Consider the following 108564-nt stretch of genomic DNA (forward strand, 5'->3'; position numbering starts at 1 on the left):
AAAAAGCAACAGAGAGTCCTGTGGCACCTTTAAGACTAACAGATGTATTGGAGCATAAGCTTTCGTGGGTGAATGCCCACTTCGTCGGCTGCAACGACAAAGTGGGCATTCACCCACGAAAGCTTATGCTCCAATACATCTGTTAGTCTTAAAGGTGCCACAGGACTCTCTGTTGCTTTTTACAGATCCAGACTAACATGGCTACCCCTCTGACAGTTGTAAAGAGACCTGAAATAAAATCCTTAAACTGAATCCTGGTTGAGCCCTGGTAGACCAAAAGAGCACTACCTTTATTTACTATCTGACCAGATTGCATTAGTTGTAGAATGTAGTACTTAGCTCTCCTTTATATAATGCTTTTCTCCATGGACTCCATTATCTCAGCACAGGATATAAATAACTTCAATTCACTTCAGAAGGAAAGGTCTAGGTCTATCCATTCTAGGAGAGTTATTTTAAAATGGGTAATTGCCGCTATAGCTTGTTTTCTGAGATAGACTGGAACAAAAGTAAATTTAGCTGGGCTGAATGGCCACATTTTGGTTGACAAGCAGTAAAGAAGTTTAGTGCTTGAGAAGAAAGTTTGCAGACCTCATGCTAAAGATGCTATGTATGTTGAAAAATGGCCAACTGATTTACAATAGCTGAAATGTTCAGCACTGTAGATTCTATATGTATAGTGCAGATTAACACAAGACTTTAACACTTATCTTTAGCCACCTAATGTTTGAAGAAGTGTGCAGGACCCTTCCATGTCAAATGACCCCAACTCTGAGATTGGACTCTGCAAGAGAAAGTCAGCCTGAATTTTGTCATAGGAATTGCCATGCTGGATCAGAATCATGGTCCAGCTAGTCTAATATTGTCTCCAACAGTGGCCAGTAGCAGATGCTTCAGAGGAAGATGCAAGAAACCCCAAAGTACTTGTCAAAAAGTTTCCTGCTGATTCTGTTTGTTCCAAAATGAGTAACCTTTATTAGCATGGCACACCTGAAGTTAGGATAGAGAGAATATTGAGGCTTCATTTTCCTCCTCAGTGAAAGTTTTAAAAAAACCAAACAAACCACAGGCTAGATAAGAAAAGCACTTGGGGTGAGATTCTGTGCTATGTGTCTGAAAGCGCTCACAGCCCAGACGGAGGGGAGTTATGGTGGCCGTCCCATTTGGAGCACCCTCTTGTGGCAGGCTGCAGCATACCTGGTGCACCTGCATCAGTTTCTCTCCTTTAGAGTCCCTAGAAATAGTCCCAACAGTTTTTCCAAGTACAAGTAGCCCTCCTAGGGTTCATTTATTACAAAAGAAAGCCCCGTGCACAAAAACCATAACCCAAGCCCCATAACCATAGTCCAGACAATCCATCAAGTAGAGATAGAGCCCCAGGAAAACTCACCACACTTCAACTCAACACACCACACCTTCAGCCCCCTTTGGCCCTCCAGCTTCAGCTGTCCAGCTCTGAGAGCCAGGAGGCAGCTGCCCCTGCCGCTGTGTGCCTTCAGCCCCACCTGCCTTCTCCATGCATCTCTGGGTCAGGAGAGTCAGCAGGATAGCCCCTCCTCTGGCTTCCTAGCCCTCTTTGGCCTTCTGGCACTGGCTTTGACTCAGGCTAGCTCCTCCACTGGCTTGCTGATAACTTCCCTCTCTTTCCAGGGAGGGCTTGCAGAGAGCTTTCTGCTCTCAGCAGCTTTCCCCAGAGATCTTCTCCTCCAGTCTCCTGACTGACTTTCCGCAGGGCTCCCCCGGATCTTTTTTAGCCCTAGGTGCTGCTCCATCCTCTTAATTGGCCAAACTGACAGCATCTGCTCTGGCATAAGGGAGCGAGACCTGCTTCATCTGCAGGAGCCACCCACTCTGTGACAATAGCTTTAAACTACCTTTACCCCCTTCTGATGCTGAGCTGGTCTTGGGGCTAGAGAAGCTGCTGGTATAACTTTGAGAGCCCCGGGGACTGTCTGATTGATGGCAGCATCCCTCTGCTGTGCTGCCTGGAATCTCTGCCTACTACACTGTTCCAACTTCCCCGGCATGCCACCCTTCTGCTCCCAGCCTCACCCTCTGAGTTTCACCTCTGCCTGGGTTTGTGGTGCTCAGGAGGCAGCCTTCTGTGGTGCCTGCACCAAGGGAAACCTATCCCAGATGGGTATGAGGCTTTGAGGGTCCCTTTATGCTGCTCTGGCCCCTAAGGGGTCAGAGTAGGGGTGAGAATTGGACTCTTAGCCTGAAATTTCATGTGCTAATTATGCAATTATTTTAACTGAAAATCCTGTCAAGGTTCCTTATCCTGGTCAGACTACAGATATTTGCTTCTCTGTTTTCCCTGAACCTACCATAAATATTAGCCAGTTATATCGTTTATATTTTATATTTGTGTTGACATCCAGAAAAATGTATTAAAAATACAAAGAGAGAAACTATTATTGTTAAGATGATGATGATGTTGTAAGGCTGTAAAATGAACAGTAGTACAATACATTTGCAGTTTCTAATCATCATTCTAAATAATCTCTATAGCTGATGGTGTTTCCAATGACAATAATGCAAGAATGTTAGCTGAAGACTTTGTTTCTGTCTGTTCTTTGCAGAAGAATCATGGATTACTATGGGAAGTACGCAGCGGTCACTCTAGTCATGTTGTCCGTATTTCTGCATATTCTTCATTCTTTTCCTGATGGAGAGTTCCTCATGCAGGGTAAGCTACCTTTAACATTCAGAAATAACAATATAAACATCACATGTGTATCAATAAAAACATTAATTAAATTTCCACCCACTGTATACTGTGGTCATAAATCTTGTCTGTCAGATACATTTCTTGGTATGCTAGACTGTAATATGAACATGAAATGAAAATATAATGCTGTAGTGATATATTACATATTCATTTAAATGCCACTATGTACATTGCATCTAACACTGAGACATCTCTTACCACATTGTTCAGTTCAGAGTTTTACAAACAGAAAATCCTCTTTGTTCAGCTGCAACTTGGGCCTGATCTACACTGAAAAGTTACATCAGTATAGCCACATGGGTCAAGGGTGTGAAAAAACTACACACCTGACAGGTAGCTGTGCCAGCATGATACTCAGTGTAGACACAGCTATGTTGATGGAAGAGGGCTTCCGGTCACCATAGCTAATGAGGTGTGTTCCTACATCCCTTCTGTCCGTATAGGATACGTCAACCCTACGGGGCTATGCTGGTACACATAATCTTTGTGGACGTACCCTCCAGCATGTTTTTCATTTTGTGAAACCAACCCAGTCTATCCATCCCACACATTTGCCCACTTCACCTGCCCTCTACCTACTAATCCTTCTCTACTAGGACAATTTCTATCATTCCAAACTTATAAGAAACTTCAAGCTGCTATCATTATTAAAAAAACACTCCCTAAGCTAGTCTGCCATAAAAATATTTTCTTTTCTTCCCCCAAATGCAGGATTTTTCCCAAACGTGGGATTTCCCCCAAATGACACTGCCCTCAGGTGCTGGTGGGTAATATTAATTCCTGAACCAGAGCAAGTTGAAAGTCTACTTGTGACCCTTCAGGGTTACAAATGGCAGCTTTATAACATAGGAAAGGAAAGAGCCACGGCTTCTCATGATAACACACAGCATATGCATCTACCCCTCGTAGATCCGGGGATAGTGGATTTTAAAGTCATTATATTTTATAGAAAAGCTATTTTAGGTCAGTTTTAGAGTATTTTAAATTTATCGTCATTTTTTCTCTCCCCCTGAGTCCTGTGCAGTTGATCTCATGCTAACTAACGCACCCAGGGTGAGATCCTTACCCCTGCTCTGGCCCTTATGCGGTGTCAAATGACAGACACCATGTAAAAAGGCCCTGACTCAGGAGCTTTGTAGAAGAGTCACTGGCATAGGCACTGTGGAAGACAGCAGTAAGGCTGTCCTCCAATGCTTGCTCACAAACCCTGCTGTAAAGGCCATGCTGAGGCCAGGGCTAACAGGGTACACTGCTCACTTACAACCCACCCATAAAGAAAATTAATGAGAAACATGGAAAGGGAGCAATAAATGTTTGAATTTTATTTTGGAAGATGCCATGAACGTAGCCTTGCAAGTTGTGAGTATTTCAGAGCTCCAAACCCTCGACAGAGAAAATCCTTCTTTCTGTTGTTAGATGATAACCGGGGATGACCGGCGTAACCCATGTTGTGCTTTTTTTTTTTGTCTGTTAGTGAAAATAAAAATCTAACTTCAAATCGGCTATGGTATATAGGGAAACATTTCAGTGGCTTGTTTATAGTTTCTGTTACTTATGTATCTGTGATAGGTTGTCCAGAATGCAAGCTAGGGGAGAACAGGTTCTTCTCAAAGCCAGGAGCTCCCATTTACCAGTGCACAGGATGTTGTTTCTCCAGGGCTTATCCCACTCCCATGAGATCAAAGAAGACAATGCTGGTTCCAAAGAACATTACATCAGAGGCAACATGCTGTGTAGCAAAAGCCTTTACAAAGGTGAGGACAAGACCGAAACCCGTTTAAGCTTGTTTTATGATACAACATAAGTCAATGAATAGAGCAGAGTATGTTCCTGCCGTTGGGCATTTAACCACCATTTGAGGAAAAAATCCTAGATGCTTACGTTCTGAGCATCTGATTTCTATTCTTTTAAAGAAATTAGCATGTTAAACATTAGATAAACACTGAGGGCCGGATCCTCAGTTGGGGTGAATAAATTGTTTGCGCTCCACTGATTTCTATAGTACTGCAATGATTTATACCTTTTGAAGGTCTGGCCCTGAATTTTTGCCCTTCCCCAAGGTTATTTTTTTTTGGCAATTCCCCTTGACATGCAGTATTACCCTAAATACTACTCAATTGGTGTTTGACTCTGTTTGATGTGCTTTCCCTTGACTATTCCCTGAATTGGCAAGAACCCTTCTGAGCAGCAGGGAGACTAGTCAGGACAAGAAATGATTAAGGTAGGGTAAAAAATAGTACCAGTATACCTCCAATGAAGCCTGTTTTTCACCTACCCCTGTTTGTAACCCATGTCCATATAACAGCCTTAAATTCACCCAGAGGTGTGGGTCTGTGTAAAGCCACCAATCTAGTGAGTCCACAATGGCTGGATAGTGGGCATGTAGCAGAACTGCACACCCATTGAGCACAGCATAGCCAACTTCTGTGCCAGCTCCACATAGACAAGCATGGAGGTGGTTTGAAGGTCATCGAGGGAGGAATGGAGGTGTGGTACCCCTGATTGAAAACCACTGCTCTAGCTCACCCAGATTATCCTTGCTCCCATTCAGCCAATATACTTTGGCCAAGATTTTTTTTTAAATTACTAGTTGTTCTGAATGTCTCCATGCTTGGGGGGCCACCTTCAGATATCGTAAAGAGGCTTGACATTTCAGAGCGTGGATGCTTGACAGTTTCTGAAACACAGGCCCCTCTAAGATGTGCCAGGTTAGGCACTCAAAATCACTAAGTGCTTTTGAAAACCTTGCCTTCAGGCTTTGTGGCTCTGAGCTATAGAAAACCAGTGTAATACTATGCATGATTCAGGTGCCATTCCAATACCTATATCTCAAAAGACATTTGTACAGTATCTAGTTGAGAAAAGAAAGGCTTCAGAAAAACTTTGCATGAAGAATTTTGTTTTAGCAGTGTAATTAATTGTAATTTTGTGTGTGTTTCTTTTTAAAAGATTACCCTTAAGGACAACGTGAAGATAGAGAACCACACAGACTGTCATTGCAGTACCTGCTACTATCATAAATCTTAAAGCCTGTCCCATCGGTAGTGACCACGGATGACAATGAATGGAATTGTTTATTTTGCAGCTTTTATAGCATCTCTATTTAAAATATTAGGTTTTCTGATCAGGGCATTTTAGTGTATGATCTGATGAGATGTACAGCTATTTATCTCCTCTTTACGTCATCACGTATTTAACCAAGTTTAATTATTTCCATTAGGAGTGAAATATAGCACTTTGCATGACAAAAAAAGCTTGATCCATTTTTAAATAAAGTCTGAATTAAAGTATCAATGTTTTCATCAGGAAAAAGACAATGTAATAGTTTAAAACTAAAAACATTTTTGCAGGGGTTAAGTTCCAGGACTTTGTGGGGTGGGGGTGCAAGTGAAAAAGGAATGCAAGTCTATTGTTTTTGCTTAGATATATATTTTATGATTTTTTTTTTAAACTTGCAAAGTTTCTGTTCTTCTGTTTTCTCTCCTTTTCCTTTCACAACTTCCATTGTGGGAAAGGAAGTTGAACCATATAGGAAGCCACACAAAACCTTTATGTAGTGGTCTCTTTCTGTGTCACCTTTCCCCCCTTGTTTGAACTGGTCCTTCTCTGACATGTTTTAGATGTAAGATCAGATGCTCCTAAAATACAATTCACCCATGTCTGAGGGTATGCATTCCTGTGTAGGGTGTGCAGGGAAGAGGGAGTGGTACAGACAGACCATCCACATAAAGGGGGCCTCAGAACTCTCTGCACCACAGAAGGGGGCTCTATATAAGCTCCAAAAGCAATGCATCAGCCCCAGATGGGCAAGCGCATATGAGAGGAGGGATGGTTGGCCAGTGTACAGCATGGGACATTTGCCCGTGCAAATCCATTGATCCTAAAATCCTATGCAGGATTTGCAGAGGGGTCACTCCTCCAGCATACGGGCTGGAGTAACGAGTATGGAGGAATTGCTCTACAGCTCTGTGGCCTGCCTGCAGGTAGTGGGATAAATGAATTCCATCTCTCCCAGCCCTTGCTTATTGCCCACACAAAGCCCAAACACATTGGTAAGCACCTCACATTGGCTCTGGGCCCTTTATGCCATGTACAAACGCTGGAGTGGGCAAAGGTGTCTCGTTTGTCCGTGAGAGGATCTCCCTGGTGCAGACACTGTGGAAGACACCTGTAAGGCAGCCTTCTGAGAACCCCTTGGCAAGCTCTGGCATAGGGGGTGCACCAAGGTGGGACTGTGAGGGTGAGAGGGCCATCTTGGGGGCATAACCTCAGTGGAGATGCTGGCCAGTGCTGCACTGCGCCGTGCAGCCCCAAGAGACTGCTGTCATATAGACAGCTCCCCAGCACCATCTAAATTATGCCAGGGCTCTGGAACAGCCCAGGATTTGGCAGACACCTCAAGTCTCACACATGAGCTGTGAGACTCATGTATATGAACCCTGTCTCACATACTCCTGAAATCTCAGAGTGGACCCTGGGACTGGGAGCAGGAGCCCAAGTGCTAGGTTGCAATGCCACTCAAATTTGGCCTGGCTGCCCTTCTGTCATGACAGCTCTGGTTACTTCCTCCCCATTGTCCAGCGTGTGCCCTGCCCCTGCCACTGCTGGGGGTGGGGGTGGGGTGGGCCTGGTCAGAACCTGATTGGCTCTCAGCTCCCAAACAATCAACCAGTAGGGAGGCAGTAACTGGAGCTAGGTGTTGTGGGGTGGTGATGGAGCCTCTGTTGATGGCAAAGTGGAGCCGAGTGGAGCAATAGGAGGCCACAACAGCTTCATTAAAAGATAGTGCCCCTCAGTGACCCATCTCAATCTTAAAAAGAAAATTTCTGAGGCTGAGACCCCTTGCATTTTTGTGATAGCGCATTAGTATTTAGAAAAACTCATGCATTACAACTTTGTCAACTTGAGCTTTCTTGATTTGGAGGGCCTGCAAGTGACCTAAATACACAATAGCTCCCTCTCCCACTGGGCACAGTTGCCAACTTTCACGTGGTAAATAAGCACCCTGACTTTCACAATAAGCCAAAAATCAAGCTAATCCCATTTCAAAACAAGCCAATGCTTAAGAACCTCAACACTCTAGGTGACTAGATCCCCCCGGTGTGCAGTCTGGGACTGTGGTGCGTCTGCTGTGCAGCCGAACTCTCTCCCCTGCTTGCCCCTGCTTGCCCCTTGCCTCTGCTTGCCCCCCCCCCACCCTTGCCCCTGCTTGCCAGGAGCCGATCAAAAGAAAGAAGCAACAAGCTACCAGCCAAACAACCAATAAGCTACAAGCCAAAAACTAGCCAATAAGCAACTCACAAGCCAATTAAGCCAAACACAAGCCCAATTTTCTGTGTCTTTTTCACGTGTTTGGCATATCACTGGGCTGTGAATTCTGTGCAGTGGCTCCAGTTTTCCTTGGAACATGTAGTAGGAACTTGGTGTCTCTCCCACATGCCACTGATCCACTGCAGCTACATTTCAAGACACTTGACTAGTTGTCCTATTATAATTTAGTTTACATTTGAGAAAGGATGAGGAGTTGCGGAAGGAAGAAACACCTAGGAAATATATTTATTTGTGACTCAGGAAAACGGTAGCTCAGAGGCATTGTAGAACTTTCAACAAACAATGTGAATAAACTTTCTTTTTTAAACATAATATTGAATACTAACAATATCTAAAAATACAATAAAATATTGGATACTTGCATATTTAAAAATAAATAATGAAGTCATTTACCCAAGAAATGTCCATGTCTTATGACATATTTTATATCAATCTTTTAGATCTGGAGAGGTTTTTTATAATAGATAAATAATAGCACTTACATATTGATTTACATTACATGTTCAGACATTAAATAATTAAGTTTAGCAATCTAATTCTCTGGTTTGAAACGTTCAGGCTCCTTGAAAACACAGGCTCACATTCTAGCAGGGTGAATAAGTGGAGGTCCAGGCAGTTGATTGTATGTGGGTCTTTTGGACGAGACCTTTAAAAATAGAGGTCCTGTCTGTTTTTTTATAGACACTAATGTTCCCATGTATCAGGGGGTAGCCGTGTTAGTCTGTATATACAAAAACAACAAGGAGTCTGGTGGCACCTTAAAGACTAACAGATTTATTTGGGCATAAGCTTTCGTGAGTAAAAACCTCACTTCTTCGGATGCATAGAGTGAAAGTTACAGATGCAGGCATTATATACTGACACATGGAGAGCAGGGAGTTACTTCACAAGTGGAGAACCAGTGTTGACAGGGCCAATTCAATCAGGGTGGATGTAGTCCACTCCCAATAATAGATGAGGAGGTGTCAATTCCAGGAGAGGAAAAGCTGCTTCTGTAGTGAGCCAGCCACTCCCAGTCCCTATTCAAGCCCAGATTAATGGTGTTGAATTTGCAAATGAATTTTAGTTCTGCTGTTTCTCTTTGAAGTCTGTTTCTGAAGTTTTTTTGTTCAATGATAGTGACTTTTAAATCTGTAATAGAATGACCAGGGAGATTGAAGTGTTCACTTACTGGCTTATGTATGTTACCATTCCTGATGTCCGATTTGTGTCCATTTATTCTTTTGCGGAGGGACTGTCCGGTTTGGCCAATGTACATGGCAGAGGAGCATTGCTGGCACATGATGGCATATATGACATTAGTGGATGTGCAGGTGAATGAGCCCCTGATGGTGTGGCTGATGTGGTTGGGTCCTCTGATGCTGTTGCCAGAGTAGATATGGGGACAGAGTAGGCAACGAGGTTTGCTACAGGGATAGGTTCCTGGGTTGGTGTTTCTGTGGTGTGGTGTGTAGTTGCTGGTGAGTATTTGCTTCAGGTTGGGGGGTTGTCTGTAAGCGAGGACTGGCCTGCCTCCCAAGGTCTGTGAGAGTGAGGGATCATTTTCCAGGAAAGGTTGTAGATCGTGGATAATGCGCTGGAGAGGTTTTAGCTGGGGGCTGTATGTGATGGCCAGTGGTGTTCTGTTATTGTCCTTGTTGGGCCTGTCCTGCAGTAGGTGATTTCTGGGTACCCGCCTTGCTCTGTCAATCTGTTTCCTCACTTCCTCACTTGTCTACAGCCAAGCCCTAAGATACAACCGAATTTGCTCCAACCCCTCAGACAGAGACAAACACCTACAAGATCTTTATCAAGCATTCGTAAAACTACAATACCCACCTGGGGAAGTGAGGTGTCCCTCCGCAAAAGAATAAATGGACACAAATCGGACATCAGGAATGGTAACATACATAAGCCAGTAAGTGAACACTTCAATCTCCCTGGTCATTCTATTACAGATTTAAAAGTCACTATCATTGAACAAAAAAACTTCAGAAACAGACTTCAAAGAGAAACAGCAGAACTAAAATTCATTTGCAAATTCAACACCATTAATCTGGGCTTGAATAGGGACTGGGAGTGGCTGGCTCACTACAGAAGCAGCTTTTCCTCTCCTGGAATTGACACCTCCTCATCTATTATTGGGAGTGGACTACATCCACCCTGATTGAATTGGCCCTGTCAACACTGGTTCTCCACTTGTGAAGTAACTCCCTGCTCTCCATGTGTCAGTATATAATGCCTGCATCTGTAACTTTCACTCTATGCATCCGAAGAAGTGAGGTTTTTACTCACGAAAGCTTATGCCCAAATAAATCTGTTAGTCTTTAAGGTGCCACCAGACTCCTTGTTGTTAATGTTCCCATGGCTACTTTTGTTCTGGAGTACCCAGATTTCCCCTCCAGCTGCCATTGGTGTTTGGTGCGCCAGATTTGATGGGCCATCTGTCTTTACAGGAGAGTTCTGTATAAGAGTGATCTCTGTTGTCTTGCATGTAGCTTTTAACACTATCCTTCACACCAGAGGAGGCCACGTTTCAGTAGTGCTGTGTGGATACGTGGCCAAATCCTGGCCCATGTGGAAATAAAAGCTGTGTTAGCCCCAGATAAGCCCAACCTGCCCTGCCCTGAAGGATCCTGAGGATGGTTGGGTCAAGGTGGAGAAGGGGGTGGATGGGTTCCATTGCCACTTCCTAGTCAGGATCCAGAGAACTGCTCGGTGGATGCATACCTTATGTTAATGAGATCCCCTCCCACCACCCCAGTCTCTGTATTTGTGCCTGGCCCATATAAACCCTGCAGAACTGCCATGGGGGGTTTGAAGGGATGTTGGAGCTGGATCCTCATTTAATAGAAAAGGTCTTGCCAGCGGCAAGTTGTTGGGGTGGGGGAGGGTGTGGGGTATGGTATACACTTTCTCTCCCTCACACCCAAGTTATCGTAGAAGGAAGGTTCTTAAGGCCAAATGGGCTCTATCTGTGCTCCCTGCTCCATCTGGGAGCATGGACTTTATAAGTTTCTTCGTGGCTGAATTATCTCTTTCTTGAGTGGTAACAGCTAATTTAGACCTCATCATTTTATATGTATAGTTGGGATTATGTTTTCCCTGGTAGGATCATCTCTTGGAAAGGATAAATGAGGGTTCTAAGGCCTCACAAAATTCTAGGAATAAACCTAAAAGTTGGCATATTGGCAACATGTAGGGCAAGAGGGAAAATGCAACTAAAACATGATATAAAAGATTGGCATTAGCAGCTTTTTAGAACCCAGGGGACTACGGTTAAAATTTGTTTAAAATTACACTAATTTAAGGTTGCGGATTTCAGGGTTTTGAAACGGGGACCATGTAAGGAATTACTCTCTGAAGTTCACTGCTGGAGGGGCTTTGCTTGCTCACTCTCCTAAACTTTCCCATGGAGTGGGCCTTTATCACATTGCACTGTTGTTCTGCCAGCCTCTTTTCCTTGCTTGTGACTACCGAGTCCTGTGCTGTCCACAAGAAGGAATTGGCTAAGAGACAAACAGTAACTTTTCTTTACCTTTTCTGAAACTAGTGAGAAGTTTTCTTAATTATCATTTAATAACCACAAAATATTGAGAAACAACAATACATGAGAATGGAACCCATGCTTTTAACCTGGCCTCTCTGGAATGACATGGCCCATTCCGTAGCTCTGCAATTATCATTTAATTTCTCACTTGCCACCCAAACCTCCATTCTTTCAGGATTTTAGAAGCCAGTGTTCTCACAAAGCCCTAGATTTAAAGATTAATTCCAACTTCATTCATACAAGGCTGTAGATGATGTACAACAATGGTCCTAGCTATCACAGTTCCTGAGGTAGTGGCTACTAAAATCAGGTCAGAACCGAAGTGAATGTAAAACAAAATCATAATCAGAATAATTTTGAATTTAAGTCTGATATCTCATGAACCATCAGGGCTAGAAACAATTGCTATCTGTCACTGGAAAGTTAATGGATTTGACCTTATTTGAGGATAAGTAGTTTCCAAACCATTTGGGATATGAATAAGTTCATACACTGGGAGGCATTCAAGATTTATATATAAGGAGAATCTCTGTTGGATTTTTAGCAGAAATAGAAAATAAAAGAGGGAAACATAGGAACATAATACTGGAAAGGACCTCTGGGCCATTGAGTCCAGGCCCCTGCTCTTGCAGGCAATCCAATCCTATAATCCCATTCATAAATTGATCAAGCTCCTTCTTAAACAATGGTGCAAGTACTGTGGTATGGTCCAGTACGCCGTACCAGGAAGATATTTATAGCTGGTATGGCATCCTGGAAAGACAGAGGAGGAGCCTACTCCCAGCCCCACCCTCAGCCCTTCCACGGAGCTGTGTCTCCTCTGTCTGTACACAGCCCCACTGGAGGTCAGAGCTGGGGGCACGGGACCGGGAGTGGTACAGCCGCCAGAGGACCTGCCAGTTTCTGTTCCTTTTCCTGCTGCGATTCCCAGCGGGGAAAGGAGCAGAACGCCGGCAGCTCCTCCAGTGTGGCTGTACTACCCCCAGCCCTGCCCTCCGGCAGGACTGCTGTACAGACAGGGAGATGCAGCTCTGTGGAAGGGCAGGGGGCGGGGCTGGGGGCAGTACAGCAGCTGTGCCAAAGAAGCTGCCGGCGTTCTTCTCCTTTCACCGCTGCGGTTTCTGAGAGCCCTGATCTTCCGGGAACCCCAGTGGCAAAAGGAGCAGAACATTGGGCCACTGGGTGGTCCCACACCAGCAGCTCCTCCGGCACAGCTGTACCACCCCCAGCCTGGCCCCCAGCCCTTCCACGCAGCTTGCGGCTCCTGAATCCTCCTGCCTGGGGTCTGTACAGCAGAAGTCTCTGGCACAGCCGGAGGACAGAGCCCCTCTCCAGGTAATGTGGGATGGATGTGGATCATGGGGAGGAGATGAGGCTGGGGGCAGGGCGGGGAGAAGTTGTGTTGGGGGGGTCACGTGGGGTGGTCACATGCCCCCCCCCCTTTGTGTCCTTCCCATGAGTGCAGCATACCCGCAAGAAGTGATTTCTACTTGCACCAGTGTTCTTAAAACTAGTTAGGTTGGTTGCCCTCACTAATCCCGTTGGAAGGCTGGTCCTGAACCTCATTTCCAGAAGCCATAACTTCATTACAGTATAAGATGGCTCAGCTGGAGACTAAATCAGATATATATTATCCGGAGGACACTGAGCGAGAACTTCATCAAATCAAGACAGAGACTAATCTCTTGTTTACCCAAATAGCTAAGGAAGATCTTCTCTATCTGTGGATGAGGGTATATGAACATGGGGATAAAACTGGGTCATTGTGAGCACAGCTTATAACTAGAGATAAAGCAGCCAGGCCAATACTCACAATTAAAAATGCTGAAGACCAAACATGTTCACATCCTGCAGAGATAAATAACATAATTTTAGATTATTATAGTGACCGATATAAATCCAAAAGATCGCAGTCCTAAAATCAATCAAAGTATACTTCAATACCAATCCACAGTGGGTAAAAACAGGTGTGCCATATTCTCAATAGAAGGGAAAAAGCCCTTGGCTAAAATGAACATCTGACAGCTATTTTCAATAAATTCCATTTCAGACAAAACCTTTTACTAATAGATGTACTGTGATGCCTTTGACAAAAGTAAATTTCCCTCGACACTAAGGGAGGCCATGAATCAGTATTCGGTGTTGCCAACGTTCATGATTTTGTCATGAATCTCATGATAATTATTATTCTCCTTAAATCCCAACTCCTGGAGTCAAGTGGATATGTGATGATTTCAAACTTCATTCTTAAATAAAATCTCTAAGTTTCAAGCCCATGTGGCTGTGGGGAAAGCTTCAAAATGTGCATCCAAAAGACACAAAAAACTGAAGGCAAATAAAAAGAACACCAAATCTATTATTTTTACAAAATATCATGATTTTAAAGCCAATCTCATGATTTTTGGTGCATCTGACTCACAATTTTTGAACATTTGTGGTTGGCCATACTGAGTATTAAACCTCCTTTCCTTACCCCGTCATCCAATTTCCCATCTAAATGATGACTTTAAAATAGTGGTGAGGAGGAATAATTCCAGGAATTATTCATTATGACCAGTCAGGGCTTGTACATGGTCACTCTACAGCTGTGACTTTAAGAAGGCCGTCCTGCATTGGTTTGAGAAACTAGGTAACCATATGCGGCAGCCTCACTCAATGAGAAAGGACCTTTGATTGTGTCACTGGAAGCTTCCTTGTGGAAATATTGCCCCATACATGGTTTAGATATAACTTCAGGCAATGAGTAAGCACACTGCATTATGAAGCAAAAGTGTTGGTTAAACCATTTCATTTATAATTTGTGGGATTTCCTCTTTTTGGAGATGCTCACTAGGGTTGTCCCTGATCATTATTCTGATCTGCAGTTTCCCGAGTTCCTGGCACATTTTCTATAAAAAACACAGTTGACAGGTGGGACTGAGAGAAGGAAATGTCTCTGTGTACACATCATATTGTGTCTTACATACTAAGTCCAACAGAATTGCTTCAGCAAGTGCTTCTAGGGCAGGTGTTTTGGTCAGAGGGTAAATTACTGAGAGAAACAACAACAAAAGAGAAGGTGAACTCACTCCAGAAGTGAGCCTCAGGTAAATATAAATATGTGGAAATTTGGTTCGATCCAAAGAAATCAGAACATTGACCAGTGTTTCCCCTCAAATTAAATAGTTTCCCTTCCATTTATTTAGTTTTGAAAAGCGCATGCATCTCGTTAGCTGTACACTGCACTTGTTCCAGCATCTGTTTTTTGCCATGTGTGCCAATTCTATTGTGTTTTAAACATTCTAAGCATCCTTTACTACTCCGCTCCTTACTTTCTAGTGTCTAGCTGGCTCAGGTTGCTACTTGGGATAGACAAAGCATCCACCCAATGGCTGCTAGAAATTGCTGTAAACTGCTTTCTGAGATGTAATTGGCTTTGTAGTCAGGTCAGGTTGAGACCAGATCAAATATTCCTCTGATGGAATTCCATGAAGATATTTTCCCCAGATACATTTATGTATAGGTTCAAAGATAAAGCAGAGCTGACGCTTCCTGCCTGCAGTCTCTCTTCCCACACCTCCACCCCCATGTAGTATGGGATGGTTGTGATATTAAGCATAGCCCTGAAGAAAGAGTGATTCATAAGCTGTACAAGCCCCTGTAGTAGATCTGGGAGGCACTGGGACTCAGAGACGCCTCTCTGAGTCACAATTCCTTCCCTGCTTTTTCCTCCCTCCTGAGAAGTGTGGGGATGGTTAGTAATTTACAACAGTATAGGCCATTCAGGCTGTCTGAGCTAAGCTAGATAGTGAGTAGGCCGGCAGACCAAATTTCTGCTCTAAGTCACAATCTCGGGCTTCATGAGCAGCTTCAGATAAGGACAGGAAAGACAATGGAGGGAGAGTTATTCACTTTTTTCCCCTTTTATTTTTCTATTCACTTGAGTTAGAATAATTGTAGTTCTACATTTGTCACTTTGCTTATTTCATATCTTTATGCTAAGCCATTTATCGCTTCCTTATCCTGCAAATATTCCCCCATGGGAGGTTTCCAGGAAAAACTACAGTAACAAAGCAATTCTTGAAAGCCACCAAATACTTTAAAGCCCCAAATATTGAACTTTTGTCTTGAAAATACATAAAGAGAGAGCAGCTTCCTGGGAGTCTGAGGGAAGGAGTTCCAGATGACAGGGGCTTAGAGTAAAAAGGCTGGATCGAGCAGACTGTATCTGCTGGAATTTAACATTTAAAAGCATTGGATAATAGCATGACCATTAATAACATTTGTAGCTATGCAGGCTAAGATAATGATAAGAGTAAACAAATATCATGCGTCAGGGAGTAAGCTGGCCTTGGGGGCATTAGAAAGGAATTTTTCCATCATGTGCTGCTCAGCACAAATGGCTGTGCATGATAGTTTTTCCCATTTCCTTGAAACATCAGATATTAGCCACTGCTGTCAGTAGACACTGGACTAGATGGCTCTAAGGCCAGAACCAGTATGACAGTTCCTATTTTTCTGTTATTACTTAATTTTACTTCCCAAACATAAAGGAAGACCTGGCGTCTGCTCTGAAGAACTTGCCAGCTAAAAAGCAGACAAACCAAGGGGAAAAGAGGTACAACAAATTTGTAAAGTGGTCAAGGTAGCAAATTGGCCTTGTGAGGTAGTATAATGCTTTATTAAAACAATTATTTTTTGCAAAATATATCAATTTCCCTCTAACTTTGCCATAATCAGCTTGTTGGTTTCTTGTACAGGGGCAGGGACACAGCTGGGGGCTGTTCTCAGGCACCCTGCCCCCCGCTCAGGGAAGGTAGAGGGTCCAAGGTTCCCCACAGTGGCCTGGGCTCCCTGGGCAGGTCTTTACCATGGGCTGATTCCGGCTTCTGGCTTGGCCAGGGGGTGGAGCCTCAGGGGAAGAGGAGGAGCAGGGGGTGGGACCTTGGGGGAAGAGGAGGAGCAGGGGCAGGGCCACAAAGGGGAGCGGGGTTCCTGCACGTGTTCCACTTTTGCCTTTTGAAAAGGTGGTCACCCTACTACCAATGCCCTTTTAAACTGTCCCTCCATCTAGAGCATACCCTGCTTATGCTTAGAGGCGAGGCCTTCCTGACCCAGTACTGCTCCATGCCTTGCTCTGGTTTAGTATGAGGTGTGTAAAGTGCACCACAGCCATGTAAAATGGCTTAAGCAGCCTAAAGGGGCCCTAACGCCCTGTATCTGGCTGGAAGAGAATTCTGCATGTGCAAGTACTGTGGAAGACAGCCTTAAGGCTTGCTCCTGAGGACCTCTTCTCAAGCCCTGGGGCTGGGGCCAGGCAGGCTGTGTCACGGCTGAGGCCTCTGCATGTAGGCTGAGGGAATTCTAGGCAGTGCCACAGCCCATAGGACAGCTCAGGAAGGTTTCTGTAATTTAAAGAAGCCTCTAGGTCTAGGTTATGCTGGGGGCCTTTCCAGGATCAAGAGGATGCAAAGGTGCCTTAAGCTACTTTAACCCTTCCTCCCTCTAGGCTGCGAGGAAGCTCTGTGCTGTGCAGTGCAGAATGTCACCCTAAGACTCCGGAATAGTATGGCTACTGTGTGTTTCTAAGCATCCACATATTTGTCAAGCATGTGAAATGTATTGCTATCACCTTGAAAAGGGAGCTGGAGAAGTAAATTGCTTCAAGATTAGGAGTTTGTCTTTTAAGGTGAAGAAAAAAGAATTTTATTATTTTAACTTTTCAGATAGGTGAAAGTTGTCCAAATGCTTCCCCTCCCCGCCACGTTATAAAGAGGTCACCATTTACAATGGCCAAGAATTTAGAGCCCCCACGGTGGCCATAGATAACAGGCATTATTTTGCTTGGTGTTTGCATTTAGCACCATAGGAATTACCATGCTTGATCAGACCATTGATCCATCAGTTCACCATATTGTTTCTATCAGTGGCCAAAAATGGCTGCAACAAACTGCAGCAGACAGCTATGGAATAACATGGGCTACAGGGAAAATTTCTTCTTAACCTCATAAATTGGAGGTTGTTTTATGTCCTGATGCAGGAGGGTCTGTATCCTTTCCAAACTTGAAAAAATAATCCTTAGTACTATAACTGAATATTCTGACTGAATTGGCCTTGTTAACACTGGTTCTCCACTTGTAAGATAACTCCCTTCTCTTCATGTGTGAGTATATTTATGCCTGCATCTGTAATTTTCACTCCATGCATCTGAAGAAGTGGTTTTTTTTTACCCACGAAAGCTTATGCCCAAATAAATCTGTTAGTCTTTAAGGTGCCACCGGACTCCTCGGTGAACATTCTTGTTATCCATATAATTGTCCAATCCTTTCTCTAAGGGCTTGTCCTCACTGATATTTTCAGGCAACATAAATTAAGCTTTTCTCCTTTGAACTTAAGCAGAGACAAACATAAAACTATTTTTAAAGGATAAATTGGTATAAGTGATGTGCAGATACCACAATTGCACATCAGATATACATAGACAGATAGATAAATTACTGAATAACTCCTTTCCTCTCTACATTATTTCAGTGTTGGGGGTGGAGGCCGGGGGAAATCAATCAGCTGTCTTCTCCTCATTCCCATATGGCTATTGCCAGAGACAATAGGTTATAATTGTCTTCTATTATAACTCTTCCAATTGAAACATTGTTCTCTGAGTATGTGTAAGGATTTCAGGCCTCCACTGCAGCCTTATCCTAAATGCTTCTACTTGGCAACCATACCTCAAGTGACAGGAGATAGCAGATTATTGATTCCTGCAAATCTTTTGTGCTATCTGTCTTACCCAACTGCACATTCAGTTAAGTCTGATAAGGAAGCTTTCTTCCAGAAAGATTGTCTTCAGTCATCTGAGTTTGTTGTCTTGGATGTGTGACAATGTGAATATGATGCAGAAAATGTGTGAAGTTTTACTGAAAATCAAAAAGAGGCTGGATGCTTTTTGTTTTTGTTTTAATTTTTCTATAGAAGGTGCATTTTCTGTGTATCTGCCTTTGCTCCTATTCAGTATTTATGGATCTTGAGTGCCACCTAGTGGCAAAGCAGACCCATTTTATTCCAGATTCATGTCTATTAATGTACGGTACTATACCAGTGGTTTTCAACTTTTTTTCATTTGCAGACAGGGCTGGATTATGATATTCTGAGGCCCTAAGCTATGTCAAGTGTAAGAGGCCCCATATCGTAAAAATGAATTTATATTTGCATGTATACAAAGGTAAAGTTGTAAAAATAGAATAATAATCTTCATTTTCAGCAGCCCTCTCTATAACGATGATATCATGACAGAAATAAATTTTAGACACATTCTTCAAACTAATTGCATATGTAAGTAAGGTACAAGTAAATACAATATAAAAATACAAAATTAAAAAATACAGTAAATAATACAATTTACTAGAAGAGTTCTCAGGAAATTTTTATTTTATTTTCTGTTGGGGCATCTAAACTGTGATATTGATATTTATATATCTATACAACAATGAATAATATTTTTATTAATATATATATGTGTCAAAAACCTGTGTTATTTTACCAGGTTATTTCTGCAAAAGTTAGTGCTATTTTGTCTATGTTCTCACAGAAAAACAAGAGAGGATATATAATTTTTTTTACACCATGAATAAGGAAAATTATCTTTCTTTACATATGAACAAATGAAAAAACGTTTGATTAATTTTGTTAAGGAAATACAAAGTTTATCCAGACTATATATAAAATATATTTACAAATGTTTATTCTGATTCAATTTTCGCTATGAAACAATGAATTGTTGGGATTTTTCTTTTGCCATACTATAAAAATATAATGTATTATGCATATGATATGTGATTTATCAGTCCACATAAGAATTTTTACAAAGCATGCTACCTACAATAAAATATTATCTTGTGTGCTCCAAACCCGCCGAGCAGAAAATCCCAGTCTTTTTTCTAGGCAGACATCTCTCTTTGCATTCGCTTCTCTATCCTCTGTCTCCCCCAGGACCACTAATTAATCTCGAGTAAACACCTCGGACACACAGAGTGACAACAAGCTATATGTGGGAAAGGGAAAGAAAGAATTTACCAGAAAAAAAGACTGGTAATCTCTAGACAGGCATTGTGAAAGTGAGAAAAACTAGCCTATATTCAAGCAAATAAAATGAATATTAGAGGTTTTAATAGCCTAGAAATCATATATGCAGATAGTTTGAAATAACTTGCTCACCAAGTACTCAGAATATTTTGATACATATGTATATCTTCCTTCACTTCTCTCAGAACCCTCATTTATCCTTTCGTTAACACTTTCTGATATTTACTGTGAAGGTTCCTGAAACTGACGGAGGGAAGCCAACACAAATTTATCTTCCTTAAGGTCCACTCGACCAAGTCCATAAGACGATCACCTGCAAACTCAATCATGTGAAGCATGGATAGCACATGAAGCTGAAAGGGGCGTGAGCATTAAAATACACAATTGTACGCATGTACAGATCAAAAGAAGAAAGAACTCCTAGCACAGGAGTATGAGCTTGGCCGGACTGACTGCTTCACGACACCGCCGTCTCCGACCTCACATTTTCCCCAATTTTATTGGCAGTGAGATTATCTATTTGTTTAAATAAGTTATGAAGGAACGGTCAGAATTTTACCAGTAGCAGCTGGCCAACAAAATGCTGCCTTAGGAGACTGATAGCAGACTTACTCGTAGAAATACTAATTTTACAAGTGTAATGATTGCTTTTTTCCCAACCCTGGCCTCCTGCCTGTCAATAATGAACAATTAATGAAGGGTGGGAGTAGGGTAAGGGTATTTCTGTAGCCACGTGTATATTTTTGTTATATTTGAACAAAAATTTCTCTCTCTCTCTAGAATCTTCTTTCCCCATATCTCCTTTATCAACTGATTTTGATAAAATTTGACAAGGAGTCAGTTTTTTCTTTTTTAGAGGCCCCTCATATTGCAAGGCCCTAAGCTATAGTTTAGTTAGTTTATACCTTAATCCGGCACTGTTTGCGGACCCCTAAAAAATTCCAAATGGAGGCGCAGACTCCTTTGGAAATCGTAGACATAGTCTGTGGACACACTGGGGTCTGTGAACCATAGGTTGAAAACCATTGTACTAAATGGAAAAATGGATGGAAATTTTACAGTTTTAAGTATTATATAAGTTGGCAATATTATAGTAATATGAAATATTTATAATGAAACCTTAAACCTTGCAAAAGTCTGCATGGCTTGGAGTTTCATTGTGAGATCAGCCCATTTGGGGTTTCATAATTTCACTGATACTCCACTTAAGTAACTGACCTAACCATATCTTGTAAACTTTCATACTATTCGTGTTTGTATGTTAGGATTAGTGGCCATTTCAGTCATTTCTAATTTCTATGGTGAGGCTGGCAGTAGAGCAGGGAGACATTTTTTTTGACCAAATTTTTTTGGGTGAAAGCTGCAGATGCAGCAACACAGAAACATTTCATGGCTTTGTGTCAGTTTCACCAAATTGTTTATTTTTAAAAAATGAAAAAAATTCTGAAAAAATCAAAACATTTTGTCTTGACATTTTCAAAATGAAATGTTTTGAATGTTTGGTTTGAAATGACATTTTATTGAAAAATTTCCTTTAATTTAATTTAAAAAAATTCAAACACATTTTAAAATGCTGAAAATCAAATGTTTCATTTCAGGGCAAGCAAAATGTTTAGTTTGACCTGAAACAATTTTTTCAATGTTAACATTCCCCACATGTTTTGAAAAGGTTAGTTTTTGGTTTGTCCAGAAACTAAATTTGTCTTTGAGTTTTTGAAATTGCCAATGAACTGAAAAATCTGTTATTTACCCAGCTGGAGCTAAAGGCCTCTCAAAATGCCATCCACATGTGCTTCCATATCATCCCGAGCTTTTTGAGACTCTAGATGACCTATAGGGCTCCTAAATATGGTAGCAACAATACTTGTAATTTCCTTGGTCCATGAACCACGTCTGGCATCTAAGGGATGTCTACATAGCCCATGACAGCGAGTCTCTGAGCCCACGTCAACAGGCTCAGGATAGCAGGGCTCGCACTACCACACCAAAAATAGCTATGTAGACGTTGTGGCTCGGGCTGGAGCTCGGGCTCTGAAACCTGCCTCCTTCTCCAGGCTTCAGAGCCTGAGCTCCAGCCCAAGCTGCAATGTCTCCACAGCTACTTTTAGCCTGATAGCATGAGCCCTGCAAGCACAAGTCTGTTGACCCAGACAGACTTGGAGGCTCACTGCCATGGGCTGTGCTTACTGTGTAGGTGTACCCTAAAGGGTCAGTGGTGTAGTGGTAAAAAAAAAAAAGTGAATAAACTAACCTAAAGTAAACTCCATGTCCCCCAAATGAGAAGAGGGTAAACTACCCAACTTCACCCTCGACTACACTACTGTAAAGGGAACCTTGTCTAGGTAGTCACGGCTTATTAACAATATGAGTGGCTTGTGCTCTTGTACTTGACATTATCAAGATACATAAGAACGGCGATAATGGGTCAGACCAATTGTTCACCTAGCTCAGTATCCTGTCTTCTGGCAGTGGCAGGTGCCAGATGCTTCAGAGACAGTAAACAGATCAGGGCATTATATTGCGTGATCCATCCCTTGTTGTCCAGTCCCAGCTTCTGACCTTGGCTGCCTCCTGACATCTGACTCTCAGTCTGCCCTGTGGCCTGTCTCGGACTCTGACCTCTTGGCATCTGGCCTGGCCTGACTCCCAACTCCAGCTGTGAGCACTAGGTCAGACCACCCACGTCCTGCTTGTGACAATAACAGCTGCATCGCACACCTTGAGATTACCAGTGCAAGCCTGTTCATGAATGTTTTGGACACAGTTCCCAGGAACATCACTCACTCTTCCTAGGGTGACTTCCCTCATTCCTTTGCTTTCACAATGCCTTTTTTAACTTACTGTTCCTGCATATTCGTCTACTGATTAGGCAGATCCCATCTATCCTGTGTTCTCCCTTGTCACAATTGTCACATTTCTCCCCAAGAACCTATTGCTCTTAAAAGCAATGATTATGGTGCTTCTCTTTCACTCCAGGTGCTCAAAGATCATGAGTCAGTTCCCTGAAATTCATAAGGTTTCCTTGAAAATGACGAGATTTTATAAAGTAATTAATTTTGAGTTCTTTTTATTTGCCTTCTGCTTATACTGCCTGTAGCAGTCACATTTTCAAGCTTTTCTGCCTAATCATAAGGGCAGAAAACTTGCTTTTTAAAACATGAAAGCTGAGATTCTCACATGACTCCAGGAGCTGAGGCCCTCGGAAAAACACCATATGTTGTGAGACTTGCAATCCAATCAGAAGAGTTGGCACTACAGATGTATCCATTATTTTCTTGTCAACTGCCTTGCATTTTCACTAGCTCAGACTCCTGTGCCAAGTGTGCTGTTGGTTCTAGAGTTAGCTCAGATGTTAACTGTAATTTTTCTGCAAGTTCCTTGTTTAAAATCTCTATGTTTAGATGAACCCTTACGTGGGGCGGTACTGTGGCTGGTGGGTAGCCCACTGGACTAGCACTCAGCAGACTTGCGTGATATTCCTGGGTGTGGCGGGTTACGTGGAGCAAGCTGCTTCACCACTGTGAGCCTCAGTTTCCCCAGCTGTAAAATTAGCTCCTTTATAAAGTGTTTTGAGGTCTACTAATAACTAGGCACAATGCTGTGCTTGTTCATAATAGGGTCATTATATTGCTTTTCATATTTTCTCAGGACCTCTTCATGCTTTGGTCAAAACACAACTGTTTGTGTATGACATTACTTTTAAAGATTAAACCAATTTAAGAAGAACTATGATATTGTTGCTAAAATTCCGATCTCCATCCTTTATGAAGGCAAGTGATTTTATGAATGTTTTCAGCTTCCTTCCTCATTGTATAAATTAAAGAGCCCACCTGTAATCCGCTGCCGTCTGTGCTAAGCCTCGTGGTGGTTTGGGATTTGGTAAAGCGCTCCTTGTATTCCATGGATTTGTCTCATTGAAAGTCATAGGGAGGGTTGAACATTGGCATTTTCTTTTCTTCTTATTTATGATGGATTAAAATGAAACAACTTCTGACACTCTGTCCTGTGCCAGTGGTAGAGAACCACACAGAATAAAGAACTTTATTAGACTAAGGCCGGGGTTCTCAAACTTCATTGTACCGCGACCCCCTTCTGACAACGAAAATTATTACACGAGCCCAGGAGAGGAGATTGAAGCCTGAGCCTGCCTGAGCCCCACTGCCCCGAGTGGGGGGGCCGAAGCTGAAGCCCAAAGGTTTCAGCCTCAGGTGGGGGTCCTGTAACCTGAGCCCCACCACCCAGGGCTGAAGCCCTTGGGCTTTGGCTTTGGCCCTGGGCCGTGAGGCTCAAGCTTCAGCCTGGGGCCTCAGCTAGTTTAAAGCCAGCCCTGGCAACCTGATTAAAACCAGGTTGCAATCCACTTTGGGGTCCCAACCCACAGTTTGAGAACTGCTGGACTAAGGGAAACAGTATTAGCTATGCATCCGAAGAAGTGGGCTGTAGTCCACGAAAGCTTATGCTCTAATAAATTTGTTAGTCTCTAGGTGCCACAAGTACTCCTGTTCTTTTTGCGGATACAGACTAACACGGCTGCTACTCTGAAACCTAGGATTAGCTATCTCAGCCTTGCCAATGTTATCGGTTTTCTCCATAGGCAATGGGTTTTCTGACTATTCTGCTTCTGTGGGAGAAACCTGTCAGGCAACACAGAAATCTCTTCTGTTTGGCTGTGGAGGTGGGGGCGTGGGGAAGGCAGCCAATCAGAGCCGCTCATTATGTTGAAGCCTTCTTCCTTGCTGATCACAAGGAGTGGACAGCACTTTCCCCCATTCCCCAAAGGGCTGGGGGCTCTCCTGAAGCAGTTAGCCCTCCTGCTCCTGGTTCTTCCCCTCTGGTTCCCAGAACTGCCCCCTGCCAGAGCTGGGGTGGAGGACTAAAACTCTTTCCTGGCCCAGCCTCCACCCCTTGTGCTGGGAGGGGTGACAGACTCCCAGCTGCCCTCAACCAGGGCAAAGAGGGGAGGGAAGGAGCAGAACAGGTAGGGAAGAAGTTGAGCAAAGCAAAGGGGCAGGAAGTGGCAACAGCAGAATCTGAAGAGGTGGGCGTGGGGGGCTGTGATGGGGTGTTCACCCCACATTATCCCAGAAAGGGTTAATGTGGCCCAGGAGGGATTAAATAACCTGATAGGCCACACCTGAAGGAGAATTAAGCTTGATAGGCTTGATTGAGGATGGAGCCCGGCTGGTCAGGAGCAGGCCAAGCTAATATAAGCCAGGAAGTGAGGATAGAAGGAGTCTGCAGTGTGAATGCCAGCTGTCACTTTTACTGTGCTTAGAGAGGGAAAGGAGGAAACCCATGGACAAAGGAGAAGCCCTGGGATGCTGGCCCTGAAAGAAGGGTTTACCCAATGGGATGGTGGAGTGGAAGCCTTAAAGGCTCAGGGAAAGGGCAGCAAGGTTGGGGATGGTGCAGACATTGGCTGCTCGCTGGTTCATGGGTCCTTGAGCTGGAACGTGGAATAATGGGTGGGTCTGGGTTCCCCTACCAGTCACTGGGGAAATGGCACAGTCTGGGCATTGGAGATGAAAACTCCCTGAAACGGTTGCCCAATGGGCTTTGATACCTCAGAAAGGGAAAACTACAATGACCTGGCCAGAGGGCCAAGCCATGAAGAAGGAGCATCCTGAGTCACAAAGAAGCCCTGTAACTCCTGGAGCGTGAGAGGGGACGCAGCGCAAGCGAGAGACAGAAGGCGGGACCAGACTAGGCAGAACTACTCCCCAGATGCAGCCACGAGGAAGTGCCCCAGTGGTGAGCAGAGAACTGTGTGATGGGGTTACAATTAGTTCTGAAGCCTGAGGGGCATATTAGCACTGGAGGAAGGGTATATGTGGGGGTGTGGAATTGGGGGTGGGTGGGAGGAGATTAATTCATGGGGTATTTTTTGTGCGCTTCTGTCTAGACTGCGGATAGAGTATAGACTGGTGTTGCTGCACCAGTGCAACCCTCAGTGTAGACAGGCAATGCCGCTATTTGCACTGGTGTTTACCCTTCCCTGAAAACCTGGGATAATGGCCTCTTTGCCTGCCTACACTAAGGATTACACTGATACTGCTACCCTGATAGCTGTAATCAGGCAAATTCCCAGTCTAGACAAAGTCTAGTTAAATGTATGCAAATTTGCACCAATCCAAGCAAATTTAGCAAAATTTAAATCTACAGTGTTTTTGCTAGGAGAGGCTGGCAGGTATACTGTCTAGATCTGTACATAACCCCTTTCATCATAGAACCTGAGTGCCTCACCAACATAAATCAGATTTTGGTCTGCTTCACTGGAGAGCTTCTGCCTAGAACTGTAAGTTCCCGAGCACCATGTGCCTAGCTTCCCACTACAGATTTAAAGAAACAGCACACATCTCCTCACAAGTATATGGGTCTTGGTGTGGAGGGAGCAGGTTAGCTGGCCTTTCTGTGAAGATTCAGGAGTTGGAGGCATGTCCTTAGCTCCCAGCAGAATTCACTTAAAGGAGCAGGCTTGGGGACCGCTGGGGGCAGGATGCTATGTAGAAAGGGAGAGAAGAGTCTTGGAGTCTGTTGTGCATATGACACTCCTTTTGGGAGGTAGGAGATCCACATGTGGGGAAAACAGTGTGGTGAATTTCACTTGAGTTTGCTCCAGGTTCATCTGGTATTTGTACATGTTTTGACTGGATGAACCCAACACTCCACAAAAAACCCTGGTGAAGACTGGGAACGGACTGGAATCAACTTGATTTATTGTTCCTCAGCTGGCTAAATTGAAACCCAGGGGTTTTGTACAGCCTTAATATTGTGGAAAAGCACCTGTTCTGTTTTTCTGAAGGAGTGTTGTGATGAATCAACTTGGATCTTGATTTCAATCTTTTCTTCTGCTTTCTTGTTGCTGTTTACATGTATGTAATGCAGGGAAGATTGACGAGGAGCTGAGTTGTTGTTTTTTTGGTAAGAGTTTGAAGTCACTTGAATTAGAATAATTGTTCTTTTTTCTCTATTAAATACATACAGATATTGTACAAGAAATTTATCCAACTAATAATGGACAGGTTGGCAGGAGTCAGGAATATTTGCTTAAGAGAAAGCACCCCTCCCCCCAAAGTATATAATGCATATAATCCATAGAGTATATAAAAAGCTTGAATATACCTTGACTGTATCTATTTCTCCCATGCTTTGTCTGTTGCTTGTTTTCAAAGACTGTAAGGGTAGGGATTGTATCTCGGTGTGTATGCTCAGCCCTTAGTAAATTGGGGCACTGCTGGAATACTAATATATAACAAGGGGGGTAAGTTAATATTACTCATAATTGAGCCTAAACGACATAATTGATAATGCATTACCCTTTCATCCCTAGAGACATGGACTCATATCTTGGCTTAGGTTGCTAAGGCCAAATCCTGCAGTCTTTAATTGAGCAAAACACTGCATTTTTTCCTTGGGTAGTCATTTAAATGGGTAAAGTGTGTGTAAATGCTCCCAAGTCAGAGCAATAGTATTTTATACCCACTTTGTGCTCAGTTTACATAGGTGTGAACAGTCCACCCCTATTTAATTATGCACATGAGTGGTCAGCTGAACAGGGATGGGCTAAAGCATGTGTTTAGGTGCTTCCTGATTTAGGCCCTAAATGGCTACACAAAGCAGAGGTCAGCCCCCTTGTCTTGAACAGATGTTTGTCCACATTAGAAAATTACCATAGAGGTTGGTATTTTGTCAGTCTCTGATCAAGAGAAACCAAGGACTGGAATTTTTTGTGTGTCACGGATCAGTATTGAGGTTCCATAGCAGAGCTGGGTGGGAAACTTGCGTGCCATGTAATCACATTATAGCTGCCTCACTAGTTTTTTAAATTAAGAAACATTTTCCACTCTCTTGCTGGAGAGGGCATCAAAACTCCAGTCTGAATTTTACACACACGACTTTCACAACAATTGCAACATGTTAATGAACAACTGTACTGCAAATAAATTACAATTTAATTGATGCTAGTGAGCTCTTCATTTGCTCTCACTCTTCTGTTATGACACCATAAATGAAGCTTGGACTGTGATGTTGGGTCTCTTCCAATTTCGAAAATAGATGCTAGCATTGCTCCTGCCATTTGTTTCACAGAGATTGTTTTCAAGTAACTGTTAAGATTTGACAAATTAATGTCAGTTATTTAGCACTGGGTTAATTAGGAAGGGTGCTATGGTGAAATTCTAGCTGATTTAATTATTGTCTTGCTAGCTAATTAGGCACAATATAAAATCAAATCCCCAAAGTGTTAGGGGTGAAGGGTACACTGCTGCTATGTAGAGAAAAGGTCCTAAAATAGATTTCTTTTTGCTTTCTTTCTCCAACTATGGGCCCAAAGCATTTGAGTGTGGGTCTTTGAAAACCAGGTAATTCAAGGCTGCTTTTAATTTCCACTAGCTGCTACTGCCATTGCACTTGACTTCCATATCGGGGATGGCGGAGGATGGATGTAGTTGTTGTTAATGCTATTTCATGAACTGGATGGTAGGAGACATACTTCATAGTGTATGTATTATGGACTACTGCATAGTAACGAACATACATCATAGTGTAGGGTGACCAGAAATGAACACAATCCCCTATCTCCAAAAGGATATTAAGGGGGTTAAAAGGAAGGTGATGAAAAATGATCAAATGAAAGAGAGAACCTCCATATGAGGACAGACTGAAAAGATTAGGACTGTGTATTTGAGAGAGAAGAGGGAATGATAGATAATGAATGATTTAGGGAGGGTTAAGCAAGCATTCTTGTTTACGGTGTCTCATAATACAAGAACTGTGTACATTATAGGACAGTCAATAAAACTGAAAGGCAACAAATTCAATATTGATAAAAGGAAATACTTACACATCATTTAATTAGCCTGTGGAACTCCTCTCCACAAAATATTGTTGAGGCTAAGAGCTTCATACACGGGATTTAAAGAAAAAAAAAAGATGAGACATTTATATGGATAATAAATATCTCCACAGTCACATAACTGAATTAAAAGGTATGAGGCATATAAACTCTCATACGTCAGCACGTGAATCAACCCACAACTGCCTGAGATTAGGAAGAAAGAGCAGGTTAGTCCACAGTTGCCCATTTTGCTGTTATTTACACCATACTCTGTATTATCTTGTCCTGGCCTCTGTCAGATTAGATGGACTACTGGTCTGATTCAGAATAGCAACTACTGTGTTCCTGTAAAAAATGAGAATTAGCTAGATAGATGCTGCTTAAGGAGAAAGTGCTTACATCAAATAGACCTGGCTGGGAAATTGAAATCCCTTCCTGTGAAAAATTTCAGGTTTTACAATAAAATTTCATCCTGAATCAGTACAAAAAGTCCAATGCAATTTTTTTTTTCATGGATAGGGATTTCCAGAAAAATTCCATTTTGGGAGAACTGAAATAGAATTTGCTGGCTGCCCATCTTCTGCAGAAAGTGAAACTGACAAGAGCCTTCCAGGAAACTGAACACCCTGGCTCTTCACTTCCCTGCCTCTCTTCCAGCCTGGCTGCCAAAGAGAGAGAACCAGAGTGTTCAGCATCCCTACCTCTCCTTCTTTTGCTGTGGGGCTAGAAACTGACAAGAGTCTCCCAGGCAGGCAGCCGGGCAGCAGTCATTTCAGTTTTCCCTAGGAGAAGTGTTTTTTTTTTTTTTTTTTTTAAAGTGCATTTTTTGTAGGAAAAGTCTGGCGGAAAAGTCCCAAGCAGCTCTAGTAACAGCATACAATACTAAGCCACCTCCAAATAGACTCCTCTTTATCAAATTGGCCCATTGCCTTGTATATTTACCAAAAATCACCTAAAGGGTTTAACACAAAATGAAGATGAAAGAAATTTCATACCAGGAGAGTATGTATTTAGTTGGCTGTGCAACCTTAATTCGCCCCCCCCTTATGTGTATTGCATTATGATACAGTCTTTAATTACGTGATCACATACTATTTTTTCCTAGAGGACCCCCTGCTTCATTCAGTATACAGGGTGGGCCTGTTCTGGAGATAAAATGCAAAGTAATGCACATTGGAAAACATAATCCTAACTATAGGTATAAAATGATGGGGTCTAAATTAGCTGTTACCACTCAAGAAAGAGATCTTGAGTCATTGTGGATAGTTCTCTGAAAACATCCACTCAGTGTGCAGCGGCAGTCAAAAAAGATAACAGAATGTTGAGAATCATTAAGAAAGGGATAGATAATAAGACAGAAAATACCATATTGCCTCTATATAAATCCATGGTACACCCACATCTTGAATACTGCATGCAGATGTGGTTGCCCCATCTCAAAAAAGATATATTGGAAAAGGTTCAGAAAAGGGCAACAAAAATGATTAGGGTATGGAACGGCTTCCATATGAGGAAAGATTAATAAGACTGGCACTTTTCAGCTTGGAAAAGGGACGACTAAGGGGGGATATGATAGGTCTATAAAATCAGGACTGGTGTGGAGAAAGTAAATGAAGTGTTGTTTACTCCTTCACATAACACAAGAATTAGGGGTCACCAAATGAAATTAATAGGCAGCAGATTTAAAACAAACAAAAGGAAATATTTTTTTACACAATGCACAGTCAACCTATGGAAATCCTTGCCAGAGGATGTTGTGAAGGCCAAGACTATAAGAGCGTTCAAAAAAGAACTAGATAAGTTCATTGGGGATAGGTGCATCAATGGCTGTTAGCCAGGATGGGCAGGGATGGTGTCCTTAGCCTCTGTTTGCCAGAAGCTGGGAATGGGCGACAGGATGGATCCCTTGATGATTACCTCTTCTGTTCATTCCCTCTGGGGCACCTGGGATTAGCCACTGTTGGAAGACAGGTTACTGGCTAGATGGACCTTTGGTCTGACCCAGTATGGCTGTTCTTATGAAACAGGGTTGTGTAGTAAATGGGACTGTTGTCCATAGAACCCCTGCCGGGTTTGTTGCAGAAGTTTGAAGGTGTGTACTGAATAAAGCAGAAGACAGCAGGAAGAGAAATGTCAGTCTCATGGTTAAGGCAGTTGAATGCTGCCCTGGAGAATTAGAGTCTATCCCTGCTGCAACAGAGTGCCTATGTGATGCTAGTCAAGACACTTAAACCAAACTTTTCACAGATGATCACTTATCTTCTCCTGGCACTGAGGTCCAGTCCAGTTGGTCCCTTCCTCAGCTACCTCCACGGAGATCAGCCTTACCAGACTTTCGATTTCTGGTCCTGGACCTGAAATCATAGCTCTTGCTGCCTTCACCCCAAGTTTCACAAGAACTTTGGTGTCCATCTCAGACCAGCTAGCTGCATGCTCTCCTGGGTGCCATCTGATGTGTACACAGGGCTGGCTCCAGGCACCAGCCCGCTTGGGGCGGCACCTGGAGTGGGCCGGTGCTGACCCAGGGAGAGCGGGGCCGCCGCCGGGCTCGCTGCCCTCCTCCCGGCGCTCCGGCTGCCGGGGAGAGCGGAGCCGTGGCGGGCTCGCCACCCTCCCCTGGCGCTCTGGCCAGCAGGGGAGAGCGGGTCCCCGACCGGGCTCCCCGGCCGGGAAGAGCGGGGCCCCGGCCGGGCTCTCCGCCCTCCTCCCAGCGCTTCGGCCTCCGGGGAGAGCAGAGTCGCAGAGGGCTTGCCGCCCTCCCCTGGCGCTTCGGCCGGCCAGGGAGAGCGGGGCCGTGGCCGGGCTCGGCCCCCTCCCCTGCCGCGCTCCCCGCCGGGGGGGGGCAGGGGGCAGCGGGAGGCTTTTTTGCCTGGGGTGGCAAAAAAGCCAGAGCTGGCCCTGTGTGTACAAGTGCAGCAGGAGAGCTATGCAAGTGTTACAGGGGTCTGAACACTGAACAGGTTTATTTGCACTGTTTGGAGGGAACATCCAGTCTGGAACAGGAAGTGGGTAGGTATTAAAAAGAAAAGCCCTGAGGAAATTTTGAGAAGGCACTGGGGGGAGGAGGGGAGAGACTATCAGCATTCAAGTAGAGTCTAGCTACATCCATACAGCATGCAGTAGTTTGTGCATCATTCAATGCCGATGGTCAGGAATGAGGCACATGAGCAGGAACCAGAGGAGAGGCAAGGATCAGGCACAGAGCAGGAGCAAGGTGGGAGCTGGGAGTGAGGGCAGGAGCGAAAGAAGAGCCAGGAGCAGACCAGGAACCAGATTTGTTGCAGGTTGCAGGAGGCAGGCTCTCCCCCCGACAGGCCAGCTAGCTTGAGTTTAAAGTGCCACCACACTCAAGCTAGAGATTTTTGTTTGTGGATGGCTGGACTAGAGGCAACACTTGAATTATAACTCGAGTTAATTTTGCTGTGAAGACCAGCCCTGAGAGAGATCCTATTGTAAATAGCAGCTTGATTTAGCCTCTGTCTGACTATTAGGATTTCAGAGACAACATAGTGAACAGATAGATATGTCTCAGTTCCAATTCACTAGTCTCAATTTTGGAAATGTGAATTGCATTGTGTGTGACTGATAAATATTAGCACAGGAAAAGCAGATGTTCTTAGAGAAGGCCAGATTGCTGAAGCTTTCAATGTGCACTTGAGATTGACAGCTTGAGCATTCACCTGGGAGCTTTTCTCTGCAGAGAGACTCATAAAAGCAGTGTGTATGATCACCACATGTGGAGTTCTTGATATTCACAATGCCAGCTCATTACAGAGCTCAGTAATGTAAAGAAATCCTAACTGTCCTTGGGGAACCATGTGTCTATATTTGTCTTTCCTCCAGCTGAAGTACTGTAATTATTTTAGAGTTTGGATAAAGCAGACACAGACATATGAACATGGCATTTGAAATAAACAGAATGTTCAAGATAATCCATAAAATCTCAATGGTTTTTTTCATTCTATTTTGTTAGCAGCATTACAGTGGTGCCCTAGAGGCCCTAACCAGAAATCGGGGCCCAACTGTGCTAAGTGCTGCACAGACAAGAAAAACATTCCCTGCCCCAAAGAACGGATGAGCTGAGTATGCTAATATGGTAGGAACTGAATATAGGCAGTCTTGCCAAATGGTCAGAGTAGGAGTCTTTTCTAGGGGGTGGATTAGGCAATGGAAGTGGGGGGGGTCAGAACCAGGCTCAGCTGCCAAATACCAGAGAAAGGGGTAGAGCCAGAGTCAGAACCAGAAATCAAAGCTCAGGATCAGACCCTCAGCCAGGGCTAGATGACAAATGCCAGAGCCAAGGACTGAGCCTGAGTCAGAGTCAGAATCAAAAGTCAGGGCTGGGGTCAGAGCCAGGCCGGGTAGCCGATGGTCAGGAATGAGGCACATGAGCAGGAACCAGAGGAGAGGCAAGGATCAGGCACAGAGCAGGAGCAAGGTGGGAGCTGGGAGTGAGGGCAGGAGCGAAACAAGAGCCAGGAGCAGGTCAGGAACCAGATTTGATGCAGGTTGCAGGAGGCAGGCAAGAGCAGGGTCTGCTGCAGCAGCAGGGAGTCTGTACAGTTACTCAGATGGCCCATCCAGGCTTAAGTTTCAAGGCTGCGCCAATCAGGTGACTGCAGACCTTGGGTGCTCTGAAAAGACTTCCTGTGGGGGATGATCTTCCACAATTGGCAAGATGCTACTTTGCTCATCTCCCTTGGGTCAATGCAGGTGTGTCCGAGATCCAGGGTGCCCACAGATCTGGGTTCTAGACCCACACCCATGCTCCCTCAGGTGTGTTCGCCTCTGGGGCAGTACTGGGCCTGGCTTCTTTGGATCATCCTGGTGACACATTTTCACTAGCTTGTGGGGCATGGACATGAGTCATGGGCTCCCAGGATTGTTCCTTGGGATCATAACCTTCCCAGTCCATGAGGTATTGGAGACAACCTCACCGCAGGCAGGAATAGAGGATTGCATAAGAATAGCCATACTTGCTCAGACCAATGGTCCATCTAGCTTAATATCCAGTTTTCTGACAGTGGCCAGTGCCATATGCTTCAGAGGGAATGAACAGAACAGGGCAATTATTGAATGATCCACCCCTGTTGTCCAGTCCCAGCTGCTGGCAGTCAGATTTATGGGGTTGCTTCCCTTACCATCTTGGCTGATAGCCATTGATGAACCTATTCTCCATGAACTTATCTAATTCTTTTTTTAACTCAGTTATACTTTTGGCTTTCACAACATACCCCGGCAATGAGTTCCACAGGTTGACTATGCATTGTGTGAAGAAGTACTTCCATTTGTTAGTTTTAAACATGTTGCATATTAATTTAATTTGGTTCTTGTATTATGTGAAGGGGTAAATAATACTTTTTCTCCACGCCATTCATGATTTTCTAGATCTCTATCATATCCCCCTTTAGTTGTCTCTTTTCTAAGCTCAACAGTTCCAGTCTTTTTTTAATCTCTTTCATGGGGAAGCTGTTCTCTAATCATTTTTGTTGCCCTTCTCTGTACTTCTTCCAATTCTAATATATCTTTTTTGAGATGGGGCGACCAGAACTACACACGGTACTCAAGATTTGGGCATATCATAGATTTATAAGTTGCCGTTATGATATTTTCTGTCTTGTTGTCTATCCCTTTTCTAATGGTTCCTAATATTTAGTTTTTTTTGACTGCTGTGCACACTGAGCAGATGTTTTCAGAAAATTATCCATAATGACTCCAAGCTCTTTCTTGAGTAGTAACAGCTAATTTAGACCCAAACATTTTGTATGTATAGTTGGGGATTGTTTTCGAATGTGCATTAGTTTGCACAAATCTACATTGAATTTCATCTGCCCAGTTACACAATTTAGTGAGATCCCTTTGTAACTCTTTGCAGTCAGCTTTGGACTTAACTATTTTGAGTAATTTTATATTGTCTTCAAATTTAGACACCTCACTGTTCACCCCCTTTTTCCAGGTCACTTATGAGTTTGTTGAACAGCACAGGTCCCAGTACAGAACCATGTGGGGGGGGGGCATTATTTTCCTATCCCCATTCTGAAAACTGACATTTTATTCCTGACCTTTGTTTCCATCTTTTAACCTGTTACTGATCCACTATATTTTCATATAGACACACACACACCATATATATATATATATTGTGAATATTCATATATATTCATGCACTATATATTCCTTATGCCCTGAAACTTGGCTGAGGGAGGGGTTGTTGAGACTGATCTTGAAAGGGATTCTCAGTGTAGGGCTTGAGAAGTGCGGCATAAAATATTGGGCGGATGTGGAGGGACTGAGGAAGTTGCAGCCTAAATGTGGGCTGACCTATTTGCTCCTTTGGAATGGACCAAGGAACTGATGGTCTAACTTCTGGGAAGGCCAGCTTGTCCTGAGGTGTCTAATGGTGAGTCAGACCTTCTGGCTCATGGCATGCACCATGACAGTTTGTGAACTGTTTGTAGGCTTCTTTATCCTCCTGCAGATGCCTCTGGAGTCTGTGAATTTGCTGGACCCAGTCAATGTGTTGGTGTTGGGGTGGTGTGATGTTGCACTCCATATGATGTTATGAAAATATGCTAATGAGTGTGAATATAATGTAACTGGAATATGCTTCATGCAAAAGGTCTCTTATAAGATATCATTATAAAGCTTATAATCTACTGAGGGTGGTCATCCTATTTGTATGAATGTATCATTCTTGTATCTGAAACTAGAAATATAAAACATAACTCTGAGGTCCTATTGTAATTATGCAAAGTGTGGGCTATTAATGGTGGTTTGGAATCTTGATGGCTCCCATTAACCAGGACAATTGACTGTAGATGGCTCTGTTTATTTGCAAGCCTTCCTGAGAGTCAGGCTGGGAAGAATGAAGGCTTGGAGTTCTAATAGGACATGTGACCATGTCACCTGATACTGGAATCCATCTTAAACCTGGGACTTTTCCATTTAAAAGCCTTGTGCCAAAGCTATATAAGGGGGTGGAACAGAACAAAGGGGGTGCAGTCATGAGAAATCCCCTAGCTACCACCTGAGCTGAAACAAGGACTGAACCAGAGGAAAGGATTGGGCCCAGACTAGGAAGGAGTCTAGTCCGTGAAAGAAGCTTATTGGAACATCGAGGGTGAGATTTACCTGCATTTAGTTTCCTAGTGTATCAGGCTTAAACTTCTGTGTTTTTGTTTTGTTTTGCTTGGTAATTTACTTTATCTGTTATTACTTGGAACCACTTACATCCTACTTTTTATATTTAATAAAATTACTTTTTGCTTATTAATTAACTCAGAGCAAGTATTAATACCTGGAGCAAACAGCTGTGCATATCTCTCTATCAGTGTTATAGAGGGCGAACAATTTATGAGTTTACCCTGTACAAGCTTTATACAGAGTAAAACGGATTTATTTGGGGTTTGGATGCCATTGGAAGCTGGGTATCTGGGTGCTAGAGACATGAGCACTTTCTAATACGTTTTCATTTAAGTCTGCAGCTTTTGGGGGACGTGATTCAGATCTGGGTCTGTGTAGCAGGCTAGCGTGTCTGGCTCAACAAGACAGGGTACTGAAGTCCCAAGCTGCCATGGAAAATGGGCTCAGAGGTAGTCTCTGCACATCAGGTGGCAGTCCCAAGGAGGTTTCTGTGACCCAAGCCGTCACAGGTGAATCTGCGCTCTTCTTCACCTCCTTTCTCTCTTGCAGTCAGGCATCAATGCACAGAGCTAAGTCAATGAAAGTAGCCAATCAAGAGAGGATCTCGACTCAGACCAGCTTGTCTTTCATCTCTTCACCGAGGCCCCACCAGAACTGTGTCATTGAACTGCCTCATTCCATTTTGTCTATGCTGCCAGGGGTCAAAAGTGAGTGGCATATGAGGTGGCAGATCCCTGTCCTTGCCAAAGCTTCCGCAGCACCACTGAAGTGCTACGGACTCTATGAAGGCCATTGACGAGAGCACAGAAGTCTTGTAAGAAGAAGTCCTAGTTGGTCAAAATGGGGCTGCCCTGCCCTAAGAGCAGTGAAGCCCAGTCCAACGCTTCTCTTGAAAGTAGGCTCACCACCAGTCCCACCTTCAACTGGTCTTGTGGGGTATGTGCAAGGACTCTGTAATAAGAGCAAACGGCACTCATTCAAAAATCCCCTAAACTTCCAGTAGTTGCCACCTATGCCCTTGAGTAGGGGGACTGCAGGAACTAGATTGGAGGAGGAAGGTCTTCTGTGAGCCAGGAGCACAGCCACTTCTCCCTGGGAGAGAGCACGTTGTTTGCGCTGGGGCCTCACCTCTTGTACCAGTTGAGTCACATGCATCTGCAACGCTAGATTTTTGCTCTGGAGTTGGTTAACTTGTTCTTGTGGTGCTAGTGCTAAGGGTGACCACTGTGTAGGGGCAGGCTCATGTCCTCCATTCCAGCACTGCAAGGAGGGGGCCCAAACGGTCTGGACAGCTTGTTAGGAATTGGGATGTAGATAGTCTGGCCTAGTGGTCACAGCAGGACTCAGGTTCAGGGGGTGGAGTGGGTGTCCAGGTCAAAAACAGAGTCAATTGCCAAATACCAGAGCCAGGGGTAGAGCCAGAGTCAGAACCAGGAATCAAAACTGAAGATCGGAGGCAGGATCGGATGCCAAGAGTCAGGCTAGAGTTGGAGCCAGGAACAGTAGTTGATGGTCAGAAGTGAGCAGAGGTGTCGCTGCGGAGGAAGGGGGTAGTTCTGAGGGTTATTGCCACTCTAAAATTTGCCTTAGCCTCAGCATAGCCAACTTGTAGCAGCTGCCGCTCTCCAGCTGCTCAACTCTGAAGGCAGAGTGGAGAGAGCAGTGGCTTCTGTCCAGGTGCCCAGCTCTTAAGGCAGTGCCTTTGCCAGCAGCAGTGCAGGAGTAAGCTCGGTTGGAGGTCCGGGGGCCCAGGGGCCCAAAAGCAGCCCCCAGCCTGTGTCCCCACCTGCCAGGGTGCGCTGCCCACGGCAGATGGTGTGTCCAGGGTTCCCCACAGTGGCCTGGACTGACTTGCTCTGAACTGTTATTTGTTTAGTCATCACAGGCATATTCTTTCCTCAAGGTGGTCAAGTCCTTCACTTAATAATAAGTGTCCCATAATTTTAGTTTTAGTTACAATCATTCTTCCTAGTGGGTTAATACATTCACTGCATGATAGGTGGCTCATTCCCTTTGTATTAATGTTTATTCTCACCTTTCTTTATTCCCACAGGGAGCCACTCTGTCTTTCAGTTTACTGGTCTGCACATTAGTATTTTGAAGAAATGAGTCACTGAATATTTGTGTGTGATGGAGGGAAAGACTATAGCAAGTGCTAGGTGGAAAGAGAATTGTTTCTAGATGAAATTTTTCTCACACACCACAATATGCTCTATTTACTCTGGGAATGTTTTTCAAATACTTTGTTTTAAAACACCTACCTAGAAAACTGGCTCTTGGATTATAATTTGTCAGAGTTTGAGCAGTATAAGTGGGGTTAACAATATCCACCAACCTACATCCCAACGGTAATACAAGGATTATTTAATGTGTGTAAATCAAATCACAATTTAAGTGCTAAACATTATTGTTAAATATTTTCAAAGTGCTTTACAAACAATCTTCTTAGCACCCCAGATCTTATATTAGCCTTATTGTAGATAAAATGAACTAAAATAAGCCCAGTATTGTTGGAATAAATATTTAAATGCTGTGATAATTACATCCCCATCATTTATTTTAGGGTTACTGGGCAAAATTACTCTGGAGGAGACACTGCTTGCGGACTCAGAATAGTACTATTCCTTCTCATACAGACATTTGTGAATTGTGAGGTGTGAACAATACAAGAGTTTTGTAGTCTCCATGCCCAGTCAGTACTTGATAGCTCTGAGGCTGCCAACGTAGGTTTCAATTGTGGGGGTGATGATATGTGGCCTGGACCAACTGGACCTTGACTGAGATCTCCATCTCACTTCACATAAGCCATCACCTGGTAATTGAATTCTGTGGCCTGTGTTACACAGACAAGATTATCATAATTGTTTGCAGTGTTGTAGGCAAGTGGTTCTAGGATATTAGAGAGACAAGGTAGGTGAGGTCATATCTTTTATTGGACGAACGTCTGTTGGTTGAAGGTACAAACTTTATTGTAAAGATTAAAGATTATTTTCATTCTTCCTTCTGGCCTTAAAAATATAAGAATTTGTAACCCACAGGTGAAATATGCTGAAAATTTCACAAGGAGAAATATTAAATTTCCTGTCCTAACAGAAAGAGATGGAGTCACATTAAGCAGAAGGTAGCTCTATGATAGGCACTAATGAAAAATATAAGTGGTAAATCTGCTTGCAGGGGCTTTAGAATCCTCAAAGGTCGTAAAACTGTGGATTTTGTTCTTTCAAGAATGTAGCTAGTTGAGGAGATTTGCCAGTAAATCACCTTTATTTAAGAAATGTGTATATGGATAAAAAGCATCATGAAATTGCTGTGATCTTTAAGAAAAAAAAATGGTTTGGAGGATTACATGCTTCCATGCACTTGAAAAGCTACTAAAACAATATATGGCCTGAGTGATTAATAAAATGCCAAGTAAATATGAATGTAAAATGTGAAGTGCTAAATAATTAGCAAATATAAGATACAAAATAATTTGGCATAAATGAAGACTAAATGGACCAAGTTCATCCCAGATGGAACCCATTGACATCAACGGCTTTACATAATTTGCCCCAAAAAGTCATTAAAAATCCAGACTTGTTTTGCAATTGACTTTAATGAACAATTTGAAATTTGCCCGTCTGCCTTAAAGGCTGATGTATTACAATTTCTAGTAGTGTTCCAGCAAATGTTATGCTTCCACAATCAATATATGAAGCATGTTTATCATCTGATCTGCATTAATAAAAAATAACTTGTCAGCTAGCTTCTGTTCTGACTGGCTAAGATGATAATGCTTCTCTTGTCCAAGTTCTTTACCAGGCTCTGCACATTGAGAATAGGCACTTCTCAGCAATTAAAAAGCACTCTGGCTTGTTTAAAAAGCTTTCAAACTGTCACTGAATTTGAAACAAACTTTTCAGATTTAACACACTGAAAGAAAGCTTGCAGCTTGCTGTGGTTTCTCTCACTATGCACAACAAGGAGCTGTGTAGAGGAAGAATATCTGGATCTTTTGCATTAATACACAGCCTGTGAAACCCATTACACTGACATGCATGTGGCCATGTCAGCTATTCTCTTAAGCTCGGCAGGCTGCTTGTCAGGACTGTTCTCTATTTCTTTGAGTAGAACTATGGCTAGTGTTACAAAGCCCTGGTCTACACTATGGGGTTAGGTCGAATTTAGCCACGTTAGGTCGATTTTATAATGAATGCGTCTACACAAGCAACCCTGGGCGGGGGAAAGCAACTCACAGAGTTCCAGGAAAGTTTCGCGGCCACTGGGAATCATCCCATACGTGCAACACTATGCGGTCCCACCAGTCTGTGCTTGTTTGCTGGGCCCAGAATCGGCGTTCCACTGTATCAACCAGCCCCACTGCTGCCATGATGTCCCAATTGCCACATCCCATGCTTTCAGGAACGTCTGTGTCCATGTCCTCCTCACAATCGTCCTCGTGCTGCCGTCTCTTAGCCAGGTTCTGCACATACTGCAGTATAATGTGCGAGGTGTTTACAATGCTTGCAACAGCAGTGGTGAGCTGAGCGGGCTCCATGCTATGGCATCTGCATGGGTAACCCAGGAAAAAAGGCGCGAAATGATTGTCTGCAGTTGCTTTCACAGAGGGAAGGAGAGAGGAAGGGGAGACTGACGACATGTACCCAAAACCACCCGCGACAATGTTTTTGCCCCATCAGGCATTGGGAGCTTAACCCAGAATTCCAATGGGCAGTGGAGACTGCAGGAACTGTGGGATAGCTACCCACAGTGCACCGCTCCGTGAGTCGATGCTAGCCACCGTAGCGAGGACACACTCCACCGACTTAATGTGCTTAGTGGGGACATACACAATTGACTGTATAAAATGGATTTCTAAAAATCAACTTCTATAAAATCGACCTAATTTCATAGTGTAAACATACCCAAAAGTGCCAGCTGCGAGAGAAAAAAAAATCTTAATTGTTAACTAAAGCCAAATTTTAATCCTGTTAGGACTCGGAATGAACCAAACTAGTTTGATGAACAGTTGTTTGTTAACCATGCCACATCCGTGGATACTTGTAATGCACTGGCTAAGTATGTGTATCTTCATTGCTGTCTAATGCTGAATGGAATGACAGGGGAAATTGTCTCGCTAGTTACTGGACCATAGAGGATACAAGTTTTAATATTGCAGCTACTTGTGGAGGTTTCCCTTCTGCTCATATGTCAGGAACTTGTGATTCTGGAACTGAAAATGCTGGTTCTATCTGTGATTGTGCATGTGTCCAGTTTAAAAGATTGTGATGTCTATATGTGTGCAGCACATGGATCTGCTATCAGTTATTGTTGTGGTTTGTTTGGTTTTCCCTGTCATCTCAGGAATGACAAGGCAGCCTCAAAAATGCTGATTTGAGGGTGCCATGGAGGTTCTGATTACTTCTTGAAAGTATAACATTATAAAAGTATAAAACATCTAAAGTTTGCAAACAGTAAAATGCAAGTCTATGAAGACTAGGGGTGTGTTCTGCTTCCAGACCAATGTTTTGCACAGTCCTGTTCTAGGCAAGGGCTCAGTTTTGCTATGGTTTTTAGTTTAATTAGCTGTGATTTTGTATGTGTTAACCTATCAAGTCCATTATTGCTCTTAGTGGTCTGTGACAAACCACCAGAACATCTGGAGCTTTCTGGGGGATTGGGAGGGAAATGCAGCCATAACAGGATCTTGCTTCTGAAAAGGACTGCACACTGAAAATGTTGGTGAACCACAATTCTAGAATATGTCATAGTTTCACTGGACCTCCAAAAACTTACCTAGATTATTTTGCTGGTGCAAAAAAGGGAGGCGGTCTGACCTAGTGTACAGGGCACTGGATTGAGATTTAGGAGAGCTGAGTTCTAGTCCCGATTTTATCACTGGCCTGGTGGGTGCAAGTCACTTCACCTTCCTGTGCCTCAGTTTCTCCATCTGTAAAATGGGGGTAATGATAGAGCCCTCCTTCATCATCACTTTGTGATCTACTGATGAAAATCAGTATACAGGAGCTAAGTGTTTATTATCCATTTATGCACCAACGACCGGATCTAAAGCCTGTCAAAGTCAGTGGAACGTCTTCCTATTGACTTCAGTGAGTTTTGGATCTATTCCCAAATCTTACATTTTGTGTGAGCAAAATGGAGCAAATCTACTTCTTTTGCGAGTGAAGAAACCCTTAGTTATGCACTCAAGTGGATGCATATTTTTAGAGGGCTGTTGGAAGTGTGAAATAGTAGGTGTACTTTCGAGGTGCTTTTTCAAAAAGAGAATTTAAAAATTGCTTTGAGTAATTTTTAATATCTCGTAGGGCTAAATTGTTAGATTTCAAACAAAAAAATGGCTTTCAATGTCTAACAAGTTTTTTGAGCTAAACTCTGATGTAGTTACTGTGACAAGAATGCTTGAAATATAAATATTCTCTTCCACTTCTCAGTGGGAGAGACTGTCTGGCAACCTGTTAAGATAGCAGCTATATTTTCTACACCAAAATCATATAGTGTAGCTATGCACAGGTGTAATTCCTACATAAAGCACCGATGACATCTAAACACAATGAAGGAGGACAGTGTTTTTCTGTGGTTGTTTTGTTTTGTTTTTGTTGCTTTTTAGAAGATCCAGAATACCGCTGAGAGTCTCCTTATGTTGAGAGAAATGACACCTCCCCAGTGATTGAGCAAACCACTGCAGAAGCAAGTCTTTTGAGAACAAGAAGAGGACATATCAGAAGGCTCTCGAGGTTCCAAGAGTGCAGTTATTGACAGATATCCAGTAAGGGTCCAAATAATTCTCTCCTATGAGTGACGGGCTCTCCTTGGGGTTAAGGCACTGCACTGGGGTGCAGGATGTTTGGGTTAACTGCTGAGCTCTGCCACACACTCCATGTGTGATTTTGGGCAAGTCATTTAATCTCTGTGTCTCAGTTTCCTATCTTTAAAATGGGTTTAATACTTCCTTTCTCTGTCTTGTCTACCTAGATTTGGGACACGGTTCTCTCCTACTGTGTGTGTGTGTGTGTGTGTTTGAACAGTTCCCAGCACAGTGGGGCCCCGATCTCAGTTGGAGATGCTAGGCAATTCTATACACTAATAATCTCTCTAGGGAGTTCAGGGGGCCTACACTGACTGCTAGCCAAGATGTCTTCATTTGTGTGGTTTAACTGTCTCTATTAGTTTGGGTTTGTTGTTCTTGGCCAGTATCAAGGTCAATTGCAATTATTACATTGTTTTATTTGCATTTGATTTAGAAAAAAGTGGGGGGTGGGGGAGGGAAGATGTAGCCACTAGCAACAGTTGATACTGCCCCCTACCATATGCCAGGTGAACTAATTTTTTGTAACTCTGACCCATGTCACGTGACTGAAGCCTGGAAATAAAGACCGGTTTCTTATCAGCTCTCCTGTGTGTCACAGCTTTACTACAAACCTTGGTGGCAAAGATTTGGAGCTTATGTAGGGAGTGCACACCCCATGAGCAAAGCACAGTTCCGTGGTGGGTTCTGTTTGCCCCAGCACACATGTTGCAAACCAGAAAAGGGCTTGAAGGATCTACTGCTATATAGATTCTGTCCTATCCATCCTTCCCATGCGGTGGAGGGGGACCCCACAGAGCCATTGGGTCGATTGCACTTCAGGGCTGTAATAAGAACTGTGGAGTGGCTCTGTTGCCATGCTATTGCCTGGTGGGGAAGGAGAAGGAAGGAATTCTCACCAACATCTAGAACTACTGAGGCTGGCCACTGGGCTGAGGATCTGCCCTTGTGTGTGTGCTTTTTTTTTTTTTTGGATGACTGATAGATAAGTACTTGGCAATGGCTGTTGTCAAGAATCATGGTCACTGATGTGAAACCTGTTAGAAAACCACGCTACCAAGCCCCAGCTGTTGCACACTGGGATTAATGGTTATGATTTGTGGTAGGTGTTATTGATTCTCTCTTTAATTGTTGTCAGTGCAACCTGGTAATTGACTGAATATGGAATATTAGCTGGCACTGCCATTGTTTGCTTTGATTTACTGTGTATGGACTGTGTTTACTCTCAGAAGCTTTAACATACTTTTATGTATTGTCAATAAACCCTCTAGTCTGAACAAACTGGTGATGATGTTTGTATTAGGATAATGGCTTGTTTCCAGACAGGATCAATGGGAACAGAGAATTTCACATACTTTCCTTTTTTAAAAAGGTCTAAATCTCCCATTCTGTTATGTTTCTCTCGGGGGGAGGGTGGTGGGGAAGCAGGTTTCGTTGTCCTGGTTTAGGAAATGGGGAGATCTGACAATGAGCTCTCACAGTCAGAGCTCATATATAGCAGAGGCATTTTACAATGGGAGTGGGATGGTTTACTATTGCCCCATTGGTACCTGGGGGGTTTACATGCCTAAGGAGTTAAGTTTGGAACTCTCCCATGCAGCAATGGGCAGGAGAGTCCTGTGGGAGCTCATGGAGATCCATTGTGAAAATACTACCACCAAGAGGAGTTCTACACCTTCACCCCTGCAGAGACAGCGTTGTATTAGAGTCCCGTGTCTCTAGCTTCTTCAGGCAGGTCATTGCCGCTGCTGCTTCTCTACAGCTGGCAGCAGCCTCTTCTTGCTCTACTGGCTCCTCCATTCTCCCTTTCCTAGTCTGACTTACTATAGTACAGGAGCAGCAGGGCCAGCAGACAGGAGGCAGCTAGCTGTAGAGCTCATATGTCAACGTCTGGCCTCCAGCGTCAATTCTCCAGGGTGAAGCCCAAGGGGGGAACTTCCTGGGGCAAAGACTAACGACACTGAGGGTGGATGCTTATAGTAGAAAGTAGACAGCTACCCCAGGGGATCAGGTGCTCACCTGCGTTCAATTCCCTGCTCCACCCCAGACTTCCCGTGTGACCTTAGTCCTTTGGTGCCTCACGTCTCCCTCTGTCAAGCTCTTCCTCTTCACAGTTGTGTTGTAGGGATGAACACATTAAAGATTGTGAGGTGCTCAGATACTACAGTAATGGGGGGTTTATAAGTACTTAAGGATGATGGGAAGAGATATTTTATCAGGTGTGAGATCCTGAAGAAAACAAGCAAGAGAATTCAGATCCTTGGGGGGCACAAGGGAAGAAGGAGTTAGTATTTTTCAAAAATTAATTACACCTACGTTTTCTTTTTAAACTACAAAATAATGGAAAACTTGCTATCACCTTAGCTATGGCTAGACAGTTGTGGGGTCAGGCCACAAAATACTGACCTACTTGGCTGGTTGTTTACAAGGTGTTTTGAAGAGGAGGAAAGGGGGAAATGTGCTATTCTTCTAAATTGTAGGACAAAACACAATCTTTTATTGATCATTATTGAAAATACAGCAGGTACAGATACACCATTCTTTACCAGAGAGTAGGACAACGGCTGTGGCATAATCAAAGGATTGTGACTTGTATATAAGCACCAGACAAAGTCCTCCATGCCTGGGAACCACTTCTGCAATCCTAAGTAAATGTCTGCAACCAAATCCATATTTAGATGAAGTATTTTTTTCCCCCTGACTGCTTCAGATTAAATGGCTAGTCACAAAAAGAAATTCTGACATCTGAAACAAAGGGGAAAAAAAGAGTACTCCTTGTAATTCAAAATAAAAAAAGTAGCAATAACTCTTGTATCCCTCAAATATAAGTGTGTGAATAACAAAATGATGGATATCATTAAAATGTACATAAGTAAAAGGAAAACCATAATAGAGACCAGTAAACTTGAAGCTAATGGGAAAAATTCTCAGAATGTGAGAGGCTGATTTGTTATATAGCAGAAAAATAAGCCTGTCTGGGCTTATCCATGCACCCCAGTAGCTTGTCAGATTGCTTCTGTTATAAATGAGTGAGATTGTTTCTGGTTGTATCACAAAAGAGAGAGTCAGTTGCCTGGAACATTTTATTGCTCTGAGCAAGTTATTGTGGATAATCTTGGAAGGAAACAATAACTTCTTGTTAGACTCCTGGAAAGGTCACCTCTGTTAATTGCCAGTAATTAAGACTTGTACCCTGTGATGTCTTGGATGAATTTCTTTGTGCTCTTTTAAAAACTGATAGCTGGCAGTTGCGCCATTCCATCTTAAACTGTCATCCAAGTATAAAACAATGGTTTACAAAGGAACTCTCCCCTCCTTCTCCCCAAGGTAGATTTTATTTCTGAACTGAGGAAAGGAATGTGGTTTATAAAGTGTAGTTGAAAGAACAGTCTCTCTCTTTTTTTTAACTCATCTAATCCAAACGGGGTCACCCAGACGATTCAGGGGGCCTGGGGCAAAGCAATTTTGGGGGCCCTTTTCATAAAAAGAAGTTGCAATACTATAGAATACTATATTCTTGTGGGGGCCCTTGTGGGGGCCCCTATGGGGCTGGGACAATTTGTCCCACTTGCCATACCCCCCCGCCCCCTTGGCGGCCCTAATTCCAAAAATGTCCATGTATAGTCATAAGATACAGTACTTGAAAAGATTTGAGTACCCCAAGAACATGGGAGCTTGTGCCTAATTGAAGTAACTTCCTGCATGACAAATTACTCAACAAAACGTGAAGTAGCTGTTCTGTATGTTTTCTCTTCAGCATGATGCTGGTGATTGGAGTGGGACAAAATGTGTTATAATTACCTGCCCTATTTTATTGGTTTATTTTGTGGAAACCAAAATGTGCACATGGAAAAAACCAAAAGATTCAAAGCTAGGTTTGAATTTGAGAGTTTCTCATCTCTCCCACTCCAGTCAAGTTCACTGAATATCTTGGGAAGTGAAAGAATCTGACCTTGGGGGAAGAAGTGAGACCAGTCAGGGTTAACGTGTCAGGAGATATCCAAGGCCTTAGAAGGCAGCACAAGAGGAGCTGTAATTTCTGTCTACAGAAGTACCAGAGAGTGAGCTTTTAAGAGGTATGGGGTCATGGTGACCCACTGTTAGTGTTAATGATGTAATGATGTAAATACCTTTCATTCTAAAGGATCACAAAGCATTTTACAAATCACATACAGTATATGGCTATCACTTAGCTACCACTGAAATAGTGTCATTTTTCAGAAAACTACATGATATTATGGGATATGCACAGCAACACTACAGTAGTTTGGGTTCACAAACCAGATCCTAACCTGCAACTCCACCACCTGAAATTAAGATGTATGGTGTTACCCTGTAGCTACAATAGGAAGAAGGTAGGGGTTAGCTAGCATGTGATAGCTTAGCACAATGGGGTCCTGGTCCTTCATTACAGCTCCTAAATGCTACTGTAATACAAATAATGGTTTATTCCTCCTAAAAGTTAGGAGTGTATGAAAATCCAGGAGGAAGAAGATACCAAAGAATCTGAGAGTAGTGTGATAAGTGATTAAGAAGGGAAGATGTGAAAGCAATATTTTCTTTAGATCATAAAAATAAGGGTTCATATTGTCATCCAGTACATGTTTTCAATGAGATGGTAGTTATATTTTTTTACTCAGAGTAATAGATGTAGAAATATTTAAGAAGATGAATATATAAAGTAAACTCCAGTCACCACTGGGCAAGATCCTCTGCAGGTGTAAATCAACTGATTCAATGCAGCGATTCATCTGAAGATCTTGCCCATGAAAAATATAGGATGAGAGATGGCATAATTGGGAGGAAACTATGCTTCCAAGTCTTGATAATGCTCACTGAAGTCAATGGGATTCTTTCTGCTCACTTCAGTGAGCATTGGGTCAGATCCACAATGACTAAGTAGTGGTCCTTGTTGAATTACATGGTTGGGCTAGAACCCAAGTTAAATGATGTTAAATCTTACTGATTTATTCACAAAATCTTGTTGATATGATTAGACACCTCATTCTAATTCATTTTGAAATGAGTTTTGCAAGTGCGGTATTAGATTGTAGGGAGAGGGGGATCAAATATTTTTAGCACATCAGACAATCGTGTAATTTACAAAGAAGTGAAAAAGTTCCTGTGGAAAAACAAGTAGATCTTGTCAGTGTAACATGTTCATCTTTAGGGTAATATATAGGCACCTTAAAGAATAACTTTCCAGCTGATAAACTAGCATTTAACCAACTAAATAAATTTTTAAAAAATGAGTGGGCCTCCGGAGTAGACCTGATAGTAATTACAAAGGGAATATTGTTTTCAGCTGGATTCTTATGTAATACATGCTTGTAAATTATTGGCTAGTCTAATAAAAGGTATCACTATATCTACCATGTCCACTAAAGCAATAAAGCAATTTAAGATAGTTCTTCCCATAGATCACTTAGATGTATAAAATGTGAACTAAAACAGCATATCTGATATTGACGTTTGAAGTGATTAAACAGACTACACAAAGCACACAAGCAATCTCTCCGCTTGTACTGGAAGATTGTATTTCCCCTCAACACTGTAGTACTGTTTGTTTTCTGATAATGGAAACTAAATACGGATAAAATGGAATGGTCTGTAAAAGCAGGAAATAGAATTACTAAAAATACTTGTTCTCTTAACATCTAGTGTCAAAATGAACCCAGTGATTCTGGCAGTAGTTTGCTTCACTCCTTGTTAAATGTACAGGAAAAAGGCTGCACGTAGGTGGAAAAATAGTATATGACAACTATGGGGGGCTGGGTGACTCAGGGGCTTGGTAATAAGATATTAACAATTAGCCTTTTATACTTGAAGCTTTTTCAGGCAGGGATTTTCTTTTTAACTGTCTCTTAAAGGTGCAGGCTCAACATAATCTCTGCCTCCTTGAAGATCAGCATGCTAATCTTCATTGTACTATTGTTTGCTGCCCCTGCCAGAGGCTCTGCGCTCTTGGTTCATCCCTCCATAAAAGGGGGTCCTGCTGGAAGGGAAGAACAGTGAGTTTGGATCTCCAGAGGTTGTCTAGAAAGGCCTCCCATAATCAGCTATAGGCAGAACAGCGAGAGTTGGTCCTCCAGTGCCTAGAAGGGCTGGGAGCAGGCAGAGGCCAATCAGAATCCAGCAGGCCAGATAAAAAGGGCTGGCTGCTTCTACTAGGCTAGGGGCTAGCTTTGTGTGAAGTCAGAACCTTGTCCTATCCTGGTCCAGTCAGGGGCCTAAAATCAAGAGAACTATTGTTTTGTTATGGACTATAAGGCCCAGTTGGCTACTTTGAGTTCATCATGAATTTGCTTTTTTCTGTATGCCTGACCAGGCTTGAATGACTCTTATACTGTAATACTGTTAACAATGGAAGATATTGGGGGCATTGGGAAGGCCTGGGAGGAAAAATCAGGCATTGTTTGGCCCATGTTAAACTTAGGTTGGCAGAGAGACATCCAGGAGGAGATGTGAGAGAGATGGGCTGAGAAATAGGACTGGTTAGAAAGAGTCAGGAGTGGAAAGGTAGATTTGTGAGTTGGCGGTGTAAAGATGGTGGTTGAAGCTGTGTAAATAGAAATCAGCCAAAGAAAAGTGTAGGCAGTGAAGAGGAAGGGGTCAAGAACAGATCTGTGTGATCCCGTCAGAGAGTAGGAAAGACAAATGGGAGAAGATCTAAGCAAATAGATACAGAAAGAATCACACAAGAGGTAGGAAGAGAAGCAGCCAAGGACAGTATATTTGAAAACAAAAGGACATGATTTTGAAGGAAGATGGATGTGATTAACAGTGTGAAAAGCAGCAGAGAGGTCAGGAAGGAGGAAGATAAAGTGGGGGCCCTGGGATTTGACGATGAAGCGGTCATTACAGATCTTGATGAGAGCAGTTTCAGTGCTGTGGAATGGCTGGAAGCCTGACTGGGGAGCATCCAGGATGGAACTGGAGGGAGGTATCTGAAGCTATGGTTGCAGCAATCACAAAGCAAAAAGTTCTCAATTGTTCTCTACCCCTTTATAAATCAACGGAGACTGAAACCATAAAATGAAGTTATGAGACAGTGGTGCCATGTTAATGAATGTTTTTTATTTGCATCAATTAATTCCAATCAAGTTAAATGCTTAGTGGAACTGTTTTCAGCTTTGGTTGGTGTGTGTGTGGGGAAATCATAGAATCATAGACTTTAAGGTCAGAAGGGACCATTATGATCGTCTAGTCTGACCTCCTGCACAACGCAGGCCACAGAGTCTCACCCACCCACTCCTGTATCAAACCCCTAACCTATGTCTGAGCTATTGAAGTATTCAAACCGGGGCTTAAAGACTTCAAGGTGCAGAGAATCCTCCAGCAAGTGACCCATGCTCCACGCTGCAGAGGAAGGCGAAAACCCCCCAGGGCCTCTGTCAATCTGCCCTGGAGGAAAATTCCTTCCCAACCCCAAATATGGTGATCAGATAAATCCTGAGCATGTGGGCAAGACTCACCAGCCAGACACTCAGCAAAGAATTCTCTGTAGTAACTCAGATCCCACCCCATCTAACATCCCATCACAGGCCATTGGGCATATTTACCGCTAATAGTCAAAGATCAATTAATTTCCCAAATTAGGCTATCCCATCATACCATCCCCTCCATAAACTTATCAAGCATAGTCTTGAAGCCAGATATGTCTTTTGTCCCCACTGCTCCCCTTGGAAGGCTGTTCCAGAACTTCCCTCCTCTGATGGTTAGAAACCTTCGTCTAATTTCAAGTCTAAACTTCCTGATGGCCAGTTTATATCTATTTGTTCTTGTGTCCACATTGGTACTGAGCTTAAATAATTCCTCTCCCTCCCTGGTATTTATCCCTCTGATATATTTATAGAGAGCAATCATATCTCCCCTCAGCCTTCTTTGGTTAGGTCAAACAAGCCGAGCTCTTTGAGTCTCCTTTCATAAAACAGGTTTTCCATTCCTCAGATCATCCTAGTAGCCCTTCTCTGTACCTGTTCCAGTTTGAATTCCTAAATTCCTTCTTAAACAGGGGAGACCAGAACTGCACACAGAATTCCAGATGAGGTCTCACCAGTGCCTTGTATAACGGTACTAACACCTCCTTATCTCTACTGGAAATACCTTGCCTGATGCATCTGAAGACCGCATTAGCTTTTTTCACGGCCATATCACATTGGCGGCTCAGTCATCCTGTGATCAACCAATACTCCGAGGTCCTTCTCCTCCTCTGTTACTTCCAACTGATGTGTCCCCTGCTTATAACAAAAATTGTTATGAATCCCTAAATGCATGACCTTGCACTTTTCATTATTAAATTTCATCCTATTGCTATTACTCCAGTTTACATGGTCATCCGGATCTTCCTGTATGATATCCTGGTCCTTCTCTGTATTGGCAATACCTCCCAGCTTTGTGTCATCCGCAAACTTTATTAGCACACTCCCACTTGTTGTGCCAAGGTCAGTAATAAAAAGATTAAATAAGATTGGTCCCCAAACTGATCCCTGAGGAACTCCACTAGTAACCTCCCTCTAGCCTGACAGTTCACCTTTCAGTTTGACCCGTTGTAGTCTCCCCTTTAACCAGTTCCTTATCCACCTTTAAATTTTCATATTGATCCCCATCTTTTCCAATTTAGCTAGTAATTCCCATGTGGAACCGTATCAAATGCCTTACTGAAATAGAGGTAAATTAGATCCACTGTGTTTCCTTTGTCTAAAAAATCTGTTACCTTCTCAAAGAAGGAGATCAGGTTGGTTTGGCACGATCTACCTTTTGTAAAACCATGTTGTATTTTGTCCCAATTACCATTGACCTCAATGTCCTTAACTACTTTCTCCTTCAAATTTTTTTCCAAGACCTTGCATACTACAGAGGTCAAACTAACAGGCCTGTAGTTACCTGGATCATTTCCCCCCCCCCCCTCTTTAAAAAATGGAACTATGTTAGCAATTCTCCAGTCATACGGTACAACCCCTGTACAGGATGTCTTCATCAATGTGGTGTCTTCATCATTTGTTAGAAAATGTAACTCTGTGTTTAGCCGATGACTTAATTAGAAAATCTCTAGTCAGCTGGCAATGAATGTTAAGTCATTATTTAACAGGAAAATGTGAAAGTTATGTTTCCATCTGTTTTTACTATTAATTATCTCGGAGTATTAAAATTAAATAAAATCTTAAACCTAACACTAATTGGTAGTTTGAGTGGTTGTGGCAGTAAGTTGCTGGAGGGAAGAGGATGCAATGAAAAGAAATTAATGTTGTGCAGCTCTTGAATTTTACAGCTTTTGTATCTGTTTTGGAAGCCTTCTGCATACCTACAATAGCTGCTGTGAAAGAGTGATTAGCAAATTTTCTATCCTCCAGCACTACTTGTCTCTTTAGACAAGTATCAGTACAGGCCACCTAATACTTTAAATCAAGAAATTACTGTTGAAACGCCTCTCCCCGGTGCAGCCACTTCAGTTCCTTTCCCCTCTCCTTCTCATGTCAGAGAGAAGTGTGTGTGTGTGTGTGTGTGTAAGTAATTTAAACAGGCTATATTTGCCCCTATGTTACAGTGTTGGAAAGGTTTCCTCTAGTGGAAAGTCTAACTGGAGGGGCATGGCTGTGTAGGCTGCCCACAACCCCCACCCAGCTGGGGCCCTTCAACAAGCGAGTGCAGCTCTAAGCACTAGCTGAGGAGGGAGTATGGACACAATGGTCAAGGCATGAGCCTCTGTCAAAAGGGCACCTCTGGAGCCTATCTGCATGTAAAGCATTGGGCACCCTTCTTTGATGTGTGAGCCCTAGGGACAAATGGTGGACATAGTGGCCCCCTTGGCACAGGGGCATGTGATTAGCACACCTGCCCTGCCAGGAGGGAGTCAAGCCCAGGAACAGTCATCTGACTCCCTGGTGCCAGTGCCAAAAAGTTTCAAAATCCCTGCTTTGGCAGCTGCAGAAGTTTCAGAGTCAGAGAGCATTGTGATGACAACTAGTGCCATCCTCAAGGGGACCAAGTCCATATAGGACAAGAAGGGTGTTCCAGCGAAGTATCGATTGTTTCAAGTTCAGAGCAGTCAGATATGCCTTAATGGCATTGGTGCCCAACCTTGTCAGCTGGGCTGTGCTAGTTATGGCCACAATACCTTGGCAGTGGTTTGTATCAGACCCGCCCCACTTCCTGAGGGAACTCAAATCTTCTCTGCTTATGGGTGGAGAAGAGCCTATTGTCCTTTTGAGCCCTGCATGTAAAAGGGAAGTTGGATGTTCAAGCAGACTAGCTGAGCAGACAAGTGATAGATAGGCTTAATCTGATGGTATCCAGTTTGCAAATTAATTCCACTCAATAACAGACCTAAAAGTGGCAATTCTTCAACAACAAAAACTTCAAAAACAGACTCCAATGTGAAACTGCAGAACTGGAATTAATTTGCAAACTGGATACCATCAGATTAGGCCTGAATAAAGACTGGGAGTGGTTGGGTCATTACAAAACCTAAACTTAATTTCCCCATTACTAATTTTTCCCTACTGTTAGTCACACCTTCTTGTCAACTGTTTGTAATGGGCCACTCTCTTACCGCTTCAAAAGTTATTTTTCCTCCCTTGGTATCCTGGTGTTAATTGATTTATCTCGTTAGACTGACCTCACACTTGGTAAAGCAACCCCCATCCTTTCATGTATTTATACCTGCTCCTGTATTTTTCACTTCATGCATCTGATGAAGTGGGCTCTAGCCCACGAAAGCTTATGCCCAAATAAATTTCTAAGTCTCTAAGGTGCCACAAGGACTCCTCGTTGTTTTTGCTAACACAGACTAACACGGCTACCACTCTGAAACCTGTCAAGGTATTTGAGTAGATTATTGGCTGTTTTGGTCTCTTTGCTTCTGGGCACAATACAAGGGTTCCAGGGTTCTATTCCCAATGGAGGGAATCAGGAAGCAGTAGCCACAGATGTGGTCTTGCAACCATGGTTCAGAGGATTGCTATGTACATGTCTCCTGTTCCCCACAATGTCTAAAGTGATTCAGAAAAGGAAAGAGAATGCAGATGTTGTTCTGGTGTCTCCATGTTGGGGGCCCTGGCCTGCAAGACCAGGGCTTCTGATAATAAGATAGATGGCAGTCAGCATCTCCACTCTTTTTCCCCACACAGGAAGGACCTTCAATAATAAGGACCAGTTCTGTAGCTGGATTCCCTAGCTGCGTGAATCTAGCTGTGTGACTTTAAAGAGGCACCAACTAAAACAAGAAGTTTTCTTTGAGTATATGCCAGGCTCCTTTTTTAGAAGGAATGAGCCAAGTATTGCTGTGTTATCTGGATTTACTCCAGATTAGCAGTTGTGTAAGGAGAGCAGAATGTGTTCTGAGCAGGTTAATTTGGGAATAAACTAAGTTGAAAATTGCCATTCATTCCAAAGGAAAATAACCAGTTTTCTCTGAATGCCACGTTACAGGTTTACAGCTCACTTTGCGCTCATTAAGTGATATGATCAAGAGCTGAGTTTATTCTTTACCAGATAAGTACTTATGTGGATATAGATTATAAGCCTCCATGTTATAGTGCAAGTTAAATCAACCATTTGTTTTATAAAGATGTATTTTTTAAATTGTTGCTTAAATAAGATATTTTTAAAATGAATGGATAATTGGGGTTTTTGGTTTATTTTCTCAAGAATTCTTCTGTGCCTCAATATAATAAAATTTATTTGAAACTATGTACCATAATAACACGAGAGGTAGAAAACAGCAAAACTAGTTACAGGCCAAAGAGAAGTCAAGCATAAAGACAAACACAAAAATCCCCTTTACCAAGCAAAACGTTACCAAATTCAGCGCATTTTACTCATTCTTAAGGCCAGGGCGTCACGTCATATCTACCTTTAGGTGCTTTTAAGAATTTTCCCAGCACCGAATAAGCTTTTTAAAGGCCAGCTTAAAATCTTCATTAAAACTAGTGTACAGCAGAGGGTTGATAAGGGAGTTGACATAGCCAAGCCATGTCAAAAAGTCAGCTACTTCTGCAGACACCGTGCGAACGCTCAGGCCCACAATAAGCTCCTTAATGAAAAATGGCAACCACGACAAGATGAAAGCCCCTAAGATCAGTCCCAGGATGCGAGCAGCCTTTCGTTCCCGTGTACTGGAAATCTGCTGACGGTCACCAGCCAACTCCAGGTCGTTATCAATAGGAGGAAGTCTCACTGACGCGTGTATTTTATCAAATTCCGTGGTTGGGTCAGATGTCGAGAAGTCTGACACGCAGAACGTCTGCGTGAGCTTACAACTGGCAAAAGAATTTTGGCTGTCGGTGCTCCTGTTGCTTAGGTGGCGGCTTGACCCCCGTTTTTGGTATAGGCTTTTTGCAGCGTGGTAAATTCTGTAATAGAGGATCAGTATTAGCGTCAAGGGGATATAAAATGCCCCAAAAGTGGAGTAAATAGTGTAGATCACGTGATCATGTTGAATGCGACACTCACTGGGAATTGTGACGCTGTGATGATTTCTCCAAAACAAAGGTGGCATCGAAATGAAAATGGATATAGTCCATACAGTGACTATCATAAGCCCGGCCCTTTTTGCCGTTCTTTTCCTGGCATATTCAATAGCATCTGTGATCGCCCAGTATCTATCTAGTGCAATGACGCAAAGATGAAGAATTGAACACGTGCAACAGGTCATGTCAACGCTAAGCCATATCTCACAGATGAAATATCCCAGTGTCCACGTATCCATCACTATGTATGTAATACTCAAGGGCATGACTAAAAGAGCAACAAGCAGATCTGTCACAGCTAGTGAACATATTAAGTAATTTGCAGGCTGGTGTAGTTTCTTGGTGGTGCCAATTGCTGTAATTACGGCAGAGTTCAGCAGCATAGTCAAAATTGTGATTATGGCCAAGGTCAGGGTAATAAGCATCTTTTCGGTGACTGTTTTGGGTTTGACAGCCACGTTGGCTTCTGTTGTGCAGTTTGTGAAATTCATTCCCCCCTCCCCCTGCCCCAGGATACACAGAGAAAAAGGCTGCCACTTCTAGATGTTAATGGCTCCCATTCAAAATTCCTCCATTTGAGAAAAGCTTCAGATGTGAAATTATTTATTTATGTCCCATTTTCACTAGATCAGCTCAAAACATCCAGTTTTCCTTCTGCCCAGAACATCCAGTGTTCCTAGAAGATAAAAATTATATCAGTTAATCAATGTAGAAAATCCAACTTTTCTTCTGTAAAAATCCTAGTCTTTTAATGTTATTGCCTCAAACAAGAATGTTGGTAATTTCCTTCTCTCTACCTCCGCCCCCTGCCCATTTCTTCCTCGCTGCTGTTCACTTTTCCTGCTACTGCATAGTCCCAAAGAACACTTTGGGGCTAGATCCTCAGCTGGTATAAACTGGTGTAGCTCCAGTGACTTCAGTAGATCTATGCCAGTTTACACCCTCTTAGGATCCAGTTCTTTTCTTTCCTTGCAAATCAAATTCCAAAACATGAGTAGAGAAAATCTATCCTGTTACTTTAATTGCTGTCTTAAAACGCATTACCCCGGCATATCTTTTTTTAAAACAAAAGCTCATTTCAACTAATGCTTACTAGTTTTTATAGATTTCAATTAATTTTTCATATTCACATGTCTGTTTTTAATATCCTGGAAACAGCACGTTTTAAAAAAAACATCCAGATTATTTTATAATAAGCAGCCTTCAAACAAATGTTTAAAGATTCATAACAAATATTCAGCTTCACACAGTACATTAGAAGCTATGCAGTTTTGTGTAATTACTGCTGACATTTGACACATCTTACTGTGCATGCCTTTGGAGGAGAGACAAAAAGCATATGCCTTTGCTTTGAGGTTCACATCAACTTCTTCTCACTGTCACACAAGCCAGTAAGATGACAAGCACCAAGAAATCTCAAAAGATCCTATTTTGAAAAATTTTTGATAGTATTTTATTTTGAAAAAGTTCAAATGACAATTACAGATTTCAGACCTAATGCCATATTCCTCTTACATCTCAAGCCCACTGGTGTCAGTGAGAATGCTGTGTACTCAAGATGTGCAGGACTGAATTTGCTGTAGCGTAACACCGACAGACCCCGGTCGTCAGGATTGAACCTGGGATCTCTGGAGCTTAGTGTATGAGTCTCCTCTGCCTGAGCTAAAAGTCATGGGGCCCTTAGCTAAGGCTATAACAGAGTCATTAATCTCTAAGTGGTCTCAGTGCCACTAGATGGGACACAGCACCACACCCAGGAGGTGCGTGGGTTACATTAGCAACAGCTGCAGTAGGCAGCTCTAAATTCCCAGGAAGGCTTTCGAAAGTGACTTTGTTGTACCAGTTATAATTAAGCTGAATACAGAGGACATGGCAAATTTAAGGCCTGCTTCATTAAATCAAGTCAATGGAAAGACTCCCACTGACATCAGCAGGACCTGGATCCGACTTTAATGGTGGAAAGTAGATCTATAATCTCATGTTGTACATAAACAAAATAGGAAGAGTTTTAAAGGTTTGGTCTAAATCAAAGCAAAAGAGACCTCCCGAAAGCTAAGTCCTTTTCTGTCATATAACTACCCTTGGATAAAAAGTTAGTTCTCTTCATTAAAAACAAGTGTGAGAAGAGTGATAGAACCTCACATATCAGATTCGTGGTGTGGTTGGGTTAAAATGATTGTTAGTTGGAATAAGCCAAAAGACAAGTCTTTGGAAATAACTGATTGTGCTAGTTTGGGGCCAGAATGTGGCTGCCCTCTCTGTGCAAGAGAGGGATAATGCAAAGAGCCTTCTCCCATCCTATTGCACCAAGGCCAGGCACAATTGCAATTCCTATGCACTTCTTAGTACAAATGTCTGGCTAGTGTTTCCTGGTGCACAAGTCACCCCCATGGCTGTGGGACATGACCTCCTTCCCCCTCCACACCAGCCTGTGGAGCTGGCCAGTTGTAGAAGGGAACACATGGAGTACCTTGGTGCAATGGATGCACTCCCCGCCTCTTAGCCTTGGTTCCCTGGGAGCTTCAGGAAACATTGTGATTCCCTGAGGCACAATGGCTCCTGGAGCACCTCCTAGGGACAGTGCAACTCTGTATAGCCCCCAGCATGGCCTCTGCCTAATATTGGCTGTCTGAGGGGGTTTAATGGACATAAGAACTGCTTATTGCAATTATTCTCAAATGGCTTTTCACTTTGATTTATTTTTAGGGAGCGGAGCCTTTGAGCTCTTTCTCTCTTTGCATCCAATAGATGGCTTGAAAAGTACATTCTTTTCTTGTTTAGTATAATGTCCTTAAGTAAACTATCCTAGTTTAATAGGCACAAGTGCAAATGCCCTCAGTAGAACACAACTTACTGCTGGGTGCACATTACAACTCGGTTGTTTGTGTTCTGCTGCTCAACAGGATTGGATTTTCCCTCTGGAAACCACTGCAGTAATTGAGAAGACTGAGCAAACAACCAAACCAAACCAAAACAACTCCCTTTCCCACAAATAAAACCCCAAACCAACCACAACAACTTCTCTCTATAAAGCATAAATCTGCAGGTAGTTCAGAACAGGCTGAGAGGCCAGTTTCAGGTCAACAATGTTCTGATTCCTTCCTGTCAAAGTCCATAGCTGTGAAAGCTGTTTCCAATACCTGTGCTCAGTGTTCGGAATGAACTTTGAGCATGAGAGATAATAGTTACACCTCTACCCTGATATAACGTGACCCGATATAACACGAATTCTGATATAACGCGGTAAAGCAGTGCTCCGGGGGTGGGTGGGGCTGCGCACTCCAGCGGAGCAAAGCAAGTTCGATATAATGTGGTTTCACCTATAACGCGGTAAGATTTTTTTGGCTCCCGAGGACAGTGTTATATTAAAGTACAGGTGTATTTTTGTGTAATATGCATTTCTATGTTCAAAGAACAGCATTAAGGCTGCAAAGTCAAAGTCACTAGTTAGAAAATGCCAGAATGAAGTTTGCCTGTGCAATCTTATGTGCATGCACTACGATACAGCCTTGAATTACGTGATCCCACACTATATTATCCATAGGACCGCTGCCTCATTCAGTGTCCAGAATGTACAGAATGTCTCACTGAATGATAAGCTAGTCAATATTTTTTCTCCTGAGTTTTCAATGTGCTGCCCACTATTTTTTACTGCACACTATTAAACCCTGCTCTAGAGACAGAATTATGAATTTCCTTATGGACTTTTCTCTGGTGCCCATTCCTCTAATATCTGAGTGCTTCAGAAACATACATTTATCTATGGGGTGGTATTATCCCCATTTTATAGATGGGGAGCAGAGACAGATTAAGGTAAAAAGTTTCTACTAATTTTGGGTGCCCAATTTGAGACTCTAGGAACCGGACTTTTTTTCCAGAGCACTTAGCGGTGTACAGCACTTCATATATTCAGGAACAGCTTCTATTGACTTCAGTTGCAGCTGGGAGTGCTCATCACTTCTGCAAATCAAACCCTAGGGTCTCATGTCAGGCACCCAGAAAATGAGGAACACAAAATTAGTGATCACCTGTGAAAAGTTTGGCCTCCGTGACTTGACTTGCATCATACAGGAACTCTGTGCAAGAAGCAGGAACAGAATCAATTCACCAGGCCAGGATGCAACTGCCTTTATTGTAAGATTGTCCTTTCTTTTTCCTGCAATCCCATTTCATTCACTACACACCTTCCCATGCCATCAACAAATGATGTAGGGGTTCTACCACCAACAGCCTCATTTACTACACAACTCAGATTCATCCCCAGAGTATGTCCATCCTGTGCACTAAATGAGCCGGGGGTCCTATGGAAAAAAACATGTAATTAAAGACTGTGTCACAATGCCTATGCACAGGTGGGCCAAATTAAGGTTGCGCAGGTAACCTTAGTTCTGGTATTTCCTAACTTTTGAGTGTTTGACTTTACAACCTGAATAATTTTGTTTTAATGTTTTAACAATTTTCCTAGGTTTTAAAAAAGCAAACTGATAAAACAGAAATTCCATCATATTGACATCCTGATGGGTCCTCAACAGGAGTGGAGCTTTTAGAGCCACCACACAGACCTCTGCCACTTGAGCTAATGGAATAACTGAGAGCAATAGTAGGTTGTCATTGTCTATATCAGTGGTTCTCAAACTGGAGGTTGGAACACTCAGGGAGTTGCGAGGTTATTACATGGGGGGTCATGAGCTGTCAGCCTCCACTCCAATCCCTGCTTTGCCTCCAGCATTTATAATGGTGTTAAATATATTTAAAAGTGTTTTTAATTTATAAGGGGGTCACACTCAGAGGCTTGCTATGTGAAAGGGTCACCAGTACAAAAGTTTGAGAACCACTGGTCTATATGGCTAGGAATGAGACCCACCCTTTGCCAGTGGGTTTCACTGACGTTTGGTGACAGCAGAGGGGTGGTGAGTCAGGAACCTTGAGTTCTGTTCCAGGCTCTAGAGGGGAGTATTTTCTAGAGGACTGTAGTAAAGTTGCTGCTCCAACATCTCCCTCCGCTGCTGGCTGAATGCAGCAACTTTTCCTCAGTTGTGCCCCCCCCCCCCAGTTATTTGGCCTACTCTGGCCATAAAAATGTTCTGGACCTCCAGCTAGACCATTTTTAAAGAGTTCTTTATGCAAAGTCCCACAGCAATGTAAACAAAACCAAACCTTGCCCTGCTGGGCTCAGCTGGCAGCCACAACATCCCAGGCATGCCTCTGCTGCTCTGTACTGGCCTCCTGGCTAACCAAAGGCTTCTGTGCCTTGCTCAGCCCCACAGCCCAGGAGCTGGCACACTCCTTCCCTCACTCAGGGTTCAGACAGGCTACAGCTCCCTCAGGGTCCCTGCCTCCATTCAGGCTTCCAGCTCACCCTTGGAGTAGCCTGTCTGGTCTGGTCTGGTCTCCTTCTCATCCTTCATTCATGCTGCTTCCCAGAGAGATTGAACTTTCTGCCTTCTCTCGTGTTCTCCTCCGCACAGCTGGGCTCACCCTGCTCTATATGGAGACAAACCTTGCTCTCCCCGAGCTGGGCTTTATTTCGAATTAGGCCTGGCCCACCCTCCAGGGGTGAACAGACAGGTTAAGGGACATCTCAGGCCCTTTCCCAGCATCTGTGGGGTGAAAACCCCATCACAAAGACAGGTTTCAGAGTAGCAGCCGTGTTAGTCTGTATCCACAAAAAGGACAGGAGTTTTTATCACAAAGACAGACAATGATGCCTGTGCCACCAATCTTGACCCCTTCTTCTCCCTCCCCTCTAACCTGTCCCAGTTCTGTTTCTTCCCTGCCCCGACTCTCTGTCCCATTCTCCTAACCTACCCAGTCCCAGTCTTCACTCCTCAGTCTTCTCAGCCCAGTCCTAGTCTCCTTGCACAGCCAGTCCCAGTTTGAACCTCCCACCAAACTCCTTGCCCCAAGTTGCCTTGCACAACCAATCTCAGTTCTCCTTTCCTGGCTTCTTGCCAAGTCTGTCTTTTCCCTCCTGCTCCCTGGCTCCCAGTCCCAGACTCCTCATCCAATCTCAGTCCCCCTTGCTCATTGTTCCAGTCTCTATGCTCCAAGTCCCAATCTCTGTGCCAAACCAGCCTCAGTTCTCCCCCTGAGCCCCAACTCCTTGCCAGATATGTATCCCCTCCCACTCATCCCTCTTTCCACCCCCAGTGGTTCTTAGATCGGAGTCGATCTATGTTTTCTAAAATTCTTTACTTGCTTTGATACAGTGGGCCAGATTCTCCATGGCCCTGCAACTTGGGTTTATTTACAGCAGTGCAAAGTGCATGTAAATTGTTACCATTATGATTTGGTAGCATTGTACACCCACTTTGCACTGTTGTTATGCTGCCTGTGGAGCCACTTACAATGGAGAATCTAGCCCAGTATATTGTCTCAAAGGGGTTCACATACGCAAAGCTCTCCAAAGTTGTAATCTTCTCAGATGAGCAATTTTTGTCTTGGGATCTGTCCAGAGTGACAGTCCAGATTCCCTTGATTTTTGTTTTAAAATTACCTCTAGGTTATGACTCCACAGTACACAAATAATACATCTCTGTTCCCTTGGCAGTACTAGATCAATTTGAAGTGTAAGCATCTCCCTTACAACATGACTTGGTTTCAGTACTTTATCCTGCTGGCCCTTTTGTGACTGAACCTGTGAATGGGAAGAAAATATTGCTGCTTTATTAAAATGTGACTTATCTTGTGGAACATAATGCTTAGCACCTATATAACACTGTATTTTTCAAAGTGATGTAAAATGTTAACTAAATCTCAGTATTGCAACTGGCCAAAATGTGGAATTTCCAGTTCACGAGAAATGATATTTTGAAATTTGGTTTCACTCCAAATCGGAACAAAACCATTAAAAAAAAAAAAATTCCTGTGAACCAGAAATTCAGATAAATTTCTGTTTCAGAAAAACCCATACTGGTCTTCTCAGTTTGCTTTTTAGTTGCCAGTCATATTGCTTGGCTTAATTGAAAGCAGTTGATTTTTAAAATGCATTATATTCTAGGGCATTAGTCCTTTTTTTAGACTCCCATAGAGTTGAATGCTACAGGAGTCATGCTACCATAGCCTTTCTAATTGACTGCACAACATAGAGTATTTCCCCCTCATATTGAACAAATAGTATTGGAAAAGTTTTGTACAGCAGCTAGGATAATGGGGATAGTCAGAGATGTAAAGCAAGCGAACCCTGTAAACTTGCATTTCATTCCCACCTTCCTTATAGTGTGAGATTTTTGGGGCCTGCTGTACTGTAGAGAAAATGAAAACAAGCTGTGAGAGGGTCTGCTGTGGTTTTCGTTACTGTAGAGTAAAACTGCAGGAGTGTAATAAATAGAGAGGCTATTTTTGTGCTAGATCAATGAAATGTACCAGAAATTTCACAAGAGCCTGTCATCATGAGATGTCTAGCTCAGTTATGGAGACTCCAGGTTAGGGCAGCATGAATCTTTTGCAATGAAGGCTCGAATCTGCTTTTATTGAAGTCAGTGGCAAAACACACTGAGGTTTGCACAAACCATAGTGAACGTCGGATCCTAGCCTTCAAGTTACATTTTTTAGGGTACAAACTGGCGAACTGAACCAACACTGTGCAAATCCAAAGCCTTGGGGCACAGCCTTAATAAAGCAGTTTGGAGGAACATCTGGCCTTCTAGCTGGTTATCTATACTGAAGGCCTGTATACTTTGGGGTTTGACTATCACCAATAGATTCACTCTCTCTTTGTACACAAATTGCTGTAATGCACTACATAATAATTCTGGTGTGGTGCGGCCTGCTACTGTGTGTTTATATAATGATGAGGCCATACTGACTATCATCTGTAAAAGACAGAAGCAATTGAATTTGGTATCATCACAACACATTACATTAATACAGATCATTTATGTTTTAATTTTAATGACTTATGGAACACCTATTGGAGCCTAGGCACTTTTTGCAGAATTTACAAAATTTCATTATTGAGTGTCAATGCAGTGCACTAATTTTGTCACTACTATTCCACAAAGCTAGCATCCTAAATGTCTGCTTGGTTTATGTCCATGGTCCTTCACTGCTGATCTTATGACAAGCCCCATTTTTAAAGTGAAATCCTTACCATATTTTAATTTGCTCCTTGAATTTGAACTGTTACCTGTAGTCATTTGCCATGCTCTGTCTGCCCCTCTCTATTTTAAAACATGATTTTAATTGTTTATATCTATTTTAGATGGACACAAATCACTGTTTACATGGACTCAGGGAACATATGAGCAAACTGTGGCCAAACGTACAGATAGCCTGGCTGTCAATGGGGACTGAGCCTGGACCTTCAACATTAAAAAGCAAAGCCCTGCTATGGTGCCAAAGTAGGAGGCCTGTATTTCCGGTGCTGAAGGCTCCGGGTTTAAACCTACTGACAAGCATGGGATATGTTTGTATGTGGCTATGGTTCATTTAAAAAAAAAAAAAAAAAAGCACCCAATCAGGATTTGAACTTTGTTGACCTCAGATGCTTGGGCAAGATTGTCTAGCAGGAGAATTTAACACACTGGCCTAATCCTTGTGAGCATGTCTCCCTCTAGTGGTTGATCTCTGTGACTGCACAGCCAAGGAGTTTTCCCTTAGCTGAAGTGGTAGAATTTGTCTGTGATTTTAGTGGTGAAAGTCTGGCTTCCGTCTTTGCTGACAAAGGTGGCATATGCACGCAGCCACAATTTGTCACATGTGCAAACCTTTTAAAACAATACTCACCTGCTTTATACAGGTCTGTATGTGCATCCATTGAATTTTAAGTATTGAAACAAAAAACTTTAAACAGAAATTATGTTGAGAAAATTGACTATGTAAAATTGCCCACTTTTAGTCAAACACATGCGTATTCAGGCTTATATTTGCTTACTTTTCTGACAAAAGCAACATTTTTAATGTGTAACCATATTAGCCTTGCAGAGCTAACACAGCAGTGAGAAGGTGGGCTGGATTTTTTTCCATCATCAACAAAATTATGAATCTTTACAGTTAACAGAATCTTTTTTTGGAGATGATGCGCAAGACACAAAGAACTGAGATCCCAAGCGCATCCACAGGGCTGGAAATTAGAAAATTTAAAAACTGAGGGCCAGTCTACATGCAAGCTGCTGTTTAAAAATTGATTTATGTAAACTGATATAAAATCCCTACATGGAGACCTTTAAGTCAATTTAAACCAGGCTTCTATCAATTTAGCTGCATTTCCTAAAGAATCATTGTAAGCTAAATTGATGTAAGCAAGGTTTAAATTGATTCAGGAATATCCACACAGAGTATTATTGGCTTAACTAAATCGGTATAAAAAAGCACCTGTAATTAGACTGATGCAAGTCTGTGTGTAAACCAGGCCTGAATAAATCTGATCTGGAGTCACTGAAAGACAATATACAAGGAAATCCATAACACCAGTTTTAGAGAGTTGTTTTCAGAACTCCACTATAAAAGGTAAACTTTTCCCTGGTAGGTCTTCACATACAAATGAGAAACAATACTTAGTATTGCTCTTCAAACTACGCTTTCCCCCATGGGCAGCAGCACAATTATCATTCACAGATAAGTACTCATTTTTACCCACTTCTATTAAGAAAATGTCAGTAAATCTCAGGCAAGCCTGTCAGACAGTGATGAGCTGCAATTTGACATAAACATGCACCACAGATTTCATGTTGTATGTAACGGATACAATTCTTCACAGATGGTAAAATATCCATGTTGCCAGTAGATAAGTACAGCAGATGCCCCATTTCTAATTATTAGCTAGAAAGAGACTGTCAGATTAAAAATCATTTAAAAATAATTCTGCACCTCTGTTGATAACACCTTAGACTACTGAATTTGAACATTTAAAAATCCAATTTATTTTCCACCATACAAAATATTTGTTTACTTTTCACATTTCATTTAGTCAACGTCATCTCTCAAGAACCCACACTGCTGTAGTGGTTAGGCTGCTAACACTGAAGAGGAATGTTCAAATCAAAAGAAAAAATCTTTCCTTTTGTAATGCACTGAAGTATGTGGCATCTGCTGGACAGAATTAACACAGATCAATTGTGTGATAGGTCCTATACTACTGAAACCTATGAATGCTGCTCTTTCAGCTCAAATGGTGGAGGCCTATGATTTTTCTGAGCAGGAAGATCTTGTTTCTATCTAGCTTCTTCCATGAAGTACTGAATGGTTGTTGTGTGCAGTAGTGACAGTTGTCAGGTGGCTAGTTAGCCAGGGATTTGTTACACTGTTAATATCTTTTTAAACAAAACTTAAAGTTAAGGTGGTTGTGTTACCCTAACTTTGCATTTCAATTCAGCCAATTTTTTTATTATTAAAGTATGATCTTTTTTTAACTTCCTACCTTGCAGATATTTTTGTGTGTTTAGCTATACCTATATTATTAAGGTGCATTCCTTAAGGTTTTATTTACTTAAAAGCTTAACTTTGGTTTAACAATATTTTTTTTTCTTGGAATTTATAAAGTTTTTGGCAGATTGTATGTTTGTAATGCTGATGGCGTTCTAAAAATAAATGAAAGGAAATCTTCTTCCGGGAAAACTTGTGAACGTAGAAGATGTTGATGGAGGAACAGAATCTCTGCTTTGGGTAGTGCAGGTGCTCATAGTGAAGAAATGCAACATAGCTTTTGTTGAAAGTCCGACATTTCAAAATATACGAGATCTGCAGTTATTTTTGCCTTGCTGTTTTCCAATGTCCTGACACTACATTTTTCCCTTTTTTATTTGATTCTAGAAGCACAAAGAAAAGAAAAACACTTTCCCCTCATAGAGCCAATAAAGTAAGACTTAATATATTGAGGATTGGCAGGTCCTCAGGGTCTTCCATAATGTTTCCTCCTCCTGTTCAAAATTCCATTCAGACTATTCATTGAATATTTGACTAAGATCGGCAATCAGATGAAATACTGGTGGGAGGACAGCTCAAATAATGAGAGAGCATATTAGAGGCTGACAGCTAAGTTCTGAACTCCCTTAGTGTAATTCATAGAGAGAGTGTCATCTTCATTACTTACAGAGATGATCAGAGGGGACTATATTTGACTGATTGTCTGGAGCACAGTGGTTAAGGGACAGTTTGCTAATATGTTTAAATTGCAGAGTGAGGATGCAAACATTAAAGAGTTTATTTTCTCTTCAGTATGCACATGTAACTCACATCACTGTCAATGTGCGTTTGCGCTCATGCACCGAAAGAAGAGAGATATTAAATTTCCTTATTAATTTCTGTGAAAGGAAATTGACGTCTATTGATCCTCAATTGAAGTGGGGGGGGGAGGGAGGAGGAAGTGTGAGTCCCTTCACTGCAGTGTCTGGATGTGACTGAATCTGTCAGTCAACCAGACACAGGGTGGAGGAGCTTATCCATCAATTACCTGCCTCAGAGAGCATTCTCCCAAAATTAAGGATATTACAAATGTTTGTGCCTTCAGAAATAACAGAGGAGCTTCTATATACAGATGACCTCCTTTGGCAGCAGATATTAATTCATAGAAAAAAGAAACTGCCCAGTCACACATGTTCTTATGTTTAGCCACGCATAGTCAGTGTGTTGCCAACTTTGCCTCTGCTTTGTTCTCTGGAGAAGTGCTCTTGTTCATGATGTAAACAGATCAACCCAGGAACGATCCAGAGGACCTCTCTTTAGGGTCAATAATAGGGACAATTTTGAGTGAAAAGGACCCATTTCCACTCATTAATGGTTCTATTGTTAAACAAAGATTTGAAAAGTATACACAAATGCATGCTTTGATGCAGATCCCACTATTTCTTGAAGATTTCAGGAAAACCTAGGGTGACCAGACAGCAAGTGTGAAAAATCGGGACAGGGTATGGGGCGTAATAGGTGCCTATATAAGACAAAGCCCCAAATATTGGGACTGTCCCTATAAAATCGGAACATCTGGTCACCCTAGGAAAACATAAATGAAAAATATTTGCTATTTTTGCATAGCCTGTTGTCTAAGTAATTTGGAAGAAATAATCTCTGCTGGGATTCTGTTTCCAACTTTTTGGACTTTGAGGCCAACATTTCTCCTCCTTCAGTTGGAGAGAATGATTCTGGAGGTGAGGAAGGAGCTGAATCTGTATGACTACTTTAGTGCAATCAAACCACTCGTGATAGGTGTGAGTCACTTCACTTAATACACTCCTGGAAAGCACTCAGATACTACAGTGAGGAGAATGATATAAGAACCTATACAGAATAGAATAGTACAATTTTTAGGTTTGCTCCCTACTTTTGGGAGCCTTTCTGATGGGATGAAGAGATCCAGGTGCTTTCTATTTGCTGAGCAAAGCACCTGCTTAGGCCTCAACCAATACGGGCTGGGATGCATGAGAGAGAGAGAGAGAGACTCGTGGAAGTGCAATCATGGATGGTGGAAGGAAACATATTAAAGGGTTATTCTTCTCTTCTAAAAGCAAATGTGGTTCAACAGCCCCTGGTTAAGCCACATCAGTGGAGCATCTTTAACAACCTAGTTTTCCCCTCTAGTTCTTTGAAAGACAGCTATCAAATTAAACTTTCTGGAAGCCAAATCATCTCTAGCAAGAGTTACTAGGTGGAACATGTTACTGTCACTAATAATGGTCTTCTCTTATACATCATTCCATCCAAAGTTCTCAAAGCACTTTACAGAAATGAATTAAGCCTCACACACTTGTGGCACCACTGTGATCAACACTGCATGTAAAGTTGAAATAGAAGCTTTTGATGACGTTGATTATATGGAAAGGAATTCCATATACCCGCAGAATGCGCCATAGGCTGGTCCTGTGAATGCTATCAAAAGCCTTCTCAAAGTCTATGAAATTTATATAGAGTTGCCATTGCCGTCCTAAGCACTGTTCTATTATGTTTCATAGAATGAAGATCTGGTCTGTGCATCCACACCGTTTCTGAAACCAGCTTGATCTTTTCTGAGAACGCTATCAACTGTCTCTCATATATGTTGGACTATGGGCTTACACAATACTTTGCTTGGCTCAGATAAAAGTGTGATACCACACCAGTTATTACAATCACTGAGAGTTCCTTTCTTTGGTATCTTTTGGCCCAGAACAATCTCAAACCAAGATTTATTGACACAGTGCAACCAAGAGGATCTGAGCACCATCATTGCCAGGAAGCGTTGGAGATGGATCAGTCATGTGCTTCGGATGGAAACTGATTCCATCACCAGAGTAGCAATAAGATGACACCTGAAGGCAAGCAAAAATGAGGCTGCCCAAAAACAACATGGCGAAGAGCTGTGGAAGCCGAGATGAAAAACCTGGGGCACAGCTGGGAAATGATTGAAAGATTTGCCAGAAACAGACAGGAAAGGAGGAGCTTCCTCACTGCCCTAAACGCCTGAGGCATAATAGGAACACGATGATGATGACGACATGTGGCACTAGCTGATGGCTCAGTCCTTCAGCCACTTGCTGCCAGATATACTGCTTACTAGTGTGTGGTTGACTGACTCCCATTGGTAAGCACTGCTCCCAGTACTAATGGTGAAATTTTCAAAAGGCCCTAAGTCCCATTTTCAAAAGTGATTTAGGCACTGAGGAGCCTAAGTCTCATGGAAAGTCACTGTGACCTAGGCTCCTAAGTCACTCAGGCGCCTTTGAAAATTTTACCACAAGTGTTTTCAGGATTGAGTCCTTACTCTATAGCTGAGCTTGTGTGCTAGGATCATGACACTAGCAGTGAGAACTAAAGTCATGCAAGCTATTTTCAATTTAAGCCACTAACTAGGGTAACCACCTTTGAAAAGGCAAAAGCGGGACACATGCAGAAGCCCCACCCCCTCCATGGCCCCAGCTCCTCCTCTTCCCCCCAAGCCTCCATGCCCATTCTTTCTCTTCCCTCCAAGGCCACGCCTCCTGGTCAGCCTGTCCAGAGAGCCTGGCCCACTGTGGGGACCCTCAGACCCTCCACCGGCTGTGGACAGGGTTCCGAGGTGCCCAAGAGCAGCCCCAGGTCCATGTCCCGCCCCACCCCAGGATGTGCCACCCAAGGCCGATGGAGGGTCCATGGCTCCCCACAGTGACCTGGGCTCCCTGGGCGGCTCTTACTATGGGGCAGCTTCGGCTTCTAGCCTGGCCAGGAGTCGGGTCCTCGGGGAGAAGAGGAGGAGCAGGGGTAGGGCCTCGTGGGGAGTAGGGCTGTTCTGGACTCATTCTGCCTAGGACTGGGACTTGAACTCTGCATTTTGGGACTGTCCCATCCAATTTGGGATGGGTGATCACCCTACCACCAACTAATAAAAGAAATGTATCATAGTCTGCTATCCCAAATCCCCCAGATGCTTTTAGCTTTTGTGGGCAAAATAGTAATGACATATACATTTTTAATGTGGGAACCTTCTCTTGTGAATTCATTTTCCACTTCACTTCTTATCTGCTGGTTAGAGACATGTCGAACACATAAATATTTACCTCGGAACCAGTGAATGTCATTTATTCAGCTCTGGGGAAATGGGCCTACTTGCATTTACATGGAGACTATCATTTTGTACAAGCTAAATGTCACTATGTATGCCTTGTTTTTAAAGTCAATGTTTGTTTCTTTATGATATCTTTACTATTCTGTGTCAGGAGGTTGAAGGACTATTTTAACACATGATTTATTATACCTATACATGCCATTCAATACACAACTCTGGTTCTATCATTCTTAAAAGCTCCAACTGTATAAATTAAAAAAGTTAAACCTTCTTATTATAATTAAATAGGCTTGGAAGGAGTAGATTTTTATTGGTAAATGTTGACAAATGTTGATTTCACCATACACATGCAAACCAAAGAAAAATTATTTCTCTCAATAATAATAATAGACATTTCTGGATAGGCAAGGTAAGAAAAATGCTGCTTGACAACTAATTAGGGTTTGATTTGAGAATATTTACTTTCTATATTTTGACATAGGATGTTGACAGTTTGTGTTTTAATGGTTCTAAAGATTTAACTTTTCTAATCTTAAAATCTACTGTCATGAAATAATTATTGTCTGACCCTGCCCCCCACTGTCTGACCTCCCCGTAATTCCCTGCTACTGAAAATTTAAATAGATACAAATAAAGTGCTTAAAATAAACATGATTATCAATCAAAGTTTGAACAAAAAATCAAATGCTGCTAAAATGTGCTAGAACAGTGATACACAGACCTCAGTGGTTCAGGAGCCAAATTAGTGATCCACATTACTCAAAAGAGCCACAGTAGTGTGAATTCATTACTTTGTTTACACTAGTACTATATATTCAGATTTAAACATTACAAATATATATATATATATATATATTATTCACAGCATAGGCGCTGACTTCCGCTCTTTCCCCTGGGAGCTCAACCCCCCCTCGGCCCCGCCCACCTTCCATGAGGCCCTGTCCCTGCTCTGCCTCTTCTCACCCCTTCCCCAAAATCCCCGCCCCAATTCCACCCCCTACCTGCCCCTATTCCAATTACTTCCCCAAATCCCCACCCCAGCCCCGCCTCTTCCCCGCCTCCTCCCCTGAGTGGGCCATGTTTCCGTTCCTCCCCCTCCTGGAGCGTGCTAACACCGCCAAACAGTTGTTTAGCAGCAGCAGGGAGGGGAAGCGCTGGGAGGTAGGCAGAGGAGTGGGGACGTGGCGCGCTCAGTGGGGGAAGTGGCGGAGGGCGGGGGCTGAGGGGAGCTTGGCTGCCGGTGGGTGCAGAGCACCCACTAATTTTTCCCCGTGGGTGCTCCAGCCCCAGAGCACCCACGGAGTCGGCGCCTATGATTCACAGAGAAAAATGTCCAAGTATTATTTTATTAGCTACAATTGGTTAATAACACAGTAAAAGCATCCTGATTGGTTGTTAATTAAATCAGTGTTTTAATATTATGTGCTGCCAAGAGTCGCAGGAGACACATTAAAGAGCCACTTGTGGCTCGCGAGCCTATCTGAATTTCACTGTGCTAGAACTTGAGTCAAAACCCATTGAAACCAATGAAAAGACTTCCACTGACTGCACTGAGTGTTGGATTAAACCTTAGTAAATCTCTGTCCAATTTGGGTTGGATAAAATACAGCTAACTCATGAAACAGCTTTAGATTGTATTGAAAGAGGAAAAGTGACTATTGCAAATAAAAACAGGTTCATTGCTGACTCTACTGTAATGGTAAAGGATCACATTGTGATGCCCTACTCACGCTGAATAATACCATATGCCAGTGAAGCCAATGGTGCTGGGTGAAGAGTAAGGTGATAATATGGCCAAAAAGGTCATACTGCAAACTGAGAGGGGAAATAAGTTACTGATAACCCAAAGGAGGGGCAAATACCCTTTAAAAAAAGATTGAGCCAGGTTTGTTACTAACAAGTTTACCTTTAGCTCAAATTTTAAAGACCTGTGCTCTCATTGCCAAAGGTGCCAATCCCAGGCATTCAGATACTGTCGTGGTTGATACAAAAGTGCTAACATAGACCATGATGTCTGTATGCAAACACAGTTTGTCACATGAACACAGGCAAAAAACTGATGCTGCAGTTCATATAGGGCTGCAAGAACTTGCATGTAGACCTTATTCCATACTTTGTGGAATGCAACACATATCCGCCTTCGTTTGCTACTGCTGTTTTGGAAGGACCTGATTCTCTCCTCTGTTGCAAAGCTGCTAGAACTCTGACATTAATGGAGTTACATTAGCTCACACTGATGTAGCAATGTGGAAAAGACTTTAAAATCCTCTCCCCAGTGCAGTGCCCAACAACATTCTTAATAAAAACAAAGTTGTAAAAGAAATGGGAAGGGAAGCTCTGTAAATTAAAGTTTTTGTAAATGTAAAAATATATCCAAGATAGCAGCTGCTATTTTTGCTATTAATAGCAAAGGTCACCTGATCCTTTGGACACTCAGCAGAGCATAATTGAAGTTGGCCACACACAAAGATATTTTGGTTATAATACAATGACTATAATTACACTGCAGTTATAGTTGGATAATTTAAAATTCATTTTGGTGCTAGAGATTACTAGTTCTAGTGATAGTCCACATGTAAATATAGGAAATATCTCTGAAACCTTTATTATCCCTAAAACAAAAATAAACTTTTTACGAGTGCCCATTCTCCAGTGTAATTAAACTATATTTACACGTTTTTTATTCTTTTAATTGCTACTAAACTCAGATAACTGATAGGGTGCCCACATGACTGGAGTAATTTCAGTGTAAATACAATGTAGTTAGTGAACCTGAATTCTAAAAATACACGATTATGAAAGCAAATGAAAAATAAATAAACAGGCATGTTGTTAACCAGCCAGTTATATGAATTAGTGGTAATTTGTTATCAAAAAGCACAATATAACTACAGCATAAATGCATTATTAGATTCAGAGATTCTAAGGCTAGAAGGGACCCCTGGGATCACCCAGTCTGATTTCCTCTATAATGCAGACCACAGAACTTCCCCAAAATACTTCTTAGAGCTTTTCTTTTAGAAAAATATCCAATTGTGATTTAAAAATCGTTAGTGATGGAGAATCCACCATGACCCTTGGTAAACTGTTCCACTGGTTAATTACTCTCACTGTTAAAAATGTATGTCTTATTTCTAGTCTGAATTTGTCTATCTTCAACTTGGATCATGTTATACCTCTCTCTGCTAGACCGAAGAGTCCATTATTAAATATTCCCCAGGTAGGTACTTATAGACTGTAATCATGTCACCCCTTAACCTTCTCTTTATTAAGCTGTAGATTGAGTTCCCTGAGTCTATCACTACATGAGATGTTTTCTAATCCTTTCATTGTTCTCATGACTCTTCTCGGAACCCTCTCTAATTTATCTAGATCCTTCTTGAATTTTGGGCAGCAGAACTGGACACAGTATTCCAGCAGCAGTCACACCAGTGCTGAGTACAGAGGTAAAATAACCTCTCTACTCCTACTCAGAATTCCTCTCTTTATGCATCCCATGATCACATTAGCTCTTTTGGCCACAGCGTCCCATTGGGAGTGCATGTTCAGCTGATTATCCACCACAACCCCCAAATCTTTTTCATGGACACTGCTTCCCAGGACAGAGTCCCCCATCCGGTAAGTATAGCCTCTGTTCTTTGTTCCAGTGTAGCTATAGTATAATGACAGATGTACAGGCAATGTATTATAAAGATTAAGCAGCATTTTAAAGGATATAATAAAACTCAGTGAACCAAGTTTTGCCTTCTGTTATATGCGTTGATGTGGGGGAGCAGTGTATGTGTATCAGAGGACAGTATTTGGCCCACAGCCTAATTGTTTTTGGTAAAACGGGAAAACTGTTCTCCCGTGTGCTGAAAAATGGACCAACTGATACTCAGTGTATAGCTTTTGCCGCTATACATCTCAATTAACGTATTATTTAGGTATAGCCGTGAATCACATTGGAGACAATGCAAAACATTTTATACTTGTTCACAGTATATTATTTGTACTGAACAAAGAAGACTATATGTTGAACACATGACATCCTGCTACTAGGCTGAATTTGAGACCATAGTTACCACTGTACTCAACAAAGGCCTGGTCTATACTACCCGCCTGAATCGGCGGGTAGAAATCGACCTCTCGGGGATCGATTTATCGCGTCCCGTCGGGACGCGACAATCGATCCCCGAATCGGCGCTCTAACTCCACCAGCGGAGGTGGTAGTAAGCGCCGCCGACAAAAAGCGGCAGAAGTCGATTTTGCCGCCGTCCTCACAACGGGGTAAGTCGGCTGTAATACGTCGAATTCAGCTACGCTATTCACGTAGCTGAATTTGCGTATCTTAAATCGACTCCCCGCTGTAGTGTAGATGTACCCTTAGAGAGGCTAGTATGTATGTTAATCTTCCTGTTTTGCCAGAGAAGCTCAGAGTTAGAGCTGTGTTGTGTTAACAAATAAATAATCTTAAGAAACCTATGCCTTGTCTCTGCATTTTGGACACTAAATTTGAGAACACAAGACATGTTAAATGTATGTAGTGTGCATGTAATGTTTATGGTTGTTATACATTTCTTGTTCTTATTAGTTTTTGGAATGAGTATTTTTAATCACTTGCAAACAAAGCTTACTTGGCCTCAGAAAGCAAATAATGAGGGGCATGAGGTACAAGACAGGAGGGAAAGGACGGGTCAGGGCATGCATCCTCTTTTACACCAATCTGCTGATAGGCCTTGATCTTGCAATGAACTCTACGTAGGGATAGGGGCTCACTTGCACAGAACTCATTGCAGGATCAAGGCCAAAGTTAACAAAGCTGTATTTTTCATTAGTGGACTATGATATTGAACATAATTTAAAAAATGTATAAAGTGCATGCTCTAGTTTTGTAGAGATAGTTAGGAAATCAAAGTGATATTAAGATTGGTTAAAAATAATATATTTGCTTTATAGTTTGTGGCTAGTAAGCAGAAAAAGACTCTCATCAGCAAGTAAAGGAAGGTTGTCAGAATAATTAGTAGTATTACTTATTATTTCTAGTAGGAAGGATGAATGGTTCAAAAAGTAACTGATAAAAGTGAAAAGCTGCAGTAGTAAGACAAAGGAAAACTGTCTTAAAAGAAACAAGCACAAATCTTCCCACTGTTCTACTGGTAAGCAAGGAGCGGGGAGGAGATAAGAAAGAAAGAGGCCTTGGAGAAGGGAAAATAACAGGGATGAACTGCTTCAAACTGAGTTTTTTGCTAAAGCTAGCAAGTTAACTGAAGGGAACAAAGAGAGCCATGAATCTGAAAATTCTTTGTCAGATCCTACTTAATCACGCCTGAGCATACTAGGATGAGACAGTTTTCCCTAGGTCTGGCCTATTTGTAAGTATACTGATCACATGCTTATGAATACTTTGTTATTGAATTAGGGGTAGTGACTGCTTATTTTCAAGCTGTTAGCCATGTTTAGCGCAAATGTATAAAACAGGGGTTCTCAACCTTTTTCTTTCTGAGGTTCCCCCAACATTAGGGTTACCATATGTCCGGATTTTCCCGGACATGTCCAGCTTTTTGGTTCTCAAATCCCCGTCCTAGAGGAATTTCCAAAAAGCAGGACATGTCCGGGAAAATAGGGAGGCATGGTAAGGGGACTGCCTCCTCCTCGGGCTCCAACTTTCCGGGGCCAGGCAGTGGCTGTTCGTTCTCTCCACCTGGGCAGCTGGACTCGGGAGCAGTCCTGCTGCAGTTCCCACTGCTGCAGGGGGAAGTAGCCAAGCATGTGGCGCTTGGCGGCTGCGGCTCTGGCGCCCGGGGCGTTAACCCCCTGAGCCCAGGCCTGCTGCGGGGACCCAGCTGGTGCAATCCTGTGGGCGGCCCTGGAGTGGGGGCAGAAGGCCCCAGCCCCCCCGTCCTGCTTGGGTCCCGCAGGGGAATGAACAGGGCTGCCGATGCCTCCGCCCCGGGGCCGCCCGCGGGATTGCACCAGTTGGGCAGCCAGCCCAGACGTGATTGGCCAGGGGCTGGGCGCAGCGTGCGCGCTGCTGGGTCCCCACAGCAGGCCCGGGCTTGGAGGGTTCGGGCCCAGGTGCCAGAGCCGCAGCCGCGGAGCGCCATATGCTTGGCCGCTTCCTCCCCCCGCAGCAGTGGGAGCTGCAGCAGCGGCTGCTCACGAGTCCCACTGCCCAGGTGGGGAGAACAGCCGCCGCCTGGCCTGCCGGGCTGCCCCCCTACTCTCCCTCCAGGTACCGCACCCGAGTCCTGCCTGCTTGGGGCCAGGCCGGACTCACACTCACCCCGGCCCCGCGCTCCCCTGTGTCTCCCGGGCCTCCCTCCAGCGCTTGCGGAGAGAGGAGGAGTGGTGGTGGTGGGGGGTGCTTTTGTTTTGTTTTTTTTTCTCTGCCGCCGTTTTTTTTTTTCTTTTTGCTCTGGTCACCCTAGGGGTGGAGTTGGGGCGGGGACTTTGGGGAAGGGGCGGAGTTGGGGCGGGACCGGGGCCCTGTGGAGTGTCCTCTTTTCGCAGGATTGAAATATGGTAATCCTACCCAACATGCTATAAAAACTCCACGGCCCACCTCTGCCAGAACAACTGATTTTCTGCATATAAAAGCCAAGGCCAACATTAAGGGGTAGCAAGCAGGACAATTGCCCAGGGCTCCACGCCACAGGGGGAATCACGAAGCTAAGTTGCTCCGGCTTCGGCTTCAGCCCCTGTTGGTGGGGTTTGGAGCCCTGGGCTGCAGTCCTGCGCAGTAGGGCTTTGGCTTTCTGCCCTGGGCCCTAGCGAGTCTAATGCCAGCCATGCTTGGCGGACTCCCTGAAATGTGCTTGCAGCCCCCCAGGGGCCCTGGATTCCTGGCTGAGAACCACTGGTATAAAATACCATTTGGCCTTTGGACTTAATAAAGGAATTCATGTTTAAATTAGTGCCAGGTGCTTTCCCATCTTAATAAGTTCATACCAACATCTACCAGTAAATGCCTCCAAAATATCATGAAAATATGGTGATTATCATGATTTTTCTTCTTGACCAAACAGTTCCTTAAATATGTTTTTATAAATGCAGAGTATGTTTGATAACTGTTAAAACTGTACTGCCCCATCTGACCCAGAGTCGATAAAACATATGAAGAAGTCTTTAAAAACAAAACAACCCCCCCCCCCGTGTACTGCAGAATCTCTAACAAGGGCTGAATTTAATAACTTTGAAATTTAAGTGTGACTCCCCCATATAACATACACTGATGAGCATTAACTCCCAAGTTGCTCAGCCTTGCAGCCAGAGATAACTTAGTGGGGTGTACAGTAGTGGACCCCATGCTGTGTGTTATCCGAACAATGGTCCTGAGACTCCTTAGGAGACAGCTTACCAGGCTGAACATCCATACAACTCTTTCAAGTATGGACACTGTTCATCAGGTCTCCCCAAGGCCATGGTGGATGAAAGCAGCCTCAAATCATGTACCTCCACAGCCAAGTGACATTAACTGCAACCACACTTTTTTGTGCCCACAAACGGATGTTGCCAAAATGGAGGCCATGTTTTGAAAAACTGGCCCACAATCCCAGCACCCAACAAGGAACATTTTGAGACTCCTTCTTGAAATCCAACTACTCTCAGTGGAAATAAGAATGTGTTCTAGAGTGTCAAATGTCTAATAAATAGAATCTAGAATAGAATAATAACCTTGCAGAAAGATGCAGGCATATTTTGTTGTATTAGGATTTTCATTTTAAAAATGTTCTTACAGAATTGATTTTTCAACTTCCCTTGTTTGTCCTTCCTCAGTAGGGAGTATAAAACGCAGTAATTTTGAAGTTTCTAGCATCAGACACTTTGGAGCTATGCAAGCCCAACATTTTAACTTGTAACATCTGGGAGAAGTGTATTTTTCCCATGTTCATATAGGACATAGGAAGGAGCTGAAATATTTGCTCAAACTTAAAAAAAAAAATTGCCTTTGAACTGAAACCAAACATGGGAAATTCCAGCCTCAAAAGGAGTTTGTTTCAGAAAGTTTTGAGCAGCTGAAGAGTTGCAGGGAGAGAAGTTAGATTAGAAATCACATCTCAACCATAATGACAACCTTTCTAATCAAATGCAAGTCTCTTTTCTCAAAAGTTTGCAGCAAACTTGTTCTAAAAATGTTGTCACTCAATATACTTGAAAAAGTAAAAATGACTAATATTTTCCTTAATGTCCTTTTCTGCTTGATATCATTAAGTTGTAACTGCTACAAAATGACCTAACCCCTGTACAATGACTAAGATTCAATATAGTACACAATTAAATATTTATATAGTGACACACGAGGGAGGGTGACTTTATTTTGGATTTCTACTTTTTTTTTTCTGACCATAACCATCAGAGAGAGATTTCCCAGCTCCATGTAGAAGTGGATTGCATTTATGAATTACAGCTTTATAACACTGCCTGTGAGTTGCATCATGCTGTGAAATTCAAAGAAAGTGCTTCATGCAGCTTTGGCTTAAAAGAGAAACCCTTTTGTTATATTCAAGCGTTATTAGTTTTGTCATCTTTCGCACTGAAAATCAGTGGCCCAGAAACACATATTTGAATCTACAGAACATCTGCATTATGGAATATAAGGCATCTTGTCCCAGCTCATTTTACAATAGTGATTTCAAGTAAATTACATTTTGCAGATGCCCACAAATACCTTGGTTTCATGTATGCTGTGTACTCATTGCCATCTTATCTAGTTTTTCACAAGATGCTGGGCTGGGCTGCATTATCCTGAACATTACTGCCATCATGGGAAAATTAACTTGCAGTACAATCAGATTTTCAGGCGCCCATACCACCATAAACACCACCACCCCCATGAAATAACCATAAACCTAATATGTTGTTTGAGCTGACCCAAGATCAGACTCTACATGAGACCCCCTTCACTTCTTTTTCTTTGCCAAGACTGTATATTTAAATCAAATCCAATTTAAACATTGGTATAACTCTGTTTATATTTTTTATTATTACTGGCAATAATTTGTATTGTAGTAGCATAGAGAAGCCCCAATCAAGACTGAGGTCCTATTGTGCTAAGTACTGTCCTAAAATAGCCTGGGATGCAGTTACATGCTCTCTTCTCTCTCCAAGAATGTTCATGGGGCACCTAATTTTCAGACTCCAGCCCTGGGTAGACTATTGGGTGGATGTACTGCATAAAGCGCTTGCAGATGCACCGGGGTAGACAGTCATGTGTACATGCAAAATACCAAGTTTGCACATGGACATTCAACAAACACACACGTCAAACAGATGCACAAAATGCAGACAGGCCTGAATTCTGTAAATCAAGGCCCCATATGTCCGTGGAGGGCTGGAGCAATTTTGCTTTGGGACACTAATGATGTAGCAATGAGGTGGTGACACCGAGACAAGGAAATAGTCTGAAATGAAAACCAGATTCATCAATAAAAACTGATGGGAAGGGCATTTCCCAGCAATTAATGACCAGTTGGGAGAACTAAAGCTCTGTGCCTTTAATCCAGAGAGCCCATATCCAGCAGCAGGTGTGGCAGAATTCAATTTTTATTTTTTCATAATTTATACCGATCATATCGATATTTATTTTTAAGCCTTTTTTCCATTTTTATCAATTTAAGTTTTCACAGTTGCAGAAAATTAAATAATTATTTAATGACAGTAGATGTTGAGATTCAAAAAGTGAAACCTTTATAACTGTTAAAACACAAATTGTCAACATCGCATGTCAAAATGTACAAAGTAAATATCCTTTAATCAAACTGTAATCAGTTCTCAAGCAGCATTTTTCTTACTTTGTCTGTCTGTAATTTTGGTTATTATTGCTGGAAATAGGTTTCTGTCGGTTTGTGTGTGGGCGTGAAATCGACGTTTACTGATGTACACCGATAAAAATCAACTCCTTCCAAGCCTATCTGTCAGGAAGAGCCTGAGTCAGAGATCATTGTTACTATTCTACACCGTGAATCTATAAACCACAAAGAAATATCAAAATTAATTATGCTTAATGTATTCCACAATGCCAACCCCGACCATTCAGAAATCATGAATCCAGTCCCCAAAATCATGCGATTGCATTGAAAAACTGAGATTTTAAAAAAATAATACAGGTTGGATTCTTCTTCTTTGCCTTCTGGGTTCTGAGCCTGGGGGGGGGGGGGGGGGGGGGGGGCACTTGGTTCCTGTTTTTTCCACAGCCACAAAGGCTAGAAACTTACTTTTTAAAAAAAAAAAAAAAAAGAAGGCTCAGAGTGTAGGGTGACCAGACAGCAAGTGTGAAAAATTGGGACGGGGGTGGGGGGTAATAGGAGCCTATAGAAGAAAAAGACCCAAAAATCGGGACTGTCTCTATAAAATCAGGACATCTGGTCACCCTAGCAGTGTCCCACATAATTATGACTTGAGGCACTGTGGCATTAAGAAAAACAGCAAATATTGCAAAACTCACAAGAAAATGCTGAGAATCGCAACCCTGAGTATCGTAATACTAAAAGCTGAATGGCATGCTGCCATGGATGCAATGTTCTGTATACTGAAGTTGTTTTTAGTTTTAGACCAAATGTCACATCCTCATATTGGGGCTTAAGTGGGTCTCCTGTGGTATAATAGGCCTTGGGCAAGCCCTCTGGACAGGGTAAGTTACTAGCAGACACTTTGGGCCCGATACTAATACCACTTAACCTAGAGTACATCTGGATTAACTCCACTTCACTTTATCATGCATCCATATAGGCTCTGATGCTGTAAATATTTATGCAAATACTTAACTGTGAACACATGCATAAGCGTTTGCAGGATCGGAGCCATGATAAGTAAGGGTGAGATCCTCACCCCCACTCCACCCCCTTTAGACTTATAGACTTTAAGGTCAGAAGGGATCACTGTGATCATATAGTCTGAACTCCTGCACGTTGCATGCCACAGAACCTCACCCAGCCGCTCCTGTAATAGACCTCTAACCTCTAGCTGAGTTACTGAAGTTAAAGACTTCACCTTACAGAGACTCCACCATTTACACTAGTTTAAACCTGCAAGTGACCTGTGCCCCATGCCTCAGAGGAAGGCAAAAAACCTGCATGGTCTCTACCAATCTGACCTGGGGGAAAATTCCTTCCAAACCCCAATTATGGCGATCAGTTACACTGAGCATGTGAGTAAGACCCCCCAGCCAGACACCTGGGAAAGAATTGTCTGTAGTAACTCAGAGCTCTCCCTATCTAGTGACCCATCACCGGTAGTAGGAGATATTTGCTGCTAGCAGTCTCAGATCCGCTACATGTCATTGTAGGCAGTCTCATCATACCATCCCCTCCATAAACTTATCAAGCTCAGTCTTGAAGCCAGTTAGGTTTTGTGCCCGCACTGCTCCCCCTGGAAGACTTCACTCTTCTGATGGTTAGAAATGCATCATTATGCATTTGGTTATGCTGGGTAAAGGGGCTGGAGCCATGCAAAGGGTCCTTAAAGCCCCAAATTCCAGCTAGGGGAAAATTATCCTGGCAGATGCACCTAGAAGACAATCATAAAGCTGTCTTATGAGGAGCCCTTTGCAAGCCCTGGTATGGGGGGAATGTTGGAGACTGGAGAGCAGCATGTAGCACTCTGAAAAGAACAGGAGTACCTGTGGCACCTTAGAGACTAACAGATTTATTAGAGCATAAGCTTTCGTGGACTACAGCCCACTTCTTCGGATGCATATAGAATGGAACATATATTGCGGAGATATATATACACACATACAGAGAGCATAAACAGGTGGGAGTTGTCTTACCAACTCTGAGAGGCCAATTAAGTAAGATTAAAAAAAACTTTTGAAGTGATAATCAAGATAGCCCAGTACAGACAGTTTGATAAGAAGTGTGAGAATACTTACAAGGAGAGATAGATTCAATGTTTGTAATGGCTCAGCCATTCCCAGTCCTTATTCAATCCTTTGTGCCACAAGTACTCCTGTTCTTTTTGCGGATACAGACTAACACGGCTGCTACTCTGAAACCTGTCATGTAGCACTATGGACATTCTGGGCAATGTTGTTGCCTAACAGCCAATCCTGGAGCAGCTGCTGTAACTTACACTGGCCCCCAGGGCTGTCTTAAGTTTCACAGGGGGCCACTCGACAGAACAGCCCAGGATAAGGAGGGTGCAAGGTGGCTTAAAGCCACTATGGCCTACTTCTCCGGGGGTGCAAGTTTGGTGCTGTGCTCCTAAGAGGTACAGCACAGGCTCTCACCCCATCTGTGTATACCCACATATAAAGGGATTTAGAACAGAGCGAAAAAATGTTTTTTCTACAAATCCAAGGCTTCCGTAATAGCAACCTGGGCTATTTCTGAAGTAAATAAACAACCGGCAATATTGACTCTGATTTAACAATGTATTTAATACTGAAAAACAAAAGAATACAGAAAATAAATATTGGCACTAAAAAGAATGAGAATGTCATAATGGTGGGGTTGGCTTAAGGCTTGAGGTAATGTGCTTTATCGGGGTCTGAGTTCTAAAGCACACGAATGAGCTGTGCGTTGATTGGTTTGTGCAGACCCTGCTGGTGCACACTAAAGCTTTAATGTAGTAGTGGTTCAAACAGCACTACGTTAAAAGCACACCAGCAGGGTCTACACGGACCAATTAATGCACAACACCTTAGTCTGCCTTAGAAATCACACCCCTGTGGAGTGTCTGTATGATTCATTCTTACATACATATATTATTGTATATAATGTGAATTTAAAATTTTATAAGAGCACAAGATGGGCATCAGGCGATTATTTATTTAGATTTCTAAACTGATAGAAATACATTTATTACTTTCATTCAGTTTTTTAAACACTGAAAGAGTAGTGTTGCTCTGGAAAGTAACTATAAAGATAAGAGCCAGCTGAATAATTTGTTGCAAATGTTGACTTTTTTTTTCTGGATAATTTTGTGCCTCAATTTTCTATTTGACTAACTCTGATAAGAGTGGCACCCCAGGTTCGATATTTGTCTTTCACTGATTTCCATATCAAATTTGCTCAGCTCGCAGGAAGAGATTTTCTCTTACTATCTACCCAGCAAACTGCACCTGGGATCTGAAAATCATACATCAGTGTGCCCTCAGTGACACCTGTACAACCCTGTTTGCCAGCAGTGGGTTTACACAGGTGTAACTGATTAGAACTGAGAAAACAATTCTGTTGATGCATAAGAAAGGCTAGAATCCAGCTCACTCTCTCTTAGCTGTGTTATCTCTGCAATGCAAGAAGAATTAAAAATAAACATTTATTTTGCTTTCAAAAGTCTACACGTATTCCTTGGAATACCCTCAGGGTGCAGATGGGTTGGAGTAAAAAGATACCATTTTTACACAGTCCTTTTCACAGACATCTCATTTTAAAAAGCATGTTTAAAATCCTGTTTCAACCACCTTTTACCATAAGCCTAGTAAGTAAAAAATACTGTGAATCATGCTATATGCAGTGTAGTTGTTACATGCTATAATAATAATGAGCATGCCAGTAAACAAGCAAATAAGTTTGTTTGTTTATTGTTGGATGCTACTTACTGCAATAAAAATCACTTAGCGGTTGCTGAGACAGACCCACTTTACACAATATTACTTTCCAACATACAGTAGCTGAAACTTGGTTTCAACACTGGTGTAAATTGGGTAGCCCTTGAAAAGGTAGAGCCCCAGGAATACACTTCTAAAAAGGCTTTGGGGTGTACAAAAGTTGTGTTGGAACATGAAGTGCCTTCGGTGCCAGACACTCACTCAAGCAGTGAAATCAATCCTGCAATCTACAGCATTAAAGTTGTAAACCCACAAGGCTCAGGAAATGCAGAGATAAGATCACCTCACTCTGCACTCCTCTAATCCCTCCCTATTTGCTGTCCTCCTCTCTCTTGCTGGGTAGCTCTTGCCATACCCCTGCACGGAATTCGTATATGCAAGGGCAGCAGAGGGTCTTTGATTATATTAGTCACATAATAGTAGGCTATGGAAATATTGGGGAAATATTGATTGGACTAACATGGGTTAACCAGGCTGAAGTTTTAGACTGCTTGTATGGTACTTGTTATAACTTACATGGGAAAATGGATATGAGAGGTTCTGCAGTGCCCTCTATGGTTATGTATACACTACAAGCTCAGGGTGTGAGTCTCAGTTCACATGCTCTCCTCTGCGCTTACAGGTAAATACTCATTACAGTCACTGTCACATGTATTGAGAAAATATATACGCTGTGGAGTTATTTCAAATTGACTGCCCCCATCCCTATCTTATTTTGAAACCAAGTGTTTTGCCTTGTCTACACTGGGTAGTTCTTTCAGTTTAATTTAAGGTGTGAATTCCAGCTGCTACAGTTGTACTGGTGTATGAAGGGTATATACCGCACAGTGGCACTGAAAGGCTTAGCTGGAGCTAGAGAGCTTAATGATGGCACCTGCTTGTATCTGGAGGATGGGCCAGGCCCAAGTGAAGACAATGCCCAGCTGGGGGAGGAGCTAGGGTGACCAGATGTCCCGATTTTTGGATCTTTTTCTTATATAGGCTCCTATTACCCCCCCACCCCTTGTCCCGATTTTGTACACTTGCAGTCTGGTCACCCTAGGAGGAACTGAGTAGTGAGCATAAAGGAAGGAAGCCTTGATGAGAAGAGGGCTTCAGGGAGAGAAGGGAAGAAGTCTGCAGTTCCTCCTTGACTGCTACAGAGTGGAAGAAAGGCCTAGAGAGAGGCAGAGGTACAGTAAGCCCTGGGAGGAGCTGTGGGAAAGGGGCTGAAAGAAAGCCAAGATAGGAAGAAGTCCAGAGAAGCAGTGAGAAGTCAGGGGGAGCAGACCTTAGCTGCTCACCACAGGGCATGCAGAGGAGAGGAAGGGGATGGGTTCCCCTATTGGCCATTGGGAAAAGTGGCGCTGACACCAGGGGGAGAAGAAGGACTGCTGAATTTGGAGCTGGGCCACGTGGGAGAAGGCCCTGAGAGGTGTCGCTCTATGCAAGAGCAGGAGGACAACCCTGCAGATCCTGGGAATGGATGAATAGACAGCAGAGGAGTGAGTCTGGCTAGGGGTGAAGAGTTATGTTTTGCTGAGTTTAGTTTACTGGAGTCTTTGTTTACCCCCATTGGGGTAGGACTAAGCATGATTTGAGCAGAGGGCTGAGTCAGGAGAACAGGCAGACAACTGCAGGGCTGGGCCTGCTGTCAGCCGGGGGCACTAGGCAAGGAGTCTGCTACTCTGCACCCAGCCAGGAGGAGGTGTGGTAGCAGTGAGTGCATTCTCCCACACAGTTTAGCTCCCCAGGTGAACACTGGTAGAAGAGTGGCTTTTTTCAGTGTAGTTTATGTCCCTGGGGAAGGGGTTTAAACTAAGCTGCAAAAATCTCCATTTATACCAGAATAAATGTCCCCTGGGGGTTATAACTATATCAGTGTAACTGTTAAAACATCCCCATGCAGACAAACCCTTCCTGCGGAATGAGCCCTCTCCAAGTCACTTACAACCCTGTGCAATTAATCCAAGAATCACGGTTTTGCCACAGCATCTTCCCACGTGGTGAGGCACTCGACATCCTACTCATCTGATCATAGGGGCTTAGTGAATCCCCACCCTGTCTGAAGAGTGAATTCCTGGGCCCCAGCAGTGTGGGGTGGGCTAGTGAATTGCTGCCTGTCTGATAGGTGAACTCTCTTATTGTCAGTGGGGCACATGCAGAGCAGAGGGCTTGCTGGGGCTAGGGAATCACATCCTTTACAAACTGGGAAATGTCACAGGGAACATTTTGTCTTGAGGAATCACCAAGGAATTGGCCTTTTGCCAAGCCAGTGCTGTCTTATGGTTCGTGTTGCAGCTTTCCGGAGGATGTGCTACACACTGACAGTTCAGGCTTCTGTGTCTCGTCCTTTGTACTTGCTGCAGGCGCGGTCAGCAAAGTTCTTGCCCAAAGCTTGCTGACCATGAGACTCCTCATTCCCCTCCCTCAGCTTGTCCTTGGAGCAGCTGCACTTTTTCCTGAACTTAAAAGTGTGAAGAGTGGTTTAACCCTTTCCTGGAGAGGCACAAGCTGTGAATAGTGGTGAAGTTTCACAACCTGCTGATAATTGATACAGGGAGCAGGCCTGTTGACTGCACTTATGCAGTCACTGTTCATACACTATAGAGCCACATTTCAAAGGGTGCGTTTGAACTACCTGATGCAACAACCTTTAGCCACCACATTAAGTTAAATACTGTAAGTCACAATAAGCAGTTTTATATGCTATATTAATAATAAGCCCTTTACACCAGTGGTTCTTAACCAAGGGTACACGTACCCCTGGGGGTACACAGAGGTCTTCCGGGGGTACATCAACTCATCTAGATAGTTGCCTAGTTTTACAACAGGCTACATAAAAAGCACTAGTGAAATCAGTACAAACTAAAATGTCATAGACAGTGATTTGTTTACACTGCTCTATATACTGTACACTGAAATGTAAGAACAATATTTATATTCCAAGTGATTTATTTTATAATGATATGGTAAAAATGAGAAAATAAGCAGTTTTTCAGCAATAGTGTGCGGTGACACTTTTGTATTTTTATGTCTGATTTTGTAAGCAAGTAGTTTTTAAGTGAGATGAAACTTGGGGTGACTCAAGACAAGTCAGACTTTTGCAAGGGGCACAGTAGTCTGGAAAGGTTGAGAGCCACAGCTTTAGACTAGCAAATAAGTGGTTATATTTATTGTTAAATGCTACAGGGGGCACAGGAAAGGATCCTCCCACTGATAGGGCCCTTTTGTGTTTCTACAGCCTTGAATCTAGCCAAGGGAGAAATCCCCCGGCTTCAGCTTTGCACACAACAGTTTATGTTGTCCAACAAGGCCCCCGGCATGGGGGTATATCAGGCATGGGGGTTGGGCCAGGAGCAGGGCCGTCTCCAGGGGTTTGGCCGCCCCAAGCAGCCCCCCCCCAAAAAGCAGCGATAATTCGACGGGAGGTCCTTCACTCCGAGCTGGAGTGAGGGACTGTCCGCCGAATTGCCGCCGAATAGCTGGACGTGCCGCCCCTCTCCGGAGTGGCCGCCCCAAGCAGCTGCTTGGTAAGCTGGTGCCTGGAGCCGGCCCTGGCCAGGAGGGGTGTTTTGGAGGTAAGCAAGGGTAAGACTACAGCATGTAGTGTTGCAGCTAATATTGGTGGTTCTTCTACCCAGAGGCAGCTGGGGACAGGTTGCCATAATTTAGGCAGCCCTGTAGGGCTACCCAAAATGCTCTGGGGGCCAAACTCTACAGCAGCCCAGATAAGAAGGGTGCAAAGATAGTTTAAGGCTCCCCCAGCCCCCACTGGGCTTTGCGTTCTGTCCCGCATAAAAAAATCTGTGGTGTAATAGATGGGGGGGGGGGGGGAAGGAGAGGGGGGACTAGTGAGACACAAGCTAGACATTGAGGAAGCAACTGGCACATTTTCTTATTCTTGAGAAATATCTTTAGAATAGTTTGGTTAGATTTTTGCTGGCAGTTCTTTGTCAGTAAGGTCCATGCACTTGTTTACAAATTCCCAAGTTAAAATCGTATTCCGGTATTTGTGGATACCACCCAACAATTCATCCTGTGGAGTAGTTTAATATGTGCATGCAGGTGGTGCATCTTGTGCCAAACCACTTCAATGAGCTTCCAGTCTGGTGATCTGTTAAGACAAAATTGCTTAATGAGAATAAGGAATGCTGCAGTGATCGCTAACACATAGTAATGGTATGCTGGCTATATACTCACTGTGGTGGAATTTTTATCCATTTTATTCTTCCTTCAGTGATGAACGCAGTGACCAATGTGTATTTAGGCCAAAAGGCCACTCATCTGTAACAGAAATATTAGGCACCTCAGGAGACCAGTCATGATGTTTTGTGTGCTTTTATTACATTAACAATATTTATTGAAAGCATGAACTGCTGTACCACTCCTAATACTCCCATGGAATCCTGACTGCATATGAATTAGGTGGTACTCACCTTGAAAGAATCTGCAAGATTTTTAGTTATTTTCATACCATCTTACAAATGGGACTGGTTTCCTTGTTGATTTCATTCTTGAAGAAGTCAGTTTTCATGATTCCTGCATGATCACATACAGAATGCTAGTTAAGAATTCTGATGATTTTCATATAGTGTTATCAAATTGTTTTCAAGAAGTTTAATAAGTGCATAGAAATACCTTCAAAGTTTAAGAGTGGCCCCCTTGTCTTCCGTGATGTAGTACGTGTGCACTTCCGTGGGATGTTCCAGCCCTGGTTTCATTTGAACAGACCCCTTTCCCCTAAACCAGTGGTTCTCAAACTTTTTTTTTCGCGGACCACTTGAAAATTGCTGAAGGTCTTGGCGGACCACTTTCCAAATGTTGTTTGTACCATTAGCTAACTATTGTAAAGCACTTTGGATAAAAGCACTATATAAAAAACCCCTTAATAATTACGGGTTTTTTTGTTCTACAAATAAAAGCACACAACTCATATTTTAATATCAGTAGTCTGACCTTTCTAATGTGATGAATGTGCCCTCTCTCCACTGCTGCAACAGCCCCTGAGCTGGGGGTGGGAAGGAGCAGGGTCTCCACCTTTCTCCCCAGCCATGGCAGGCCCCAAGATGGGGCTGGGAATGACGGAGGTCTCTCCCTCTCTCTCCGACCACAGCAGCCCCAGAGCTGAGGCTGGGAAGGAGGGCTGTCTCTCCCCGGCAGCCACAGCTCTGGACCTGGGGAAAGTTGCCTTTTTCTCTGGACGCAGCAGCCCTGCACGTTCCAAATTCCCCCCAACCCCTCTTCTCACCCCACTGCCCCCTCCCACCTACCTCCGATTCCCCCCAAGGCCACCACCTCACCTTACATGTGCGTCTTCCCCTGGGTCCAGGCACCTAATTAGTGGAGCTTCATTGTTTTGTAATAGTGGTCCTTCATTGTTTTGTGTGCGGCCGCCTAGGCGCGCACCTTAGAGGGAACTATCCGCGGACCACCTGAATGGAGCGCGTGTCCCCAGACCACAGTTTGAGAACCTCTGTCCTAAAGCATATGTTCTTGTTTCTGTGTATGTGAACTGTGGTGTCATCAATGACTACATCATTCTGAAAGGTTTCCTTTTTGTGATTCATTCAAGTGCCTGTTGGATTTTCTTGTCTGCTCTCTTATCTTGTGAGTGGACAATACCTCTCCTCAATCAAAGCAAAAATTATCAGTGCAATCGCACTTGGGAAATTAGTACAGGGACAAAACATAAAAGAGAACAAATTTTGCCATTACACTGCTCAGATTCTCATTTTATTATGTCTCGCCATAGCTTTGGCCATTCCTATATTGTATTACATTAATAGGTGTTGTTCCAGTCCTTATATTAAATTTCCATTGAAGGTGATCTAAAACAACCGTTATCTAGCGTCCCAATTGTAACTGTAGGAAAAAATGCAACAAACATCCACAGCAACACTGATGAAAACCACAATACATTGGATATGGCATCATCCAGTGACATTGCCAGTCCAGCTCCGTTCCAGGAACGGGTAGCACAGAACATTCATCTGTCACTTTCCTGAACTGGGTCTTTATTATAAGGATTTGCTATAACTTTTCCATAAATTGGAGGCCTATTAAAGTGACTTTTGAATGGGATGTCGGGCTATAAAAACACATAAAGAGAAAGTTTCAATAGTGTGGATTATCACTACAAAACCTCAGAGTCCTCCTGCAACTCGGTCAAGAGCAGACAATATAACATGGATGCTCTGTTTTCACCCCAGAATTTATTGTGACTCGCAAGTTACTCCTAATTTTTAGTTGTAGCTAAATCTGTTCAAATTCTCTTGTCAGTGATAAGGAGCAGGGAACTATGATGTCTTTAATTTCCCCACTCCAATTCTCTATCATAAAAGTTAAATTTCTGAGAACAAAGGAACAAGAAAATGGGACAACATAAAACTACTTACAGAATGTAAATGGAAGAATATTAGAGCTTAATAGTCAACCGGGGATGATGAATTTAATTTAAATTTGTGGCCATCCAAGCTCATTTTTAGTGGAGACAGATGAAGTCTGATGGATTAGGGGTTTGTTCCCAATTTTGTCATTGATTTATGGGGTAACATGGGCCAAGTGACTTAAGACAACGTTTCAAAGTTGAGACCTAAAGTTAGGCGCCTGAATTCATATCAATAAAAGTGGCATGATTTTCAGAGATGCTGAGCAGGTCACCTTGTCACCCTAATAGAGGGGTGGGCAACCTTTCAGAGGTGGTATGCTGAGTCATCATTTATTCACTCTAATTTAAGGTTTCGTGTGCCAGTAATACATTTTAACGTTTTTAGAAGGTCTCTCTCTATAAGTCTATAATATATAACTAAACTATTGTTGTATGTAAAGTAAACAAGGTTTTTAAAATGTTTAAGAAGCTTCATTTAAAATTAAATTAAAATGCAGATCTTATCAGTTTAGTGTAGTGGTTCTTAAGCTGGGGTGTACGCACCCCCTGGGGGTGCGAGATGCCCTTTCTGGGGGTGCAAGACATGCGAGATTTTTTTAGAAGGTAAATCATCGAAAACATAAATTAAGCACAGGCACATAAGTACAACTACTTTTTCACCAAACCTATGTATTTATTAACATTATACATTTTTTAATAATTACTGTAATATACAAATAAAGTTTTTAAGTTTTCAAGTTTTTAAGCTAATTATAGTGTAAATTTTGATAAGGGGTGCGAGAACGTATTTTGAGAACCCAAGACAGTCAGCGGGCTGAGCGGGGCCAGGTGTAGTGTATTAAATTGCTCCCCATAGGAATGTGCTACTTACGGTGTAGTACTTATGGCTGCCAGTCCTGATGCTCTGAGTGGCATGGTAAGGGGACAGGGAACAGGGGTGGTTGGATAGGCGTGGAAGTCCCGGGGGGCCTGTCAGGGGTGTGGATAGGGGTTGGGGCAGTCGGGACAGGGAGCAGGGGGACTTGGATGGGGGGGTGGGGTCCCGGGGAGGCGGATTGGGATGGGGGGATCCCAGGAGGGGCCAGTCAGGAGACAAGGAGTGGGGTGGGGGTTGATGGGGGGGTTCTGAGGACAGCAGTTAGGGGGCAGGGGGTCCCGGAGGGGGCGGTCAGGAGACAAGGAGCAGGGGGGTTGGATGGGTGAGGGTTATGAGGGGGGCAGTCAGGGGGTAGGAAGTGGGAGGGGGTGGATGGGGGCACAGCCTTCTCTACCCGGGTGTAGTGTTCTATCTGCCGGCTTCTGCCAGCCAGGGTCCCGGCTGCCAGCCCTGCTCAGCCCGCTGCCGGCCTGGGGTTCCGTTCACCCAGGCCAGCAGCAGGCTGAGTGGGGGCGGCGGCTGGGACCCCGGCTGGCAGCAGCGTGCCAGTAAAAATTGGCTCGCGTGCCGCCTTTGGCACGCGTGCCACAGATTGCCAACCCCTGCCCTAATATATTCTCTTGGGCTCTGACATCAAAGCCCATAGATGTCAATGGAAAGACTCCCCCGACTTCACTGAATTTTGGGTCAGAGCTTTGCTGCACTGTGGCCCCAATTCAGCAAGCGCTTAAGCAAGTACTCAACTTGTAGTGTGCAGGTAGTTCCAGGTGAAGTCAATGGAAGTACTCACATGCTTGAAGTTAAGCATGTGTTAAATGCCTTGCTGAAGCTGTAGCTGGGGATGAGTTGTGCTGAGAGGGAAAAAATCAAAGATTACTGGATCAGGCCCAGTAGTGCTAGGTGTTGTATAAAGACACAAAAAACATTATCCCTTCTCCAAACACCTTCCATTCTTGTTTGTATGTCCTTCAGGAGATGTAGTGGTAGATCCCAGATGATCAGATACCCTGAACCTATTTTTCAGGACAGATTTTGAATTGCACCTTGAATGAATTGAATTTCATCTTTGTGCATCACATGAAAACTGTTGTTATTAGGAGCATCTGACATTTTCCATTGCTCATCATCACACCAAATGATCGGTCTGACAGGATAAAGGAGACACAGATTACTCTAAAAAGCTTGTAAAGTAAATTGCAGGATATTTCAGCCTTTCTTAAAGGTGACCTGAAAATGTTTCAGTAACTCACCCTGCCCAAACCTTACCAAGCTCAAAATTACATTCTGAATGCTCCAGATAATCAGATCAGAAGGGGATTTCAGCATGTAATTGATTTTAAAGACACCTTTCTATTTATTTCTGTGCCATCCAAGCCCATTGTGTAGCAGCAGCTCACACTCTGAATGACTCCTCGACACATAGTCTGCCGGTGATGTTACATCAGAGGTACGTCTCCTGCAGGATAACAGTGCCAGCCTACAGGGCCTTCAATCATCCAGACTTTCTGCAAAAATGCAGGATTTTGTAACCTTTTAAAAGATATGTTATACAGTCCTGAGAACTTTACCAGGTAGCACAGTTTTTCAATTCCATCAACCACAGAATCCATACAGGCTCTGTACTGCATTGCACGGCAGGGCATTATTGGGCTTAAGAGCTGGCAATCTGCACTGGTGCTGTCCATCACAAGTCGTTTAAAAGGATCAGCTAGGTGGAGTGAATTTTAAGATGATACACATTATTCCCATTGGATGGGGCATTCAAAAGTGCTTGACTCTGCTCCCATTGAAATCAATGGTTAATTTCAATAGGAGCAACACAATAGGAGCAACACAATTTAGCCTCCATATTTTCATCTGAGTAAGGGGTAGTAGTGTAGTGCCTGATACTTTGGAGATACCAGAGAAGAGAAGGGCCCCAACGATCTGTCTGCTCAGTTGCCTGAGACAGAAGAAAGGGCCAGATTTACAAAGATATTTAGATGTCTAGGGCTGCAGATGGTGCCTGTAGGAATTTAGAAAATCACCTAAGTAGTTAAGGTGCCTAACTCTCATTGATTTCAATGGGAGTTAAGTGCCTATCTCATTTAGGTGCTTTTGAAAATCCCACCAGGCATCTATGTACAGTGTCTTCAGGCACATAAACACCTTTGTAAATCCTGCCACTAGGTGGAGGCAGCGTACACAAAAAAATCCTGTTTAGTTCCCATGGCCAGTAAGCAAAGAGTAACACCTGCCATCAGCCCCAGGAGAACAATGAGCCCAAAGCCCACTACTGCCAGGATGGGCCACAGGGCCATAAAGGAGCAAGTAGACTCTATCAAGCTTGGAGAGGAGGGCTGCTCCAGGAGACGGCTACATTAAGACCCACTGAGTAAATATAGTTATGCTTATTCAGACTTTATTTTGTTCTATTTGTGTTCTCATCTGCAATGTGCCACTAAAAATCTGCTTTTATTTTATGCCATGAGTGCAGGGGACTGGACTAGATGACCTCTCAAGGTCCCTTCCAATCCTATGACTCTATGAATTTATTTAAAATCACTAGAGTTGCATGTGGACACTGGATTTTCAAAGCCATTTCAGAGATTTAGACACATATGTTATTGTGTCTAAATCCCCTACTCAGCTTTGTAAAGCTCAGCTGGAGGATGTTAAACTGGGTACAATTCAGTTGGGAGGATCCGTTAAGGTGCTGAACTTGGAGCTCAGAAGAGGCTGAGTCAGAAGCAAAGCAAAGGTTTTAATATGTGACCAAGGGCATCAGAGGTTGTGACCTCGTACCATGAAGGGCACTGTGAAGAAGCTGGCAAGAGCCTGTTTCAGCATGGGGAAAACCAAATGACCTGAAAGTGTTAGGTCTTGTTAAATGTCCAAAGAAGTTTGTGCTAGGATTACAACGCAGATCTTATAAAACCAGCAGGCTTTGCACCTTAGTATACTGAATATGACAATCTTTCACCTTTGGAAATAAAGAGGATGGCAGTTCGGTTTTAGAACAGCGGCTCTGACCTGAAGCAATAGCAGTCTTGATGCAACCCAGTGTTAATTCTTTACTGAAAATGAATTAAATTGCCTGCAGCTATGCTTGCTCCTTAAGACCCAGCATCACAGATTACCCGGCGCGCTTTGACATGTTCCTCTGACCTGAGGACTTTAAGGCACATTATGATACCTTTTAGCTCTGGAAACATTGTTGCTTTTATCCCAGACTCCCACCAAAAGAGAAAGAGTTGACATACAGACACTTGAGATTAGTGGAATTGTCGGGTGCTGAAGTCTGTACGAGATATCATTCAGTAATTGACAGCCTGAAATGTTAGAAATCGCGACGCAGCAAGACAATACTTTTGAAGAGGCCTTTGCTTGTCAGATTAGCGTTGAGAAATGATGACATTACTGAACCTTATTAAAAGATGTAATATTACCAAAGGAGGATAATTGATACTAATGCTGGTACCAAATGGAGCATCTGAAAACTGCTCATTAGTTTTTTTGTTAGGAACAAGTCTTCATTTTGTCACCACTTCAGCACCTGAACGATTCCATTCATCTCTCAAGTGTCTGTATGTCAGGCTAGGTCTACACTACCCGCCTGAATCGGCGGGTAGAAATTGACCTCTTGGGGATCGATTTATCGCGTCCCGTTGGGACGCAACAATCGATCCCCAAATCAATGCTCTTACTCCACCAGCGGAGGTGGGAGTAAGCGCCGTCGACAGAAAGCCGCAGAAGTCGATTTTGCCGCCGTCCTCACAGCGGGGTAAGTCAGCTGCGATACGTCGAATTCAGCTACGCTATTCACGTAGCTGAATTTGCGTATCTTAAATCGACTCCCCCCTGTAGTGTAGATGTACCCTCAGTGTTTGTTTCTCTCCTGGTGGGAGTTAGGGGAAACAGTAGCAACATTTCTAGAGCAAAAACTAGCATACGAATTGGAGTTAGCATTCACAGGTCATGGGAATATGTCACAATGGGCTGGATAATCTGTCATGCTGGGTTATAAGGAGAGAGTGTGGCCACAGGAGAGGGAATTAATTCTGTTCATTTCTTATGGGTACCCATTTTACAAGGAGTGCTTCCCACTGTTTCAGTGAGGGAGGTTTTAGTTGAATTCCATGACTGTGTCAAGAAGCCAACTATTGACAAGAAGTAGTGGAGCACACCTTACCTTGATTGAAATATCAAGTGCCTCGTAGCTGATGCCGACCTGAGTGGGCCATTGCCACGTTCACCCATAGCATGAACAACCTGAGCACAAGGAAGGTGCTGCCAGCAGCACTGCTCAGTGACCTTGCGGGAGGTGTCTGGGTAGCGTGGAACTGTGGTCTTGTCTCCCCCTGCCCCAGTGAGCAATGGCAGGTGATTACAGAGCTGTTTTTGGAGAAGTGCCCTCTGCAGCTGGTAGTTGTGCCCCTCACTGCTCCTCTGGAGGCTCCTACCTGTTTGTGGTCTCCTCCAGACACCACTCACTGAGGGAGAGCTGTTAACTACCAGTCCTACAGCAGCTCAGCCTGTTCGTATCTGAGCCCCAAGTGAAGGATGTTATTTAGAAGCTACACATTACAGTCAGGAGAGACAATGTCTTTAAAGACTTGAAGATGAAGGGATTATCGTGAAGTCCAGATACCTACGGTAGCTCAGTAACTGCCTGTTTTATAAATATTCCCTTATACTATGCTCTTGAGTAGTTCTTTATGTGGATACAAATCTTCCTTCATCATATGGCTGGCAGTGAGAAAGCTGGATAAACAATTTTCAGAAGAGCGAGGACTTTGGAGAAACTTGTGAAAATGCCTGTCTAAATTCTGCAGTGAATAGCATTGAACTGCTAAGGAGCCAGAAGAAGGGATACAAAGAAATGTGTTTTTAAGGCCTCCCCCCTAAATCTAGTGGCAGTTTTGGCAGCTTCTCTGAAATGGCATGGAAATCCATGAAAGCAGCACTTTTGTGCTCATTCTGATCTCTGCATGGAGGGGTCCTCTATGTGTGTATCCCGCCTCCTCTCTGCAGAAGAAGCTGCTAAGGCCCCATCCACTCCTCTTCTCATCCCCCTCACCTCCTGCAGACAGCTTTCGGTATGGTTCAGGCTCCATCAGAAGAAAGGGGTAGAGTCAGGTCAGAGGAGAGGGGACATGCACGTTGTCTCGCTTCCAGCTTCATCATAGATGTTCTTTCAGGCAGAAGGCTGTATTAATTTTTCCATTGAGTTCTCTTCTAGTCCCTCAGAGCCGTCACAACTAAGGAGGAGTTCTTGGCAGCATGGCTCAATGGAATTACACTGCTGGGGGAAAGAAGAGGCTGCCAGCATATATGGGCCTCCAAGCTAATAGCCTTAGGCTCCCATGGATCCTGGGAGAATCTGGCTCTAGCTATTTAGGGTCCAACCCTGCATTCCTTGCACATCCCAAATTTCTTTTAAAATCAACTGACCCCTAAAATCCAGTGGCCTTTCCCTATCAGACTATAGCAATTCCGAAGTAAATGAAACTTTGAGCCTATACATTTTCAGCATCACTTTAAAGTTCATGCTGCATTAATTTATCCTGTGATACATATATAGCCATAATGTACATAGAAGCTTTCTTCTCCCCGCCAATAGCTTAAGATAGTATCTAGTATCTAGCCCAGAATGAAAACTTGTTGCTATAGCTGTACTAGCTAGTAAGGTTCTTCAAAGGCCAATACATAAAATTTCTTGCACTGACAGCTTATGCACAATCTGCTTAAGATACCCAAAATAAAAATTACTTGCATGATTTGCTTATTGAAGTTAGCACTTATCAATGTAAAATTCAGTTTCCAAGAGAACACATATAATAGACCGAAGACAGGCTTTGGTAGCGATATCTGCTTGGGGTTAAATATACACAGCCTTTCTTTAAGAACAGACATCACATGCACACAATATATAACGGTTTTAAGGTGAGACCTATAATATCCTTTGGTTTTCCTAGTAAAATACCCATTGTGTGCCTAGCTGCAAAACAAAAGCTCAGATATGAACTTATAGAAATGTTATTACTGTAAATGCCACCCTTGTATTAAAATCATTGCCTGCCACGGTGCTGTTGAGAAGGCTCTCGGCTACAAGTCTAGCTCTGATAGGACTATTTTACCTTGGCTCTTGATCTTACAGGAACCTCCTATAGACTAGCTGGTTCAAACCTGCATTTCACTAGACACCACAGGAGAACAGGTAAAATGAAGCTGCACTGCATGTTAAAAAAATGAGATTACACAAACTCATTTTAAACTCTCTTTTTAAGCTTTCTTTACAATAGGGTTTGGAGTATAAACTCCAAGGCCACATAATCACAGGTGTGCTGGCCCCTCCTTCTTCCTCCACTTACCTTCCTTTCTAGTTCCTGATAAACTGGAGCAAATGCAACCCCCCTGGCACTCTGTGAAAAAGAGGGATTGTGGGCTCCCTGTACTGGATCCCAACATCATGTTGCTCAATGGAACAAGAAGTGGTCGTGGCCCTCCATGCTCACAGATGTAGGGCAGGGGAAGGCAGGATTGACGTCACCTGGTCTAAAACATATCCCATCAGTGGAGGTACATGTGAGGGATGGATATTGGTCTATTAATTGTCAGGACATGTAGTTTGTGTCAGATCTTTGCAATCGAGGGAAAATGAGCTTGTCAATGAAAGTGTGTGCAACAAGATCTTCAAATCTGAATAGACCTGAAGGAGCTTGGGTGCACATGCATCTAAACTCCCCAAATTATAAGAAAAGATGTACAGTATATTAAAAAAGCCAAGTTAATAATCTTACCAGTAGATCTATAAAAATAGCTATGTAAGGAAAGCTAAGCAATTAGAGTTAGGGAAGATATAATTAGCAATAGCGTAGTCCTCTTCCAGTGATACACTAATAATTCAATCTAGCATTGTTAGAGCTGCCTTTAAAGAGACACTAATAGTTTACTCCACTATTTTTAGAGCTGCCAAAATACCCATTGGCTCCAGTGGACATTCTGAATGCACAAGCATGCAGGAGCAAACCCAGAATCACATATGGCAGCTGTGAAGTGGGTAGGAGGGATGTAGTTGGCCAAATTCACTATTGGCATAATAAAAATATTTCTTGTTATTAATATACTGCTGTGAATGGACGGAGTCCCTATTCTTTCCCCTGAGTCAGTGTCTGAACTTGCTCCCTTCCTGGCTTCATCGGGAATGCAAAAACAATAATACAATATAAACCTCAGCCTGAACTTCCTCCCTGAGCATGGCTGGCCCTAGGATTTCCATCCGGGACTTCCCCTTCTCCTCTGTGAGAGGATGGAGCTGCGCTTGCCACAATGAGTCAGTCATCAACATTTCAGCAGCTTTATGAAGGTTTCTTCTGAGATGTGTTAACAGGGTAGGACAGCAGAAGACCATTCTGTTACAAGTACCCAAATGTGTCTGAGACCCTTACAGACACTAAGAAGATGAGGGCCCTGAATAAAAAAGTTGCACACACTAATGCCAATAGTGAATTTGTCTCAGTGAGTATCTTGACCATTTAAATATCCAAATCCCTTCCAAAAAGGATATTTTTATACAGGTGACATTTCTATATGGCTGAATTGCTTTAATTTCTAACTTGGATTTTTTTTTAACTCTATGTGAAATGCTTTAAATTAGATTTTTTTTGTTTCAGTCTGCAGTATTTCTGATTTTTAGTATCTTGTGCGCTCCCCAAAATGGAGCAGCTGGGAAAAGTGGGGTGAAACTTGGAAGGGATCACAGATGTATTCTGGATCCCAGATATATCGTTGGTGAGTGGAAGAAAGAAGTCAGTTTAATAAAGTTCAGATTTTAATTTTAGAGGGGCTCATAGCTTTCTTTTCAGAATCAGGAGATTTAGAAATAAATATTACATTTTGGACCTGTCAGCTTTGATAGTGTTCCTTTAAAATTATCTGTCAGGTATTTAGATTGTTGACATTAATTTATGGCTGGTATTTGTATGTCTACTGTGAAGATTAATTTTACCAAATAAGAGATCTACTGGGATAGATCATGTAGTAATGGGGATGGAGATAATGTTTTCCTTCTCAGGGAGTGGTCAGGAGCCTGGTCCTCCACAATCTCATGTGTCCTAAGATCTGCAAGGAAAATCCAGTGTCTATGTTGATGGTTTGCTGCTTCATGACAGTTCCTAGAACCTCTGTCAGTACTGCTCCATATGCAGCCAGGCTGGCAATACTATCCCATATGTGCTTGATCTTTAGTTTGTCTGTCAAGAGCTTCTGAATGCGTGGAGTAGGAATTAATGCTTATAGGCTTAGGATTCAGGACCTGGTTAGGCAAAGCACTTAAGTGTATGCTCATCTTCAGGCATGTGAGCAGACCTGTTGAAGTCAATGGGACTTAAGCATGTGCTTAATGTTAAGCATGTACTTAAGATACATATTGAAGCATGAAGTATTTCCCTGTGGATTTGTCATAGGATGATGTATAGAGTTGCCAGTTCTCATGATTTCATTGTCAGTCTTGTGATACTTGGTGTTTTTCTTAAAGCCCCAACTCCTGGAGTCATGTGACTACATGATAATCTCAGCTTTCTTTTTTAAAAGTGTCAGAAAAGATTGAAAATGTGAACCCTAAGGGCTCAAAACCAGAAGGCAAATAAAAAGAAACCAAAATGTATTACCTGAAAAAATCTCATGATTTTTGGAGTCAGACTCATGATTTGTGAATACAGGATTGGCAATATTGAATGTAAAACAAATAGTTGCCCGTCCAGATTCTGCCGTACGTATCCATGTCCCGCTAAATCCACAGATTCCCTTCTGCCCCATTCTGTGCTACCATGAAATGATCCCCACAGTGTCTGAGGAAGTGGGGAATGATGTTCATTTTGGGCCTTTGGACTTAACAGATTTTGGACCATTTTTGCATGTCATTCTTCATCTTCATATTCCTTCATGGGTCAAGTGGATGATAGGGCACAGAAAATACTTAGCACAATGGTATCAGTATTTTCACCTGTGGCACACCACTCAGCTATTTCACTTTTGTTGTCTAGGTCCCTATGCTGGTAGGGATGTGCAATTTAAAGGAAAACTGCCACTTATTTTTCAAACCGAATAATCACTTCATCTAGGTATAAGAATAGGCAAGCCACCACTGTAAAACAAAATGGAATAAACACTGCTCAAAGGAAATTGCAATGCAGCCTACTGGCTAACAGTGGACTCATAGCTTGTCCCCTATAGTTTGTGACCAAAGAAGTATTTTGCAGCAGCTGAATGGGTGCAAAGCTAGAGGATTTCAAAGTGGTTTCAAAGGGGTGGCCATTAGCTATGCCATTATTATCCTCTCCTGACGTCTCTTTCCTAACCCCTTGGTGAGAATAATAAACAAAGCCATTTATACTGCTTGGAGCAAAATTCAACATGCAGTACTTTTTGTGTGTCTTTCCACCTTATATTAATTTTAGCTATTATCTGGTTTTGTGCCCATTCCATACAGAAGTGTCTATGTTGTCTCTGAAATCCTATGTATAAACTATATTAGATATATATATAGCATGAGTACAATATAAGAAATGTGTTAGTTTAGTATTCAGATATTGTTATTCAATGTTCTCTTTGTAAATACGGATCCAACACATTATTTTCACAACTTCTAACAACAGTATATTCAACAATCCTGTAAACATTCTCTCAAAATGAAGCAAGATGACAGTGGCGCTGTTCAACTATAATTATCTAGGCTGACAAGCCATCCTTAACACATGTGCCCTTGAGTGTTCTTGCAAGGTAAAACTGACATGACATTCCATTGCTTCATGGCTGGGTGACTCAGTTAAGAGGACCTCAGTGTCACCCTTAATTTTGAGTTAGCCGACTCTTTTCGGTTACGGGTGTTACAAATCCAGCATTATCGAAGTGCAGTCTCCTCACACCTGCCATCTCACAGGACCACCGACTTTGGAGGTGGAAAAGACAAAACCTATTAGCTCATGGAGCCTCCCTCCCTGCTAGTGAGAAAATTTCACACTTTCAGTAGCATTTTCTCGGTTGAATTTTAGATGCCACATTAATTCCATTAATCCCACCTCACAAATCAAAAGCATAAGGCTAAGAACAAAAGGAACTTTATAGTAAGTGAAATGTCTTATGCTGAAGGCTCTCCAGCTGTTAGACAACCAGCACACACACCAACTCTGCCTGATTACACAGTGCTGGATCAACTGTTTAAGCCACGATCCGAGATACATTTTTTTACAGTAACCTGCTTGATATTACACACACTGCGTGTTACTCACCTTCGAAAACCAAGGCTCTTCAAGGCTCCCGCGGGCTTGAGCCGCGCTGCTGTCATCACAACACCACGGTCTGTTGTGCTGTTAAAGTGACATGCCCTCTCCTTGCTGATTTCAGCTCCAGTCTCCCAAAGCCAGATCCCTCCAAGCAGAACCTCCAAGGGTCTCCTAGTTCTGTGGCAGCCCTAGGAGCAGGGCATGCGGCAGCAGCGGGTCCCGCCCGGTCACAGCCCAGCAGCTGATAGAGCTTCCTACAGCGAGTCAGGTGTTTGGAAGCCTTTTACATCCACTTGGGAAGTCGCAGTGGGTCCAGGAAACACAGTGTAATCTGATCCCAGTCTCTGTCGGAAAAGGGAGCCAGCTGCCAAAGGGGAGGGGACAGAGGGGCGCAAAAAGGCAAAGAAGCGGGAGGAGGAAAGAGAGAGGTAGTGCAGGTATGAGTGCCGGAGAGGAGAGGAGCAGCGAGCTGGGGAGCTGCTGGTCTGACTTCTCTCTAGCTGCTCAGGCTGCGAGGAAAACTCTGCCGGGGAAGCCTGTACCAGCTGCTGCCAGTCCCACCGTGGACACGAGGGGGCACCGCTTCCCATTCAATACGGGTGGGAGGAGAGCGGCAGGCGGACCAGTCCCGGTTTAATCGCTGGTGCCTGCGCAGAGCGGAGCTGCCCAGGCCAGGGAATGCAAAGCTCCCCCTTGAATCTTCGAGCAGCGCAGACAGTGAGGCAGGTTTTTGGTTCGAGGGGAAGATAAAAGCAGGGATCTGCCAGCCCCTGCCCCAACCCCCCAAATCACATTGCTGAAGTCAGTAACAGCCCAGCTGCTCTGAGTGCACCCAACAACTCCAGTCCCCCTACGCAAATCCATGGCTGAGTGACAGCTGGATCCTGACCACTTTGGGGCTCCCCTCTCCCCAAATCCACGGCTTCAACGGGGAACGAGTTTAGCCACTCTTAGGCTACATCTACACTACGGGGGGGGGTCGATTTAAGATACGCAAATTCAGCTACGTGAATAGCATAGCTGAATTCGAGGTATCGCAGCCGACTTACCCCGCTGTGAGGACGGCGGCAAAATCAACCTCTGCAGCTTCCCGTCAACGGCGCTTACTCCCACCTCCGCTGGTGGAGTAAGAGCGTCGATTCGGGGATCAATTGTCGCGTCCCGATGGGACGCGATAAATCGATCCCCGAGAGGTCGATTTCTACCCGCTGATTCAGGCGGGTAGTGTAGACCCAGCCTTATTCCAGCTACATGATCTGCACACAAATGCATTACCTGGGTCCTGCCAGATTTTGACCCTCCTCCGGCAAATTGGCGTGCCTAAGCCACAGATTGTGTCTATAGCCATTCCTACTGCCTCTTAAAAACTTGGACTCACTCCGCAGAGCAGTAGCACAAGAACTCGGATCTGGCATCTGGATCCTGCCAAATTTTGGTCATAAACCAGGCAATTGTAAATTGTGAACCATCGAAATGAGAACAAGTGTTGCTTTTACTACTTAAACAAAACAAACAGAACACTGGACCCCGACACATCCTGGAAACTTTGATTTGGCACCTGTATCCTGCAAATTCAGCTGATTTTTGGCTGCATACTCCCCAGTTTTGCCATCTAAACTTGGTATCTATGTAGCTATTCCTAATCCTCCAGACAGGGCGTGTCTAGGTAGGAAATAATATCACTGGCAAAAACAACAGTTCAGTTGGAGGGTTGGCAGAGTGAGTGAGTGAAGGGTAAAGAGCAGAGACAGGACTCAGAGGCTGAAATGTGCTCAGCTGAAGTGAAATCAGTGGAAGTTGATTTGTATTTGAGAATATGACCCAATATTTTTTTAAAAATGTGTTCTAGCACAGGCAAAACAGGATTTCTAGGGTCAGTATATAAACCAGGCTAAAGCACCTAAACAACATTGCTAGACCCCTTCCTGGACTAGCCTCTGCTATAATTTTTTAAAAGGTAGATAGGAAAGATCAAATTAATAAGAACATTAGGTAACATAGCTGTACTCATAATAGCTACCAAAGTAATAAGTTTTATAAGAAAATAACTTTGTATTCATCTTTAATAAGAATAAAAACTGTACCTGGAACAAAAGTGCCCCTTTACTTTCTAATTGAACCAATGAGTAATGCTTGCTTTGTTTTACTCAGCATATTTTTTTGTGCCTATCCAGTTTTCTAAAACATGATTTGGGGTTATTTTAATTTATTTTACGTCTGTTGTATTTGTAGTTTGATCAATTTCTTATTACTTTTATGTGTCTAGACATTTCAGCTTACCCTTGCTTACCCAGTGATTTTTCTACCATTCCATTACAGGACCTGTTTCAAGTTGATGTATCTGAATTTGTGATGAAATTATCATGTTTTGATGGATATAAAGGATTAAATTGTCAAAGTGTTTTATAACAACACTTTAGGACAGTAGTCAGCCGATGGTTACTCATGTGCCGTTCCTATTGAAGTCAGTGGGAGCAACATTTATGTAGCTATGGCTAGAATTTGTCCTTTGATAAACAGCCCAGGGTTCTACTTGTTCTGTTTCACAACCATATTGTCTGAAATTTAAACATATCTCAATGGTATACTGCCAAGTGAAGTCAGGGGAAAGCTGAAACAGTGCTAGAGATGTTCTGCCCTTTATATACATAATAATGTTTGGAAACGTCATGCTTATTTCAAACAGAAGATATGAGACTATAGCCTTCTCTCCACCGTGAGGGATGGATGGGATGAAACTTGCTCAAATAATAGCCAAATATGGCCAGTAAGCATGGAAGGGGTGGGAGAAGTAGTACCTCAGGGAAATCTGTGACAGTTACAGACCATGGGGATATCTGCGTCAAACTATGAACTCTGTTTTCTTCTGAGAATGCCATTTGGCAATTGGAATCTTCATTGCGCCTTCACTTATAACCTCCATGTGGGTTTAACGTACCCAGGCGGTGGTGAAAGCAAGTCCAATCCTGGTGAGATCAGTCTCTGCTGGACACTCTGTGCTCCTGCTAGGGTGCCAGACACTCCACAGAGGGTAACAGTAAGCTAGCCTGGCTGCTCTAAGGGTCCATCTATATTGGAGCTTGGAGGTGCAATTCCCAGCTCAGGTAGGCATATGCATGCTAGCGCTGATTGAGCTAACATGCTAAAAGTAGAAATGTAGCCACAGCAGCAGGAGGTGCTAGCCACCCAAATATGTACCAAGGATTTCAGGCGGGATCCTCCTCGGGTGGCTAGACCCTCCTGCTCCTTGTACCACCATGGCTACACTGCTGTTTTGAGAGCTTTCGCTCCATCGGAGCTACCCCGGGTATGTCTGAGCAAGCTGAAAGTGTAGATGTACCTTTGAAGCTCTGTTCTCAGGGATTCAGAAGAGAGGCAGGAAGGTCCCCTTGTGATGGCTTTGGAGCGGCCTGTAATGGTAGATGGATACTGTAACTGGGTTCTTGTGGTGCTTACCATATGCCTCTGTTGAGTTAATTCAGGATTGCTAGGAAATGTTTCCCAGGAAGAGAGAGCTGTAGTAGATCCTTTTAGACTCTTCTCAACAAGCAACCAGCAAGAAAATACAAGAATCATTCACTTTTTGATGCCCTGGCTCGGCCCCCTGCTGGGTCTGCCAGTTTCCCCCAGTGTGACTTGGTCCTGGTGGGGAGGCAGTAAAAAAGACCCAGGAGGGTTTAAAGAGAGAGAGACACTCCCTCCAGGAGTCACACAGGGTTTTGGGGTAAGGAGATGCCAGAGCCTGCTGTGGGAATCTGGAAGGAAGCTAGGCCTATTGGGAGTCCCCCTCTGGAGGATGATTAGAATGTAGGTAAAACAGAGGTTTGTGTAGATGTATGGAGCTGGTTTGTACCCAGCCAATGAAGGACCCATTGCCACATCCAGAGTCTCTTTCCAGGCACAATTTTATTTTGGGCAAAGCAGATCAACAGTCCCTTAGCCCCCCCTGGGCTATAGCTCCCAGAGGATTCTCCCCTTTTTGCTTTTCTCAGTCCCTCCTGTGTCAGGGCCTACTGAATGATTCTTCCTTGCTCTTTTCAGTGAGCACGACTTCCCAGGGCTTTCTCCCTGCACGCCCTTCCCCACAGCAGCTTCCCACTGACTCCCCCTCCCAGGGACCTCAAGCCACCTCTCCCTAGGAACTCCCTGCTGCTGCTGCTGCCCCTTCCTTACTGACTGTCTGGCTCTTTATATCCCCAGGTGCTGCCCTGCCTTCTTAACTGGCCAAACTGGAACACCTGTTCTGGAACGAGTATCAGGGGTAGCCGTGTTAGTCTGTATCCACAAAAACTTCAGATGCCTCTGAAGAAGTGAGGTTTTTTACCCACGAAAGCTTATGCCCAAATAAATCTGTTAGTCTTTAAGGTGCCACCGGGCTCCTTGTTGTTCTAGCACAGGGGAGTTGGACCTGCTTCATGTAAAGGGGCCATCCCTCCTCTGACAGCAAACCTTTTATTTTAAAATCCTTTTTTCTTGTGCTGGGTTTTGTTACTCTAGTTAAATAAACAATACTTTTGTTTTAAGAAGGCTGCTTTGGGTCTTGGTAATGCACCGGTCACAGATTCCCAAAGGGAAGACTTGCAGATATTGAACCCAGTCAGACCTGAAGGGTAAGAACAGTTGATACACAGGGTACTGTAGCCTAGGGTGCAGTCCCAGAGTGGGAGAATTGTGGGATTCCACCTGGAAAGGTGAAGGTGTGAGACCTGAGGGAGTGCACCAGAGCCTATGGATGGGGTCAGACCCCACTGGGGACCCTCAGCAGGAATATTCCGCCCCCCCAGCACATACTAAAAAAGTGAATAAGGGGGCTCTTGAGCTGCTTGGGCCCTAAGCAATAGTCTGCTTATGTCTAGCGCCAGCTCTGTCAGAGATGCAGTTATCCCTGCGACCGCAGCACTCCTAACTGCCTGAGCTCCAAGCGATAGCCTGAGAACTGGTTCCTTTCTTTCACTGAGCACCTCTTTAAATAAACAACTCACAAATAAGCTAGCATCCAACTCAGGTGCCTTTTCTTCCTGTGACACCAAGTGGGGAGCAGAGAAGCAAATCCCATTATGCAATTTGTTTTCATTAAACTGGAAAATATTCTTTAGCATTCTTTATATTATTAGAAACATAGCTTGTGAGGTTAACATTCAGAACACTTTCTGTCTTGTATACTTATATTGTAAACTTTTGGGGATTAGGAGTGTTTCATATTATGTTCTTTCATAGTGCATAGCACCTGGGGACCTAGTTTAAGTTGGGGCCTTTAGCTCTACCTAAATACAAATAATAATCTATTTAAAGGTAATATTTATTTAGATACTCATTAGGCTGAGTGAGACATCTTGTCATATAACTATATAATACCATCTCTCCCAAGTAGTGATTACTGCATCCTACCCTCACTCCCAAGCCATACTTCAAGTACAGCTACAATAAATGATTTCCACCCAATTCAGTCTAACTACTTTAGAGGATAGTATGTGGATTCATCCATCATTTACTTATTGAGAGCCTTCAAGCCAAACTTCTCAAAGTGCTGGATGATAAAAATATAGTTATAATATAATTTAGAACTTACTTGATTGTGAAAGAGCAATATTAAGCAAATAAAGTATTCAAGGAAGCATTGTACTCAGACAATGGAATCTCAGTGAAAGGAACAAATATCAAGTCACTCAGAGCTGTATGGGTAAGAGCTTCTCACTGCTATGGTGGAGTGGCTGTCAAGAAAACATCATTAACTAATTAAGTCTTGTAATGATCTTTTCTTAATTTTAAAGATTAAATGAATTTCAGTTGTTATGAAAGGTGCTGGAAAGACAGCTATAGTTACTGAAATCAGGTGTCCATTCTCATCACATGTATACAGAAGAAGAATGGACTTCTTAGTGGTTAAGATGTTGGGCTGGGACATCTGAGACCCGAGTTTGATGCTCTTGTTCTGCCACAGATTTCCTGTGTGATATTGGACAAACTGCTCAGTCTGTGTGCGTCAGTTCTCTAGCTGTAAAATAGGGATAATAGCACTTCCCTACCACAAATAGTTGTTGTGAGAATGAAGACATTATCATGAGGCAGTCAGATACTAGAGTAATGGGGGCCACATGTTAGATGGGCAGTATTGGCAAACCATTCCCACATAGCCCTAGCAATGTACCCGTACCCTAATCTGTGCACATTCAATCCTTGGCAGGGTGAATTTGTACATGGGTGCTGGACAGTGTGGTGAAATGGAGTGACCTTCTTTTAGATGCACTGTAAAGTGTTTCTCACTGTGAAGGGAAATCTCCTTGTCAGATAAGATTGCTTGGATTCAGGCATTCATTCAGTCATAGATTGCCTGGAGGCCTCCACCATGGCAGATCCATGTCAGACAGGAGGGGGATGGAAAATGTGATGTCTTTTTTACTTGGGTTTCTGCTAATCTTGTTCACTGAGGTTCTGGAGCTTCAGGCTACAACCTCCGATTTAGATCCATCTCATTCTCAGCTGGTAAAATCTAGCAAAGAGACAATGGCTCTAGTTTACACATGTGCGCTCGCTCTCACACACACACACTCTCTCTCTCTCCCTCTCTCTTTTTCTAGTTTTTCAGTGTTCCTTTCCCATCCAACTCCCTTCTTCTGTGTTCATGGTTGCTGCTGCTTTTCCAGCAAGTCATTGTACCTAAACTGCAACTAAAAGGGACAACTTCCAGGGGCAAGAGGCCAGTCTGTTCTCCATACTCATTCAGTCCTTTGACTCTACGAACAAGGGTTAAATGTGATGTTCTATTATAAACAGCACTGAGACAACCAGCTCATTTCTATCAAACAGTTTATTTCGGTGGCTAGCACATTGTGGGCACTACTAGAAACAAATAAAATAGCAATATAGACATAACCTTTAACTGAAAACCTAATATTCCTCATCCAAGTACCAATCTCCTGACTCATCCAGCCTTCTTTTTCTTGTTGGCCTTTATTAATTTCTTAATATATGTTTGCAGATCAACATACTCTAGTTCAAAGGTCATTCGATTAATCTATGGGAACCTCCTTGTAACTAATTGCTTTAGTCACTAGCTATTAAAGATTATTAGATTCCAGTGGAACTTTACTGCATATCAAATAAGTCAGTAACTTAGCAACAAAACTGAACCCCTTTACAATTTCCAAGTGAATTAGAATAATGTTGAGCTAGCAAGTTAAACCAAAATTCTGAAAGAAGACACTCGCTGAAGAAGAGATAAAGAAATAATGTACAAAAAAATCTAGCGATTTCAATGTAATATGCATGTGCACATGATCACGTACATACAATATGCATGCATATAGTACATATACTATGTGCTCCCCAAAGGTTTACTCTCTTACTCAGAGTCTTATTCTTCAGCAGTAGGAGATTAACTCAAATGTCTACTTCAGGGTATCTTGCACCTTCCCCAGAAGCATCTGGTGTCATCTACAGTCAGACACAGAATATTGAACTAGGCGAACCTTAGATGTCACTCAGTTTGGCAGTTCTTATGTTCTTGTATAGTCACATCTTCTTAATCAGAATGATCCCAGGATTCAGTTCAGTTTTCTGTGTTAGGAGAAGTTCTCTGTTATCTAATGTAAAAGAATGATCTAGAAATAGTGTCAAGTATCAGAGAGGTAGCCGTGTTAGTCTGAATCTGTAAAAAGCAACAGCGGGTCCTGTGGCACCTTTAAGACTAACAGAAGTATTGGGAGCATAAGCTTTCGTGGGTAAGAACCTCACTTGCATCTGAAGAAGTGAGGTTCTTACCCACGAAAGCTTATGCTCCCAATACTTCTGTTAGTCTTAAAGGTGCTACAGGACCCTCTGTTGCTTTTTACAGATTCAGACTAACACGGCTACCTCTCTGATACTTGACACTATTTCTAGATCATTCTTTTACATTAGATAACAGAGAACTTCTCCTAACACAGAAAACTGAACTGAATCCTGGGATCATTCTGATTAAGAAGATGTGACTATACAAGAACATAAGAACTGCCAAACTGAGTGACATCTAAGGTTCGCCTAGTTCAATATTCTGTGTCTGACTGTAGATGACACCAGATGCTTCTGGGGAAGGTGCAAGATACCCTGAAGTAGACATTTGAGTTAATCTCCTACTGCTGAAGAATAAGACTCTGAGTAAGAGAGTAAACCTTTGGGGAGCACATA

The 108564-nt window shown here is 43.0% G+C and overlaps 2 protein-coding genes across 2 annotated transcripts in view; one reads left to right on the forward strand and one right to left on the reverse strand.

The window, feature by feature from the left end:
- CGA (glycoprotein hormones, alpha polypeptide) overlaps positions 1 to 5758 on the forward strand; it is a 22213-nt gene extending 16455 nt beyond the window's left edge. The window contains exons 2-4 of the mRNA XM_034767016.1: positions 2583 to 2689; positions 4301 to 4485; positions 5681 to 5758. Coding sequence (XP_034622907.1) covers positions 2590 to 2689; positions 4301 to 4485; positions 5681 to 5758 — 363 coding nt within the window. The 5' untranslated portion in view covers positions 2583 to 2589. The remainder of the gene's footprint in view (positions 1 to 2582; positions 2690 to 4300; positions 4486 to 5680) is intronic.
- A 48322-nt stretch (positions 5759 to 54080) lies between these two features.
- HTR1E (5-hydroxytryptamine receptor 1E) lies at positions 54081 to 100840 on the reverse strand. The gene is made up of 2 exons (XM_034766077.1): positions 100405 to 100840; positions 54081 to 55579 (listed from the first exon to the last, which is right to left on the reverse strand). The coding sequence occupies exon 2, from the start codon at positions 55392 to 55394 to the stop codon at positions 54300 to 54302; it is 1095 nt and encodes a 364-aa protein (XP_034621968.1). The 5' UTR covers positions 55395 to 55579; positions 100405 to 100840; the 3' UTR covers positions 54081 to 54299.
- Between the last annotated feature and the right edge of the window lie 7724 nt (positions 100841 to 108564).

The sequence above is a fragment of the Trachemys scripta genome, chromosome 3, assembly GCF_013100865.1.
Source record: "Trachemys scripta elegans isolate TJP31775 chromosome 3, CAS_Tse_1.0, whole genome shotgun sequence".
NCBI classification, from domain to species: domain Eukaryota; kingdom Metazoa; phylum Chordata; order Testudines; family Emydidae; genus Trachemys; species Trachemys scripta.

Bases quoted from the DNA above. Each gene is read 5' to 3' on its own strand.
- HTR1E (XM_034766077.1), bottom strand. From the start codon at position 55,394: ATGAATTTCACAAACTGCACAACAGAAGCCAACGTGGCTGTCAAACCC.